The sequence below is a fragment of the Capricornis sumatraensis genome, chromosome 15, assembly GCF_032405125.1.
Source record: "Capricornis sumatraensis isolate serow.1 chromosome 15, serow.2, whole genome shotgun sequence".
Taxonomy (NCBI): Eukaryota; Metazoa; Chordata; class Mammalia; order Artiodactyla; family Bovidae; genus Capricornis; species Capricornis sumatraensis.
This window is the reverse complement of record NC_091083.1, coordinates 45,063,525-45,202,577: the sequence shown is the minus strand read 5'-3', so window position 1 is coordinate 45,202,577 and position 139,053 is coordinate 45,063,525. Positions and strand designations below refer to the sequence as shown.

Here is a 139,053-nt window from a genome sequence, read left to right as displayed (position 1 = left end):
CCCTGGATCCACCGGGGCTGGACCCTGGCACCTTTTGTTGTTGCTGTTCAGTTGCTTGGTCATGACTGACTCTTTGTGACCCCATGGACTGTAGCCACCATGGGATTCTCCAGGCAAGAATACTAGAGTGGGTAGCATTTCCCTTCTCCAGGTGATCGTCCCAACCCAAGGGTCAAACCCATGTCTCTTGCATTACCAGGCAGATTCTTTACCACTGAGCCATCAGGGACGACCTTAAACAACTTTACTAAAATATAATTCTCACAGCATACAATCCAACCATTTAAGTGCGTGATTCAATGGCTTTTAGTGTCTTCAAGAGTTTTACATTCAAAACCATAATCAGCTTTCCCAGAAAGCCTAAACCAGTACTAGCCAGGTTCCCCGCCTCCTTCAACCGTAGGCAATCTCTCACCTACTTTACAGATTTGTCTCTTCTGGCATTTCCTATAAATGGATTCATACTCTGTATAGTCTTGTAGTGCATGGCTTTGTCTTAGCATATTTTCAAGTTTCATCCTTGTTATAGCAAGAATTGCTACTTCATTCCTTTTTATCACTGAATAACATTTCCCTGCATATGTGCGTACTGTGTTATATCTATCCACTCCCCAATGAGTGGACATGAGGGTTGTGTCTGCTTCTTGGCTATTATGACTAGTATTGCTCCAAACATCCTTATTCAGGCTTCTGTGTGGACGTATGCTTTTATTGACTCATTGGAAAAGACTCTGATGCTGGGAGGGATTGGGGGCAGGAGGAAAAGGAGACGACAGAGGATGAGATGGCTGGATGGCATCACCGACTCGATGGACGTGAGTCTGAGTGAACTCCGGGAGTTGGTGATGGACAGGGAGGCCTGGTGTGCTGCAGTTCACGGGGTCTCAAAGAGTTGGACACAACTGAGCGATCGAACTGAACTGAAATTTTAGTGGGCATGAAGGGAAACAAGTGGTAAGAACTTGACAAGTATGATGCAGAACATCTCAATTTTCATCATATCAAGGAGTTTTGGGAAGTAATCTTTAAAAAGACAAGAATCTAATAGGAAACTTGGAGAAAACACAGAAAAAGAAATGTAAATATCTCTAAAACACACTTGAAAACATGCTTAGCATCTTTAACAGAAATTCAGATTAATCCAGATCAATGAAGTATCACCATTCCCTTACTCTTTGGAAAAAGGTTGAATGCAATGACAGTGTCTAGTTGATAAGCCACCTTCATCAGCGTTGGTACATGGGGATCCAACAGTCCTTGTTCACAGTGATTTAGCAATCTCTGTCAAACATTTAAAAGTTACACAGTCCCCAACACATCTGAATCCAGGAATTTGTCCTACAGACATTTTTGTCTATGTGCACAATAGAGCATGGGCACCCTGGTTTTTCTTGTCTGGAATAGAACAGTTATTACCTAATTCTTCTGCTTTGATAGACTGCCCCTATCCTGGACTTTTGGCTCCAAAGAGCAGGCTTGCATTGAAATGAGAAAAAACACAACTGTTTACAAAACAGCATCTTCACCAGCGTTGTCAGCACAGACCATTTTCGAGGTCCTAGGCTGGGCTTGGGGCTTCCCAGGTGGTGCTAGTGGTAAAGAGCTCACCTGCCAAAGCAGGAGACATGAGGTGCAGGTTCAATCCCTGGGTTGGGAATATTCCCTGGAGGAGGACATGGCAACCCCTTCTAGTATTCTTGCCTGTGTGGAGAATCCCATGGGCTATAGTCCATAGGATCGAAACGAGTTGGACACGACTGAAGCGACTTAGCACTGCACAGCACAGGCTGGGCTTGGGTGGAGGGGAGGGATGCCCAGTGGGTCCTTGGTGAGGAGGGAGCTTCACAACCTGCATCAGAGGCTGTGTTTCTGGGGCTCACATTGACACTGGTCCCAGTCTGAGGCCTGCGGGCTGGGGGAGGCTGGAGGGTTTCGCTGAGGGCCTCAGCCCATCTCACTCCATGTTTCCAAACATCAGGACCTTCTCCACTTCTTCCTATGGATGATCGAGTCTTTCCAGCTCTTGTATAAACCTGGGAGATCCTCTCCCACCTGGATCAATGTGGGTGAGCCCTCCTAAGCAGGATTAAATATTTAATATCTAGATAGATATTTTTAATATCTATCTAGGTTGGTCATAACTTTCCTTCCAAGGAGTAAGCATCTTTTAATTTCATGGCTGCAATCACCATCTGCAGTGATTTTGGAGCCCAGAAAAATAAAGTCAGCCACTGTTTCCACTGTTTCCCCATTTATTTGCCATGAAGTGATGGGACCGGATGCCAAGATTTAGATTTCTGAATGTTGAGCTTTAAGCCAACTTTTTCACTCTCCTCTTTCACTTTCATCAAGAGGCTCTTTAGTTCTTTACTTTCTGCCATAAGGGTGGTGTCATCTGCATAACCGAAGTTATTGATATTTCTCCCAGTAATCTTGATTCTAGCTTGTGCTTCATCCAGCCCAGCGTTTCTCTTGATGTAATCTGCATATAAGTTAAATAAGCAGGGTGACAATATACAGCCTTGACGTACTCCTTTTCCTATTTGGAACCGGTCTGTTGTTTCATGTCCAGTTTTAACTGTTGCTTCCTGACCTGCATATAGGTTTCTCAAGAGGCAGGTTAGGTGGTCTGGTATTCCCATCTCTTTCAGAATTTTTCACAGTTTATTGTGATCCACACAGTCAAAGGCTTTGGCATAGTCAATAAAGCAGAAATAGATGTTTTTCTGGAAATCTCTTACTTTTTCGATGATCCGACGGATGTTGGCAATTTGATCTCTGGTTCCTCTGCCTTTTCTAAAAACAGCTTGAAGATCTGGAAGCTCATGGTTCATGTATTGCTGAAGCCTGGCTTGGAGAATTTTGAGCATTACTTTACTAGCGTGAGAGATGAGTGCAATTGTGCAGTAGTTTGAGCATTTTTTGGCATTGCCTTTCTTAGGGATTGGAATGAAAACTGACCTTTTCCAGTCCTGTGGCCACTGCTGAGATTTCCAAATTTACTGACATATTGAGTGCAGCACTTTCACAGCATCATCTTTTAGGATTTCAAATAGCTCAACTGGCATCCCATCACCTCCGCTAGCTTTGTTCATAGTGATGCTTCCTAAGGCCCACTTGACTTCACATTCCAGGATGTCTGACTCTAGGTGAGTGATCACACCATCGTGATCTGGGTCGTGAAGATCTTTTTTATGCAGTTCTTCTGTGTATTCTTGCCACCTCTTCTTGACATCAGCTAGGTCAGACATCGGGCTCCAGTCCTAGTTTGGGAAGGTTGCCCATTGCCCTTCACCAGGCTGTCATACATAATTCCAGCTTGGTTCGTCTCATTTGGTGACTCTTCTTTTCAGCAATGCCTTTTGTTTAGTCTTGCCCCAAGGGTGGCCTAATTGGGCGAGATCCTACAGAAATCACCCTCACTTTATTACAAATCTCCTTTTGTCTGAAGGGAGGATGGGGTCCAGCCCCCGGCACTTTGGAGCAATCCTCTGCTCTGTAGACTTGCCCTGGCCCTGGGCTTCTCTCGTGGGTGAAGTTTGCTGTGACACTGAGAGGGTGAGGCTAAGTCCTTCACACAGCAAGCTCTCCATCTTGGCAATGGGCACAGTCCCACCTTCTTGTTTTTTACGCAGAGAAGCTGAAGGGGAGACAGTGATTGCAGAAGGGCTTTCTCTGTGGGGGGCTGGGTGCTGTTCTGAGACAGAGTTCTGGAAGCAGGGCCCTGGGCATGTGTACACCTTGGGCTGAGCCCACCAAGTCAGACAGCTCAGGGGCCCGTCCCTGCAGCATCCATGGTGGGGCACCACGTGGGGCCGGAGAGCAGGTCATTGCCACTGATAATTCTTTTCCTAAGTCGGTACCCAGAGTCACATTCCTGTTTGCGGGGGTGGAAGGCTGTACCCTGCAGGCACCTGGTGTTCAGATAAGAGCTGGGGGCTCCTCAACCCAAGCCCTCCCACCCTCTATTCCCAGGGCTCTCTGTTCTCTGGGGAAGTGACTTGCAGTCTGTCTTATCCCTGACCTACTTAGAAGTGGAAACAGTCAATCTGCGTCAGCTCAAGAACAAAGGTGACCTTCGAAACAATGCTTTTCAGCTGTGGATGGGATGCGATTGACAGTGAGAAGTGGGAGGAACCTGCAGAGATAAGGCTCAGGCCTCTACTGCACACTGTCCCCAAGGCCACCGTCCAACCCAGCCTCAGCAGAGACCCGCAGAGCCAAGTGTCCCAGCCCTGATAGCTGAGCCAGAACGGTCAGGCTCCCCAGCCAGGATGTGCTGAGCAGCTGACCCAGCCCATCCCTTGTCTCCATGGTCCCGCTCACAGAGGTGGGCATGCGGTCCTCCAAGGTGAAGGCAAGCAGCCCCAGGACCCAGTTATACAGGAAGGACTGATCTAGACGGCAACAGTGTTGAGATAAGAACTTCATCTTCCGAGCTGGCCTGTGACTATACCCCAGCCCCCACAGAGGCCAGCAGCCCCCTAGCTCAGGGGTGCTGGTGTCTGGGAGGTGGTCACACAGCCGACCCTGCTCCTGGCTTCTCTCCCCTGACTGGGGGGCTCTGTGGGCCAGCCAGGACTCGGGACTCATTTATTTGTGCTCAGACACATTTATGTCTGAGAATGGAGGCCATTAGCTGGGACTGGTCCCCAGGTAGCCAGGCTCTGCTTGTAGGGTCAGTCAAACACTGTGGTGAGAGGGCCTCCCCTGGCCAAGCCTGATTGTGAGCTCCAGGTGCCCACTTGCCCTGGGCACCCCCACCTCTGTTTGCCGTGGCTTCCTGAGCTTCCATCCTTTCCCGTCAAAGGCTGAACCCGTGTGCATCCAGGAGTGGGGAGGCTGTCCATCATGGGGGTCGGTCCCACTGAGGGTGGGAACATGGTGTGTGAGTGCTGAAAGCTGGGGGTGGGGAGCAGCCCAGAGTGGACATGCCACCTGTGCGGCCAAACCATGGGTGGGGAATAGCAGGAGGGAAGTTTTAAAAATGCCCTGGGCACTGTAGACAAAGTGGGCACACAAGGGCATGTCCAGTGCCCACTGGCATCATCACTGGGCTGTAGAGTGGCCATCCAGGCCCTTCAAGTCACCTGTCCTTCCACTCTGGTCAGTCCACAGGAGAAGATGGCTCCTCGGGGAGGAGTTGAGGAGCCTCTGGCTGGCCCTGGGTGACGTTGATGGCTACGTTGACCTGGTGCCACACGTCCAGGAGAAACCTGGTAATGGGGACAGAGACTGCGGGAGGAAGTGAGTGTCCCATCCGGTTTATTTCGTGATGACTCTTGTGGGGTGGCCCTGGCTGAGACCGCGGATGCCTGAAGGCAGATGGTGGCCTGCTTCTGTCCAAGGTCGCCAGGGAATCTGGGCACCCCCATGGTGGACCTGAGGGCAGTGGGCTTCACCAAGGAAAGCAGCCAGGCTGGCCAGGGACCCTCAGCCACAGAAGGGCCATCTCACTCTCTGGGCCTCCCTTCTGGCTGCAGCACCCTCCTCCTGCTTGCCCCTCCTCTGCCCTGGCCATCTCCATCCATCTCGAGAGAGGACCCAAATCTTTATCCCGTAAAACAAAATGGCCTTGTATTTTGATCCCGGGGTTGGAGTGAGGCGCCCTTGTATTTGCCAGCCTGGGTCCATCCCAGAGCTTGCATGTGGCCATCCCACCCAGCCCCCTGCACAGGGTGGACAGTGGTGGCTGTTCCACACGCTTTCAGTGTCTGGGTCTTGACCCTTTGTCTCTGACTCCATTGGAGACCCTAGAAATGCACCCACCAAGTCTACACGTACCAACCAAGTAGAAAGGGGGACTCTCCCAAGAGGCATATGGAAGCTGAGTCTGTGTACCCACATGGCTTCCCAGTCCAGCAGGACCCCGGAGCCAGGCAGTCCCCAGGCAGCCTGGCTCAAGGCAAACAGACCTGCAGTGCCTCAGGGGTAAAGGTGCCACAGGGGACTCGGCAGAGCTGGTGCAGCGCTCGTGTCCATGAGACCAACACTGGGCCACATTCTCCCCACAGCCCACCCCCCCCCCCGGGCCATTTCTCAGGCTGCAAGCCCTGCACCCCCTGCCACTGCAGCCCAAGTGGTCCCTGGGGTGCCTACATGTCCTGAGAGCTCTGGCTCCTTCTCCCCAGCTCCACACAGGCCTGGGCTGAATGGATTCCTTGTTCGCAGTTAGAATGGCCATGACTGGTCACTGGGTGGAAAGACCTCAACCGCCGCTGAGCCCTGGACCGGTCCTGAGAATAGGCAGCCCCCGAGTCCACCCGGGCTGCCCAGTTGGGCCCTCGTCTCCATGACTTCCTGGGACCCCATGCTTCGGGGTCCAAGAACAAAGTTCAGGATGCGGGGGTGCTTCAGCAGGATGAAGTAGAGGCTGCAGATCAGATCTTGGGGGCTCTTTCCCTTCTCTCCCCCTCAGGGGAAGTAAGTATGTGTGTGTGTGTGTGTGTGTGTGTGTGTGTGTGTGTGAGAGAGAGAGAGAGGGAGAGAGAGAGAGAGAGAGAGAGAAAGAAACTCCAGGAACATCTTAGCAGAAATGACATGAAACCCAGCAAGGAAAAGCGAGGCCTGCTTGGCATCATTTTTCATGTGAAGAGACAGAAAACGAAGAGCCTTGGAGGGGCAGATTGGAAAGAGATGAGGTTAGATTAAATTTTCTTGTTAGTTAACACACACTTAGAAATAGGCCTGTATGAGGCATTTCTCAGCAAGGCACACCTGTAGCACCCCCGTGGTGGTCACCCTGCCCTGGAATGTCTGGCTGGCCCCACACTGTCCCCAGGCCTGCGGTGAACACTGGATTCCCGTGGCTCCCACCCAACAGGCCTGAAGGCAGGGCCATCCCAAGGGGCTGGTCCCAAAAGGCCCTTCCTAGGGCGCCCACGTGTTCCTCTGGAGCCGGGGGGACAGGCAGGTGGCTGTGGGCTGACCTGGGCACCCGGGCTGGGTGGGGGCTCTGCTGCTCCTCTGGGGGGCGTCCCACTGGGGTGTCAGGGGGCACTTTTAGATGGAGCCCCCTGGCTGGTGGGAAAGAGTAGTTTTCAATCAGGGTATGAGTATTAGGTTGACGTAGAGCCTGTTTCAGTTCTAAATCCTGGGCCCTTGGTTGGGGGAGGCTCCTGGTGGGGAGGGGGGCAGAGCAGGGGCTGTCTGAGGAAAGGGGGGGCGCAAGGTGGGCCTGGAAGAGAGACCGTGGGGACAGATGGGGGTCGGGGGAAGGGACAGCGGAAGGACAGGCAAGGGCTCTGCCTGGTAAATGCCTGGTGTCACCCCGGGTAGCGTGACGGTCCCAACCGAGACCTCCATGTTCCCACTTGAGACCTCAGTTCAGAGGAACCAGAGACGAAAGCAATGGCCTTGGGGTCTCGTGGCCTCCTTCTATCGGGGCAGCAACGCTGCTTCCCCATCACCCACCAGACCCTGAGGAGAAACCCTGACCTTTGGGAACACAGTTGTCATCCTGATTTGTACCCAACGCCACCTTTAAAACAGGCTAGTTACTTAAAAACATTTTAATTGTGGTAAATATATCTATATACAATCTCCCGTCTTAACCATTTTCAAACGGACATTCGGTAGCACTGAGTATATCCACGCTGTTGTGCCCCTGATCTCCACAAGGTTTTCACCCTGCAAAACTAAAAACTCTATCCCTCAGAGAATCCTCCCGCTGCTGCTACTGCTAAAACGGTATCCATCAGAGAATCCTCCCGCAGACACACCTGGTTATTTATCACTGGGCTGGGTCTTCATTGGGTGTTAGTTCTAAAAGGTCTTGTAGGTCTTCATAAAACCGTTCAACTTCAGCTTCTTCAGCGTTACTGGTTGGGGCATAGACTTGGATAACTGTGATATTGAATGGTTTGCCTTGGAGACGAACAGAGATCATTCTGTCGTTTTTGAGATTGCATCCAAGTACTGCATTTCCGACTCTTTTGTTGACCATGATGGCCACTCCATTTCTTCTAAGGGATTCCTGCCCACAGTAGTAGATATAATGGTCATCTGAGTTAAATTCACCCATTCCAGTCCATTTTAGTTTGCTGATTCCTAGAATGTCGACGTTCACCCTTGCCATCTCTTGTTTGACCACTTCCAATTTGCCTTGATTCATGGACCTGACATTCCTGGACCTGACATTGCTCTTTATAGCATCAGATCTTGCTTCTATCACCAGTCACATCCACAACTGGGTATTGTTTTTGCTTTGGCTCCATCCCTTCATTCTTTCTGGAGTTATTTCTCCACTGATCTCCAGTAGCATATTGGGCACCTAATGACATGGGGAGTTCCTTTTTTGATATCCTATCATTTTGCCTTTTCATACTGTTCATGGGGTTCTCAAGGCAAGAATACTGAAGTGGCTTGCCATTCCCTTCTTCAGTGGACCACATTCTGTCAGAACTTTTAGAACTAACACCCAAAAAAGGTGTCCTTTTCATTATAGGGGACTGGAATGCAAAAGTAAGAAGTCAAGAAACACCTAGAGTAACAGACAAATTTGGCCTTGGAATGCGGAATGAAGCAGGGCAAAGACTAATAGAGTTTTGCCAAGAAAATGCACTGGTCATAGCAAACACCCTCTTCGAACAACGCAAGAGAAGACTCTACACATGGACATCACCAGATGGTCAACACAGAAATCAGATTGATTATATTCTTTGCAGCCAAAGATGAAGAAACTCTGTACAGTCAACAAAAACAAGACCAGGAGCTGACTGTGGCTCAGATCATGAACTCCTTGTTACCAAATTCAGACTCAAATTGAAGAAAGTAGGGAAAACTGCTAGACCATTCAGGTATGACCTAAATCAAATCCCGTATGATTATACAGTGGAAGTGAGAAATAGATTTAAGGGCCTAGATCTGATAGATAGAATGCCTGATGAACTATGCAATGAGGTTCATGACATTGTACAGGAGACAGGGATCAAGATCATCCCCATGGAAAAGAAAGGCAAAAAAGCAAAAAAAAAGAAAAGAAAGGCAAAAAAGCAAAATGGCTCTCTGGGGAGGACTTACAAGTAGCTGTGAAAAGAAGAGAGGTGAAAAGCAAAGGAGAAAAGGAAAGATATAAGCATCTGAATGCAGAGTTCCAAAGAATAGCAAGGAGAGATAAGAAAGCCTTCTCCAGCGATCAATGCAAAGAAACAGAGGAAAAGAACAGAATGGGAAAGACTAAAGATCTCTTCAAGAAAATTAGAGATACCAAGGGAACATTTCATGCAAAGATGGGCTCGATAAAGGACAGAAATGGTATGGACATAACAGAAGCAGAAGATATTAAGAAGAGGTGGCAAGAATACACAGAAGAACTGTACAAAAAAGATCTTCATGACCCAGATAATCATGATGATGTGATCACTAATCTAGAGCCAGACATCTTGGAATGTGAAGTCAAGTGGGCTTTAGAAAGCATCACTACGAACAAAGCTAGTGGAGGTGATGGAATTCCAGTTGAGCTGTTTCAAATCCTGAAAGATGATGCTGTGAAAGTGCTGCACTCAATATGCCAGCAAATTTGGAAAACTCAGCAGTGGCCACAGGACTGGAAAAGGTCACTTTTCATTCCAATTCCAAAGAAAGGCAATGCCAAAGAATGCTCAAACTACCGCACAATTGCACTCATCTCACATGCTAGTAAAGTAAGGCTCAAAATTCTCCAAGCCAGGCTTCAGTAATACGTGAACTGTGAACTCTCTGATGTTCAAGCTGTTTTTAGAAAAGGCAGAGGAACCAGAGATCAAATTGCCAACATATGCTGGATCATGGAAAAAGCAAGAGAGTTCCAGAAAAACATCTATTTCTGCTTTATTGACTATGCCAAAGCCTTTGACTGTGTGGATCACAATAAATTGTAGAAAATTCTGAAAGAGATGGGAATACCAGACCACCTGACCTGCCTCTTGAGAAATCTGTATGCAGGTCAGGAAGCAACAGTTAGAACTGGACATGGAACAACAGACTGGTTCCAAATAGGAAAAGGAGTAGGTCAAGGCTGTATATTGTCACCCTGCTTATTTAACTTATATGCAGAGTACATCATGAGAAACGCTGGACTGGAAGAAACACAAGCTGGAATCAATACTGCCGGGAAAAATATCAATAACCTTAGATATGCAGATGACACCACCCTTATGGTAGAAAGTGAAGAGGAATTAAAAGGCCTCTTGATGAAAGTGAAAGAGGAGAGTGAAAAAGTTGGCTTAAAGCTCAACATTCAGAAAACGAAGATCATGGCATCTGGTCCCATCACTCCATGGGAAATAGATGGGGAAACAGTGGAAACAGTGTCAGACTTTATTTTTTTGGGCTCCAAAATCACTGCAGATGGTGATTGGAGCCATGAAATTAAAAGACGCTTACTCCTTGGAAGAAAAGTTATGACCAACCTAGATAGCATATTCAAAAGCAGAGACATTACTTTGCCAACTAAGGTCCGTCTAGTCAAGGCTATGGTTTTTCCTGTGGTCATGTATGGATGTAAGAGTTGGACTATGAAGTAGGCTGAGCTCCGAAGAATTGATGCTTTTGAACTGTGGTGTTGGAGAAGACTCTTGAGAGTCCCTTGGACTGCAAGGAGATCCAACCAGTCCATTCTGAAGGAGATCAAGCCTGGGACTTCTTTGGAAGGAATGATGCTAAAGCTGAAGCTCCAGTACTTTGGCCACCTCATGAGAAAAGTTGACTCACTGGAAAAGACTGTGATGCTGGGAGGGATTAGGGGCAGGAGGAGAAGGGGACGACCGAGGATGAGATGGCTGGAGGGTATCACGGACTCGATGGACATGAGTCTGAGTGAACTCCGGGAGATGGTGATGGACAGGGAGGCCTGGCGTGCTGCGATTCATGGGGTTGCAAAGAGTCGAACACGACTGAGCGACTGAAATGAACTGAACTGAACTGGGTCTTCATTGCTGCGCAGGCTTTTCTCTAGCTGAGGCAAGCCAGGGCTACTTTCTAGCTGCTGTGCACGCCTTCGCATGGTGGTGACTTCTCTTCCGGCGGAGCACGGGCTCTGGGGCGTGCAGGCCTCAGTAGTTGAGTCACGTGGACTCGGTATTTGTAGCTCCCGGGCTTAGGAGTGCAGGCTCAGTAGCTGTGGTGCATAAGCTTAGTTGCTCCATGGCAGGTGGGATCTTCCCAGGTCAGGGATCAAACCTGTGATTGGCAGGTGGACTCTGTATCACTGAGCCACCAGCGAAGCCCAGCCGCACCTTTTTAATGACTGCTTTCTTTGAGGGAGTTTTATCTCCTACTATCATCCCTGTACTTCTTTCACAGACCCCCACGTCCTCTCTGTCTCTTTGCACATGCACAACTGCATACCCACACCAATACATACCTGCACACATTGTATAACCTGCACACATATGCACACTCGTGCACACATGTGCGCACACATGCACCCCAGACACACGAGAACTTCAGCTTCCCCTGAATCTTTATTGCCCTCTTCATTACCTGTCTCGATCTGTGACCACTGTTGACATTTACATAAACAGAAGAACAAATTCTCCCAATTCTCAGAGACCCTGCAGGGGAGGACTGACGCTTCTGCCAGGGGGTTTCCCAGCCCCCTGGTGACCCATCCACTCAGGACCCAGGGAGGGAGGAGCCTGAAGCCAGATGAGGCTCCCAGAAGGAACCTGTGAGTTAGCACCCACTGTATTCAGCCCTCTGTGTGTGTATGTCTGCATGTGTGTGTGTGAGGGGTGTTATCCAATCAACAAGTGAGTCCTTCCCAAGTGTGCGGTGGAAAATGGAATCAGCCCTCACTCCACCCTTTGTGCTCAGGGACAAACGCCATCATGTCAGCCAAAGGCAAGTGGCCTCCTGTGAGGCCAGGAAGGAGGCATGGGTCTTGCCCACCTTTTAATACCACATAGTAAGAAACTAGAAAGTAGAACAGCAAGCAGGGACACACGTGTGAGGGAAGCGTGTTGGTACCGGCTCACAGGCCATCACTTCTTCGCAAAGGGAGGGGTGGTGGCGGGGCTCCAGAGCCTCTAGACGTCCACACACTGCTTCTTCATCATGGTGAAATAGCCATGCCATGGGAGTGCGCCCACCCAGAAGGTGCACATTTGTCTCTGAAAAAGACCACCACCACAGCAAAAGTCAGCAGTGTGCCAAGAGCAAGAGAAAAAGCAGTTCCATTACCGGGTACCAGTGCAGGAGCTAGGTGCCAGCTTTGCAGCTAGGTGCCAGTGTAGGAACAGGCCGGAAGACGGGTCATCACCTGTCAAGAAACACCCCACAGAATTTGCCGGCTGGAGGCTGCAGATCCTTGTAGCCACCTGAAGTTACATGGAGGAGTGTTTGTCCCCATCCCATCCATGGATAGAGAGCAAATACTAATCATCGTATTTTTGGTGGGAGATCAGACATAAATTTGATTTTATTTTTATAAAATAAAATATTAATATTTTCTATAATGTAAATATGGTAGTTCTGTGCCAGGTATAAACTAATATGTGTCATCTTAATAATCAAATAATGCCTTTTGCTCTGACAACAAATACATCAGATAAGAGCAATGTAGAGGATTCTAGGACCTAACAAATTTTATTCCAAAGCTCCTTATCCTCCCTTTCAAAATGTCATCGAAATGACAAATGAAAACTTCTATGTGTGGGTAATAGATGGACAAATGGGTGGAAAGAGGCTTAGGCAGATGGACGGGCAGGTAGACATCCTAGAAAAACAGCAATGGCCATCTTCAATAACTGACTGGAAACACAGGGGCATTTCAGGAGTGAGGGACAAACAGTGTCAGAGAGAAGGACGTTAGGTTTTGGCTGAATTCTGACACACACAAAGGAGGATTATGGGGTCTCCATCCCCTCAAACCCACAAGATACCAAGTCAAGATGATTTATGGGCAAATTACATCAAACCTTGGGAATCCAAAGTTCTTTTGGTTTTTAAACTGATCTAATTGTATGGCACCCCACTCCAGTACTCTTGCCTGGAAAATCCCATGGACGGAGGAGCCTGGTGGGCTGCAGTCCATGGGGTCGCTAAGGGTCGGGCACGACTGAGCGATTTCACTTTCACTTTTCACTTTCATGCACTGGAGAAGGAAATGGCAACCCATTCCAATGTTCTTGCCTAGAGAATCCCAGGGACGGGGGAGCCTGGTGGGCTGCCATCTATGGGGTCACGCAGAGTCGGACACGACTGAAGTGACTTAGCAGTAGCAATTGCAGAAAAAAGTTGAAAAGCCCCTGTTCTCGTTACACCAGACCAGAGAAACCCAGAAGCCAAAACACAACGAAGAAATAAACTGTAACTCAGACTTACCTAGTAAAATAGAATATAATATCCTTTAAAAAGTCAGCAAATTAAAGGCAGCATATAGAACAATTGCTGGCCCTTGTGCAGTGCTTTTCAGAGTCCCCTTGACATGAAGTGTGTACAGTGTCTGTACCTGGACATTCTGATTCAGTAGGTTTGGGAATGGAATCTGTGTGTGTGTATGTTTGTGTGTGTGTGTGCGCGTGCGCATGTGTGCGTGCGTGTGTGTGTGTGTACCCCACACTCCAAGTCATTCTTTGGGGAGTTTGAGTGTACTTAATATTGATATATAGAAAAGCAAAATTCATAAGCAAAAAGTGGCACACTAAGTCACCAGGCTTCCCTGGTGGCTCAGACGGTAAAGTGTCTGCCTGGAATTAGGGAGACCTGGGTTTGATCCCTGGGTCGGGAAGATCCCCAGGAGAAGGGAACGGCACCCCACTTCAGTACTCTTGCCTGGAAAATCCCATGGAAGAGGAGCCACGGTAGACCACAGCCCACGGGGTCACAAAGAATCGGACACGACTGAGTGACTTCACTTCACTAAGCCCTCTATATTCAAGGAGACGAGGGCAGACCCCACCCACGCTACTGCTCCTTCCAGCCTGGACCCGGCAGGATGGCTCCCACAAAGGGAGTGATAAGAAAAAGAGGCCGTCCTGTCAACAACAAAGCAGTGACCGGAGACTAGCCACCCACATGCACAAGCACCTCCATGGGGTGACCTTCAGGAATTGCACCTTTGCAGTCAGACAGAACTAGAAATTTGCCATAAAGGAGAGGAGAATGCCAGATGTGTGTGTCCACAGCAAGCTCCACAAAGCTGATCGGGTCAGCTGACCATCCACAAGGACGGTCCCCTGCCATGTCCAGGTCCAGTTGTCCAGAAACCCTGCCAAAGATGCGGCTTTGCCCAGAAAGTCTGCACACCCTGACCTGTGTGCCTGCCACCACTCTCAGTGCAGATGAGCCAACCACAACACTCAGTTATAGAACAACCGAAAAAGACACGTACTTCCTATTCCAGACACATAAGGATGACTCAATATTAGGGGATCTATTATTTGAATTTATTTTAGTAATGGGTCAAAGAAGAAAAATTATTCGATATACTTGGTAGATGTTGAAAGAATAATTAATAGAAGAAAACATCCTTAATTAAAAAAAAAAAAACTCTTGGTAAAGAGGGAGTTGGAAGAACTTTGGAAATCAGCACCTGATATAGTATTTGCTAGTAAGGTATAAATACTGAAAAGAATCCCATTAAATCCTCCAGGAATGAGACACCACCCAGCATGACTCCTCTTCGGCATTATTCCAAACACTTGGAAAGAAAGGAACAAAGGTTTGCTTATCAATAAATGTATACTTAAAAATGTGTGCTCTAAAACCGAGATGGGCCATGGAAACTTTACAAAGAATAAAAGAGCTTCCTGGAGACAAGTTTCCTAATTAATCTTTATTAATTCTTTAATATCTTCTACAAACAGGTAAAAAGTAACAACTCTCCTTTATGCTCAATGCACCCAGTAGAAAATATAAACTTTAGCCCATGATATTTCTACTACCAGGAAAAGATACACAAAACTAAAATAAAAGATCAAATGGTATCCCACATGCTCCCTGCTTGAATGTTTGTCCTGAGGAGCGTCTGCTCTGCTGGAAGTGATGGATTTGTTCACAGCAAGCCCACAGAGGAAGTTTTAGGTTCTGTCAATGGACTTTCGTGTTTCCCACTGTGACTGCATGCCACAGCAGTTCTGAGCACGGTCCCAAGGACCCCCACTGCAGGAGCCTATTAGCAATGCCAGTTCTTAGATTCCTCTCCAGACCTACTGTCTGATTCTGCAGGGGGAACCCTGCCATCCAGGTGTGTCAAGGCCACCAGGTGATTCTGACATATCTCATGTGAAGGACCATGGGTGTGGGGGGAGAGAGCCCGGGGGGCTTCACCAACATCAGAGGAAGCCCTCAGGTCAACCCTGGATACTCCCACCCCAGTCAGAAAGACAGGCTTGAGGCCAAAAGCCCCTGGACCACATCAGCCCTCTGCTTCGAGCCTGGGGCTCTTCCCATGGCTGAGCCCGGGAGGCTACGGACTCGCCTGACCTGGTCATTGCTTAATTTCCAGCACTCAGCATAGCACCTGGGGCCAGGTAAGCTTTGACGAGCAGTTGAGTGAATGAATGGACTTCCCTTTGTGCTTTCACAAGGATGGGCAACCTCGGGTCAGGCCACAAGCAGAGTGGTACCTCCAGGTCCAAGAGGGTGAATTCCCAGTGAATGTCTGTGACCAAGTTTCCCTGTACCAGGAACCCAGAGGGATGGAGTCCTTACACTGAGAGTGATCTTGACAGCACCCTGTCCCTAGGATGAGGTTTCCTCCACAGTCTGCTGTCCTGCACTGTCTGCTACGAGGGCCGCAGGACTGACCACTTTGGGGCTCTGCCCTGGGAGTGGTGCCGACCACTCAAAGACAAGGTCTGGGTACCACAAGTTCTGCCTGGGGCTCAGAGTAGCCAAGACCACTGCAGACAGTTGGTGTGTCCCCTACCTTTTCCAGTCTGGAGGTGTTCTTAACCACACAATTCTTGTTACCGTTTGGAAGCTTTCTGCAGTTGGTGCGGGAGATTTCAGCATCAATAAAGTATTCCAGACGATCCGTGACCTGTTGATTAGCAGTCATGCAATTTTTTTCAAAAAAGCCTTCTTCTCCTTTTTAATGTTTTTAACAAACCCTGAAAAAAACTGCTCTTCCTTTCATTCCCTCTCCTTATCTCCTCCTCCTCCCCGCTCCAAACATATCTTTAGGAGGTGGCCTGTGGAGCCACCACACAAAGATACCCCTACCTGGAGCCAGATTCCCTGGGGCGGAGGCTCCATCCAGTGTGGGGCCTTCCTGAAGGCAAGACCTTCTACTTAAGAACAACCGGCTCCTGTGCCCGGGGTGTTACCAGTTCACCTGGGCCCCATGGGAACAGGACCCTCAGCCACATGGGATCCCCTCCTTGAGCCCCTTCCCATTACACACACAAACACACACACACACCCTTCAGATTTTGTCACCTGAGATCCCCTGCCCATTGAGGTTCCCCTACCCAAGACCCATAACCCCACCCCAGGGCCCCATGTAGCCAGGTTTGTCTTCCTGTTCTCTGAGTACTTAGGAAGCAGAACAGGAGCGGTTGACAGAATTCATGAATGAGTGAGGTGAAGGCTGCTCTATGTCAATTTATTAATAAATCTGCTCCCATCTGGTTTTAAAAGATTACAGCAGGGTTTAGAGACAGCCAAGCCCGCCATGCAGAAAATACTTCTCCCATCAGCTCTAAGAGTGAGAGCAGGAATAGATAAGGGCTGTCCTTCAACAGAGGTGCCCCAGACCTTTGTAGGTGGGGTCCCTGGATCAACAGCATTAGCATCACCAGGGAAGTGGATGGAAATGCAGGTTTTGAACCACTGAATCAGAAACTGCTGAGGGGGTGGGGTATGCACATTCAGTGTCTGAACAAGCCTCCAGGTGATTCTGATGACCAGGGGAAGCAAAATTAAGCAAAGAGGAAGAAGACAGCAAGAGACAGGAGTGTGTCTGCAGCTTGGGTCCAGGTTCCCCTGGATTCAACTTTCGCTACCAGGCTTTCCCACACTGCCTCTCCAGCCTTAAGCAAAGAGATCCTACCAGTCCATCCTAAAGGAAATCAACCCTGAATATTCACTGGAAGGACTGATGCTGAAGCTGAAACTCCAATATTTTGGCCACCTGATGCAAAGAGCAGACTCATTGGAAAATACCCTGAGGCTGGGAAAGATTGAAGGCGGGAGGAGAAAGGGATGACAGAAGATGAGATGGTTGGATGCCACCACTGACTCAATGGACATGCATTTGAGCAGACTCTGGGAGATAGTGAAGGACAGGGAAGCCTGGCATGCTGCAGTCCATGGGGTTGCAAAGAATCAGACGTGACTTAGCGACTGAACAACAATGACAAGTGACGTCTTAGTTTTGTTCCAGAGAGCTAACAGGGAGACTGGGCTGCCATGGGAGAAGCCGGTTGGCCAGCTGGCGGCCGATCCAGGACTGAAACAGAGGCATTGGACGTGGAACACGCTCTCCCCCTGCGGTCCTGGCCTCAGCTCCTCCGGCCACAGGAAGGCAGAGGACGACCTGATTCCAAGGAAGTGGGGACCTGAATGCACACGCCCCTTTCCGGAAGTGAGGAAACCAGAATGGCAGATTGAAAGACCACATCTGGTCATGGGGATCCCAAGAACTCCCTGACCTGATGCCCCTCTGGCTTTCAGTCTTCCTAAGACAGCCTGAACATCTCGCCCACAGTCTGGGAGGCCCGGCCTGGCCTGGTCACAGCCCACCCATCCGGCCGCTCACACAGTTCCTTAGGGCTAGGAGTAAAACTTCTTCTCTCTCCGCCCCCGCACCCCTAAACTCTCCCTGCTCACCTCCTGTAGCAGAGACCGTTGGCGGGGGCCCAGGCATCCACCTACTCTGCTGCTTCCGGGGGCTCCCTGCTGCCAGACGGAGCCAAGGGCCCTGGGAACAGCTCCCAGCCAGTGATGGGCGAGCGCTGGTGGGAGAGGAGCCCAGCTGCCCTCCTGCAGGCGGCCCAGTCCTGCTCAGGTGTTGCACCATCTCCTTAGGGCCCAAGGGACACGGAGTCCAGATGCCCTCAACAGTCAATGTGCTCAGCGACTCCCCTGCACTGGCCACTTCCCTGCCCCCTCTCAATCCCCTCTGACCACCAGGTGCTTCCTTGATGGCCTCTCAAATAAACCACTTCACTGAAACACTAGTGCTAGAAGCTGCTTCTGAGAAACCTGCCAAAAAACCCACCGCCCACCAGCCTCCTGTAGCCCGTCTGCCCTCGGGCGTCACCTTCATCTTTCCTTGAGGAGGCAGGGCTCAGTCATGACTATGCAGGGGATGCAGGTCCCACCCAGAGATCCTCACTTAATTGGTGAGGATGTGGCTGGTGCAGGAGGGGACTCACCAACTCTCTAAGGAAGCCCCACAAGCAACGTGCCATAGGCGGCATCCCAGCTCTCCAGCTAGGCTCGGGGTTTTGTTTTCTTTTTAATTTTTTTTCATCGTCTTTGGCTTCCCTGGTGGCTCAGATAGTAAAGAGTCTGCCTGTAATGCAGGAAACCTTGGTTTAATCCCTGGGTCGGGAAGATCCCTTCGAGGAGGAAATGGCAACCCACTCCAGTATTCTTGCCTGGAGAATCCCATGGTCAGAGGAGCCTGGAGGGCTAGAGTCCGCGGGGTCACAGAGAGTCAGAAACGAATGAGCCACTAACTCTCTTTGATCAACATGTCTTGGCTGAGAGTAGAACCTGATTTCCAGTGAAAGACAGCTCTTTATTTAATTAATTAACTTATTTTTGTTCACACTGTGCAGCCTATGGGGTCCTAGTTCCCCAACCAGAGATCAAACCTATGCCCCCTAAAGCAGGGAAACTCAGTCTTAACCACTGGACGGCCAGGGAAGTCTCGCAGTTTGTCTTCTAATTGGTCCCCTGGCTTCCTAAAGGCTGTGATCATTTGTTTCCATTTCAGCCTCATCTACAGTGTCTGGTACTGCTTGTTGCCCAAGCTACTTGGGTCCTAAAGGAGAAAACCGTGAAGGGCTTTTCTTCCTGTGCGGAAGTCACAGGACCCAGGAGCCTTTACTTTGAAGGGTGATGGCGGTGCCCCTGAGGGAGTGTGCAATCATCAGCACCGTGTGCTGGGGACACCGGGCTGATGGCACACATGTTCCTGGAGACAGGGTCACGTGTAGACTGGCCCTGCTCCTGCCACCAGAGAGCCTGGAGTCCAATACCTGGGGTAAGTCTGTCACAACGGCCTGTCTGCTGAATGTCTTTGCAACACATCCTTGCAAATCTTCTGTGCACTTACACTCCAACCACACCCCAAACACCCGACTGAGGCTAGAAGTCAGCAGAATTCCAACACCAAGGACCCCTTCTTGGACAGCAGGTGGGGATGGAGCGTCCCCCACGTGGATACCAGGTGATCGACGACTCCCAGCACTGGGTCACCTGAGGCCCTGTAGGGAGGGATTCCGTGGACAGAACCACTGCTGCTAGAAAGATGTAGGACTGAGAGAATGAAGGCATCTGGGAGGAGGCACTTTATGAGCCTTCCTATTCCATGTCAACCCACATTCCACGGGATATGGGGAGACTGAATGTCACTCAGGGTAGCATTGTTGTAAAAATATTCATGGTGCTCAGTTGTTTCCCAACCGTACCAAACACGGATCACAGATGTGTGATTTGCCATTTGGGGTCCAACCGAGTTCATAGGTTGGGGCCCCTAGGACAGCCGTCATGGCACTTAAGAAAGGGAGCTGGCCGTGGGGCTCAGCACCACTGGGTCCCAGTGCTGCTCGTGCACCCTCCCTCTCCTTCTGGTTTCGGTCTGTGCTGCCAGGGGCAAGCAGGAGCAAGTGTGCAAACTGGGAGGAAGCGCCCTTACCTGCATCTGTACCTGCCACACCTTGACCACCTGGAAGAAGAATTTGTCCCTGCTATCCTTATTGTACTCCTGCATGGCGAACCACAGGCACTGCTTCATGTTGCCACTTGAGCTGCTGACGTTCCTTAATTCCCACAAGACCTTGTCCGTGTCCTTGTATACAAGCGTGCTGCCCCCCAGGGACACCAGGGACACCGGGAGGGCAAGCAGGAGCTGGTAGGTCCCCCAGAATCTGGTCATGGTCCCTTCTTCTGGGGACACAGGTGAACGTCTCTGTCCTCCCAGGGATGGAGCTGCAAGTGGTATGGGGTGGCCGCTGCTGGCACGACAGTTTCCAGAGATCTTACCCAGAGAGAATCAGCTTGGATCAAGACAGAAGCATCAGGGTCAGCTGGTGGGACTAGCCCTGTCCTCCAAGGAGCCCCACCCATGAGAAGCCAGGTCAGAGCCCCCACCAGCCTGTTGCCCTGCTCCTCTTGGGTGGCTCCTCCAGGGAGCTCACTTAGAGCCCCGGGTCCACACCTACCCTGTGCGCCTCACGGCCCACTCCTGTTTCTGCATCTCTGGCTTGTAAGAGGTGGCTGTAAAGGGTGTGGCAGCTGTGAGATTTCCTACTCTGGCTCCCTTTCCGGCCAGCTCCCCGTCCTAGGGAGTTGGACTCTGACCTAGTTCCAGCCCAGAGTTCTCCTATGAACCCAGCACTCTCAGCTGTATCAGCGCCCTAGTCTGGGGCCTCCTTGCTCCTGCTCTCTGGTCTGTGGTCACCTGCGACCTCCATGCCCCAGAGGGCAGTCCCACTTTGTGATGTAATTCCACACCTGTGACCCTGTCTCAGAGGGCGCCTCGCCCCTGCTGGCCCCTGGTCCCTGGTCCCGGCGGTTCACATGGCCTGCGAGCCCCTCCTGCTTTTGCCTTCAGAGTGGAAGGCCGAGCACGCTATGACCTCGGCTTCCTAAGCGACTGGCCTCTGACCCCCTCTGCTGGGCACCTTTCCAACATCTTTGTGAAATTATGCAAGTATTTCTGCATAATAAAAGACCAGAAAGAGAATCAATGCAAAGCATTACATGAATTTAAATTTAGTGAAAGAAAGTGAAAGGTACTCAGTCATGTCTGACTCTTTGCAAACCCATGGACTATACAGGTCCATGGAATTCTCCAGGCCAGAATACTGGAATGGGTAGTGATTCTCTTCTCCAGGGTGTCTTCCCAACCCAGGGACTGAACCCAGGTCTTCCGCATTGCAGGCAGATTCTTTACCAGCTGAGTCACCAGGGAAAGGCCTATTGCTGGTCACTTATTGGTACAGTTGACTCTTGAGCAATGCAGGGGTGAGGGGCACCTACCTCCAGTACAGTCAAAAATCCACATAGACCATCTGATTGCCCAAAACTTAACTACTAATAGCCTATGGTTGAAATTTATTTACAGTCCTCATATGCATTTTTTAAAAAATTTCCATTTATAAGTGTACCTACCTACTTTAAGCCAGTGTTGTTCTGAGGTCAACTCTAATGCATCCATGATTTTTAAATTTTGCTACATATTAAAAGTACCAGGGGTATTTTAAGAGTTTCCCGCCTTTAGTAAATATATGTGTTAGTTGCTCAGTCCTGTCCAACTTTTTGAGCCCATGAACTGTAGCCCAAGAGGCTCCTCTGTCCATGGGATTCTCCAGGCAAGAATACTGGAGTGGGTTGCCATTTCCTCCTCCAGGGGATCTTCCCAACATAGGGACCAAACCTGGGTCTCCTTCATTGCAGGCAGATTCTTTACCATCTGAGCCACCAGGGATACAAATGCATTATGATTTGAATAAAAGGAGCCTCTTCAGTTCAGTTCAGTCTCTCAGTCATGCCCAACTCTTTGTGACCCCATGGACTGCAGCATGCCAGGCTTCCCTGTCCTTCACCAACTGTGTGAGCACGTGATGCATGTGCATGTGTGAATGTGTACTGTACAAAATGTGTGGGCCAGTTGATTGTTGTTCCCCATCTGGCTTCCGTGTTTCCTACGGCCTTAGAAGTTCAGTTCAGTCGCTCAGTCGTGTTCGACTCTTTGTGACCCCATCCCAGGCTTCCCAGTCCTTCACCAACTTCCAGAGCTTACTCAAATTCATGGCCATCGAGTAGGTGATGCCATCCAACCATCTCATCCTCTGTTGTCCCCTTTTCCTCCTGCCCTCAATCTTTCCCAGCATCAGGGTCTTTTCAAATGAGTCAGTTCTTTGCACTAGGTGGCCAAAGTATTGGAGTTTCAGCTTCAGCATCAGTCCTTCCAATGAATATTCAGCACTGATTTCCTTTAGTATGGACTGGTTGGATCTCCTTGCAGTCCAAGGGACTCAAGAGTCTTCTCCAGCTCCACAGTTCAAAAGCATAGTCCAACTCTCACAGCCACACATGACTACTGGAAAAACCATAGCTTTGACTAGACGGACATTTGTTGGCAAAGTAATGTCTCTGCTTTTTAATATGCTGTTTAGGTTGGTCATAGCTTTTCTTCCGAGGAACAAGCGTCTTTTAATTTCATGGCTGCAGTCACCATCTGCAGTGATTTTGGAGCCCCCAAAAATAAAGTCTGTCACTGTTTCCATTGTTTCCCCATCTATTTGCCATGAAGTAATGAGATTGGATGCCATGATCTTAGTTTTCTGAAGGCTGAGTTTTAAGCCAACTTTTTCACTCTCTCTTACAGTAACTTAAAAACTGTATTTAAAGAATTGTCAACAGTGCTGGAAAATGCTTATTGAAAAAGCGGTGCACAAGATGCAGAATACTAAATATGATTCACTTCTTCATAAATAAAAAATATGTTGTTAAAAAAAAGCAGAGAATCTTGTTATTAACCTTTTAGGAGAGTCTTGATCACCCTTCAATTGTAGGTACCGCCTCCTCACCCTTGGCCCTGGGAGGCTCTCCCATTACACCAAGCCCGAGGCCAGTGCCTTGCCTGCCCCACGGGGCACAGCCCCCTCTCGGGGTCCGGGGGTCCCTCCCTCACCTCCACTAGCCCCTCATCCCGGCTTATCCCCCTGCCAATCTCCATACAGACTCCCCCCAAGTCTCATGTGCCTCTCCTGGCTCCTGTTTTCATTTTCACCACCCTCTTTGTTCTTCCATGTCATCCATCATAACCTACAGTTAGTTACCCGTGAATATCTTGATGGCCCGTCTCTCCCCACGAGAAATAAAATGGACTTTCTAAGAGCAGGGAATCCTTCCTGTCACCCAACACGTCTCCACCAGAGCCAGGCTAGGCATGGAGAATGTGTGAATATTTGAGGAGTCGATGAGCAATGCTTTTGCTTTGGTGGAAAAACACTCATTTCTGATTTTTCTTTATAATGTTTCAAGTGTTCTATATTATAGATGAATTAATTATATACTATATATTATAAAATTGTATTATATTTATATATTATATTATATAAGTATATAATATAATTATAATAAATATATAAATAGAAATATAATTATATAATATAATTATAATAAATACAATTATATAAATATGCATATAATTTATATAATGTTATATATAATTAAAATTATATGGAATTATAATTTAATAATTATAATCATCAAAGAATATATTTTTATGTATTCTTCAATAATTAGGAAGAAAAAGAGAGTAGATACGCTTAGCAGGGGTATGACGGTTAGACCAGAGTGCAATTCCTGTGCTCACAGCATAAGACCAAGGAGGAGCAGGACCTGAGGGCTGACAATCTGTCACCCTGAGGGAGTCAGCCACACCTGCCCCTCTGCCCCTGGGCTCAGGAGGCCTCAGGCACCATAGCTCAAGGTCTGAGCCTGGGAAGACCCCACTCTGGGGGCAGATTAAGTACCAGAGACCACAAAGCCTCTTCCTTGGGCCTCCACGTCCCTCCCTCCTGGGACACCTGGGCCCCCTCCCAGTTCTGTCATGGCCAAGAGTATAAAGGAGACAGGTCTTCTCCTGTGCGTGACGGTTCCCACAACCCAGGGACTCGGGTGAGCAAGGGCCCTCGGGAGGGAAGCCCAAGCAGGTTGGGAGGCACCCAAGGCCCAACTGAGCCCCTCAGGCCGGGGGGGTTATAAAGGGCAAAACCCAAGGCCCAGCCCAGCAAATGTGGAGCCCACGTCAAGGGTCTTCAGTGGATGGGGGTGGAGTCCCCCCACCCCTAGGTCCTCAGAGGCTGGGCTGATGGAGTAACCCCAACCCTCAGCCCTTGTCCAATCAACTACCAAGTTCTAAGCACATGCTGGACTTTTCTCTGACACCAGGGTGCATTTGAGGTTTCTCTTGGCTTGTCTTTCTTATGAACCCTAGTTGCCCAGAGCCAGCTTAAACGTCATCTATCTCAGTTCATGGCACTCCTGACATTGGTACAACATGCTGGACACCCACGCATCCATCACCCAGACTGGGAGCCGGAGTGTCATAGGTCTCTCACACGTGCTCCTCAGCTGTCCTGTGACCTCACCCGGGACGCTGTGTTTCTCATCCCTACCTTTCCTCAGCACTTAGTCACTGACGTCTGTGCCCCTGACATGCCCAGTTCTGCTGGATTTCCTACTTTGGGGAAGGACAGATGTCCATCACCACACATGCAACCCTGGGACCTGGGTTGTTTGCTCCAGGTAATGGTACCAAGACTTGCACAGAGAAGCATCGCTGTGGTCCTTGTCCCTTCACCAAGATTAAGACCAGCTCATTTGCACCCTTTGCCCTGACCACTCAGCCTCCTGCAGTGGTGGGCTGGCACGTGGCTGCTGTCTGCCTATGCAGTGGAGGCAGGGTTGACAGCATCAGGATGAGATGTGAAGATTCCTCCTGCTCTCTGGTGGTCTCCCAAGGTGAGGGGGCCCTGGGAGACCCTAGTCTGAGAATATGTGATATGGGAGCTTCTAGGGTAAGGCACCTGGTCTGGACCCCAGAATATGTCGACTCCACCCCAGGGTGAGCCCAGCTGTGCTGACCTAAAGGAAAGCCACACAGGCATGACTCTCGGCCAGTCTCAGACCCTGACCTAATTATGGACTCCTGCTACAACTCACTGCTGAGATCAAGGTGAGGTCAAGGTGAGGGGAAGGGGCGGGTTGTCAGGCAGTATTCCTGTGCCAAGAGCTGACTAGCACACTAAAATTCACCCAACTGAAGCAATGTTTCAGGGGTTTGGATATTTTGTAGAAAGAAGTGGTTACTATTGTCTACTTTGTAAAAGAACCAAATCCTATGCCCCCTAACAGTCTCATAATCCCTTGAATTTCACAAGCACGTGCATATACACACATGCACCATCAGCATGTTAATATTACCTAGAAGAGTTTGCTTCCCAGGTGGCTCAGTGATAAAGGATCCACCTGGCAAGCAGGAGACATAAGCTTGATCCCTGGGTCGGGAATCCCCTGGAGAAGGAAATGGCAACCTACTTTAGCATTCTTTCCTTTTACTCCAATATTTTGACCTGGGAAATCCCATGGACAGGGGAGCCTGGTGGGCTACAATTCATGGGGTTGCAAAGAATAAGACACAGAAAAGTTTAATCCTGGGTGGCCCTGAATGTAATCAGAGACGGTCCCCCTATTTGGCATACTTGTCAGGAAGGATGAATGCTTCCTACTATGTGTGATAGTTTGAGGGTGCTTCTTTTGCAGCTAGAGCTAACTGATAGAAAATCTTTTCATTGTGTCTTCCTTTAATTCTGGAAAATGTATCTTCATTATTTCTTATAATATTTCTCTCTTTTTACTTTTCTCTTCTAGGGTTTGTAGGTTGGCAGTTCTACAGATACTTGCACTCTGTCCTTAAAGCATCCAAGTTTCTCTTCTCATCCTTTCCGGCTGTCTCTGCATCCCCTCCCCCACGATGAGATGGATTAACAAGGAGCTCAGCACATATAACCCAAAGGGCCCTGCTTCTCCAAACCAGGTAATCCGAGAGAACATTCTGGGTTTCATGGAAATCAAGGATTTTTAATGCATCCATTTTTCTACTGTGTGCTTGTACTCTGTCTATTTCCCCTCCCTATTGATGTCAGACTAGGCTGAATCTGGAGAGGTCCCTCCAGGGCGCAGTGACACGGGACAGGCCATGGTTGTGACTGACCCAAGGAAGTAAGTCATCACCCACACCCTGCTAATGCGGTTTCACTGATGACAACGGCGGTGGGCGTGAAATTTACCAGTCCCCTCCGCAGGCCCTCTCAGAGCCTGTGACCACGAGCTTCAGCTCAGTGGATGGGCCACAGTTTTGGGCCCATCCCAAGGGCTCTGAGCCAAGGGTGGGCAACAGGCTGGCTTAGCTGACCACAGACTTACCCTGTCAATATGTGCATGCCCCTGCCAGCCGGTGAGGAGGCTCCAGGACCTACACACAGGCTGGACAAGGAGCCAAAGAGGAGCAGGCCACTGTCTTTGTGATGTGGCTGGTAGAGTTGTCCTCAGTAGTCTTGGGAAATGCAGTCTCATCAAGGCTGATGACCCTTCAGGGGAACCAGTTGGCCAGGAAAGAGACAAGCTAATGACCACGGACAAGAAAATCAGATTCCCAAACACAAAAGGCAGAGGGAAGACCCCTCAGCCCCTCCTAAAGTTGTCCTCCGGACAGCGTCCCATGACCTCTCTGTCCCAGTTGGGCCCCCACACCCTCGGACCCTCCAGGGCAGCCCCCACCAGGACCCAGGGAGAGAGACGGGCTTGTGAGGAGTTCTGTCACCCCAGGGCCGTCCCAGAGCTAGTGATCCATGTTGACAGCCTTGGAAGACAGGCTGAGCTCCAAAGGAGAAACACAAGGGTCAGGGAGTGGGAGGGGACGGGGGGACTGGAGCTGCCGTCTTCTGAGCCGTCCCCAGAGACCCTGAGAAGACATTCTCATCCATCACTGAGCTCCAGGGCAGGTGCCCTACGGGGCTCCACAGAGGACAGAGCCTTCCATCGTTTCAGTCACCCACTTCCCACCCCTGTGCCTGGGCATCCTCCCCCCACCCCAACCCAGAAGGACCATCCACTGTGAGTCTGGCCTCAGAGATGGACATGGAAAGGACACAACTGGCTGTCACCTGCAGAACTGTCTGGATTCTTTTTGAGTGGAAGGGATGGAGGGTGGAGAGATTGGAACATGAATAGAAAAAAGAATGGAAGAATGGATAATGGAAGGAAGGAAGGATGGATGGATGGATGAAAACATGGATGATGCAAGGATGGATGAGTGCATGACTGGACAGATGCATGGCAGGATGGCTGGATGAGTGAATAGATGAGTGGGTAGATGAATGGAAGGATGAATAAATGGGTGGATGGAAGGGTGCGTGAAGGGACAGGTGATAGGCAAGTGAACCATATATGAACGAATGAATATACAACACCAGTCCCCAGGGCCCTGTAGGACCCATGAAGGACAGCCTTCCACGAGTAGAGGAGTTTGATTAACTCAGTACCTGCTCCTGCAACCAAGGTGAGACCAGTGATAAATTCTCCATCGCTCAACATTGACAACAACATCCATGGAAATATATCATCAGAGAGAAGGAAAAACTGACAGGGACCCAGAACGTGCTCTGAGATGCCTTTAATTGCCCTGGTGCCATGCAGACCTAGGAATCCAGACCCTCACTCTTCAGGGGAAGAGGACCTGCCGTGGGAGTCCGGAGCTCATTCCCCTATATCTGCTGGCAGGTGCTGCTCAGGAGGGTGAACTGGGTAAATAAGGGCCGTGAGTCCACAATGAAAGTGCAGTTCACCTGAAAAAAAAAATTCTATGTAAGACATAAAATAAGAACAATATAACAATGAGGGTGCAGGAAGGACTTAACAGGAGCTCAAGGTACATTAAAAACTAAAGAGAAAAGAAAAGCAGAATCAAACAGTAGCCTGGGGCTGGGCTCTGGAGCTCAGCTCTCCATGGTCAAGGCTGGGAGCTCCTGAGAGGGTGCCTGGCGGTACCATGACCTGCCCCTCAGGGTCCTCTCCCCCAGGGCATGCGATGCCTGAAGGGCTCTGCCCAGTGAGCTCCTGGGGAGCCCGCAGCCTGCCCAGGAGATGGTTCAGGTGACACCCACTCATCCAGCAGTGGCTGCAAACTCACCCAGGGGAGGCAGCTCCAAGGCTGGGTCCAGAGAGACCGCAGCCCCACTGAGGCCCATATCCAAGGTCTCAGTCCAACCGACTAGACGCCAGCCCACAGGATGAGGACACAAGGACTGGTTGACCGAGTCTTGTCCTTGCCGCCCAGGAGACCAGGAGGAGGGTGGAAGCGACCAGCAAACGAATCAATCCTCCCATCCAGAAGGATTGGAGCAGAGGAAGGAGAGGCCCACAGGGAGAACTGCATCTGCCTAGACCCAAGTTCATAGGAAGCTGGAGGCTGGGGCGCCTCCATCCTGGAGGGGAGGACCCAAGGAGGTCTGTGGGGGTCTCTGGTGGGCCAGCCAAGCTGTGAGCACAGGGCCCAACTTGCTGCTGAGCTGGGAGCATCTCTGTGCAGGGGGAGCCCTGGGACCTGGCGGGGAAGGGCCTGGACCCTGCATTCTGTCCCAGGGTCAACACTGATGCCATCTAAGCCTCCTCACACACCCTCCTTGACATTCTTTTTCATTCTCTGAAGATTTGTGATGCTTTGGGTTGATTTCACTCTCAAACCTTTTTCCCTTCAGGGCCTTCTTGCAAGGGGCAGTTGTCGATGTCTTCGTCGTGTTTTTTACAGATTGTGCGGCCCAGGTCCAGGTCCATTAAATATGTCAAAGAGTACTTCTGTCAAAGGGAGATTGTAGAAACTTCTGTGAGTGCATACTTTGCAGTAATGAGAAAAGCACAGAGATTCAGACAGAAAATGGGCAAACGGTGTGAATGCGCACATATGTATCAACTGGGACAAACCTAGGTGCATTTTCTTATTTTTTTATTATCAGTTTATATATTATTTTTCTTTTTCATCCTAAATCTCCACTTTATTACAAAAAGATGCCCCTGAGTGCAGCTCCCACAGCCCTGGAATTTCCTCTGCCTCACGCCTCCTAATGGTTGGCACCCAGGAGCTGCATCACCAGCACATGGCATTGGGGAGGGGGGGTTGGTTCCAGGACAAAGGGCCCTGGCATTGACAGTACACGCACAGCACACCTGGCGTCACCCAGCTCTCAATCACATTCTCCAGACACCCGGAGGGCATCACACGGCTCCTTCTAGGGAGGGGGCCAAAAATGCTCATCCGCTGAGCCTCTGTCAAAGCCATGCTGTCCCTTTAGGGGCAACATCCAGACCAGGATGGGGGCCTGGGGGGCTGGATGTTCCCTCTCTCCTGGGGCAGCTGTGACACCCAAGGGCTCACCTGGCAAACCTTCATCCAGGTGGATGTTTGTGACCCGGGTGCTGCTCTGTGTATTCATCAGCTTCTCTAAGAAGTCATCATGAGATAGAATCTCATCTCTTATGGAGAGGTGGTGAGAACTCAGAAGAACTCAAACATGGAAAGGGATGTAGCCAGAAACTTCCCCAGGGAGGAATATGCCTCTGGGGCACTGACCTGGAAATGCCTAGAAAACTGGCTTCCTTAGAGGTACAGGAATGCCTGCAGCTGATGCAGCCCACCCCCCAACACACACACACACACACACACACACACACACACGCCCAGTCTCTTGCACTGCAGCTGGACCCCTGGCAAGGACAGGTTTAGGATGGATCGGGGGCAGCGGCGGCCACACCGATGCTTGAGGGGCTCTTGGCCTTGCCAAGTCCAGGGCTGGGACTCAAGCCAGGGAAGGACCAGCTGGTCAGGAAAGGAGGGCATGTGAGGGAAGCCGGGGCTGTCTGTGTAGGAGAAGACCCTCCCATCAGAGCCCTGCTGACTCAGGCCGACTCGGGGCTGACCATCCAGCGTCAGGCTTGGGTCTGGGCTCAGAATGGCTGGACAACAGTTAATCCAGACAAAGGGTACGAGCGGGGGAGCAATGCACATCAGTGGGAAAGTGCTGCCTGGCCAAGTGCTCAGGACAACACGCTCCCCTCTTTCCCACCACGATGCTCTGTAACCACAGCCTTCCTGACCTTCCCAGGCTGCCTCGGGGATACCCGACCTTCTTCCTGTTTCCCCCGCCCCTCTCTGTGCCATCTGCCCATCTGCTCAGCACAAGGACCTGGGGTCCACGCCTGACAACCCACCCATATCCCACATCAATTTCCAAGCAGACTCAGAAGCCAGCTCTTCTCTGCCACCCGGAGACCAGTGAAGGGCTCCTGCACCCTGGTCTCAGCTTGCACCCAGGCTGGGACACCCACTGCTCCCACAGTGTCCAGAGAGTTGCTGGACAAAGCTGAACAACCTCTTCTCCTGAGTTCCTGATACTCTGAGGGGAATATCCTGACTGGCCACCAACACACCCACACCCTGCATGCCACCGCCTCTCCCCACCCCGCACCCCTTCTCTGCAACACAGACCCACAGACTGCAGGCTGGCCCTGCAGGCACTCACGACTCCTCCTGGTCCAAGGCCCTCTCTGCGCTTCCCCATCCTTCTTATCCCCAAACCTTGATGTGGGTCCTCCCAGGAGTGTCAGTCTTCAAAAAGGCTCTTCTGCCCCCGACACCACCCTCCCCACAGCCCTGCGGTCCTGCAATGACTGCTCTTGTCCGCCTTTCAACTGTCTCATCCAAGAACTTGGGGCTTGATTGCTCTCATCACCAGGGTAACAGCCCTAGGAGAGCAGGCCCTGCTATCTCCACTGCCTCCTTCAGGCCTGGAGGGGTCTTAGGGAGGGGGAGAGACTCCCCATGGCCCCGCCTTTACCCTGAAGTCAGGCCCCGGGGTGAGGGTGACGGATCTGTGGTCTGGATGAAAGGACAAGAGATCCTTCATTTGGTCAGTGCTAGTGGCTCACTTGTGCCCGACTCTTTGCAACCCCATGGACTATAGTCCGCCAGGCTCCTCTGTCCATGGGATTCTCCAGGCAAGAGTACTGGAGTGGGTCACCATGCCCTCCTCCAGGGGATCTTCCCAACCCAGGACCCATGGTGGTCTGCTCTACAAGGCGCCTTAGCCCAGCAGCTGGGCCATGAGCCCAGAGACCTAGGCCCGCTGTTGACTCTGCAAAGCTGCTCCATCCTGGACTTTGAAATTGGGGTGCTGCCCCCCCATTCATCTCCCTCCTCGCCTAGCCTTCTGCTTCCCTCTCCTTCTCTCCCCTGCTCCAAGCATTCAGCAAATGTACTAGAACCTTGGAGCCCTTCTAGTGGAAGTTTGTATTTTTAAACATCCTTGATCAAATGAGGGCTTCCCTGGTGGCTCAGACAGTAAAGAATCTGCCTGCAACATGGGAGACCTGGGTCAGGAAGATCCCCTGGAGGAGGGCATGGCAACCCACTCCAGTATTCTTGCCTGGAGAATCCCCTGAACAGGAGACCCTAGTGGGCTACATTCCATGGGATCACAAAGAATCGGACACAGCTGAGTGACTAACACTGACCAAACACTTACCCTTTCATGCAGACCACGGACCCGCCACCCCCACCCCGGGGCCTGACTTCAGGGAAAAGGTGGGGCCACAGGGAGGGTCTCTCCCCCTCCCCAAACCTCCTCCCCTCCCACCTCCATGCCTTCCCCTACTCCCCTCGCCCTCACCTTGCGCTGACTCCGTCTGACCCATAGCAGCTTGTATGCATTCTCGTCTGGTTGGTGCTCATTGAAGTGGTGCAAGGCAAACTCCACACACAGGCTGAACTCTTTCCCTGTCTTCCCGACGTCCTCAAACATCCAGCTGCAGACGTGAGGCCCCAAAGCAAGAAGCCCCAGGAGCAGAGGCAGCTTCCAGAACATGTTGTCCAGCGTCGTCCTGGAGGCCGAGTGCTCGGCAAGCTGTCCTCCTCAGCTCCCCAGCCAGCACCGCCCTGCCCCGCACAGCGCTTTGCTGCCCACTGGGCCCTCTGCCCACTTCCTCCTCTCTGACCCTCCCATCGTCACCAGATGGGAAATAGAGCTGGGGTGGGGCGGGGGGATGTCCCAGTTTCCACCGCTTGTCAAATAAGCCTTGGGCACTAGGGACCCACAAGCTCTGTTCCCCCTTATCTCTAGCACAGCTTCAGACCAACCTCAGTAGGGTCTGGGTGAGGGCCTCGAGCCCTCTGGGATTCCCCTCATGGTATTGCCCCCCAGGACTGGCAGTCATAGGAGCGCTTACGGATACCGGTGGGTCCTGGGTCCTGAGTCCTGGGCAGCTGAGGGTCAAACCAGATCTTGGCTACAGCCCACGACCTCAGGAAGCGTCTGGAATGTACAGTGAAGGGCAGTGTGTGGGCTGGGGTAGCGTCCTCTCCACCTCCCACATCTGCGGACCTCCTTGCCCTGGGGCCTAGCCATGCTGGGCACTGGGAGAGGGCTTCTAATGTCTGTGAGCAACAGGGAAGGCAGGGGCCTTGCTGGAAAGGACGTGAATGGCAGCCAGGAGAGGGTCAGGGGGTGCGAAACATCAAGATTAGGATACGCTGAATTTGGATAAATGTCTTATCAGCTCAAAAAGAGCGTGTGCTCTGCAGCCACTGGTGGATAGTCTGTGCAACTGTTATTCATTTGTCAAATCAACACTGAGGTGCAGCCTGGGGTGCTTGCTAGCAACCCATGGCTCCGAAGAGACCACAGAGAAACTGAAACAGAGATGTTTCCTACTCTCAAGCTCTGGACGAGGTACCAGCAGGGCCCACGCTGTTGGTCGAGGGGAAGGGTCATGACTGGGGGCACAAACACAGAGCAAGATGTGCACGCCTTCACTGGAGGCCCTGGACTCCCGGCTCAGGCCAGATTGGTCATCTCAAACCAAGAGAGCAGGTTCCGGAAAGCTCTGCAGGGATCTTATCTAAGGCAGCTACAGGGGAAGAGAAGCCTTCGGGGGAAGTTGCACTGGGTCTTTCATTTGTCCTCTTGGGCCTGTGCTCGTATTGGGGGCTCATGTCAGGGCAAGGTCCCCGCAGGCTGCCTGGCCACACAAACTGGATGTCCCATGTTGTAGCTTCAAGTCTCCACAATACTCCAAATCAAATTTGTTAAATGATTTCTTACACTTTTGTAAATATCATCTGGCTTTCACCTTGTGGGCTGTCTGTCAACCATCGAGACAGTGCTTTCACTCTTCCCTGTACCAGGAATCTGGCTGTTCTCCCTCTGGTTCTGTCCCTTGTGGCTTTACTTCTCCAGAGACTGGGAGAAGGGATGACCCCTACACCGGAGAGACCTCTTGTAACTTCCCTAACCAAGCAAAGCTGTGACATCGGTTTCCCAAAGGCTGTGTTTCTGATCCCATATGTGTTGAGAGCTACAACCAGCAGACGGAGGCTGCAGTTGACATTAGTCACCTTCAATGAACCCTGGTGTCCCCCCCAGAGGCTCGAGGTGGGCTTACAGTCACCTTGCAGCTGGGTCTGAATGCTAAGCGCCATGACACAAAGACAGGGACAAGTGCAAAGCCCCCTGGTGTAGTCAGGTGTATCTGAGCTCAGACCACAGCACAGCTGAAAAGAGCAGGACAAAGAACCTCTGATGGGAAACAGGAGGTAAGGCTAGACATGTCCAGCCCAGGGCCCGCAAACAATGGCTCCATCCCTCTGAGCCCAAGTGCTCTCAAAGGAAGCTTGGATGACCACATCCCCACTCCTATCAGTTTGTACTTGCCCTTATCAAGTTGTGGGGAGATGTAGAAATCCCAAACACAGGTACCAAAGGACCAAGGCTGACTCCGGCCAGCTGTGCTCATGGAGTTGCCCAGAGCTGGGGGACAGGGCAGAGGGGGATCTGTCTCACCAGTGCTTACAGCCTCATATTGGGTATCGGCCAGCCAGGAAAGGGACCAACGACCATGGACATGCAAACCAGATCCCCAAACTCAACAGGCAGAGGGAAGACCCCTGGAGCCTCTTCCTCTGAAGTCCTCCTCCAGATGGCATCCCATGGCCTCTCTGTCCCAGTCGGGCCCCCACGCCCCCATCCCTTGGAGCCTCCAAGCCTGTCTCAGGGGTAGTGACTCTGTGTTGATAGGCTTGGATGACAGGCTGGGCTCCAATGGGGGAACACAAGGGTCAGGCAGCGGGAGGGGAGGGGGGACTGGAGCTGCCATCTTCTGAGCCATCCCCAGAGACCCTGAGAAGACTTTCTCATCTGTCAGTGAGCTCCAGGGCAGATGCCCTGATTGGGGTTCACTAAGAGCCCCACTTCCCACCCCTGTGCCTGGGCATCCTCGCCGACTCCACCCCAGAAGGACCATCCACTGTAAGTCTGGCCTCAGAGATGGACATAGAAGGGACGCAGGTGGCTGTCAGTCACCTGGAAAAACTGTCTGCTGGCAAAACTGTCTGGATTCCTTTTGAGTGGAGTGGATAGAAGCTGGAGGGATTGGAGGGTGAATGGACAGAAGAGTGGATGATGGGAGGATGGATGTATGCCTGGATGGATGGATAGATGGATGCATGGATGATGGAAAGATGAATGGATGCCTGACTATATGGATGAGTGAAGGGATAGATGCATAGATACATGGATGGACAGATGACAGACAAACAAGGAATATATGAATTAATGAGTGGATATGCACACTAACCATGAGGGCCCTGGAGGAACCAGGAAGGGCAACCTCTCATGATCAGAGAAGTTTGATTAACTCAGTACCTGCACCTGCAACCAAGGTGAGACCAGTGATAAATTCTCCATCGCTCAACATTGGCAACAACATCCATGGAAATATATCATCAGAGAGAAGGAAAAACTGACAGGGACCCAGAATGTGCTCTGAGATGCCTTTAATTGCCCTGGTGCCATGCAGACCTAGGAATCCAGACCCTCACTCTTCAAGGGAAGAGAACCTGCCGTGGGAGTCCAGAGCTCATTCCCCTATATCTGCTGGCAGGTGCTGTTCAGGAGGGTAAACTGGGTAAACCAGGGCCGTGAGTCCACAATGAAAGTGCAGTTCAGCTGAAAAAAAAAAAATTCTATGTAAGACATAAAATAAGAACAATGTAGCAATGAAGATTTAACAGGAGCTCAAGGTACATTAAAAACTGAAGAGAAAAGAAAAGCAAAATCAAACAGTAGCCTGGGGCTGGGCTTTGGAGCTCAGCTCTCCATGGTCAAGGCTGGGAGCTCCTGAGAGGGTGCCAGGTGGCACCATGACCTGCCCCCCAGGGTCCTCTCCCCCAGGGCATGCGATGCCTGAAGGGCTCTGCCCAGTGAGCTCCTGGGGAGCCCGCAGCCTGCCCAGGAGATGGTTCAGGTGACACCCACTCACCCCTCAGTAGTTGCAAACCCACCCAGGGGACGCAGCTCCAAGGCTGGGTCCAGAGAGATCGCAGCCCCACTGAGGCCCATATCCAAGGTCTCAGTCCAACTGACCAGACGCCAGCCCAGAGGGTGAGGACATGAGGACTGGTTGACCGAGTCTTGTCCTTGCCGCCCAGGAGACCAGGAGGAGGGTGGGAGTGACCAGCAAACTAATTGGTCCTCCCGTCCAGAAGAATCGGAGCAGAGGAAGGAGAGGCCCACAGGGAGAACTGCATCTGCCTAGACCCAAGTTCCTAGGAAGCTTGAGGCTGGGGAGGCTCCATCCTGGAGGTGAGGGCCCAAGGCGGTCTGTGGGGGTCTCTGGTGGGCCAGCCAGGCTTTGAGCACAGGGCCCAGCTTGCTGCTGAACTGGAAGCATCTCTGTGCAGGGGAAGCCCTAGGACCAGGAGAGGAGGGGTCTGGACTCATTGTTCTGTCCCTGGGTCAACCCTGATGACTTTCTTAAGCTCCCTCCTTGAAGCCTTCTGTGAGGTAAATAAAATAGACATAGTGGTCTCTGCCCAGATTCTTGGCACACAGCATCTGAATCCCTTGTAAATTTCTAAGTGATAAGAACTCCAGGAGCATGTTCTGTTCTACTGAGGTGCCTCTGGTGGGCTCCTGGATGGGGACTGGTCACTAGAAAAACCCACCGATGGAGCTGGAGATAGTCATGCCTACAGAGGAAGTCTCCTCCCAAATCCTGAATTGAGATTCAGAGCACCCACGTTCTTGTACTGGGGGGTGACGCACCTCAATCCTCCAAAGCCCCTGTGCTCGGGACCCTCCCTTACCTCGTCCTGGGTATCCGTGTGTCTGGCTGCTCACCTGTGTCCTTTCACTGTATCTTTCAATAAGACAGGAAAGCTAATTATTCCCTGAGTTCTTTAGGTCACTCCAACAAATTAGTCAGGGCTCAGAGGTTAAAAGCATCTGCCTCTAATGTGGGAGACCTGAGTTTGATCCCCGGGTCAGGAAGATCCTCTGGAGAAGGAAACAGCAACCCACTCCAGTGTTCATGCCTGGAGAAGCCCAAGGATGGAGGAGCCTGGTGGGCTACAGTCCATGGGATTGCAAAGAGTCAGACAAAACTGAGCGACTTAACTTTAACTTTCAAAGAGGGGGAGATGGGAACCCCTGATGTGTGGTCAAATTGGACAGAAACTGTGAGCAGCTGGCATCTGAATGGGGGGCAGGTGTCTCAGGGGCTTCAATCTTTAACTTGTGAGACCTGATGCCACCTCCAGGCAGGTGGCTGGTGTCCCGGAAGGACTTCTTGGTCACCAGAAGGATCAGTAGCAAGGTGCTCTGTGTGGGGAATAAAGGAGTTCCGAAAGGCAGTGAAAGTGTTAGCTGCTCAGTCGTGTCTGACTCTGCTACCCCATGGACTGTAGCCCACCAGGTTCTTCTGTCCATGGGATTCTCCAGGCAAGAATACTGGAGTGGGTAGCTATTCCCTTCTCTAGGCGATCTTTCTGTCTTGGGGATTAAACCCAGGTCTCTGGCATTGCAGGCACACTCTTTACCATCTGAGCCACCAGGGAAGCCTGAAGGGCAGGACTGTTGCTAATCAAAAGAGAGGCAGCACCGAAACCACCCGAGGCAGAGGCTCATGGAGGTTAGGAGATGACCGCCTGGGACGCTGCACACACCCTGACCTTGACAGCAAGCCCTCCCTTTGGAAACTGCAGAAGAAAGAATACAAGACTGTCACTTCCTTCATCCTCATCACGCAGTCCTGGTTGACTATATAACCTTTCCCTACTCACCAGGGAGAGGGCACACAGTTTTTGAGGTGCTAGCCTTCTGTGTTCCCCCATTGCCTGGCAAGGGAATAAAGCCACTCTTTCTTTCTCCATAATTCTGCTTGGCACTGGGGCACAGAAAGCCAGGATTTTGGCAGCACACCCTCCTTGATGTGATTTTTCTGTCTCAGGTTTGTGACGCTCTGGGTTGTTTTCATTCTCAAACCTTTCTCTCTCCTGGGCTTTCTTGCAGGGGGCAGTTGTCAATGTCTTCGTCGTGTTTCTTACAAACTGTGCGGCCCAGGTCCAGTTCCATTAAATATATCATTGTCCAGCTCTGCCGAGGAGAAATTAGAAAACAGAAAGGTAGAGAATCCAGTAGATAAGTGGGCAAAAGACTAGACTATGCATATGAATAGGACACGTACCTCTGTGCAGTTTCTCTACAAGAACATACCAACCAAAAGATGCCCCGGAGTGTGGCTCCAGCAGCCCTGGACACCTCCCTGTTTTGCTCCTCCTGACGACTGGGACCTGGGAGGCATATCACCAGTCCATAGCAGTGGCGGGGGGTGGGGGGTGTCGTGGGACAGAGGACCTGGGGCTGACAGTACACGCACAGCAACCTGACATCCCCTAGCTCTCAGTCGTATCAGCCACACACACGGAGGGCATTGCACGCCTCCTTCTAGGGAGGGGGCCGGAAATGCACGTCCACAGAGCCTTTGTCAGAGCCATGCTGTCCCTTGGGGGAAACATCCAGACCAGGACAGAGGCCTGGGGGCTGGACCCTCCATCTCTCCTGGTGGATGTTTTTGACCTGGGTGCTGCTCTGTGTGTCCATCAGCTTCTCTAAGAAGTCATCATGAGATAGAATCTTGTCCCCTACAGAGAGGTAGTGAGAACTTGAAAGAATTCAGACACAAAGAGGGATGTAGCCAGCAATATCACCAGGGAGGGACACACCTCCAGGGCACTGACCTGGAATTGTCTAGAAAGCTGACTTCCTTAAGGGTTCAGAAATGCCTGTAGCTGAAGCCACCAGCCAGAAACACACACACACACACACACACACACACACACATGCCCAGCACCTTGCACCTCAGCTAGACCCCAGACGAGGACAGGATTAGGAGAGATCAGGGCCAGCAGTGGCCACAGTGATGCTCAAGGGGCCCTTGGCCTCCCCGAGTCCAGGCCTTGGACTCAACCCAGGGAAGGGCTGGCCAGTCAGGAAATGAAGGCACGTGAAGGAAGCCAGGGTCATCTGTGCAGGAAGGGGGCCCCTCCAGTCCCTTCAGGAGTGTGTGTGGCAGGGGACCCTCCCATCAGAGCCCTGCTCACCCAGGCCAGCTTGGGGTGAGCCATTCCGCAGCCTGGGCCCATGATGACCACTCACCTTTTGCTGGGCTCGCCTCACCTCTAGCAGCTTGTAGGCCTGCTCCTCGGTATTGCCACTGTTGAACCAAGTCACAGCGAACTCCACAGACACCGCAAAATAATCGAGGTCCTTACTAATGTCTACAAATTCCATTTCAATGGCCCAGACATGAATGCCCAGGACAGCAAGCCCCAGAAGCAGAGTTGCCTTCAGAAACATGCTGCTCGACCTCAGCCCAAAAGACAGCTGACAGGGGCATGGGAGTGGTCTCCGGCCAGGGGTGCCCTCCACAGCCCGTACCCTCTGCATCCCTGTGCTGCTGGCCTTCTGCTTTGAGGGGGCCTCTGCCCAGCCCTTCCGCAGCATCCCCGGCCAGTCTCTCCTGTGGGCACCAAACAGAGGCCAAGTGGGGAGTTGCATTCCCTCTTCAGTCACATAAACCTCGAAGGTAGGGACTTGCACCCAGCAGGCTCTGTCTCCCTCATTTCCAAGGCTTCATCCTGTGAGTGTCCCACTCTTTCTGGGTCCTGAGTCCCCCGTTTGCCCTCAGGGCCGTATAAGCAGGGACTGCTGGAGTCACGTGAAGTCCTGGGAGCACCAGGAAGCCCATTCCTGGGCAGCGGCCAAGGCTGCCTGTGACCTTGGCTGGAAGCAACAGCCCCCAGACGAGCCCAGGGGAGTATGGGGTATGCAGCCAGCCGCAGGGGTGTCTAAGTGACTCTGTCCTCCCCACTGCCCTGATAGGAGCTCCTAACCATAGCTGATCTCCTAGCCGTCTTCTCTCATTGACTATCAGCTCACGTCCACTACAGTCAGAGAATAGCTTTCCTATTATGTCTCTTCTTGAAACTTGCTGAGGTTTGTTTTACGACCAATATTCCACAGGTTCTTGAAAAGACTCTATGCTCTGCACTTTTCAGGTGCAGCATTAGGTATTGACGCATCCACCGCCAGCAGGCTCTAACAGATATTGATGCATCTCAGGTCACCTGTGTGACCAAACTTTTCTCATATGGACTCTCTTTACTTTGTTTTTTTGTTTGGTTTAGGTTTGTGTCTGGGTCTGTTTTTCTGCCCGTTACTGAGAGCGGTGTTAAAATCTCTCACTGTGATGATAATTGTGGATGTGTCTAGTCTCCTTTTCTCATAACTGTGTACATTTGAGACACTGTCATTAACTGCTTGTACAAACAGAGCTGTGGGGCCATTTTAGTCTCATCAATGATCCCTTTACATCCCAGTGATGCTCTCGCTATGGAGTCAGCCTTGTCTGACATCAGAGTAGCCACTCCAGCAATGCTTTCACTAGCGTTTCCATGATATATCTTTATCCATCTTTTTACTTGCAGATAGTGCCTTAATAATTAAGTATGTGTCTTGGTAAACAGCATGTAGGTTTTAAAGTCAGTCTAACATTCTTTTATTTAGAGGATTTATCCCATTTGTGATGACTCCTATTACTTACGTTGCGTATCACTTGGCTGTATGTTCATGAATTCCCAGGTGGTGCTACTGGTAAAGAATCTGCCTCCCAGTGCAGGAGACACAAGAGATATGGGTTCGATCCTTGGGTGGGGAAGATCCCCTAGAGTAGGATATGGCAACCCACGCCAGTCTTCTTGCCTGGAAAATTCCATGGACAGAGGAGCCTGGCAGGTTACAGTCCATGGAGTCTCAGAGTCAGACACGACCGAGTGACTAAGCACAGCACAACACGGAGGTTATCACGTTAAGTTTTTATTGCAGTTTACTGTGAACAGAAAACGTACTCTGAACCATGTCAATCTTTTGAAATTTTTGAGATTTCTTTTCTCTTTGGCTGGCTGAAATGTTTTTATTTTGTCTTCATTTTTGAGCAATATTTTTGCTGACTGTAGAATTCTAGGTTGACACCTTTTTGATCTCTACACTTTCAAAGTAGGGCTTCTGAGGACGATGTATTTCCAGTGGACTTGCACTCTTAGGATGCAGCTCTTCATGGTCTCCACTGAAATCCTGGGATATTCATCACAGTCCTCTTTGGCAGATACCACACTCTAGGTTTTTGTTCCCCGAGTTGAGACAGAGAAGATGCCTTTTCTTCAGGGGCATTTCTCCCCAGCATCTGGCAAAAATACCACTGTGGGTGTCATAGGGAACCTTGATGGAAGGGAACCTGGAGACTGAAGAAGACAGGGATGCTGGTGAAGGCCATATGAAAGTCCAAGGAGCAGACCAAGGTCAGCAGGCCTCCTCCTCACCCACACCTCTGACCTTGACCCTGGGATGATAGATCCATAACTAAACATGCACCTACAGGACATGACTACTCCTTGGCCCTTAGCAGGTCTGTCTGTTGCTATTCCAGAAGTAGAGAGGGATCAGGATGGCTGGCCTGGCACCTGCTGGGAGAACAGAATTGCCATTTCTCAGGGCAGTGGGGTGGGGTGAGGGTGGGGGGCCTACAGCAATGTTGAGGGTGGGGGGCACAGGCAGGAGGGATGCCCAGACTGCCCTCTGCCCCCAGAAGGACACGTGCCATGTGGCCAGGCTGCTGTGCATGTCAGGCAAACACGAATTTAAGGAAGCTCTGCAAAATAGTGACCCTGCAGAAAGGTCATGGTCATGAGGTCAGTGAGAGTCTGAGGAGTGGCCCCGAAGGAGGGAGTGAAGACGCCCCTCTCTCCAGGAGCTCCAGGCAGGACAGGTACTTCCACGTCCTGGTGCCCAGTTACTGGCGAAGCGGGGTGTGTGCCTGTCCCCGACCCTTGATGGGTCTGAGCACCAACAAGGGACGCCTCTGCATTCTATCCCGGACTCCTTGGTTGCACCGTGGTTGGAGAGGAGGACCCACCTCTGTGTGGGGGTCGCTCACTCACACGCTGAGGGTGATGGGCATCACATTGGCAAACTCCTCTCCAATGCCTCAGGGGAAACACTTATTTGCATTGTAATTACAGCATTCCCCTAAATTGGAGATTCTTTGAGATGAAAACTACTTTTGAAAACACAATAAAATTGGGGCATAGCAGTAGCCTCAGCAAGTGAAGACGGGTCTGAAGAGGGGAGGTGAGCCCAGCATGGTGGGCCTGGTGCAGCACCAGGGGACCCCAACTGCACCGGGGGAGGGTGGGGTGTACCCTGGAAGTCCTGGGCCAGTGCTCCTGATCCGGCAATAGGAACAAGCCTTGGTGATTGTGACACGGAATCGCACGTTGTTGCGGCTGGAGATGGCTTAAATGCTGCCTAGCAGCACCACCTGGAAAGAGGGGCAGAGCTCCATGTGGGCATTTCTGGCCGAAATGCCCAGGCCATCAGAGGGAGCCCCACAGTGCTGGTGGTGTCCAGGGCACGCAGCGCTGTGGGGAAGGGTAGGCAGTCCAGGGATGCTGGTGAGCAGGTGATACTGGCCAACGGGGCTCCATTTCACTGGGATGCCTGGAAGACAGTGTGGAGCTTGTGCCTTGGGGTGAGGGGTCCCCTGAGCAGGGCATCAAGTCCCCAGCTCCCATCTATCCTGTGTGGAAATTGCTCCCTCTCCCCACTGCTTTGGCCTGTCCCAATGGTGGGCCCATGTGCCTGTGGCCAGGGAAGCCAGGGCTCCATGGTGGGAAGCCTGGGGAGCAGGTTGAGCCCCTCTGCTGCTCTGTCCCCCGGGGGGGTGGGCCCTGTCCCTCACCTGGCAGTGCCTTGGGGCAGGATGGCTGCACTGGCCCGGTCTCATGCCCTGGCTCCAGCCCCTGCGAGCGGAGAGTGGGGAGGATGGGGGCTTTCTGGGAGGGTTCTGGGGAGGGCTGCTAGCACACACCTCCCACTCCCCCATTGCTGCCGGGAGCCGGGCAGGGGTGCCCATCCCTGTGTATGTAGCCGGGTCTGAGCTGACAGCTCTGGGAGAAGCCCTCCAGGGGCAAGACAGGGAACTTGAAAGCCAGGGGTCTGGGGAGTGGGAGGGTTGGAGGCACAAATCCTGTCTCTTCCCTCCTCGGTCCTCTTCTGGTCCAGCTCCCAGACGGTTTATGGCAGCAGAATGGACAGCAGAGCAGGGATGGCTGATCTTCAGCCACATAAATATTGAGGGAGTGGAGCGTCCCCATCCTATCAGAGCTGCTGTGGGTCTAAGATGGTGAGACAGACCTCCATTGCTTTTTCCTGTCTCTGTCCTCCTGCTCCGTGGCCCCAGCATTGGGTGTAGATGTGGGTTTGCAAAGCCGAGCAAGAAAGGGAAGATCCAGGGAACCAGAAAGGACCAGATGGATCATAGGAGCTCAAGAAAGTGGACCTGAATGGCACGAGTGTGGTTCTAACCCTAATGGCACAAGGAAGATGTGAACGGAAGAAAGGGACAGACCACCACCCAGCCAGCCTGGCTCCTGCAAAACACACATGCACAGACCCACAACCCTGCAGGACTGACACAGAGCTGACCTGATCCTGAAACCACAACCCACAGAACGCTGGTCAGAATTTGTGCCCTGAATGCAGCTGGGTGAATCGCCCACTGAAACAAAAATACCAACATTCCCCAGAGAGTGCAAATAAGATACAGACTCTCATAATACAACTTTCAGAACATCCAGGATATGACCCAAGATTACTCAGTATACAGAGAACCAAGAAAATTACAGCTCTCCTGGGGGGTGGGGGGGACCAATCAGCAGATGCCAGTGCTGAGATAACTCAGGTATTGGAAATATCTGACAGACTTTAAAGAAGGTATTATCAAAAAATTCCAGGCACTTCCTTGGCAGTCCAATGGTTAAGACTCTGTGCTTCCAATGCAGGGGGACCAGGTTCGATCCCTGATTGGGAAACTAAGATCCCACATGCTCTGTGGCCAAAAGTAAAAATGAAAGTTCCAAGTGGGAGTAAGCACTTTTCAAAGATTGGAAAGGTAGGAACTATTAGTAAGAAATAGAAGATAGCCTTAAAAACCAAATGGGAATTTTACTGATATCCTGGAAAATTAAAAAAACCAAAATAAAAATCTCATTAGTGAACTCAAGAGCAGACTGAAGATGTCGGCAAAAAGGGCTTATGAACTTGAGGACAGATCAACAGAAGTTATCCATTACAAACACTAAAGAGGAAGAAAATGTTTAAAAGCATGAATAGAGCTTCAGCAGTCTATGGGACAATTTAAAAAGGTCTTTCATGTCATTGGACTCTCAGAGGGAAATGAAAAGTGTTACAGAAAAAGAAGAAGAAAGGGGGAGCCGAAGGAAGAAAGAGAAGCGATAACGGCTGAGACTTCCCCAAATTTGTCAAAGACACAGGTTTATGAAACTTATTGAACCCCCAAACAAGTAAATTTTAAGAAATCCACATCAAGGTACTGCTAAAAAACTAAAGACAAAGGAAAAAAAACCTGAGAGCCTTTAGACAAAAGACATAATTTACAGAAGAACAAAAATTTGAACAACTGCAAATTTCTCATCAGGAACAGAGAAGCTAGAAAGAAGAAGAATAAGACTTTGAATTCTAAGACATAAGAACTGCCAAACCAGAACCCCATAGTCAGGGGAAATATATTTAGAGATAATCATGATATGAAGATGTAATCAGCTGAGGACAGGTTTAAGATATCTCATTGCCAGCAGATTTGCTCTGGAAGAGGGGCTAAGAGAATTCTTCAACAAGGAGAAATTTTCTGAGTTCTTCATGGGCTGAGTAACCTTGGATTGCATTCTAGGCATATGAAAATTGTGTAATGAGACTCTGTCTTACTTATCTCTATGGGAATGTTGGTATTTTTGTTCGGGAGGATGGAGGAAAGGGTTGCATGTGAGTGAGGCAGGAGCTTCTGGAAGGACAGCAGCCCAGCCCACACCTCCGATGTCCAGAGCTGTGAGATAATAAATGTGTGTCGTCTTAAGCCGTTGTTGGTGGTAGCTTGTCACCGCAGCCCCCAGAAGCCAACCAGGTGCCCAGAGAGGAGAGGTCACTGCCGTGGAGGCTGAGGGAGAGCCTGAAGGGACCTGCTGGGGCTGGAGCCCTGCAGCGGAGGCTTCTTGGTCTCTCCCCTTACTCTCTTCCTCCAGACCAGGAAAGTCCAGGACGTGTGATGAGACAGGAGGCAGGGCAGACTGAGGGCCATGGAAGAAAGAAGACATCTCTCCCTCCCACAGGCAGGCCTCTGGGTTGGAGAACCGCATCTCCAAACACCTTATAAGTTCTGGGTGTCTGAAGACACTGCCCAGATGGTGGTACCGGATGGAGGCTATGTGTGTACTGTCCGAGTGCCACAGAGGGTCGCAGGGACAGGAAACATCACTGGTCCATCCACAGGGATAGCAGGACATGAACACAGAGCCACGTCAAGGCCACACCTGCAAGTTTCCTTATGGGGCACAGCCTCCATTTTCTGGGGAACCTCAGCTTTTCCGGGGAGTCCCAGACACCTCTCACAGCTAAGCAATAGCAGGAGGAAGATGCCAAGGTTTGGGCTCATGGGCAAACTTGCATCCTGGCCAGCCTGGGAAGTGGAGAGGGGACCAACCGGGAGAAAATCTAAGGATGATCACAGAGACAGAACATGGTGTTCAGGGCTCCACCTCACTCCACTGCCCTGGGACCCAGCGCCCCCGTGTCCCTGTCGCTTCCTGCCCCTCCAGTCCTCGCATGGCCTGGCTGGGCTGAACTCAGTGGACGGAAACCACAGGCTGGCTCCCACTCAGAGACACTAGGCTAGCAGGAGGGTCTAGCCTGCCCAGAGAGCAGCCCCCTAGAGAAGGGGGGCGGGGTTTGGTGGGTGTGTGTATTTGAGATGAGGAGGCCTGGGAGGAGGATGCAAGTCTGCCCAGCTCTCCCGACGGGCTCTCACCTGCAAGATCAAGAGGAGAAGAACGGCTGTGGGTGTGGGTGGCACCAAGGTGCCTTGAATCCACTGGGCAGAGCAGCCCCAGGCAGGGCAAGCCACAATGGCCAGACCCTGGCAGGGCCCCCGGCTGCTGCTGGCTGTTGTGGGGGCTCTGGTGGCCCTCAGCTATCAGTCAAAGCGGAAGACCTTCATTCTTGTCTACGAGGTGCCTGTGTCAGACCCCGTGGTGGTGACCACCATGGACTTTTTGACTGAGGACTTCAACAAGAAGAACGAGGACCTGTACAACTTCAGGATCGTGCGTGTCCTGAAGGCCGTGAAGAGGGTCTGTGTGCCTCCCCTCCCCTCATGCCCTTCTCTGGGGATCTGTGGGCTCAGGGCAGCCATGCAAGTGAACTCAGTCTCGTTTAGTCCAAAGTGGGTGTTTCAAGAGAAGCAGAAATCTCCTGGAGCGGATGAAGTGGAGTCGCTTAAATGATACCCGAGACCAGGGCTGTGCATCCTGGTTCAAGGGCCTGAGCTGCAGGAAGGGGACTCCTGGGCACTGGGAGACCATGTGTGTGCACGTTGGGGGCTGTCTCCATGAGGGCAGCAGCACCCAGCACCCACAGCTGAGGTGGGCTGGCCCTCAGAGTCTAGTCTGCTGCTCTCTGCCCTTTACATCAGCAACACATGGGTCACCAAGGGTGACTTTGCCCATGGAGTGGCTTCTGGGGAATTCTGCTCAAATGGCAGAGGGGCCAGGGGAGGCAACCAGGAAGGGGAGAGGGGGAACCCATGGGTATGTCCAAGGAGGGCCTTCAACCTGGGTGCCCCATGAGGAGCTCCCACCCCCGGAAGTGACAGAGATGGGAGAGGGGTCCTTTATCCGTCGTCTTTGCCTCCCACAGCTGACTGACCACCTGGAGTATCAGGTCAACCTGGAGATGCGGCGGACTACCTGCCTCAAGTCGGAGCTGACCAACTGCTCCTTCCAGGAAGGGAAACTCTACAAGGTACCGGGCATGTCACCAAGAAAGGGCTCACCTCCCGGGGCTCTGCTTCTCAGCTGTTGGAAGAACGATGGGGAGGCAGGGGGCCCAGGTGGAGGAGCAGAAGTGGCTGAACTGCAGGGTTGGGGTGGAGCACTCTGGCCCCAGGCAAATAGCTGGTTATAATAATATTTTAGCGGCTGCAGGACTTTGCTGGTGCACCCACTGAATATCTGAACATCAGCCTATTGTGAACGCACAATCACTGGGCTGTAGGCTCTGTTCCTTTACCAGCAGTGTTGAAGCAAACAGGAGGAAGCGATAGGAAAATGGGTCAGGAATAGTTCAATCAGGGGTGGAGTGGGTCAGGGAGGGGAGAAGCCTGCAGGCACGTGACCTGGTGAGGAGCCACCTCCCCAAAAATGGCTTCATCCCCACCCAGTGTTCTAATACTGGGAAGGTCAGCTGGGCCATCATCACTCAGGAGGTGTACCATCACACACACGCACACACACACACACACACACACACGTCAGAAGGGCCCATGTGCTCAGGGGCCTTGAAGATCTCAAGTCCTACAGGCTCTGCAAACCACAGCTCTTTACCCAAAGGGACTATGTGAGAGTGATCACGTAGTAATCTTGCCTAGGACAGTCCTGTTTGCTGTCTGACTTCCTAGTGTCATTGTTAACACCATCCTTATTTGCTTACAACATGTCCTGGTTTGGTTCCTAGATTTCTGGTCACCCTAGTTCTAGTGGCCTGTGTGATAAACGTGTCCATCCACAGGCTCCTCCTTCCATGGAAAAGTCTTCAAAATCTAGCAAGTTAGACTTGTTGGTGGAGAAGATCATGAAGTCTATGAAAAGAGTAATTGATGATTACAGTAAACTTAGTCTTGTCACTGTGAGAGATTGAAGTGTGGAGTCAGTGAATTCTATCTTAGGAGAAATGTCAATGTTTAAGCCTCCCACCCCACCGTGTCCTTGCCCTGGGATTTCTAAGAGAGCAGGAAAGCAAAATCACACTATGAAATGATAATAATGTACAAAATCTGTTGATTGAGCTTTCATTGCTGGAAAAGAAATGGGATCTTGGGAGAGAACCAGGAAGGAAGGCGAAGGTGTGATGACAGGTGGATGGACAGATGAAGGAAGGAAGGAAGGAGAGAAGGAGAGGGAAGGGGCCGCACGAGAGGAAGGTGAAGGGAGGCGTGAAGGGGTGAGGTAGGAGAGCAGGTGGAGGGAGAGAGGGAGGGAAGCAAGCAAGGGCAAGTGTGGCAGGAACAGTACATGCGTAGAAAAGAAGAGGGAGAAAGTCAGTTGTTCCCACAGTGACGTGGGTGGGGAGACACTTTATCTCCAGTCTCCAATTCCAACCAGGGGCAGAAGGCGGTTTTGTGGGGGTGGTTTCAGCAGGGACACTATCAAATCCTTAAAATCAAAACAAAGACAGACCCACACGTTGCCCGGAGGTGGATTGGGGCGGGGCGGGGTTGGGGGGAGCCTGTCATCTCCCCATCCACATGTCTAACACCTTCTTTCCCCTTTAAAATGTTTACCTTGTGTGTTGATCTTTTCTACATTTTGTTTTGTGTTTATTTTAGAAAATCGATTGCTACTTCTCAGTATTTGTTATTCCCTGGTTTGAAAAGTATAAAGTTCTGGCCCAAAACTGCACAAATGTCTAGGTGTCTCAGAGTGCAGACCACAGATACTGTGCATCAAGCTACCCTGCACCCAACAGGAACTCTCAGTGGAGAAAATAAATGTTGGTCAACCTGTGCTCTTCATGCTCTGAAGGTTTATGATTCCACTCTTTCCCCCCCAGATTCTTTAACTTATAATAAAATGATCTGAAGTTCTTCTGGGCTAGGGCAGTTTGGGGGTCTAAGTGAGATGACATGTATAATTCTTGTCCTTATAGCTTATACACCTTCATGATAGCAGAACTTCAACCTCATCTTTATATCAAGTAGGATTGTTTAGATTTTAAGATAAGTTGAGAAAAGGGGGAAGGAGAACAAAGGAAGATGCTCTAATTACTTAACTAAACACTAAAAGATACTGGCAAGAATGCCTGTGATGACATATCTGAGATGCCCAGTCTTCCTTGTCTAAAGTGTGAAACAAGAAGAAACAAGGACAAACAATGCAAGTAATTGAAAAGAGGAGGGCACATGCCTTATTTTTGCAGGCACGAGCACTTTCTGATACCAGACTTCAGAATTAGACTCATACCCCAGCATCAGCTGCATTGGACCAGAGCAGGTCTCTTTTTGGAAGGATTTCTCTCCCACAATTTGCAAACCAACCACAGTGATGTTTGGTTTCTTGTTTTCCTTCCTGTGAGAGGAGGAGGATGTGGGCTATCATGCCCCATTTATTCTTCCCAACAAACCCATCAGATGAATTTCTCCGGGAAGGCAGTATTTGAGGGCAGAGAGAAACCAGGAATGCTGCATTAAAGGGGGTGCCCTTTCACGGATGTCACATTAGCAGTGAGAAATAAGCACCCCCACCCACCAGCTTGATTCAGGATGTCAAGTAATGTCACCAGGCTTAGCTCCCCACTCGACTTCCCCCGTGTGGTCTCAAGATGGCACCTGTGGTTCACTGAGTCACATCCGCCCTGGTTCACACAAGGTAGGGAAAGGATGAGCCTCCCCAAGAGTTTGAGCAAAAGCCTTGAGGTTTAATGTCTCCGGGGGATTCTAGGGACTCTGGGAGACTCACAGGCCCACACAGCAGCCATCGGCTGGCAGAGAGGTGGCTGGGGCGTTTATCTCCTTTTGCAGGGTGCCGGGCATTACTTCCCTGGAACCTCTAGCTCATGGTGGCTCAAGGGCAGAGCAAGCAGCCAGAGGTGATGGGAACAGGTGTTGGCATTTGGAGCCTGTGTGCACAGAAGGATGAGAAGTGAGAGACACAGCAGACACTGAGGGGACAGGGCATGGGTGACCTGTGAGCTGGCAGCAGCCACCGCGTCCCCAACAGCTAGTGAAGACTGCAGCTTTCAAAGAACAATTTCTTTTTTTCAACTTCTACTCTCCCAGTGAAAGTTCTGGAGTCCTCAGGACTCCATGTCAGGTGGGGCCCAAGTGAGAGTCCCCTCTAACAACCGTCTGGGAAAATGTTAACCTACAGTCTCCTTATCCTTAAACAAGAATGACAGTACCTACTTCTCGGAATCGTTGTAAAGATTAATGATGATAAATGCATCTAAGTCACTCAACACAATGCCCAACACAAAGCCAATATTCAAACAAACATTAGCCATTTGTAAGAACACCGGCAGTAGCAGCGTAATCTAATTAATCAGCTGTCAACTGTCTTCTGGCATTTTGACTGCTTTGTCTGGAGCTGGGGGCTGGGATGGGGGTGGGTTGGAGAATAAAGGAAAGGCAGGACATGTGTGCTCATTGACCTTGGACTTTCCAGCCCAGTAGGTTTTTGAAATTTCTTATTTTGAAATCACTGTAGATTCAGAGGAAGTTACAAAGAATGCAGAATGGTCCCTTTACCTTTCATTTAGTTCCTCCCCCAACCATGGTTACATCTTTGGTAATTATGGAAAAATATCACAGGCAGGAAATTGACACCATACAGTGTGTGTGTGTCCTTTCATCACATATGTAGATTTGTGTGGCGACCTCCAAGACCTTCTGCCCGAACGCCACGGCAATCACACCCTTCCTTCACCTTCTCATGCTTCCAGAAATCACTAATTTCTCCATCTCTATCACTGTACCAATTAACACATATTGTATAAGTGGAATCATACAGGGCTCTATGGGGACTGGTAACAATGCCCTTGGGATTCATCCAAGTCATTTCATGCATCAGCAGTAAGCGCCTTTTAACTCCTGGGTGGCATTCCATGGTGTACTCAGTACCAGAGTTAACTACTTACTTGTTGCGGGTGTGTTAGTTGTTCAAGCTTTGGGCTATTACAAAAGAAGCTTTTATGGACAATCATGTGAGGCAGTGGTCCCCAATCTTTTTGGCTTCAGGGACCAGTTTCGTGGAAAACAATTTTTCCATGGGCTGAAGAGGGGTGGGGGATATTTCAGGATGATTCAAGGGCATTACAGTTATTGTACACTTTATTTTTATTTTATTACATCAGCTCCACCTCAGATCATCAGGCATTAGATCCCGGAGGTTAGGGACCGTTGATGTAAGATTTACGTGTGGAACTAAATTTTCATTTCTCTAAGTTAAATGTCCAGGAGCTCAATTGCTGAGTTATGTGGCAAAGCATATTTTAAGATTAAAAAAGAAAGAAACTGCCAAGGTTTTCCAGAGTGGATGTATTATAATGTTCCTCTGTCTCTGGACACGGGCTTCTCTGTGGCCCAGTGGTAAAGACTTCCCCCGCCAGTGCAGAAGACACAGGAGACGCAGGTTCGATCCTTGGGTTGAGAAGATCCCCTGGAGGAGGAAATGGCAACCCACTCCAGTATTCCTGCCTGGGAAATCCCATGGGCAGAGGAGCCTGGTGGGCTACAGACAACAGGGGTGCAAAAGAGTCAGACACAACTTAGAGGCTATATAGCAATATCATCTCTGGTGACAATCCATGCTCTGAGGTCAACTTCATCTGATACTAATGTAGGCTCTCATGCTTTCAATGAATGCTTGCCTAATAAAACTTTTCTCACCCTTTTATTTTCAACCTACTTATATCATTATGTTTAAGGAAAGCTTCTTGTAGACAGCCTACAGTTGGGTCGTTTTCTAAATCCACTCTATCAATCTCTGTCTTTTGATTGGCTCATTGAGACAATTTACACATGACTTGTATGTACCATGCATATAATTATTAATATGTCAGTGACTATGTCTATTTTGCTATTTGTTTTCTGTTCTCTCTGCTTTTTATTTGTTTTATTTTTCCTGTGAGTTTCTTGGACATTTTTTAAAAGAATTCCACTTGTATGTATCTATACTGTTTTTGTTTTTTTCCATGTATTTTTATACTGTTGTTGCTATGTTTCTCCACATACACTTTTTAGTGGTCACTCTAGATATTACATTACGTATATATAATTTGGTTTACTCGCATCAATATTCTACCAGTTTGAGAGACGTGTAGACAGTTTATCTCCATTTACATTCCATTTCTAGAAGTCAGCCACTAGGCTGAACTCGGCTGGGATGTTAGGATCTGGACAGAGAGGTTTCCTGGAGGCTCTTGGCCTGTGGCAGGGTGATAAGATGCCATTTCATAGGACTCTCACTCTGATCAATGAGGGAGCAAGGGTAGCAGGCAGTGCCAGGTCCCCAGGCAGCCCTCTAGGCCATCAGATTTGCAAAACTGGACATCCCTCTTCTTTTGCACAAGTTTCCCCACCTTTAACCCTTTACCTCCATTCTCTCTTCTGACTCAGGACCTTCCGGCAAATGTGAGGTTCTTGCTCGTGTGTTTACTTTTCCCCTTTGAAAACACTCTCTCCAGTTACCATTATGACTGCTGGTGAGACCCAGTCTCCAGGGAGGAGGCCAGCTGGTCCGGGGGCAGTGCTAAGCCCACAGCCGATCCACTAGTGGTTAAGGGCGCATCTTTTCTGCTCGACTTGAGAGTTGCATGAGGGAAGACACCATGGGTCTCACTCCCCCAGCCGTGAGCCCGAGAGAGGCTAAAAACCCTCTGTCAAGAAAAGCTCCCACAGCCAGCCCAAGATAGGGTCCTTGGAAAGGCCTGCTGGCAAGCCTGGCCTTGGCTGGAGCCTGGGAACTTGGATGATAAACCATTCCGATGCTGATATAAAACTTTCTTTCAGTGATAAGAGGGCCTCACTATGTCTACAATGTTTATACAAACAATGGGGTTTATGCTGAGCACCTGTTTTCTTTCCGCAAATCCACGATTTCGGTACATGCTGGGCAGAGGCTGCCCATGTGAACAGCACCAAGTCCCCAGGGAGATTCCCTGGCACACATCCCATCGAATTCCTAGAGGAATGAGGGGTGTCCCATGTGGTGGCCCTGAGAAGGGATGCTGGAATCCTGAGCCTGATGTCGGTGATGTCTCCCCCAGAGCTTCTTCCCTGTGCTGATTTTGTCCTGTATCCATCACTGCAGTAATCACATCCCTGAGCACCCTGAGAGTCCTCCCAGTGAATTCCTGAGCCTGGAGGTGGGCGCTGGGACCCCTGACATACTCACAGAGACTAGTGGCAGTCATAGAGTTATCAATGCATGGGGCAGAAACTGGGCCCTCCAAGCTCAGGCCAGAGTCAGAAGGTACCTGAACTAAGAAAAGTTCAGAGATGTGACTGAGGGTGGGAACTAAGTTATGAGGTTCCCTCAAAGAATTAACCGCCTTCTGCTCAAATGGCATCAGCTGCCTAAAGACCACTGACTCCGGGCATGAGTGTGAGTGCACATGGGAGAGTTTTGGGTGGCCATGAGTGTGCACGTGTATGTGAGTGTGGACGAGATCTCGATGAGGGATATGAGGGCCTGGCGGATTCTACAGCACAAAGCACCCAGCACAGCGGCCCCAGGGTCCATCAAGGATCTTTGCACACGTGCATCTATACATCCAGGCATGAGTTGTTCCAAAGCTGGTAATGATTCATCCAGGGTAGAGTGTACACCAAAAAGTCACAAATGAAACTCTGTGAGAGAAGAGAGAAAACAGTCAGCTTTCAGGAAAATGGTTAAAGATGACAAGAAGTTTCTGCCCCTGACCCCTGCCCCTGCTTGGGGAGTCTGGACCCTGCGCTGAGACCTGACCACATGGGAGAGGTGGGTTTTGCTCACTGGCACATGCTGTGGGCGAAGGGGGTTGTCCGAGTCAGCAGAGGAATGTCATCCTGGGCTCCCCCACCCGGTCCTCCTGCACTTCCCTCCCGGGGGCAAAGAGAGAGACCCTCAGGCCTGCCAACTTGCAGGAGGGACCAGGAGGGGGTCAGAGGTAGGGAGACAAGGAGGTGACTGGACAATCCAGAGGGACCCGGGGATGCGGACCAAGACAGAACAAGGTCCCCAAGGAAAGTAAAGCCACTTCCACCTGAGGTCCAGGGAGTGGACCAGGTGGGCAAGGGGTCCGGTAGCCCAGAGACCTGGGGCTGGGGCAGTGCCAGCCCAGGGTGCAGAGATGCCCAGTTACAGCGCTTCCCTTTTCTCCTCCCACCCCCCCCCCCGGGTGCCACCTGTGGCATCAGGCAGCCCCGTGGCCGAGTCCTGGCTCTGCCCCAGCCACAGGGCCCCTGACACCGATCCATGTTTCCTTGTGCAATGTTTACTGCCCCCTTGACTGGAGCCCCTCATCAGCTGCTTGACAGCACACACCTTCTTCAGATTCTTCTTGGTCTGAATGGGGCACGAGCGGTTTTTCGTGCTGTTCCTCTTGCACTTGGTCCGACTAATCTTCACAGTAATCAGGTACTCCACGACCGTCGTCAGCTACCAAGAAGCAAAGGCTGTTAGCTTTGACTCCCAGCATGGCTGACGCTCTCCCGGAGGAGCTGGGACAGGAGAAGAGCTTCAGGAGCCTCCGTCCCTGGTCCAGTCCTGGGGCTCAGCCTCCTCCCTACCTGCCGGAGGATGCCCAGTGCCCCCTGATCACCACCTGGGATGTGCGATGCCCAGTCCTTGCTCTGTACCCGTCTACTGCTGCAGCCACAGGTGGCTTCTTACCTGTCTCCCTCACATCCTTGGGACCAGGGAGGCAACCTGGCTGCAGTCCCATCATGCACCCAAGTCTGCACTGTGGTCCTCAGAACACGTGGATGGAGCCATATGGGCTAGTCTAGTTCCTGGGCTCTGCCCCTGTCCTCATCTTCCCTCCCTGCTGCCTTGTCTCAAAGTTAGTGGTCAAAGCGGTGAGAAGGCTGGGCACTCTGTGGGGTGGCTCCTGGGAGGACAGGCCCCTGAAAACCTCAGGGCAGAGAAGCAGGGGAAGGGAACTGGGATAGGACCACCATCTTGATCCCGGCGACCCCTGGAAGGATATCAGGACATGGGCCCGGTCCGACATCAGGATTCAGGGCTCCTGGCTGTTCATCTAAGGATCGCTCCAACCAGCTAGCGAGACTGGTGCCAAGAGTTTTCTCACTGACACTCAGCACACCCTGCATGTGTGAAGAATCTAGAAGGCTAGCTTAAAGTTAACCAACCTTTTAGTGTGCTTGGGCTCGCCTGCTCAGTCGCTCAGTCGTGTCCAACTCTTTGTGACCCCATGAACTATAACCCCTCGGGCTCCTCTGGCCACAGGATTCTCCAGGCAAGAGTACTGGAGTGCACTGCCATTTCCTTCTCCAGGGTATCTTCTCGACCCGAGGATCGAAGTCAGGTCTCCTGTATTGCAGGCAGATTCTCTTTTTGTGTGTGCAAGCAGATTCTTTGCCATCTGAGCCACCAGGGAAGCGTGAGTGTGCTCCATGTTTTCTCATTCATTGTTAGACTTATTTGTTAAATCATAATAGGAATGATTGTGATGATACAAATGTTTTCACAGGTGCTACTTCACTCTTATTCAGCCCACTTCAAAGGTCAGGAAACTGAGGCCTGGAGAGTCTGGATGGCGCTTGACCAAGACCCCACAATTAGGAGGAGCTGGGTGTCAAAACCAGAAGGAGCACTGGAAGCCCAGCAAAGACGGCCACCGTGTCCCCTCCCTGCCCACTGTGAGGCATAGATGGAAGCAGTCAATGGGCAGCGCACAGGCCTGCCCAGAGGCCTGGCCCCAGGTCACCCAGCCCCTCAGGGGCACACTCTCTGTCCACTAACCTGGCTGAGTGATATCAGAAGTTCGCTTGTAAACAATTACTTGAGTTAACTGTTAGTGATAGAGGACCAACGGTCCATGGGGTTGCAAAGAGTCGGACATGACTGAGCGACTTTCGCTTTCAGTTCACTTTCACCAACTGTTACTGGCCTCCTGGAGTTCCCACTTTATCCCAGGGACCAACAGGGGGAAGAAAAGGCCACCTTGGGCAGAATGTGGCGAGTGGCCGCCACCTTGTGGCCACGTCAGCTCAGTGTCCTCGGGCCTGTGTGCTGCCGTCGCACAGCAGGAGTGATTCAGGTACCCAGCTGGTGTCCACGCCCGGTGAGGCCCTTTGGGTCATACCAGCACTGCCTGACGGCCCGCCCCACCCTGGGCTCCATTCCTGCCGCTCCTCTCTCTAACTGGAGCCTTGATCTCCAAGTCAGTCATTCCCCAAATCCAGCAAATCAAACCAAGGTGTATTACTGTCGCCATCCTAATTCATAGAGTTTACTCTCTAACCTTGAGGGCAGGCTGGACCAACAGAAGTATTTTTTAAAATAGCTTTGCTTTCCTCTATTATCCTTCAACTGATGTATTTCAGAGAAACTTTATATGTTAAACAAAATGAGAGATGATGGGTAATTCCAGGCTCGGAAAGGACCCAACTAGAGGCCCTCTGTATCATTCTGGGTTTCTCAAGGACACAGCTACGATCTCCAGATCCAGATTTTCAAGCTGTGGACGTGAATGCTTATGTTTTGCCAAAAGAGAGGAATAATAAAGGCAATGAAACCATCCTCAGTTGCTGTCCCTCTGGCCAGTTTCTGAATGAAACCAATTCTTCCCCCCAGAAGAGTAGCTAAGAAGCTCAGAGGATACTCAGGGGGTTCGGCATCTGAAGGACCCTGCAGGGCCGGCTCCCAGGAAGCTGCCCCCCACCCCAGCCCTCTCTGCAGCCGCACCTGGGCCACTGTCTCACCTGCACCTGGCTGCGGAGCAGCTTGTCTACACCGAACAGGTAGGAGTCATTGCTGTTGTTGTTGTAGTTCTCCAAGAAGAAGGTGAGCGTGGCGTTCACGTTCTTCGGGCTCTCGGAATCCTGGAAGCCGGGCCACTGCTGATGCCGACCCAGCACGAGCGCCAGGGCCGCCAGCAGCAGCAGTGGGTTCCCCCAGCATCCAGCTCCCATCTCTGTGGTCTCTTCTCCACGGGGCTTTGCAGGTAGGAAGGTGCAGCCACGTCCACTCACTTGCTCTCCCTGCTGCCCTCACCAATGCAGGTTTCCGCGGGAGATGCCTGCCTGCGTGAAACTGAGAACCGAGACCTTGACCTCTTCTTTCCGGGGCTTGCCCGTGACTTGACCGGAGGACCAGCCAGGGACCTGCAGAGGGTCATTCACTTTTCTCACCCCCTGGGTTTCTCAGTAACTGAGGGAAGTATGATTTCTAAATGCCTCTCTCCCCCTTCATACCCTACTAGGAGGAAAGCCCCCAGGACAGACCCCGCAGGCAAGAAGAGGTGATGTATCAGACAGAGAAGGGGTTTCCCTGGTGGCTCAGACGGTAAAGAATGCGCCTGCAATGCAGGAGACCTGGGTTGGATCCATGGCTTGGGAAGAGCCCCTGGAGAAGGGAATAGCTACTCACTCCAGTATTCTTGCCTAGAGAATTCCATGGACAGAGGAGCCTGGCAGGCTATAGTCCATGGAGTCACAAAGACTCAGACGTGACCAATTCCTTTCACTTTCTTTCATCAGATGGAAAAGAGGCTGTCTGTGGGACTGGGGGAAGGTTACAGAGAAGGTGATTCTTGAACTGGGATGCAAGGGATGAGGGCCTGATACGTTCCAATTACCTACAGTGGGTTCCAGCCGTCCAGGCCAGCAATCCACTATTTCCTGTGCTTCCCTTTTGGCACTGGCTCTCTGCCATCCACTGACCACAGAGTTCTGCTGCTGGATCCAAGTGTGCCTGCAGGCCCCAGTGCTAGCCCTTACCATCTTGGTGTGACCCCAGCAGAGCTTTGTGAGGTAACCCTGGCCTTTCTATGAGGGAGCAACGAGCTGTGAGCCTTGTTTAGAAATTAAATCCTGCAGTCCCCCGGAGGTTAGGTGTTACCTGTGCAGGAGGGGAAATTTCCTCTCCACTCTTTGGGTTTCTGTCTGGGCCTAAGAATTAAATTGACAGAAGCCAGATTAACAGGAGAAAGGCAACCAACTTTCTGGGCTTTCATGAGTACCTGGGAGCCTCCGCAAGAAAGTGAAGATCCAGAGAAGTGACCAGAGCAGGGAGCTTTCATAACTTGTAGACACAGTAAAACTGTGAAGTAACCAAGATGCAGGGGTTGAGTTCAGGGTACCCTATGGTGCAGGGGTAACAGGTTAGTTTATGCAGACTCCTTGGCTCTGTGTTCCGGTCTCCAGCTACAGGACAACCTCTGTCCTCATGTGCAGGGAGGGGATGGTTTCACTTGGTACATTTATCTCCTGCTTCAGGAAGGAAGGACTAATGGGGAGGTCAGAGTGACCTTCCTGCTTCTGCCATTTTTTCAGACTCCTCTGGCTTAAGACCATCTTTGGGCCAAGGTGCCATATTTGGGGATAGCTTGTCCTAACCCCATCACCAGCACCCATAAGCCCATAAGAGCTCCCTGTGCTTAAAACACTCATCGAAGTGGGATCCTGAATGGCATTCTGCCCCAGACAAAGAACTCTAGTGGGACAATTATGAAATGTGGATAAGGTCTGTAGATTAATAGCGTAAAACTGTTGACATGAATAACCAATAACCCATCTATAATGGGGATAGAAAAGGGCTCTGTTTGAGATAAACTGAGGGGTATATCCAGAGACACAACACCTCAGATGACTCTGAGGAACTTCTGGGAAGAAGCATGGCTGTCAGTAGTTTTATGTTGTATTAGAACAAAGAACATCAAACCAGTCAGGGATACATGCCTGCAGGGTTTAAAAAAAACTGGATCAGCAAGTATACAGAGAGTCAGTTCAGCTGTGGCCCTGGGAGAAGTCTTATCATCAAGGAGTCTCAACATTGGCATCCTAGGAAGGGAGGCATTTATCTCTTATCTTCAGATGTTATAAACTTCTGGACAGTCTGCCCTTTTCTTTAGCGATTAAAGCAGATATACAGTATATGTCTGATGGGTCACAAACAGGCTGTTTTAATTAGCATAAAATTCAACACAACTCATATGTAAGCCTGGGGATTCCCTGGTGGCTCAGACAGTAAAGCGTCTGCCTACAATGCAGGAGACCAGGGTTTGATCCCTGGGTTGGGAAGATCCCCTGGAGAAGGAAATGGCAACCCACTCCAGTACTCTTGCCTACAAAATTCCATGGTTGGAGGAGCCTGGTGGGTTACAGTCCATGGGGTCGCAAACAGTCGGACACAACTGAGCGACGTCACTTCATATATAAGCCAGAATGACTAACTCCTACTTCAATATGTGAACATTTCTTCTGTGAATACAAATGTTAACTCTTTGGTTTCCACCATCGTCCTAGAATTAACACAGGATGTTAGTATGCAGGGATGGGAGAACTTGATGCTATTGTTGTAACCTTTTTGTAAGTCTGAACTGACTTCAAAATAAAGATTAAAATGTTCAAAAATAAATACATAGGATCTTAGTCATTGAGAAGCAGCTTGATATGGTGAGGGAGACCCAGGTTTGTAACTGGCTTTGCTGGGGTCTTTGCTGGGTTCTAGGGGAGCTGATTCATCTCCTTAGCTTCAGATTCTTTATCTATAAGATGAAAACGGGGAAAAAGACTCATCTCAGATTAGGGTGGAGACAATGAAGGGAGGAACCTGTTCTCAAGCCAGGAACACCCTCCTCCATGATTCTGCCATGACTCTGAACACACACGCCCATGGCCCGTTGGACCCCAAGTGTCCTGGAACCTAGACCACTCTCCAGTGTGAAAGTCTTACTATACTTGGCAGGGTGTCCTCCCAGACCCCATGGCTTCATGATTTGTCCAGCTCAGGGAGGCGGCAGCCTCAACAATACTTGAGCCCGGATGGCAGGTGTGCAATCATGAAACAGATACAGAAGGATTCTGAGTGATGTAAGAGAGTGCTTGGGTCTGGACCAGCTCAGCCCGCCCCAGACGTCTAGATGTACAGCCACCCTGGATACACCACCAGTCTGTGGACCTGGGGAAGGGAAGGTGATATCCAACGGCCATGTTAGGAAACCCACAAACATATCAAATAGATTTGCTTAAGAAATGTGGGCTGATTATATGCATGGAATAAGGGGAGAACAGGGGCCCTGGTCAAATGCCAGGAAAAGGAAAACGAGAATGAACATATCCAAGGAAAAGGAGGAAGTGGGAAGAAGGAGGAGGCCTCATCAAGTCTATGCCTAAGGGGGAAAAAAAAGAGCCTTGGTCACATCTGTGAAATGAGGAAGTAGCAGTGCTCTAGTTCTTTCCAAGAGTAAGGATGAAACAGGGCAAATCGTGGACCAACGGGAACACAGCATCCTGGTCCTGTCCACGGAAAGTGAGGAACAGGGACTGGACGACATCCCTGGGGCAAGACGAGTCAGGCAGCAGTGCTCCATCCACAAATCAGAGGGCTGAGATGGGTTGTTTCCACAGTTGAGGGAGAAGTTGAGGGCTTAGTCATGTCCATGTGATAAGTGGAAAGCAGAGGTGGTCCTGTCCATGGTAAAAGGGGAAACCAGGGCGTGGTGAAGACCATGGAACGGGGGGAAGGTGGAACATGCTGCCGGGAAAAGCAACAACTTACTGTCCATAAAATAAGGGCAAATGGGGGCTCATTATGTCCATGAAACATGGTACAACTAGCAGAAGAAAAACACTCATAAAAGTCACAGAAAGGGAAAGCCTGAGGCCCAATTGCTGTGTGTGGTTATGGGACAGTTGGGCGAAAACAGGAAATACACGGCCGTGGCAGGGGAGTAAGGGGGATCTGAAGCCTGGGCAAGTCCACAAGGTCAGAGGAAGGGGCCTGATCACATCCAGTGACAGAGCCTGAATAGACCACGCTGGGCAAAACCACTGCTCATCACGCTATGGTCTGACTGGACACCTGAAGTGGGGGTGCCTTTGGTCCCCGAAGTGGAGCAGGTCCTGGGGCAGGGGGAGTCACATGGCTGGTGAGAGCCGAAGCCCTAGGGTGTCAGGCAGGGTCCAGGAAAGGCTGTTCGGGAGCAGGCAGGCAGGTAGAGAGCACTCCCGCCTGGCCAGGCTGGGTGCAGACATCCCATGGGGCGGCTGTTGGTCTGATCTCACCATGGGGCCTGGGCCACTGTGAGAGGGACACCGCCCAGCAGGAGCCGAGTGTTGAGGTGGGAAGGCCTCGCCACTGTTGCTTGGCTGAGCTTCACCTTCTGAGTAGGTAAAGTCAGTGTCACAGAAAAACAGCCTGTGGATGTTGAATCATAAAAGGTACAGAAGTGCCGGCACAGTGCCTGGGGCTGTTTGCACAAGAAGGAGCTGAGGCAGGTGAAACGGCCCTGGGCTGCCGGCCATTCCTTCCCTCCATCCCTCTGGAATGACTGGCCTGGGGCTGGGACATGGGTCATGGTGTTCCACTCTCCTAGTGACCTACTTTGCTCCTGAGCCTCCCCTCCTCACTTTAGGGGAACAAATGAGGCCCTCCAAACAATAGGCTGGCCCCCTCTGGGTTCTGCTTTCCACCATCTTCTTGTTTGGTTTGTGTTGACAAGCTTCTCCTTGTCCTCTGAGCAGTCCTGCTCTGGCCTGGCTGCTGACCTGGATAGAATCCAGGCAGGAAGCCAATCGATTTGTGGTTCATCCTACTGCCAGAAGCCCTTCAAAGCAAGCTCAGCAAGGAGCAGCCCGAGCTGGATGAATGCCTGTCCAGAACGCTCCCAGTGGAGGCTATAGAAGGCACTGCCGGCCACCAGCGGCTGCCCTGGTCCCTGGGCTGAGGCAGAAGGATGTGGCTGACCCTGGCCAGAGGCTTGCTGGTCCCCCATGTGCAGGCCAGCAGCAGACTGCCAGCGGTGGCAAGGCACCACCCTGAAAGGCCCAGGGGACGTTTGCTCTTTCCAGACTAAGACACCTAAGAAACCACGGGGCTCAGGAGGTCAGAGGTCACAGGGCCAGGCATTTTGTCTCCATGGGACTTCTGCCTGGGGTGGTGGGTTTTTCACATGCCATTGTCCTCATGCAAGCCTTCTACAGATGGTGTCCATAATCCTGTGATGTTGGTTTATCAGCTCCTAAGCAGGCTATAGTGAAGGATAAGGAAGCGTGCTGCAGTTCACGGAGTCATTTGTAAAAGAATGAAACTAGAACACTTTCTAACACCATACACAAAAATAAACTCAAAATGGATTAAAGATCTAAACGTAAGACCAGAAACTATAAAACTCCTAGAGGAGAACATAGGCAAAACACTCTCCGACATAAATCACAGCAGCATCCTCTATGACCCACCTCCCAAAATACTGGAAATAAAAGCAAAAATAAACAAATGGGACCTAATTAAAATTAAAAGCTTCTGCACAACAAAGGAAACTATAAGCAAGGTGAAAAGACAGCCATCAGAATAAGAGAAAATAATAGCAAATGAAGCAACTGACAAACAACTAATCTCAAAAATATATAAGCAACTCCTGCAGCTCAATTCCAGAAAAATAAACAACCCAATCTAAAAATGGGCCAAAGAACTAAATAGACATTTCTCCAAAAAAGACATACAGATGGCTAACAAAAACATGAAAAGATTTTCAACAGCACTCATTATCAGAGAAATGCAAATCAAAACCACAATGAGGTACCACTTCACACCAGTCAGAATGGCTGCGATCCAAAAGTCTACAAGCAATAAATGCTGGAAAGGGTGTGGAGAAAAGGGAACCCTCTTACACTGTTGGTGGGAATGCAAACTAGTACAGCCACTATGGAGAACAGTGTGGAGATTCCTTTAAAAAACTGAAAATAGAACTGCCTTATGACTCAGCAATCCCACTACTGGGCATACACACTGAGGAAACCAGAATTGAAAGAGACACGTGTACCCCAATGTTCATCACAGCACCATTTATAATAGCCAGGACATGGAAGCAACCTAGAAGTCCATCAGCAGATGAATGGATAAGAAAGCTGTGGCACATATACACAATGGAGTATTACTCAGCCATCAAAAAGAATACATTTGAAAGTTCTAATGAGGTGGATGAAACTGGAGCCTATTATACAGAGTGAAGACTCTGGCATTGAAACATGTATAATATCATATAAGAAACGAATCGCCAGTCCAGGTTTGATGCAGGATACAGGATGCTTGGGGCTGGTGCACTGGGATTACCCAGAGGAATGGTACGGGGAGGGAGGTGGGAGGGGGGTTGAGGATGGGAAACACATGTACACCCGTGGCGGATTCATGTTGATGTATGGCAAAACCAATACAATATTGTAAAGTAATTAGCCTCCAATTAAAATAAATTTAAATTTAAAAAAAAGAGTAGGACATGACTTAGCGACTGAACACCACCAACAAAGCAGGCTATGTCACTTAAACAGTGGTCAAGACCCATCCTGAAAACAAAGAAAGGGGACCCAGGCCCTGAAGGCCACTGGGGGCCATTAACTGGTTTCCTGTGAACATACCTCCATTCTCCCCAGGCAAATAGCAGCAAAAACTGAAGAGGATCCAGACTTCACTGCTGTAACCTTCAAGTCTTCAAGTTCTTTGCCCGTGTTTTCTATTTGGTTGTCAGTGTTCCACTGATTTGTAATTTCTTTATCCTTAATAATGATTTGCGGGTAGGTGTGCTGCAAATATCCTTTCCTGGGTTGTGGTTTCTTCTTTCTGTTTGAGCTATGCTAAGTTGGTAAAAACACATCTTTACTGTTAATGATGTGTGTGTGTGTGTGTGTGTGTGTTAGTCGCTCAGTCTTGTCCGACTTTGTGACCCCACGGAATGTAGCCAGCCATGCTTCTCTGTCCATGGGATTCTCCAGTAAAGAATACTGGAATGGATTGCCATTCCCTTCTCCAGAGGGTCTTCCCGTCCCAGGGATCAAACTCTGGTCTCCTGCATTGCAGGCAGATTCTTTCCTGTTTGAGCTATAGAGGTCCTTAATGGAGTGAATGTATCAATTTTTTCTCTTACAGTTTGCAGTTCTGATGTCTATTTGGGAAATTAAGGTCATAAAGCTATTTCCCTGTATTTTCACTTAAAACTTCTTAAAGTTTAGCATTTCATATTTATGTTCATAACTATCAAGATTTTCTCTTTTTTTGCATGGTGTGTTTACTAATGTTTGTTTAGAATTTTTGTATCCATGTTCATAAGTGAGACTGGCTCCAAATTGTCCTTTCTCACACTGACCTTTTCTGTTCTGGGTTTTAAGGTTATATGGGCTTCAGACAACGACCCGGGGAGCATGTCTATCTGGGTCCCTGCAGGACACACTAGCAAAAGGAGGGCTTACTTATGGGGGTACCTGCAATGCTGTGGGCGAAGGAACCCAGGGCACAGGACTGTCATTTCCTGCAGGATGAAGGGAGCCTCAGATGGTCACCTGACCAGGAGACCAAGGAAAACTGCCATGATGTATCTTACCTTCTGCCCTCCACCTCTGGCTGGGCATCTTTTGGCCAAACCCAGCAGGAAGTCAGAGGTCATGGCCCCATGGATGCAGTCCGTACAGGTCAGAACCACAGAGCAGACGGCACCACGAGGCGGCTGGTGAGTGGGGCTGGGGGTAAGGTGGTCTGACAGGGAGAGATTTCCCTGCTTTCATTCTCGGGAAGAGTTGATAGATTATTTTTATTTTTTTTTTGTCCATTTCTTTTGGGGAATGGGAAGAGAGATTCCCTGATTTGACTTCATTGCCAACCAGACACCTTCCCAAAGTGGTCGAGTTTCACCATTAGAGGTAGTTCTGTAAAGTCAGTAGAGATCCTGAATTAACAAAGACTGAACCATCATCCTGCCCCACCTTTCAACCCCCAGGGAAATGCAGGTTTGCTTCCCGTGTTGGTCACCCATCAGTATGTAACCTTCTTGCACACAACATATTTCATTTGATTTGACATCTCAGTGACTTGTTAACATGGACTCACAGCCCACAGCCCCACAACTCATGCCTGAATGAAGCTCATCCAACACACGTGTTTTCTCTGGAGGGCACAGTCCAGCCTTCTCCCCTGAGGACACTAGACAGCACTTCAGCGTGGTGCTTGGGGGACAGTTTAAATAGTGAAATCACCAACAGGAAGTACAAAGTGGGGAAAACATGGCACTAAATAGACGACGAGAAGTACACTGATTTGTAACGACAGCAGCATGGTCTTGTCCTCATGAGCGTCAGGCATGCCAAGGTCTCCTGCTCTGCCCAGGTCCACAAATGACCGCAAAAGTACCCTGGAACTGATTTGGTTACAAAGAGATGTTAAGGAGTAGGCACAGCGGCAAGTATGGAATCCGTGAGCAACAGGCATCACACGTTTCCTGATCCTACCACCTGCGCAGAGCGTGGAGGGGAAGAGACCCCACACCCTAGAGCAGCCAGGTCCACGTGACTGCTTCTGGGAAAGCCTTTCTTGTATCTTGGGATGGACTTGAGTATTTTGGTAACAGCCAAATGTGACAAAACTCAAATATGCCACAATGGTGAACTGATACGTTACACTCGGTGCATGAACTGGATGCTCTAGAATAGTAGTGTTCTTTCTTCTTTGATAGGCATATAGTTGTTCTAACAACATTGTGTCAGTTTCTGCTGTACAACAAAGTGAATGAGCTAGCTGTATACATATATGCCCTCCCTCGTGGGCCTCCCTCCCACCCTCTGCATCCCATCCATCTAGGCCGTCATAGAGCCCCAAGCTGAGCTCCTTGTGTTATACAGCAGCTTCCTGCTCCCTGTTTTACACACAGCAGTGCACGTACATCAATCCCACTCTCACAGTTCATCCCACTCCTCACCATTCCATGTCTACCAGTCAATTTCCTACGTGTTTCTTAAACACATACTTCCTAGTCTCCAGCTTCAGGAAATGCCGACACAGAGAGCTAGGGGGTTAGGGATCGGTATTTCTTGAACATCCTTTGGGAACTGCTTTAATCAACACGCTGATGCTGCCCTTGGAGCTTCTGGGTTGGTCCCACCACCAAATCCACAGAGGCTGCTCTGCTTCTCAGATGCTCATGCCCACTTTTTGCAGTTTTTCTCTTTACTCCACACTGAGTATTGCCTCTAATTTCCTGCCTCCTCCTTTCCCAATCCTGCTCCAAATTAGTTTTTTGAAGTCAAAATAATGGATGTAGTTAAAATAAATAAACTCCACCTGAGAATCTAAGGCTTCCTTCTGCCTCTGAAGTGCCTGCACTGTAGGAACTCTGTGACATATGCTTTAGTGACCTTTCTTTCTAGGAGTTTGACCCCATTTGCCTTGTCTGTCAAGACAGGCTTCATTTTCTTAGATGTATTTTGTGTGCCAGTGCCCACAGTGTATGTATTAATAGTTTGAAGCTGTCACAAGTTCTCCTTTGGTAGTGACTTTCATAATCACATCACTACCTTTGCTTTAGTATTCCCAAATATAAATGGTCTAGACTTTGCATTACAGAATAACTCCCTCTGGGACAGGCCGGGAAATCACTGGCACAGGAGAGCGTCTGTCTATGAATACTTCTCCTAGGAGAATAGATGTCGTCCTGGCAGGCAGAACTGTGTCCTAAGAAATCCACTGCACACTGTGGCCAGCATTATGTCAAGAATAAGAGAGCTCAATGGCTCGCGTCCATTGAAAAGAATTCAGTCAATAGAGGATTATGCACAGATCCTGTATATGGAAGTCTTCGGTAACCAGGGAAGAAGACAGACATTCACATGGAGACCGAAAACCAACTGTGAATTTGTCTTGGGGCAAATGCTTCCTTCTTAACTGCCTGGCTCTTCAGATAAACTGGGTCCTCCCTGGAGCTGAGCGGTGGGCGCGTGACCCTCGCAGGGTTAGGGCCCGTTTCCCGTGGCCGCCCTGCATCGCTCGCGGAGTTCGCGTGCGGTTGAGGTTTCCTGCGGGCACCCGGGCACCCGCCGTGTCCTCGCCCGCTCCGTTATCCCGCGCCCCCGGACCAACCCCTGGCCACGGTCGGTCGTCCTGGGCAAGAACTCCTGACGCAACGGGATGCTGCCGTTTCAGGCCGTCTTCCCTGGAAGCCGCGGGCCCTTTTCCATCTCCCGCATCTTTAAAGGCCAAACGCTCTCCTGGTCCGAAGGTCCTACAGAGAAAGTCAGGCACCCGACTCCAGGCTCCAGCTGTCGGCCGGCTCTTCGCCCTTCAGGAAACGAGAGGCGACGTCTCGCAGGCTCCCGCGGACCGAACGTGGACTACAACTCCCGATAGGCCGCGCGCCGCGCCTCTGCGCCCGGCCGCTGCGAGAGGACGGCCGTGGCACCGCCTGGACTACAACTCCCGCGAGGCCGCGCGCCGCGCCTCTGCGCCAGGCCGCTGAGAGAGGACTGGGAGGTGCGGGCGGCGCGTCTGGCCTGCTGAGGAGGTTGTGGCGGGGAGTGAGGCTGGCGACATGGACAACGCGGGGAAGGAGAGAGAGGCAGTGCAGCTGATGGCCGAGGCCGAGAAGCGAGTCAAGGCCTCCCACTCCTTCCTCCGAGGGCTGTTTGGGTGAGCGCCGGACCGCGCGTGCCCCGGGGAGGGTTTCCGTCCCTGCCCGGCGGCCCCCAGAGCGCCCCCGGGACCCTCGAATCCCCACACACCCTCCAGAAATTCCCCTAGGTCTCCTCGGCGTCCCCTGGGGTCCCCAGGACGCTGCAGGGCCCCAACGCCCTCCAGGGATACCCTAGGATCCCCAAAGTCTCCCACCTTGCCTCCAGGGACTCCCTGGAATCCCCGGAGCACCCCCACGCCCTCCAGGGATCCTCTAGGATCCCCGAAGCCCCCACACCCTTCCAGGGATGGCCCCAGGACCCTCGGAGCCCCCTACCTTGCCTCCAGGGACCCCTTAGAATCCCCGGAGCCCCCCACCTTGCTGCCAGGGACCCCTAGAATCCCCGGAGCCCCCCACCTTGCTGCGAGGGACCCCTTAGAATCCCCGGAGCCCCCCACCTTGCTGCCAGGGACCCCTAGAATCTCCGGAATCTCCCACCTTGCCTCCAGGGACCCCCTAGAATCTCCGGAGCCCCACGCGCCCACTAGAACCCTTCAGGACGACCCCAGGGCCCCCTACATGCCCTTCCGAGATCTTCTAGGCCCCTCGGAGGGGGCCCACCTACCTCCCCCCACCCCCACCCCCACCCCGCACCGGTGGCGGGTCCCGGGTCCCACTGGCCGAGCACGAGTGTGCGTGACGCCGCGGCGGCCACACAGGTTTGTTCTTTCGCCTGGAGTCGGCCCGCCCCTCTTTGGAGTCCCGCGTGAGCGTGAAGCTCAGGGGAGAGGCGGGTCCCAGACCCCTGCTCGGGCGCCCGGCCCGCAGTCTGCCGCCCTGTGCCCGCGCGCCTTGCGCCAAGCACACCGGTAATAGCCGTGGGGTGAATGAGGACGTGCTCTCAACCCGGTGCCATTGCTTCACCAGAGATTGATGTGATAGCCAGGGTCTCCGGTTGGCTTAGGGATAACGCAGCTCCTCGAAGTCTGCGTCTCTTGGAAATCCCGTTCAATTCCTATAATTCTTCTGCCCCCTCCTAGGGAAGGTCTTAAATTCGGACTTCCCAAAAAGCAGAGCCTGCACTGACGTTTCTTGGAAGAATTCTGGCTGGTTGAGTAGATGAATGATTCAGCTGTTTAGGATGAGGGAGGCAGAAAATTCCTGGTGGTTTTCCGTATTTTCTTATGAAAGCGAAAGACCCTTGGCCAACACCCAGAGCATTTGCAAATTCAGTTTGGAATCTCCTTGTTTTGCCACCTTCGTTGTTTGAGTTGTGATATTTTACCAGTGTTGATAATCTCCAGGAAGCTTAAAAGCAGGTTTCATGCAGTGCGCGTAATATAGGATGCAAAGATGCAGGAAGGTAACGGTTCCTGCCTCAAGAACCTCTCTAGTCATTTATCTCTGCTGCTGCTAAGTCGCTTCAGTTGTGTCCGACTCTGAGCGACCCCATAGACGGCAGCCCACCAGGCCCCTCAGTCCCTGGGATTCTCCAGGCAAGAACACTGGAGTGGGTTGCCATTTCCTTTTCCAATGCATGAAAGTGAAGAGTGAAAGTGAAGTCACTCAGTCGTGCTCCACTCTAGTGACTCCATGGACTGCAGCCTACCAGGCTCCTCCATCCATGGGATTTTCGAGGCAGGAGTATAGGAGTGGGTTGCCATTGCCTTCTCCAAGGCATTTATCCCTGGTGGTTTCTAAATTTATCATATGATGTGTGGTTTAGAGTATAGCCATGAATTACAAATTTGTACTCCTTTAAAAGTTATGACAGTACTATAAGGAACCCTGTCTTATACCTGACCTTAACACCAAGCAGTAACTCCTTTCTCTGGTTCACAAAACAATTACAGTTTATTCCAGTAAAATTTAATGTCCTAGCACCTCGAGCTAGGAGGTGAACTTAATGGCACAGCATTTCCAGTCTGGATTCACATCCCTGGAAGAGAATCTGTAATCGGCAGAGGAAAAAGTGCCTGACAGCACTTGATGATTCTCAGAGGGATGCTCCTCTGGCTCCTTTTGATGAAGAGGTGTTGGTTGTGCTTCTTGTGAAATCTGACCACATCTTGAACCAGTAATCCTAAAAGGATTTTAGAAATGTGTTTTGTCTTTAGAGAAACGTCTTTTTTTTTTTTTTTTTCTTCTTGACTGTTGATCATCTGTTTTGTTGTGGAGCATTGTAGGAAGACTTCATCCTCAGCATTCAGCCTCAGTTTTCACGGAAGTCATTGCGTCTTAGGACTGACGTGGATCCAGCAGGTCGGTGTACTGTCCTTGCTCTGGGACCCAGGGGCAAGTTCCTTAGCCTCTCCGTGCCTCAGTTTTCTGTGCTGTAAGATGAGTGTAAGAGAAGTGAGTGAAGGTTCCAAGAATATATGCTTGTGAAATGTTTAGTCTTAAAGATGAGGATTATTAATTAGCATCTTCATCAGAATGATCAGGCCCTGTTATTTATCAAGGAAAACAGAGAACCAAACAGATGAAGTTGACTTTGCCAGGATTTCAGAGTCAGAGACTTTTTGGAACTGCATCCTTGGGCTTTTAATGAAGTAAAATATCAATATTTGAAAGAGCTTTGCACCACATAAGGGTTATTTATACTGTGGAGTACTCTGGTTTCAGTAATGCTTGTCTCTGGAAAAGCTTGGGGAAGAAGGGTACTCAGAGTTCTTTGAGCTTTAATAGCGTTACATAATTCTTTGAAGCCAACAGCTAGATTCTCTGTCAGTGACAGTGGGAAGACAGATTCTGTGTCAGTTTTAGGTGTTCAGAATCTTACTTTACGTTGGGCATCACTTGCACCTGTCTTCAGCTTTCTGGGCTGGGATACCTGTGTTAATCCTCTCTGCCCTAGCTCCCTTAGCCAGAGAATTTTTCCTGGCTTTAAACCACAGTGCAATCCATCTGCATGTCTGATTCCTAAGTTAACAGCACATACCCACATATTGGTGTCACTGAGCCCACCTGTGTAAGAGCTGACAGCACTTTACTGGGGGCAGGTGATGCTGTTTGGGGGCACTGGAGGCCGTTACAGGCGCTCAACCTACTTTACTGCAAATGTTTCACGCCTGGGGCTGGTTAACCCAACTGCAGATTAAAATCTGTGTAAGAGTGGATCCCCTTTGCTCAGTGTCGACCCACACACTGTGCTAGTTTTGTGGCAATGCAGCCTTCTCACTGCTCTTCTGTGGCTCTTCCTTTTTTGTTGCTTTCAGTAAAATTAGCTGAAAATATGAAGAAGCCAGTCATGCATTCTTCTGTACGTAAGGCACAAGTTCAGGCTCACCCGCGAGATGTCTGTGTTCCTTGCTGGTCTTTCCCACATTCCCCTGCAGGAAAGGACCTGCTGAGCCACCACAAGAAACTGCTGTCATGATGGTCAGTCTTTCTGCTTGACTGACAGATCAACAGTGATGTGTTCTTGGAGTCATGGAATTCAATTAAAACTTAACTCCTTCACTGGCTTAGCTTAGTGTAGCAAAATTGCCACTGAAAGGGCTGTGCTTTGATTTTGTTTCCAGAGATGAGCTATTGAATTTTGTAGTTAACATCAAATTTTAGTTTGCCATCTTAATGAACTGATGATCAGCCGACCTAGATCTGACAGCAAGATGGCTTAGCATTTCCACAGCCTGTACTGTATCTACCATCCTGTTATAGGAGACCACAGTGGGGAACACTGCCTGTGGAAGAGAGTGGCTTAAGATTGACTGTGGGAGCAGGTTCTGGGTGGTTAACCCTATCTTCCCATGCTCTTGAATGTTCCCCAGGCTCAAAGCTTGTAAAGAGCTATAAATCTGGCTGTGTCAAAGTAAATTTAATGAAAGGCCATATAGGGTTGTGTGCATCCTCAGTCATGTCTGACTCTTTGTGATCTCCTGGACTGTAGCCCACCAGGCTCCCACAGAATTTTCCAGGCAAGAATATGGGAATGAGTTGCCATTTCCTGCTCCAGGGGATCTTCCCCACCCAAGGATCAGACCCATGTCTCATGCATTGGCAGGCAGATTCTTTACCACTGCGCCATCTGCTGCTGCTGCTACTGCTGCTAAGTCACTTCAGTCGTGTCCTACTCTGAGGGACCCCGTAGACGGCAGCCCACCAAGCTCCCCCGTCCCTGGGATTCTCCAGGCAAGAATACTGGAGTGGCTTGCCATTTCCTTCTCCAATGCGTGAAAGTGAAGTTGCTCAGTCGTGTCTGACTCTTAGCGACCTCATGGACTGCAGCCTACCAGGCTCTTCCGTCCGTGGGATTTTCCAGGCAAGAGTACTGGAGTGGGGTGCCATTGCCTTCTCCGCTGCACCATCTGGGAAGCCTCTTATAGGTTTGCTCAGAAATAACTGAATCTGTATTTCTTGGCTACTTGTGAAAATTGGGAGTATTTCTTAAGCATTGTGGGTCATTAATTATCAGTATTTTTCACTCAGCTTTATTTTGGCAAAGACTGTGTTTAAATTTTGCCAAATTATGATGGGCACATATGATGGCAGTTGTAAAGCATTTAGGTCCACCTCAGTTACAGTAGATATTCAGATGCAGATTGAACTTTAAAAAAAAATTTATTATTAAGCTCAGATTTAGAGACAGGTGGTATAGTGTAAGAAATATATATATTTAATATATTTTTATGTAATAATAGAATAACCTGTTATGTATTATATAATGTATATGTGAGCCATAATAATATGTACACACACTCTGTGTGTGTGTATGTGTGTATATATATGTAAGAAGGCCAAATACAGATTCTAGTTTACTGGCTTGGTGACCCTGGCCAAGCAAATTGTACTCAGAGCTTCTGTTTTTTTTTTAGCTTTCGCATGGGCAGAGGGAAAGAATTTACTTGTCAGAGCCGTAAGGACTGAATGAGGTGCTGCACAGAGCTGTATTATAATCATTTGGTTTTTTGATTTTTAATGTCAAGTTATTTCATACATCAAATGAAAATCATGATTGGCCTTTTTCTGTTTGCATTTTTGCAATGTTCACCATATTCTTTCGTTCCTGTGAGCCCTGTGAGGTGCAGAGTCCTTTACCAGTGGTAGGGAGGACCAGGACTGTGGTGGCCTGCGGCTCATGGGTGTAAGGGCCTGGAGGTCTACCTTGTTTGCTGGCGGTGGCCCAGCACCTCCCTGGGTCTTTAGGGGACTCCGGTGAATGCCTTACAGATGCTGATTTGTTTTCTTGTGCTCTTTTGTTTAGTTTGAAGAGCAAAGGTAACAAAGTGAAGGGGAGTTCATGTTTCTTTCTTCTGTGTTTCCTTCAATACCTGTTAGTTGTAAATGTAGCAGCTACATATGGTAGGAAATGGCAAGGAGTACAGAACAGTTTAAGTTCAAAAGTAGAGTTTTCCCTGAATCCTCATGCTCCTAAATCTTAATCAGCAGAGGTAATTGTTTTTAACTTTCCTTTTGATTCTTCTGATGGTTGCTACCAGGATTCTAAATAATTTGAGAATACTTCTGCTACCTTACTAATTTTAGATACTGTTCGTTGGTTCTGCTGAAAGTGAAGAAGGGAGTGTGGCTTACGTGACAGTGCATCTTCACCTCCTGATTTTCATGATTTCTCAGTCTCTAAATACTGTCTTTTATATGTAAATAGCATTTAAACTTTATATAATTCTACTTTAGACTTTTTTCAGATATTTCCCTGTATCTGTGAGTTATAGAGTGACCGTGAAGGTAGTGTTCAAACTGGGATATTTTTGAGATGCCAAGAAGATGAGTATAAACCAGGAGTGTCCCTGCAACCGGGACTGAGGATCATCCTAGTTATAGGAGACTTTATAATTCATTTTTATGCTTTCAGTTTGAGTTCATTTGATTAGCGTATAAAATCAGCAAGACTTTTGTATCTTAAGAATTTTTGGTGAGTGATACGTAGGAGTTCACAGTAAGGAGATTTTGTAAGCAGAATTTCAGAATGTTAATCATGTCTGTATTTGAATATTAATAGAACTTATCTTAGGAATGTTAATTTAATTAAAATTAACAAGTTAATAGATCAGTACTTTATTGGATTAAAATACATGTTTTTCACAGTAAGGAGGTATCTGCTAATTCTTGTTTTAATGGGTGTTTTCATTATGGATTGAATGAAGGACTTATATTTTAAGGCCTTTTCAATAACTGTGAGGTAAGCATGACTTTTTTCCTTTAGTTATTAGTACATTAACCAAGGAATATCCTCATACTTAACTGTCCTGGCATCCCTTGAATAACCCCCTGAATTATAATGTATGAATTTTATAATGGACAGTTGGATACTGTTTTAAATTATTTTATTTCAAGTTCTTTTATTTGCAGTGTGTGTATGTGTATAGTCTTTTTCAGATTGAAGCACTGATGTCACAGGGGCCTCATAAAAACAGTTTGTAAGTTTTTCTTTTTTTTTTTCCCCATGCTCTGGTCTCTGCATTTTTAAATTGAATCCTCTTAAGTGAAGTCATGTTGGGCTTTTTGGTGTTAATTTCCGTGATACTTTTCTTTTTTCCCCTGGAAATGTTTAAATGTTTAAACTTTCTATCTCTACTGAGGTCAGTTTTGGTAAATTGTATTTTTAAGGAAATTATTTGTTTCACCCATGAACATGATTGTACAGGTATCTCTTTGAGAGCCTGCTTTTCATTCTCTCGTGTATATGCCCCAAAATGAAATTGCTGGATTATGTAGTAATCCCATTTTTAATTTTTTAAGGAACTGCCATACTGGTGTCCATGGCGGTTGTACCATTTTACATTCCTACCAACAATGCACACAGATTCTAATTTCTTTACATGCTTCCTTCCAGCACTTAGTATTTTATAAATAATGCCCATTCTAACAGGTCTGAGGTTATATCTCATTGTAGCTTTGATTTGCATTTCCCTAATTATTAATGATGTTGAGCATCTTTTCATATGCCTATTGGCCATTCATATATGTTCTTTGGAGAAATGGCTATTCAAGTCCTTTGTCCTTTTTTTTAATTATTTTTTTATTGAAGGATAATTACTTTACAGAATTTTGCTGTTTTCTGTCAAACTTCAGCATGAATCAGCCATAGGTATACATATATCCCCTCCCTTTTGAAACTCCCTCCCGTCTCCCTTCCCATCCCACCCCTCTAGGTTGATACAGAGCCCCTGTTTGAATTTCCTGAGCTATACAGCAAATTCTCGTTGGCTATCCACTTTTGAATGGACTTTTTTTTTTTGTTATTGAGTTTTAGGAGTTTGCTATATATTCTTGATGTTAATCCCTTATCGGGTATGTGATTTGAGGATATTTTCTCCCATTCTGTATGTTGCCTTTCTACTCTCTGAATAGTGTCTGTGATGCACAGTTTTTTTTTTTTCAATTTTCATGAAGTTCAGTTTGTCTGTTTTTTTTTTAATCTGTGCCTTTAGTGTCATATCCAAGATACTATTGGCAAATGTAGTGTCATGAAGCTTTTGCTCTGTTTTCTTTTAAGAGTTTTTGCTGTTTTAAGTGTCACATTTAGGTCCTTGATCCATTTTGAGTTAATTTTCACATAAGGCTATGCATAAGGCTGGAGCTTCCCTCATAGCTCAGTCAGTAAAGAATCTGCCTGCATAGTGGGAGATCTGGATTTGATTCCTGGCTGGGGAATGTCCCCTGGAAAAGAAAATGGTAACCCACTACAGCACTCTTGCCTGGGAAATCCCATGAACAGAGGTGTCTAGCAGGCTGCATACAGTCCATGCGGTGGCAAGAGTCAGACACGACTTAGCGACTACACCACCACCACCACCACCACCATACGTAAGGCTCCAGCTTCATCCTTTGGCAAATCAGTATTCGATTTTCCCAGCACAGTTTGTTGAAAAGACTGTCTCTTCCTTGTTGAATATTCTGATACCTTTGTTGAAAATCATTTGACCATAAATGCAAAGATTTGTTCATGGGCTTTCTATTCTAGTCCACTGGTCTGTGTGTCTGTCTTTATTGCCAGTACCACATTGTTTTGATTACTATAGCTTTGCAGTAAGGTTTGAAATCAGGAACTGTGAGCCCTCCAGTTTGTTCTTTTTTCTCAAGATTATTTTGGCTTTCAGGATTCCTGTGATTTTTGCTTTATAAAGATGGCTGCCATGTTTGGGTGCCTAGATGTTCACAACCAGTATACTTTCATTTGAATTGTATTTAGTATTATGAAGTGAATTTCTCTATTTCATTTGATACTTTTGAGCCCAATTCTACCTCCTCTGATGCCAGGGTAGCAGTCTTTGCTTTCTTGTTATTTGTGATTGCCTGTTCTAGGGCGTGTTAGTTAAGAGGATTTCTGATGCCTGTGGCCACGTGGCCTGTGCTTCCCGGCCCCAGGGAGAGGGCAGCTCCCCTCCCTCATCCAGTCCGGGCACAGTGGCCAGGGCTGACTGGGAGGGGGGGAGTGGGAGCAGAAGCTGCATGGGTGGTCTGTGCTTCTGTCACCAGAGGAGTATGCTGTTGCCCTGTGAATCTTCTTTAGTACCTTCGGCCTGATTTCCTTACTTGGGAATCTAGTGTTTTGTCTGCCCTGGGAAGCATGCATTACCTCCCTGTATGCCAGTCAGTGAATGTGCTCTACTTACCCCTCTATTCAGGGTGTGTGTGTGTCAGGGGGATTCAGGTATTTGTATAGGTCTCTCTCTGCTTACAGTAGGGTTATGTCCCCATAAACCCATTGTAAGTCGAAAATGTGTTTAACACACCTACCTGGCCTGCCAGAGCACTTCCATTAGCCTACAGCTGGGCGAAACAATCTAGCAGAGCCTGTTTTATAGTAGAGTGTTGACTGTCTCATATAATTCATTGAATACAGTACTGAACGTGAAGGCAGAGTGGGTGTCTGGTCCAGAGTGATTGTGAGTGTGTCAAGGAGCACATGCCTGACTCCGAGCTCAGATGGTGCCCTTGCGAGGCCCGTCATGAGAGAGGGTCACTGCAGACTGCTCACCTGGGGAAGGGCCAACACTGGGAGCGTTCTTTCTCTTAAATTCACGTTACCTTCACAGCACCTTCTGTCCATACATTGGTGTGGTTTCCTTGATGACTAGAATTTGGGGGCTGGGTTGGGGCTTGCTGTCACTCCAGTTCTGCCTCCCCTGTTTCCCAAAACCCTGAGTTTATTTCCAGCTCTGCTTTCTTTCACTAACTGCCAAGCCTCCTCTCTCCTTCCCTCCCCTAGAAGCACATCTTCTGGAGCCTGACACTCTAGCAAGGCCCCCCTTCCAGGCCCCCATGCCCTCCAGGTCTCATACTTGCCTCCTGGATCCCACACTGCAGCCCCTCTCTGAAGGGTGTTGCGCTTGTGGGACCCTGCTGCACCCTCTCTTGTGTCCAGGTGTCCCCTCCTGACTGCTAGGAGGGGCTGTCTCCCTAGCTCTGTTGCGTGCATGCTAAGTCCCTTTAGTTGTGTCTGATTCTGAGCGACCCTATGGACCTTCGCCTGCCAGGCTCCTCTGTCCATGAGATTTTTCAGGCAACAATACTGGAGTGGGTTGCCATGCCCTCCTCCAGGGGATCTTCCTGACCCAGGGATCGAACCTGTGTCTCTTGTGTCTCCTGCATCAGCAGGGGGGTTCTCTACCACTAGCGCCACCTGGGAAGCCCCCAGCTCTGCTGGTTCAGGGTTTTTACTGCCCCAGCTTTCTTAAATGAAATCTTGTTGACTTCTGACTCAGTGGTCTCCAAGTCATTGAGTGGATCCAGTCCGTTGGTTACATCCACTCCTTGTTGATCTGTGTGGTTCCAGAAGATACAAGGACGTGTTTTTGTATTTAGGCAGCTACAGTTGTCCTATAGGAATCTCAGGTCTCAATGAATAAATTCTGTTTAAAAAAATTAAAGTTTTATGAAGATTGAAATTAAATACAAAAGTTTCTCTTGACAAGTCATGTTGTGTGTGAGTCATTTCTGAGTTTATCCAGTAATTCCTATTCTTAGCTTCCTTGTAATGTTTAAGTATCTCTGTTTGTTTTATTAAAAGATCCAGTCTATACATATCTCCCCTCTACAGGAGGCGTGACCCCTCGTCATGCTTGACCCGTCGTCTGGAGCTATTACCAGATAATAAGTCCCACCAGCTTTATGTGCTGTACCTGTTCTTGTAACTTTATTTCAAGAAGTTATGCTTAAATGCAAATTCTTTGGTCAGACATGTCTTAAACGTCTCAGATTGTTTCCTGCATTTTTTGTTTGTTTGTTTCCTGCACTTTAGAATCTGATTCTTTTTTTGTTAAATAGAAATAAAGTGAGACTTTCTCAGAAGATGGAATCGCAGGATCCAAGGCAGAGCACATGGTGGTCGAGGCTGAGCCCCTGCTCGGCTTCTGCTGGCTGCTCTGGGAGTGCTGTGGATCTGGGGCAAAGGGTTGGGAGCTGATGGATACTCGCATGTTTGTCGGCAGTCCGACTCCAAAGCCTACCTCCTTGCAGCCACACCTCTTGTTACTGGTTTGTGAAAAAGCAAATGATTTGAGTCAAGCAGTTACAGGCACCGTGAGCCGTTGGTGCCCACGGATCTTGCCTTGGTGTCTCCCCACCCTCACCGCCCATGTGCTCAGTTACAGTTTCCTGGGGCTTCCAGATAGCTTTCACTCATCATGAGGAAAATGCAAGATTTTGGATGAGTGAGGGGTTAATAGTCTTTTGCGTGTAGATGTCATCTGAGCTCTCTGGACTAATAGGGTGTGATTTTCCCAGGCTGAGTTTTTCCCCTCCTAAACAGGAAGGGGCAGGGAGGAGAGTCAGGGGCTTGGACCCAGCTCTGCTGTTCTGGGCTCCTGGGCGATGGGGGCCGGGGTTGGGGGGGCGCATGCCGCTCTCACCTCGTCTCCTCTGCGGAACCTGTGGTGGGGGTGTCAGGTAATCAGATTTTTCCAGCCTGCAGTTAAATGTTCTTTTCTCAGCATTTTGACCTCCTTGGTAAGAACGTTATTTTCTTAGTGTTTTCTGGCAGGTTAGTGCCATGTGCTGTTGTTGTTTAGTTGCTAAGTCGTGTCCCACTCTTCTGCGACCTTATGAACTGTAGCCCCGCTAGGCTCCTTTGTCCATGGGATTTCCCAGGCAAGAATACTGGAGTGGGTTGCCGTTTTCTTCTCCAGGTGATCTTCCTGACCCAGAGATTGAACCCAAATCTTCTGTGTCTCTTGCACTGGCAGACGGATTCTTTGCCACTGAGCCACCCAGGAAGCCCCCCACGTGCTGTACTGTATCACTTATAGTGTAGACTCCTCACTGAAACTTGTTTCTGTTTTCATGAATCTTCTACCTCAGTTCTAAGGGCTCTGGATAAGAGTCAGTCAAAACTTTTTCTTTAAAACTCACAAAAATCAATTTTCACAGGTATAGAACACAGTAGGCATTTGGAGTGACTTAAAAGTAAATTTTTTCAGTTCAAGTTCAGTTTAATCGCTCAATCATGTTTGACTATTTGCGACCCCATGAGCTGCAGCACCCCAGGCCTCCCTGTCCAACACCAACTCCCAGAGCCTACCCAAACTCATATCCATTGTGTCGGTGATGCCATCCAACCATCTCATCCTCTTCCGTCCCCTTCTCCTCCTGCCTTCAATCTTTCCCAGCATCAGGGTCTTTTCAAATGAGTCAGCTGTTCACATCAGGTGGCCAAAGTATTGGAGTTTCAGCTTCAGCATCAGTCCTTCCAGTGAACACCCAGGACTGATCTCCTTTAGGATGGACTGGTTGGATCTTCCTGCAGGCCAAGGGACTCTCAAGAGTCTTCTCCAACACCACAGTTCAAAAGCATCAATTCTTTGTTGCTCAGCTTTCTTTAGAGTCCAACTCTCACATCCATACATGACCACTGGAAAAACCATAGCCTTGACTAGTTGGATCTTTGTTGGCAAAGTAACATCTCTGCTTTTTAATATGCTGTCTAGGTTGGTCATAACTTTCCTTCCAAGGAGTAAGCGTCTTTTAATTTCATGGCTGCATGGAGCCCAAAATAATAAAGTCTCTCACTGTTTCCCCATTTATTTGCCATGAAGTGATGGGGCCAGATGCCATGATCTTAGTTTTCTGAATGTTGAGCTTTAAGCCAACTTTTTCACTCTCCTCTTTCACTTTCATCAGGAGGCTCTTTAGTTCTTCTTTACTTTCTGCCATAAGGGTGATGTCATCTGTATATCTGAAGTTATTGATATTTCTCCCGGCAGTCTTGATTCTAGCTTGTGCTTCTTCCAGCCCAGCGTTTCTCAGAATGTACTCTGCATATAAGTTAAATAAGCAGGGTGACAATTTTTTCATGAATTCTTTAAGTTGTGTCTGTTTATGACAAGTGATTTCTCTGGTGCTGTTAATGTCAGCATTTTTCTGGTGATTCTGTTGAGGTGAGGGTGAGAGGTGAGAGGTGAGGGTCTTGAATCTCACAGAGTTCACTCATTAGTTTTGTAAAGATCACTGAACCTGACATCAGGTGTCTGCTCCACCACTGACCTTGGCTGGATGACAAGCCGTTGATCTCCAGGTACAGTGTTTTCCCTTCTGTAATATGGAGACTGCATTCTTCAGTCCATAGGGTCACAAAGAGTCAGACATGACTTCGTGACTGGACGACAACAACACGGAGATGTCATCTTTTGCGGTCGTTGTAATACTGAAGGTGGCATAAAGCACATGGAAATGTGCAGCATAAGACAGCATGCTGTAGGCGTTCTATTATTAGCTGAACCTACTTCTGAAAATAATAGGATAAAGTACATTTTAATTAAGCTAGTTTTATTTGGAAACCTTTAATAAGAATGATTGCACTGTAATTACAGTTCAAGATTCTTGGTACACTTTAGAAAAATAAGACACAGACAGTGGCAAGCCCTTTGTCAGCTCCAAGGAGCTGTGGCTAAGATTGAAGGCTTTCTTGAGTTAGGAATGTTCATCACAATAATTAGCTTTTTAAAAATGTAGCTTTGAAGTGAAGAATAAGGAGCGTGAAGGTGTGAGTGAAAAGTCTGCTCCTTCTGCCGCTTTATTGTTGGTGTGGTTTGTTGCCATCCTGTCCCTGGCTGTATGACATACCCACCCAAAGGGGATTTTTTTAGAGGAGAGGGAGACAGCTTTATTGAGGTGTAATTCACGTACCATACTATTCACCCGTCCAGAGTGTCCAATTGAGTAGTTTTTAAGCGTATTCGCGAAACGATGCAGTTAGCACAGCAAGTGGTTTTAGCACGTTTTTATCACCCCAGAAAGAAGCTCTGCCCACCCCCTGCATTTCTCTCCAGCACTCCCAGCTCTAGAACCAGCCTGCTGCAGCCCTTTCCAGTGCATGGTGGGCTCCCCTGTGACTGGCCCTTCACTCCACATGATGTCGTGAAGGTCATCTGCTTTGTAGCACAAGCAGTGCGTCCTTCTGTACATCATTCCTTTTTATTGTCTGATCTGCTCCACTGTGTGTATACCACCTTCATTTATCATTTGTCAGTTGATGGACATTTGGGTTGTGTCTACTTTTGTCTATCATGAGCTATGCTTCGGTTAACATTTGTGTACAAATTTTTGAGTGGACCGATGTCTTCATCTCTCTTAGGTATGTGCCTTGGTGCAGAATTTGGGGTCATGCAGCAACTATGTGTAACCTTTTGCGCAGCTGCCAGACCTACCCAGGGTAGCTTTTTATACCGTTTGCCACTTGTGCTGGCAGTAAACGAGAGCGCCAGTTTCCTGCACCCTCCCTATCATTCCTTAGTCCTCTCTCTTGATTCTAACCAGCAGGGTGGGAGTAAAGTGCTATCTTATTTGTGCTTTTGATTTGCATTTCTCTGATGTTTAATGATGTTGAGTATCTTTTCAAGGGCTTATTGGCTATGTCTTTTTTTTAAGCTTTGGGGAAGTGTCTATTCAGATCTTTCATCCATTTTTACTTGAATCATTAGTCTTTTTGTTGTGGAGTTGTAAGGGTTCTTTATATATTCTAGATACAGATCACTTATGAGGTGTACAAATAGTCCAGAGTTTGTATGCTTTCAGTACACGAATCTAGTTACAGTGATCATCCTGACTGACTCTGGATCCAGCCCTGCAGTGACAACTCCACATGGATTATTTCTTCTGATCTTCATAATAACCCAGAAAAGTTGACTTAAAGCTCAACATTCAGAAAACGAAGATCATGGCATCTGGTCTCATCACTTCATGGGAAATAGATGGGGAAACAGTATCAGACTTTATTTTGGGGGCCCCAAAATCACTGCAGATGGTGATTGCAGCCATGAAATTAAAAGACGCTTACTCCTTGGAAGAAAAGTTATGACCAACCTAGATAGCATATTCAAAAGCAGAGACATTACTTTGCCGACTAAGGTCCGTCTAGTCAAGGCTATGGTTTTTCCTGTGGTCATGTATGGATGTGAGAGTTGGACTGTGAAGAAGGCTGAGCACCGAAGAATTGATGCTTTTGAACTGTGGTATTGGAGAAGACTCTTGAGAGTCCCTTGGACTGCAAGAAGATCCAACCAGTCCATTCTAAAGGAGATCAAGCCTGGGATTTCTTTGGAAGGAATGATGCTAAAGCTGAAGCTCCAGTACTTTGCCCACTTCATGCGAAGAGTTGACTCATTGGAGAAGACTTTGATGCTGGGAGGGATTGGGGGCAGGAGGAGAAGGGGATGACAGAGGATGAGATGGCTGGATGGCATCACGGACTCGATGGATGCGAGTCTGAGTGAACTCCAGGAGTTGGTGATGGACAGGGAGGCCTGGCGTGCTGCGATTCATGGGGTCGCAAAGAGTTGGACACGACTGAGCGACTGAACTGAACTGAACTGAACTGATAGACTGTGTATTACTCTCAGTTTACGCATGCAAGATTGGAGACCCAAAGAAATTAAAGTGCTAGTCTGGAGTCAGACACTCGGTGGTGACTGCTCCAGGTAGAGTCACACGTGATCCGTGCCTGCCCTCTGCAAGCTTCGTGGCTGTCCCCCCTCCAGACTGCAGTCAGCCTTGGCCTCACCCTCGCTTAGTCCTTACGTCCGTTTCCCGCTGGGAGTTCCCCTTGGCGTGTGGTGTGTATTGTGCTGAGCCCATCTTGTTCTGGTTCTCTCTCATCCTTTCTTGTTTGTAGAGTAGACACACGAGACAGAGGAGCAGTGGGTGTGGAGGCCTCAGCGTGGTGCAGTGGAAACTCTGAAAGCGATGAGGTTCCCCCACAGGATGTTGTAGAGTGCATTTCCACAGCATGGGGGCTGGACCCCCGGCCCCTTTCACACCAGGCATTGCAGCCCTTGAGCAGCCTGGTGCATTGCTGCTCCTGCGTCAGGTTTTGTTTTTAAGTCTGAACATAAACAGTGCTCTTGGACGTTAAAAGCATCAACATGTCTTTATCCTTCAAAATTCAGTCTCCTTTCAAAAATATACTTCTCATTCCTCGGGACAAGTAAAACTTCTGTTCACATGCATGGAAAGGACGCTCTTGAGGGTGTAGGCCCTGGGTCCTGCCACAGCGGTGTCTGCGTCTCAGTGCTCTGGCATCCTCGAAGGGTGGCGTTTACTCTCTTAGACCTCGGTTCCCTCACCTGGGGCAGCAAGGGTGATCAGAGTGTCCCGTCTGAGCTGCTGGCAAGGTTCTCTAGCACTGGTCTGGCACGTTGTAAGTGCTTGGTAGATGTCCATTACTTGAGGGATATTTAGGGACATGGATGGTTGTTACTGTAAAACTTAACCTCATCTTTACATTTTTCTCAGAGGAAACACAAGAATAGAAGAGGCTTGTGAAATGTATACCAGAGCTGCGAACATGTTCAAGATGGCCAAGAACTGGAGTGGTATGTATGAAGGTGTTGTTTGTTTGCTTTCCAGGCAAATAACTTTAAAATCACTTTGAAGAAGGACATGACTCTCTGCCTTCCCCTTAGAAAAACTGCTGGCTGTGTGGGTGGGGTGGGGGAGAGGGGCTGTTGATCCAAGGGAGCAAAGCTTGAAATACTGATTGAAGTTTAGGCATAAAGGCGTGTCTGCTTTAGTGTCTGCAAAACACTTACTACAGTGGGCATGTGGTGATTAAAAAGACTATTACTTCGAGTTAAGAAGGGTAACCTTTGCTGTTTACTCATGTGCTTAAATAAATTTAGTACAAGGAATGAAAGTTGAAGTAAAAGTTACTGAAAAAGATGTCAGATAAATAGAAATGCCTGCTTTTCTTTGCCTAAACCTTGGTGGAGACTTTCTAACCATACCTTACCCTGATAACTGATTGTGGTCCCCTGAGAAATGAGGCAGTGGGAGTGTTACTTCTAAACCCTGAGAGACTCCTCATTTTCTAACATGATACTTTTACGCAGGGAAGGTACACCAAATGAAATCAGAATTCTTTTCGAGAGGGGGTGACTCTTTTCCAACACTGATTCAAGAAGTAGAATCTTTCCTCTACCCCTGGAAAAAAAGAGGTTACATGAAGGGGTTTTTCTGTAGTGAAGGTGGACATGGCTTTTGACCAGGCAGGATGTGGGTCTCTGGCCCTGTTGAGCCTGCAGATGACCTGAGGTGGGGGACCTTTCCCTCCCAAAGCACGTTTGTTTCCCCAGGGGCTCTCCTATCTTGACCGAGGTGTCCGAGCCACGCCGAGTCATGTGAACGTAAGGTGTGCAGCCTCTCCACTTGTTTCTAAGGCGGACGCTTCCAAATCAGTTCTATGAAGTAGATGCTGTTGGCTTAGATGGCCCTGAAAGATCCTGTCTGGCTGTAAAATTCTTTTTAAAACATTTAGATAAGAAAGATATGTTCTGTTTTCAAAGTGCCTTTGCCCCTGAATTATAATGTATTTTAAAAGAGAGGAGAAAAGAGGATTAGTGGTCACCTTTTTTTTGGTTCGGGTCCTGTTAGCGTTGTTGTTCAGTCACTCAGTCGTGTCTTAACTCCTTGTGACCCCACGGACTACAGCACACCAGGCTTCCCTGTCCTTCCCCATTTCCCGGAGATTGCTCGAACTCATGTCCATTGAGTCAGTGATGCCATCCAGCCATCTCATCCTCTGTTGTCCCCTTCTCTTCCTGTCCTCAATCTTTCCCAGCATCAGTGTCTTTCCTAATGAGTCGGCTCTTCCCTTCAGGTGGCCAAAGTATTTAAGCTTCAGGTTCAGCATCGGTCTTTCCAGTGAGTATTCAGGGTTGATTTCCTTTAGGATGGAATGGTTGGATCTCCTTGCTGTCCAAGGAACTCTCAGTAGTCTTCTCCAACACCACAGTTCAAAAGCATCCGTTCTTCAGGGCTCAGCCGCCTTTATGGTCCAACTTTCACATCCATACCTGACTGTTGGAAAAACCAGGATCAGATCCAGTAATAATATGTAAAAAGTGATCTTATCTAAAAAGACCTTTTCCTTTGTTTATCTGGGGACCAGATGTTCTAACCTTTGAAAGTTCCTTTCAGAGGAGCGTTACTGTTCATGTAACTGAAAGGGATATATGTATACCCTCACCCCTACCCTTGTGATCTCTTGCCTGGGCTGACATCTCCCTGCCTCTTGACTTTACCTGTTTGTTTTAATGAAGAAACCAAAGTAGCCCTGTTAAATCTCTAGTCAGGTCATGTAATCTTAGGGCAGAGCTATAATCCTTCAAGGTGGCCTTCAGAGTCTAGCTGGTCTCCCATCGTCTCCTCACTCTGGACGCTTCTTCTACCTGCCCACTTCTTCCCCGGCTCCCTCCTCTGACTCTCTGCCTCTGGACGCTTCTCCTACCTGCCCACTTCTTCCCCAGCTCCCTCCTCTGACTCTCTGCCTGTGCTCTGCTGTCCCTCTGACACTGTCTTCCCCACAGTAGGGTGTGGCTGGTCCCTATTTTCCTCCAGGCCCTTCTACAAATGTCATCATCCTCTTAGTGAGGTCTCTCCTGGCCATCCCTGGCGGTCCACTCTTCTAGGAAGCCCCTTCCCCTCTTCCCTGATGCCCTTACCACCATCTAGCAAAAATAAGTGAAGTCCATTGTTTGTATTGTCTGTGCTTTTATTATGTGCTATTTCTCCCCGGAACATAAACCTTGGACGACCAGCGTGTTTCTGGAAGCTTTCTCTCTGCTCTGCCTGCAGGGCCTGGACCCATATGTGCAGCACAGTAGACAGGCGCTCAGTGTATTTTACAGAGTATTAGGTTCCTTGAATTTGGGACTAACAGATACCGCAGTTTATAAAATAAACAAGGATCTACCGTATATCACAAGAAGCTATACTAGGTATTTTATAATAGCCTATAAAGGAAAAGAGTCTGAAAATGAATATATGTATATATATATATATACACACACACACACAGAGACACACATATAACTGAAACCGTTTGCTGTACATCAAACTAACACAACATTGTGAATCTACTATACCTCAATTTTAAAAGTGGTTAAAAAAAGAAATAATAAACTGAAAGAAAATTAGGTTCTTTGAAATTGTTTCCTTGTTGTGGTGGTAGTGATCATGATACCACTGCATCTCATCTCTTTATAGTTTTAGAAGTTATTTTATGAGGATAAAAGAATTTGTCTGATTTGTCTGCTACTCTGCTCTTGAGAGATCATCCTGGCAGGAATTAGATGTTTACAGTTGAGGAAACTGGGTCTGAGAAGGTGTGTAACTTTATTTTAGTAATATGCTCCTTTAAAGATACTTCCACACTGGTAGAGACGGAGGTTAGTAGTGTTTGGAGTGAGTGCTCAGATTGAAAAGGTGAGTCAGCAGCTTGTTTTGGAAGGTGGGAGCGTGAAATTGTCAAATCAGTGCTTTCAGTACTGTCCAGGGAAGTGGAGCCAGCCCAGGAGAGCCTGCGTGCTGTGCTGTTAACCCCCAGCCAGGAAGGGATGGAACACCATTGGTTCTGGGATGGCCAGCATAGATAAACTGTCAAAAAATGAAATTACTGGTGGGAGGAGGAGGATTAAGTTGTAAAAGAAATGATGACATTTCAACCTGGCAAAGCACAGGTGTGCTCTGAGGGCAGATATACATGTAGTTATGAAAATGGCCAGCACATGAATATGTTTCTGGGGCCACGCTGTCCTGAGCACTTTGCCTAGGAGGTCCGAGTGATGCTACACACTTCTGAGACCCAGCTCATCAGAGCTGCTCTTGGGCTGTCGCATTCCTGAGCTGTGGTGGGAAGTTTCCAGCTACCCGGAGGTCCTAGGTACCTGTCCACCACTTGGCAGCAGCTTGGACCCTCCTCTGGGCTGCCAGGTTCATGATCCACAAAGGTAGGGGTCAAGGCCTGGTGGGCAGGCTTCTCCAGTCCCCCCTCCAATCTTGGGCCAGCGTTGGCTCAGACTGCCAGGGCCCAGGCTACACTGGTGGGTCCATATCTTCAGAAGTGCCCGGAAGTCCTCTCGTCCTCTGCAGAGCAAGACTTGAAGCGGGGTGGTCTGATCTGGGGGCTTGTGCTGCTTGTGTTGCCATTTCTCCGGCTATGCCGGCCGAGTCAGTGGAAATGGATCCTCCCAGCCTCATGCCTCCTCACAGACGCCCATCAGTGTGGGGCCTGCACTGGGGACGGAGCTGAGTGCCGAGTGCACAGTCAGTGTGGACGGAGGCCTGAGGCTGAGAGCAGCACTTGTTGCTGGCCCATTGGGTCCCAGGCATCTTTGTGGCCACCGGCAGTGACCGGGTCACATGCACGTGTGCCACCGTCAGGATGGGGCCTTCCCTAGGCGTGGGCTGGAGCGGGGCTGCCCCGGGGGTGGCTGCTCCTGTGTTGACTCACTCATGTGTCGTCTTCAGCTGCAGGAAATGCATTCTGTCAAGCTGCCAAGCTCCACATGCAGCTGCAGAGCAAACACGACTCAGCCACCAGCTTTGTGGACGCCGGGAACGCCTACAAGAAGGCGGACCCCCAAGGTGAGCCTCGCACCCCCAGACCTCCCACGAGTTCTGCTGCTGGAGGGAGACGCACTCCCCGACTGTGGAGATTTGAAGATTTTTAACCCTGATCATCTGAAGTTTCTGTGGAAACTGTTAAATTTATCCTGTTGTCAATACCGTCTTCTTAAACACCATCTATGCTGCATTGTGGACAGTTTTTTGGAAATTAACTTTATCTAAGTCTTCTAATGTTAATTTCATGAATGTGTACCTTGCCCACTAAGGGAAACAAAGGTTCGTTCCCTTACTTCTGAATAGTTTATGTCGAGATGCAGTGAACAGGAGGTCGTAAAATCCAATAATTACGAACAGTTTATACACACAGCATTCATCTGACTTTTTTAGTATGTGTGCTGCCAAAGCAAGTACTATCTGACTGTTTTAAAAAGCATTTTTCCAAGTGTGGGTTTTGAGGAAAGAATGATCTTGGGTATTTGAAGTGGTGAAGTTTTTCAGATGTCCTTTGTTTTTGAGTTGGAGAAGCGTACACTCTGCAGTTGAAGGCCTGACCTCGCTCCACACATGCCCTGTGGTTGTGGGATCGCCCTCCTGTTTCAGCAGCCCATTTTAACACAGAAATCCCGAGTTTCCTGACAATCTCACACTGAAACAAGGGCTGTGGTATAAGGATTAGCCGTAGCTTATTTCCAAAGGGGAAAACTGGGCACAGCCCACGTGCACAGTAGAGTCCTTGCACATCAGCATTTAGTGCCACGCCCACGTGGTGCAGGCACCCAAGCCCTGACGTTCGGGACGCCCTGTGACCTGGGACGTCTGCACGGCAACTGAAGGACCACTGGGAGCCGAAATCTCAGATTCACAAAAAGCGTGTGCTCATGGAAATGCGTCCAGAAAACAGAGGAAAAGGGCATCAGATTCCTAGCTGGGGGATTGAGTGGGATTTTGTGGGTAGCTCTTCAATTTTCCTGTATTTTTAAAGGCACAACTATCCATATTTCTTACACAGGTTAGGGGGAAATCGCTTTCATTGTCACTAATCTATTTACTTTCCTGATTCTTCCACTGGGTCTTTTTGCTTTGCTGCCTCTCCAGAGCAGAAGCGGTGCCCTGGGCGCTGCCAGCTGTGTGCCCGTGTTGTAAATGTCTCTGCCCTGTGAGGTGGGCGCTCATTGGCCCTGTGTGCCCGAGTTGTAAATGCCTCTGCTCTGTGAGGTTCACTGTTCTGGGAAATCGGTGTTATTCATGAGCTGTCTCTTTTATTAGACTTTTTCTTCCTGTTGATATTTGTTAGTACACCAAAAGTTAGGACCTGTACAAAAGGTAATTGTCTTCCAAAATCACTGCATACACATGATATCAGTGAGGAAGGAGCTGCCCTCAGGTTTTAGTGGATAGATGGACGGGTGTTGATGCTGGCTTTGGCTCCATTGTCCTGTCTTCTTGATGCAGACTTCCCCGTGAGGTCCTCAGGGTCAGAGTAGGCTTCCCTGAGCCAGCCTCCCCTCCCCACCCTGCCCTCCTCTCTGATGCTGCAGCTGCTGTGTACTGGCTCGTGGAGGGGCCGGGCATGTGCAGACGCGTGTTTGCTTCTTACCAACCACCCTGCCTCCCATTCGCCTCAGCGGGGCCCCCTTAGCGGTCTAGAAGCCCCCAGGAAGACAGGCTTAGCAAACCCTCTGACTGAATGGATTTTTCATTGTTTCCCTTGAATGCCTTCGCTTCAGAGGCTATCAACTGCTTAAATGCAGCCATCGACATTTACACAGACATGGTAAGACCTGCCTTGCTTGAGCGGCTGTGGGGTGGAGCCCTCGAGACGGCTCACAGTTAACCGGGGTGTGACCACTCTGTTTCCTCCCCAGGGAAGGTTCACGATTGCGGCCAAGCACCACATCACCATCGCAGAGATCTACGAAACAGAGCTGGTGGACATTGAGAAGGTGCGCAGATGGGGGGAGCTGGTGGGCGGGGACCCCAGGCGCCCCTGCGGTGGGGATGCGAGGGCAGAGGGAAGCACGCGCAGGTGAGGTCCCCTGGGGACCTCGGGTGGTGGCAGGAAGGAAACCCCTTGCCAGGGCCCCAGGCTGCCTTTGCTCAGATTTGGGACAGCATTTATGTAAAACCGAGCACTGTGGGCAGCAGGCACGCCTCAGGGAGGAATGGCTGGTTCTGTTGGTGGTGGATGCTGAGCTCAGAGATCACCTTCATCCCATGCCTGCTTCCGCCCTGGACTGTTGTCACCCTCCTCGCTTCCTGTCTCACCTCTCCCTTGGCCAGTGGGGCATGGTGCTGCCTGGTGCTCTCACCCCTGCCCGTGGCTGCTTCCTCCCCTTCTCGGGGGGCTGGGCTCTCATCCCCTCCCTGCCCTCGCTCCAGCGGTCCTCGGCGCTCACACAGCTTCACGGCCTGCAGTGCTCTGTGTCTGGCAGCAGCCCGTCCGCGTCAGCAGTGGGTCACGTGGTCCCTCCACTACTCACAGCCTCGGGCCCCCACCCCCCTCCCCCAGCACCTCTCCCCTGTTCCTCGTGTGGTGGCCACCTGACCTGTCCGGAGCCTCTCGTGTGTCAGGTGTCTTTCTGCCTCAGGGCCTGTGGCTCCTGTTCCCTCTGCTCTGAGCTCTTCTACCACACGCCAGTTCTACAGAGCTTTGCCTGTTTGTTACTGTGATAGGAACTGTCCCAGTGGCCTCATGAAAACTGGGACCTCCGCCCTCTCCAGGACACACCCATCGCCCCCCACTGCAGTGGGTGCCCCACACTGGCCCGAGCCTGCCTCTGGTATAACAGTGTGTCTGAGACCCTGGCTCTGCTGAGTGAGCCGAGGGTGCCTTCCCCACCAGAGCAGATGGGATCCCCGGTGGGGTGGCCCCTCTGGACTGCCGTGGGACGGGCGGCTTCCCACCCTGACTTCACAGGGATGCCCCTGGTGGTCAGGGGGCCCAGAACTCACTGGCTTGTGTCATGGACGGTCTCTGGGCCATCCCTGTCTGCTGTGCCCTGCTCTTCTGAGGCCACCCTCAGACCTTGACCACATCAGGGCTGTGTGCCGTGTCTCCTGGGGAGGTTTTCGCTGACCCAGGAGCAGGTGGTGAACTCCGGCCCTGAGCCCGTCTTTGCGACTCTGAGTCTGCAGAGTTGATGGCAGAGCAGGGGTAGCGGGGCTGAGATGCTTGTCTGGTCAGGGTGTCTGGAGCAGGCTTGGTCTTTACTGAGTCTGAGCTGTCCTGAGAAGGGTGAGTGCTGATGGGCAGAGTGTCCGGCCAGCCGAGGCTGCTGTGTCCTCTCCTGACCTCAGCGTTCAGTTTTCGGTCTGAAGGGCGAGTTCTCGGGCAGCCTCTTCACCACATGCGTCTCTGTGAGATTCAGGTTGGCTAAAATGATCTGTGGTGAATTCCTGGTTTTCTTTTTGTTAAACGGTGTTGACAGTTTGTCGCGGGAGTTTCTGCAGCCCGTCACGTCTCTCCCAGTGCTGCTGCTGTTCTGCCGGTTGCTCACGGGCCCTGACGGGGTGGGGGGTGTCAGGGTCAGGGGTGTCAACAGTGTGGGGTGAAGGCACGTGGAGCAGCTCACCTCTCCTTTGGGCTCCTGTATCTAGAAAACATTCTTGTCCTCACCTCCCTGGTGGGACTCTCCGGATTGGGTTGGTGGCACATGACATTTGTTTGAAAAATCAGTTACACTAAGGCACCTTGTGTCTGATTCATTTCATGAGTGAGTTTCTTCCCTGTTAATGTGGCCACAGTGTGTCCCTGGTTCACTCGGATTTTAGCCGGCGAACAGGGACATGTGAAGTTCCGTAAACTTACTTCCCCTTTGACTTCAAGTAAAACATTAGTGTGGTAACAGTCTGTGATCATCAGTGGCCCAGAGGAGCCCTGGTTCAGGTCCCTGGAGGACGGGGTTTGCTCTTGGCTGTGTTAGCATAGAGTAGGTGTCTGTAGGGTAGGGTGGGCTTCTCAGGGTGTAGGGTCTAGAAGAATGATCCATCTGAAGGCTGTTTTGCCTACACAGTGGGCTCTAGAGCTTGGCTCTCAGCCACTGTGTTGTCTGTAAGGCCCTGGTGGGGACTGCAGTCCTGGAGCCCCGTCTCTGCCTTCAGGGCCCAGTGCTCTCCAGCATGCTGTGGCTTATCAGGCTCCCCAGGGAGGAGTATAGTGATCGCTTTATCCAAATTAGACGGTAATAGTTTTGTCTGGATTCATTGTTACATACGCTGTGTGTTCTTGATAGTTGATATTTATTATCATCCTTGAGGGCTTCTCAGGTGGTACTAGTGGTAAAGAATCCTGCCAATGCAGGAGACGCAAGAGATGCAGGTTCAATCCCTGAGTCGGGAAGATCCCCTGGAGAAGGGCATGGCAACCCATTCCAGTATTCTTGCCTGGGGAATTCCATGGACTGAAGTGCTTGGTGGGCTACAGTCGATGGGGTTGCAAAGAGTCAGACATGGCTGAAGCCACTGAACACACAGGCACATCCTCCAGAACAGCAGTCCCATTGTTCCAGGCCAGCCCCGCTCCTCAGATTTTAGGTGGTGAGAGCAGAAAGGTGAGTAGTTTGCTCCCTCCTTGGAGAGCGGGCACACAGCCTGGTTCCCTGCACGGTGACTTGGTCTGTTTTCCCATACTTATCCCATCATTACAGTGGGAAGGAGTGCCAAGTACTTTAGAGGATGCAGACAATTCAGAGACAATGTTTGACTAGTTAGAAATTCACGGAAAACCTGGTGGTATTGTGAGCAGGATGCCTGTGCAGTACAGCTGCCTTTGTCTGCTCAGCACCTGTTTGCTGAGCACTGACTGTGACGGGCACTGCACTGGGTCTTCACCCTCGGCGTTCACAGGGTGGTGAGGAGGGAAGTCCCTGGCAGTGTGTGTGCCATGGCTCTGCCCCTGCTCCAAAGGAGTCGATGCCAGGTGCTTCTTTCAGGTATATGTTTTTTATGGCTGTTTTTAAATATGCTGTTTCATAAAGAACTTTTCTTATTGAAACTTCCTGTCATTATTCTTATCTTAGCACAGTAGCCCATTATATTAAATCACTTAAATTGTTCCCAGTTTTTCTCCTATTATCAGTTATACTCAGAAAACTTGTATGGGAGTGTGTTAGTAAGGGAGGGCTGCATGGCTGACCCGTAGACCCCACGTGTCATGACTCCACACAGAAGTGTCTGCTTCACAAATGGGCTCCAGTGCCCTGCAGTCCAGTAGAGGCTGACGTGGCTCCAGAGGTGGCTCTGCTCCCTGGTCATTCCGCCCACGCCCGCGGGAGAGGGCCCAAGGCCCTGCAGTCTTGGGGGGTTCCCAGTGACCCCACCCTGAGGGCTCTTCTGATGGGGTTCCCCTGCATCCCCACAGCCCCCTCTCAGATCCTCGGGGCTGCCCTGCAGACACTGAGCTGCTGGCCTGAGTCCATGTCAGGCCTTGCCTCCTCGCCACTCCTTGGGTGAACTGGATGTTTAAGGCAGGAGTGTGCACATCTACTGCCTGTTTTACGCCCACAAACTAAGGACAGTCCTTACATTTTGTGATCACTGGTGGGAAGAATATTGCATGGCACATAAAGTGTGTGTCCGCAGTCAGGTCTCCAGGCACGGCCCTGCCCGTTCACGCCTGTGTCCTTGGTGGCGGCCTCTGTGCTGCTGTGGGAGAGCCACGGGCAACGGATGGAATGGCTCACGAAGCCATTGTGTGTGTCATGAGGCCTGCTACAGACCCGCTTGGCCCACCTCTACCGAAAACGCCATCTGACTTCTCTTGCCAGTTGGGGTATAGAAGATGTTGGCCTTTTCAATCTTATGAGGTTCTGTCCTCGTATAATTGCCTACAAACTAGCTGATCTTTCCAGAGTTCTCTCTTACGAAGCCTTGCTGAAAACCAGGCGCTGTTGTCTGTCTCTTCCCTTAGAATTCCTGCTCCAGCAGCACGGGTTCTGCTTGGAGTCATTGGGTGCTTTATTTCACTGTGTCTTATGCCACAGCATGACCAGGGCTTTTAGCTCTCCAGACTGCAGCCTGTTTCCTCTCCACCTGACAGTTCACAGCACCCCCATCTAGATGGAAGGCAACACCCTGATTCTACAGGATCCCTAGGTCTCGTAGGAATGTCTGTGCTGCTGCAGCAAGCCGTAGAGCTGAGTGGAATAGCTCAACTCTGTCACCACTTAGGGTTTGGCAGTGGTGGGGACACCACTTGGGAACCGGGCTGACAGAAAGGCTGCCATCTTCAGCTTATGGCTTCCAGCGTCACTAGACGTGGTCACTGCCTTCAGCTCATAGGAAGGGGACAGGCCTGGAGAAGGCTGCAGAGTCAACTGTATGGACCATGCCTGGAGGTGGGCCACAGCATGTCTGTTGACATCCCCTTGGAGAGGAGGGGTCATGTGGCTGCCCCTGACTGTCACAGACCTGGGGAAATGGGGTGGTGGGCATTTGTCTGGGTGGAGGGTCAGGAAGAAGAGAGTCTGGTGGATGGCAAGCCACCTGCCACCAGGTTTCTGGAAGCACATGCTTTCTTGTGTTCCCAAAATAAAGCAAGCCGGATTATGAAAGTTGTGCTGTTGAAAAGGGTTTTTATAGGAAAAAAATACCTGTGCAAATGTAAATGCAACTCTTCAAACAAGTAGTTTGAATAAAACATGTGTGTTTTCAGGCTATCGCCCATTACGAACAATCAGCCGATTATTACAAGGGGGAGGAATCCAACAGGCAAGTATTGTTTTTCTTACAATTTTGTGATATGTGATGAAGGGTTCTGATAGTTTTGTGATGTGTGAGGAAAGTTTCTGATAGATTTATGACATGTGATGAAAGGGTCTGATAGATTTGTGTCATGTGATGAAAGGTTCTGATTTGTGATGTTTGATGAAAGGTTCTGACAGTTGTGTGACATGTGATGAAAGGGTCTGACAGTTTTGTGATGTGTGATGAAAGGTTCTGATAGTTTTGTGATGTGTGATGAAAGGCAAACCTCCGCTTTTTCTCTGGGGTCTCTTGCACTGGACCTGGTGAAGGTGCGTTGAGGTGTCTTGTCATTTTTCTCTGGGACTGTCACCCTGCCCTGGTTCTTGGTTTCAGCTCGGCTAACAAATGTTTGCTGAAAGTGGCTGCATACGCCGCCCAGTTGGAGCAGTACCAGAAGGCCATCGAGATCTTCGAGCAGGTGAGGCTGCTGTCTGCGCAGCTTTGAGCAGAAGGCCTGCTAGAGTTCACGTGCTAGTATTTTGTTCAGGATTTTGCATCATGTATTCATACGGGCTGTTGATCTTTAATTTTCTCTTGTGATGTCTTTGGTAGCAAGGTAATACTGGCCTCACAATGAGTTAGAAAGAGTTCTCTCCTCTTCTATTTTTTAGAAGAGTTTATAGAGGATTGGTGTCAATTCTTTAGATATTTGGTAGAATTCAGTGGTTTTCTGTACTGTTTTTCTATTTCCATCGATTCCTTCTGCTACCTTGATTTCTGTCCTCTACTTTCTTTGGGTTTATTTTGCTCTTCTCTTGTAGGGCGTTGATGGTGGAAGCTTAACTTGCGGATTTCCCTCTTTGCTGTGTGGGCATTTTTAGCGCCATCGGTTTCCCTCGAAGTGCTGCTTTGTCTGTCACGGTTCTGGGACATTGTCTTATCTCTATTTATTTTTATGATAGCAATAAATTATTGATTTCCCTGGGTTTTTTAATAAGTGTTTCGTTTAGTTTCCAAGTGTTTGGAGATGTCCCTGTTATCTTTGTTTTTGGTTTCTAGTTTGATCCTGTTGTGGCTGGAAAGTGCAGTCTGTGTGGTTTCAGTCCTTGTAAGTTTGTTTTATGTTCTGTGGTGCTGCTGTTGCTGGGTGACGTGTTCTACAAATGTTGGTAAGCTGCTCGTGGTTGATGGTGTTGGGTTCCTCTGTATACTTGCCGATTTTCTGTTTCTGTTGTTAAGAGTGGAGTGCTGCAGTCTCTGTCACTGTGGATTTGTCTAGCTTGCATTTCCGTCAGTCTTTGCTTCATGCTATTCTGCAGCTCTGTTTGTCGCATGCTTATTTAGGGTTGCTGTGTCTTGCTGCATTGGCCCTTTTATCACATAATGCCCCCTTCTATCTCTGGTAATTCTCTTTGCTCTGAAGTCTTTGATACTAAATATAGCCTCTCCTGCTTTCTTTTGATTAATGTGTATATGACATATCTTTATGCATTCTTTTTTCTTTCACTCTGCCTATGTTGTTACAGTTGAAGTGAGTTTGTTGTAGACAGCATAGAGTTAGGTCTTGTTTTTAAGTCTACTCTGCCAGTTTCTTTTAATTGGTGTATTTAGACCATTCACATTTAATGTAATTATTGACATATTACAATTGAAGTCAGCCATTTTATTTTTTTTTGTTTTCTGTTTATCTGTTTTTTGTTTTGCTGTTTCTTTTTTCCTGTCTTAGAGGGGGTTGCTTGATTATCTAAAGTATTTTTGAGTATCTCTCTCTAAATAGCCTTTGTAGTGTTTTGCATTTACATACTGTATCACAGGGTAATGATGTCATTTTTTTCAGTTCCAATGAAATACAGAAATCTTATTTACTTTCTGTTCCTTTATCCCCCCTCATTCAATATATAATTGTCTTTAGTATTTCCTCTACACACTTTTAGAAACACATCAGTCACTATTACAATTTTTACCTCAGTCACCCAATTTAATTTACAAAACTGAAGAGGGGAGGAAAGGCCCATCGTATTTTCCCATACCTTGCTTACTGTGTTCTTTCTTCTTGATGTTTCAGGATCTCTTCCCGCATTTTACTCTACTTGAGGGCGACGTTTGCCATTCTTTTAGGGGAGGTCTGGTTGTGACACATTCTTCTGGTGTCTCTTCGCCTGTGAATGCTTTGATTTCCCCTTCATTCCTGAAGCTGGGTATACAGTTTTCTCTGGGCATACAATTCTGGGTTGACAGCTCTTTTTCAGCACGTAAGAAATGTGCCCTTATGGCTGGCTTAGTTTCTGATGAGAGGTTTACTGTCATCCAGGCTGTTTTCCCTGTAGGTGTGGTGGCGTTTCTCTCTGTCACTTTCAAAATGTTTTCCTTTGTCTTCAATTTTCAGAAGTTTGTATGGCTTAGCAAGGGTGTTTTTGTTCTGATTTTGTTTGGAGTCACTAAACTCCTGGAATCTGTAGGTTTATGTTTCTTGGCAAATTTAGGAAATTTTCAGCTACTATATTTTCAAGTGATTTTTAGCCACTCCCTTCTCTCCCCTCTGGGACTCAGACGGCCCAGATGCCAGGCCTTGCTTCATCGTCACACACATCCCAGTGCTCTGCTCCTCTTTCATCAGTCTGTCTTCCCTCCACTGCTCAGACCGAGTAGTTTCTAATGTTCCGCCGTCAGTTCTCGGAGTCCTCCCTCTCTTCCATGGGTTCTGCTGTTGAACCCATCCATTTTTTATGTCAGGTATTATGTATTTCAGTTCTGAAGTTTCTGCTCATTTCTTCTTTGTATCTTTTAGGGCTTTTTGCTGAGAATTTTTTTTCTTTCTTCACTGATGCTTCGGTTTTCCCTCTGGTCCCAAACACTTTTGTAATGGCCAGTGGAAACATTTTAGGAGGATTCCTTTAACATCTGTTAGATAATTCTAACATCTCTTCTATGTGAGAACTATTGTTTATTAGTTACCCTTTTTTTCATTCAACCTGAGTTGTTCCCTTTTCTTGGTATTGCAAGTCAGTTTTACTTGAAAACTGGGTATTTTCACGTTTTGTTATAGGACAGGGTCTTGTTTAAACTTCCTCTCTCAGCTGGTCTTCTTTGACACTGAAAAGGTATGACTTGTTCCTGCCAGGTGGAGGTGTAGGACCAGGCTCTCCACCCGGCCTCCTGGTTCTTAGCAGGTGATGGTAAAGCCAGGTGCGCTGGCAGGCGAGGACACCTCATTCCCTCTAGGAGAAATGGTGCAAACCCCACATGGGTTTCAAAGGCCTCTGTGGTGGGGCCGCAGGCTGGCTTCTAGTTGGCTCCCTTGGCAGGAGAGTTGAGCTCTCTGGCCAGTCCCAGGAGGACAGGCGTCCCATCTCTCTCTGGCGTTTGCTGCTGTGGGTGGGGTGGGCCAGAGCAGGTGTCATCTGAGCCTTCCCTGTCTTGTGCACTGCTCCTGTCCTGGTCCTCTGGCTGGAGAAAGCAGACGTCCGTCTGTTCCCTCACTCTTATTTTTTTTCTTTGCCGCACTCACTGGCATTTATGGGTTGTTGGCTTTTTCTGTTCCAAGTCAGGGGTTTATGCAAGAAAAAGCAGGCAACTCCCTGCCGTTTGCCCTGTGCCCCATGCTGGTCTGCTCTTCGCTCTACGTTTTAGTCTCCTGATATTAATTTTCTATAAAAGGATCAAGGCTTTAGTTGTACTTAGCGGGAGGGACAGAAGACAGCGAATCTGTTCCATCCTCCTGGAAATGGAATTCTGAGTCGCTTTTAACAGGTTCAGCACTTTATGTCTCAAATACTGTTTCCTGTCTAGTAACATTTCTGGTACATGACTTTGGGTTAAAAGAATGGATTTCATAGCTTCTCTAACATAAGACGCAGAGAGAGCACTTGCTAAAGAGCAGGTGAGGGTCAGCGTGCTTTTTGTAGGAGAGCCAACCTTTTCACTCTGATCCCACTTTCTTGCCTAGATTGGGGCCAACACCATGGATAACCCTCTGTTGAAGTACAGTGCAAAGGATTACTTCTTTAAAGCTGCCCTCTGCCACTTCATAGTGGATGAGCTGAACGCCAAGGTGAGGCGCCCTGAGGCACAGCTTCTGATGTGCTTCATTCATCCTGAATGCGGGTGCTCACCCGTCGTCTAGAGCAAAACTGCGCTGTATCCATGAAAAACAAGACAGGGATGAATCCCTGACTCCATCCTGGCTGTCCTGCGGCCACTGGAATCCCAGCTGTCAAGGCTCTTAAGTTAAAGCAACCCAGGGGCCACACCTCGTTCAGTAGTTTGGTTTAAAGAAATCAGGGGGCTGAGGGGAGACAGGAAAAGTAGAATTATGTCTTTTTTAAAACTCAGAAGTGGAGTTGGAGTGAGAATTGCGAGAAGTGAAAAGCAGAGTGAAGGCTGGAGGCAGAGGCGAGGACAGGGTTGGGGTTTGGGCCCTGGCGTCTGGGCACAGCATCCGTCCAGTGCACGAGAGCAGACGCCTGCCCTGGGAGGTTTGACGATGACATCTGTCTCGTGTGGTCTTCTCCACAGCAGCCTCTTTCAGAAAAACTGGTTTAGAAGTTTATTTTTAACTGAAATTGAAATTAAAAATAAGTAGATTTGATCAGTACAGGTTGCTTTTGATGTTGAGTGTAACAGTTAAACAGGATGTAAATAAATTCTGTTGATGTTAATAGAACGTCAAAGCTTCATTTTCTGGTTCAGTGACTCAGATGTTAACAAGTCGTTTTCTTCCTCAGCTTGCTCTTGAGAAATATGAGGAAATGTTTCCAGCATTCACTGACTCTAGAGAATGCAAATTACTGAAAGTGAGTAAGTGGGATTGGAATCTAGCAACATTTTAACCCTGTGAAGCCGTGAGTCCTGCTCTCGCACGCTAGGCCTCAGGTGCCATTAGGGTCGGGTGCACACCATGCTCTGAATTGGGCGGATCAGAAATGTTAGCACAAGCCTGGATCCCTGACCTGGGTGCCTCTTGTATTTGAAAACTTCCCCATTTTTGTAAGGCATTTGGCAGCATCAGTTAGTGTAGTAAGAAGGCTGTTTCTCTGTTTAAAGTATTCACTCATAGATGGAACTTTTTAGCCAACCAAGATAATTTTTCTGTATTTATATTCCCAGAAACTTCTAGAAGCTCATGAAGAACAGAACAGTGAAGCTTACACAGAAGCAGTAAGTTCCCCTTTGGGATTTAGTGTGTTCTCTGAAAGTTTACATTGTAGATACAACTTCTCTTTTTCATTGTATAAATGTTAAACATCTATTTGGACATTATTGTGCTATATCTGTGTTGTTTTCCAAAAGAAATGTTTTTAGATTCCACCAGCCTTCAAAATTAAGACGGTCTATGAGCTCTGCTGACTGTAGCTGCAAGGCAAATATATATCACATACAGTTATGATTTATTTGGGTATTTTCTATGGAAAATAATCTGATCCATAAATAAGTGTGAAGTAATGTCAGTTAAATCAGTTAAATTTAAAACATAAAAATAAAGCAGTGAGCGTTTGTTATATTCTTGGCATAAAATGGAAAAAATTTTTTTTACATTCACCAATTTCCTGTTTTCCCATATTTTTCCATCTTACGTTTAGAATCAAAGTGAATTTCTTAGTGCCCTTCAGTAATTCATTCAACCTGGCTTTGAAGCCATGGTGGGAGGGCGAGTTTCCCCCTTTAACTTTTGCTACAAAACCGTTTTCACCCTGTGAAAGTCCATTCTTTAATGACTCATGGAAATGAGTTGAAGGAATTTTTCCTTTTGGTCTCTCTCTGCAACTATGTTTTGTGTTCATTGGAGACTGGAGCCACATTAATTTTCCACATCCCTTTGTCCTTATACGAAGTCTTAATGTCCTTTGTCATGTTAAACATGCTCTTTGTCCAGTTACAAAGGCTGCTGTGGATTTTTGCCACAGCATGTTAGCATAAGAGCAATGTAAAAAGCTCTTAATGAAGAAAGTTGTAAACTAGAATGAATGATTTTAGAGTTAGTATGGTGTAATTCTGTGTTTGACTGTGTTTCTGTGGACCATTTTCTGCTTCTCTTCCCTTCACCAGGTGAAGGAGTTTGACTCCATCTCCCGCCTGGACCAGTGGCTCACCACCATGCTGCTGCGCATCAAGAAATCCATCCAGGGGGACGGGGAGGGGGACGGAGACCTCAAGTGAGGCACAGTGTCCCTGCGGCATGCCGCCGAGTCCTTGTTCATTTTGCGTTAGGGCCAGTGGTCATTGTGGGATGCCCATTCAACGGCTTCATTTCGTTGCACATGAGCCTGACGATGTGTGTGTGTGTGTGTTTAAGCCGCCGCGTGTGTCACCGTGCTGTGGGCGGGTGGGCTGCTCTTATGCGTATTGTGAGTGTGTGACGGGCTGCCTCCTGCTTGTCAGAGTCCCCAGTTTTCCAAGAACTGCTCCAGAATCTTCCTCCTTGGTATTTCAGTATGTGCAGAGCTTGTGTTTCATTTGCCACGTTTTTATGTCCCTTTCCCTGGACTTGGTACCCAACCCAGTTGTTGTAATAGATGCTTTGCATGTTCTCTGTGAACCTGCACCTTGGTGGATTCTCTAAACGTGTTTGTTTAGTGTAGGATGGTGGTTCGGAATGCATTTATGGCTTTCCTCATTAGAATTATTTATCCTTTTTGTTATCTCGTGATTCTTTTGATGGTGCCAGTGACCCGTTTCCCTGCTCTTGTCTATTGTTCTGTAGCTGATGTGCACGTGGGAATTCAGGTCAGCCAGGCCTGCTGGCTGCTTGCACTGGGGATGAGGGAGCTTCCTGACACAGCCTGCTCGTGTGTGTGGCCGTGTGGAGGTGAACCTGAGCTCATAAGTGCTCTGTGTGTGAGATCTAGGAGAGACAGGTGTCTTCCTTTCCTGGAGGGAGTGTCCACTTCTAGTTGGGGCAGGACCCTTGCTTCACCTTCACAGAAAGGTGTTTGAACTGGCATATCCCTTTCCTTTCATGTTCACACACTTTCCCACTTTGAGAGGGCACCCCGTGTGCCCCCTTGTGTACATCCTCACCAGAGCCGGGAGGTTATCTCAGTCGAAGCTTGTATGTTATTCATTTTCATTTTTAATTGTCTGTTATTCATTTCATCTGTTAATTGGACACGGTGGGCTTGGTGGGCTGAGTACAGTACAGTTTACTGCACCGTCAGGAAAGAGCCCCAGTGAGCTTCTGAGGGGACCTGTCCTTAGCTGATGGATTGTTTTATCTGGTGTATTTGAATTCTATCCTATTGTTTTGACTTATATATGTGTGCTATTGACCTATGAACTTAATCCCTGCCCTTGTTGTTACGTGCTAATAACCTTGTGCTTTAGACGTGCTCTTGTTTCCTGAATCTCTTCTAAGTGATTTGTTTGATGTGCATTTATTGCTAGGTAATGGCAGTGTTGACAGATAAATGGGATTTCCTATGTCCTGTCAGATGTTAACTGGTATTTGAAAGGTGTTGAATTTTTGGATGGCCACCAACTGGGATTCAAAGGTGCTGTTGGGCAGAAATAGAGAGTGGGTCCAGGTTGAGGGCTGAGCTGGGAGGAAGGTTTGGGGATGGGGAACAAGTCCGACTAGGAGGGAGGAGAAAGTGGCAGAAAGGAGGCTGAGAAGGACCAGCGGAGGCCTGATCGTGGAGCAGCCCTGTGGGCAGCTGTGAGGATTCGGTGGCTGTAGTTGTGGAGTCATCTATGCGGCCTGGGCTGGTGGAGAGGAGGGGCAGTGGTGGCTCTATCCCAGCCCACAGGGCAGTCGCAGTGGACCAGGAGACATGGAGTACTCTGACCTTGGACCCTGGTATCCAGTGAGGATTCCTTCTTTCCTTCAAAGGTCTGGGATCCTTAAAAGAAAGCTGGCTGTTGGTTATGGTCCATTTTGGAACAGAGCCTGCTTGGTACTTCTTCAGTTTCTATCAGAACCTTTTAAGAAAAAAACACTTAGAGAAGTGGGGTTTTGTTGCTCTACGTGATTCAGTGCCCAGCCTGTCAGAAGCACACGGGTGAGATGAGCGTGTGTCTGCCGGCTGCAGGCCTGCCTACCCAGGGGTCAGTAACCCTCCCTGCCAGTCATGCACTTTTGTCGCTGGTCTGGAAAGTTTGCTTCCACTTGTTAAGGAAACTTGTGGTCTGACCATGTAAAGGAAAAACTGAATGACGTTTGTTTATTAGCTTTTTATCCTGATCCCCTGACAGACCCGTCTGAAGATCTGTGGTTTTGAGAAATACTGTTGGCACGATTTTCAGTCCCTGGGATGGGAAGATCCTCTGGAGAAAGGACAGCCACCTACTGCAGTATTCTGGCCTGGAGAATCCTATGGACTGTATCGTCCACGGGGTCGAAGGGTTGGGACACGCCTGAGCCACTCTCACTTTTATCACATCAGAGTTGGTATGTTGAACACTAGGACCAGTGCCTGAGTTAAGATGCTTTTGTTTTTAATATTTCACATGAAAAAGTAAAAAATAATTGTAATGGCTAGAACAGACCACTAGAACATAAAAGTGAGAAGAAAAATGTCCCAGGAACAACTCCAGGCTTCCTCCCTAGAAACATTCCGTCAGAGTGGGCAGTGCTGTGACTCATAGTGGTGACTTCCAGCATTTATAAATCGTTATTTATGAACAAAATATAATGACTATGTTACAGTCTTCATATTTTAGCAAGTCATGTTTAGTTCATTGTTTAGAGTTAAAATTTCTTATGGGAAAGCTTTGCTTTTTGTGGCAACGTTTTTCTAGCTTGTGTGAACTTCTTTTTTACTGAATGATTTGGAAGCAGTGTCCTTGCACAGCCGTGACCGCGTGTGACAGTGCCCCTGTAACCACAGCGTGTGCGTTTCTTGTTTCCTCTTGACACCATGTGTTTCAGATGCCCAGAGTCAACCCCCAGGGCTTCTGCGGGGGGCCTGGGTCTCTCTTCCCTGGGGCTGTCGGGGAGGGTGTATTATGAAAACTCACCCTGGATGATAAATCCACCTTCACAGAGTCTGTGTATTTTGTGTGAACCTGTACAGTAAATAAAGTCCCAGTTATGAGCAGCGTGGTGTGTCTTTCCTGGCTGGTTTGCACAGGTCAGGGCTGGCTTTTCATTCTGGAAGGTGTCCCCGGGCAGTGGGCATGGCTGTCTGGGCTCTGTGAAGACCCATCCTGTCTGTTGGTGCCACTGCTGGTCTGCCGAGGGCTCTGCAGTCTCCGCATTCCCATCCTTGCTGCTGCCAGGTCAGGGAGCTCCGACAAGGTTCAGGGAGGGGCGACACCTTGGTGGCAGAGGCCAGCATTCGGTCTGTCTTGGCGGAGCCACGTTGACGTGGTGCTCAGTGCCTCAGTCAGGTCCCTCCAAGATCATTTGAGGCAAACTCACAATGAATAGACTAACATGTGGTCCCATGTAGCTCTGCCCCGTCGTTGATCCTTAAGGTAAGTTTCTCATTCAGATGCCTCTCTTAGAATCTTTGTTTCCTAACAGAAGCCCTTGTGGTGGGTTTGGCCAGCCTCGGGGAGGGTCCCATAGCCCCTTGCCGGTGGAGGGAAGTGGGCAGTTGCTAGGCATCAGCTGGGTCTGACTGATGTGCCACCTGGCCCTGTGCGTGTACCCTCCTGCCTGCCTTGGTGCTTGTGGACAAATCGCCTTTCACCTTAAGCAACAGGAACACCATCAAGTTAAGGGGACAGGCACTCTTTTGGTCTCAAAAAATGTCCTTGCTGTGGCAAGGCACGTGACATGCCAGTTAGAGTTTAAATTATAACTCACACTCACATTGGTCAGTTTAGGTGACTGTCTTCAGTAAAACCACATATCTGTGAAGGTCATCTTTAAGAAAGGTCTTTCCTTACGACCTGGCCAAATTTATTTTCAAAGTCTGCACAACAAATTTTGGGTAAAAGCAGAGGCAGGGGAGCTCTGGAGTTTGGGCTGACTGCATCCTCCACACGAAGGCTAGAAGGTGCAAAATGGCCCCCTTGGGTAGCATGTCCAGAAGGTCTGGGGCTGACACTGACCTGGCAACACAGCACCCACATGGGGAGAAACGGACATGTCCCCAGATCCCTGAGATGCGCCTTCAGCAGTTTAGGAAGCAGCCCTCCCCTCCCTTCTGCTCCCCAGAAGCAGACAGACAAGTGACTGTAGACAGAGGAGGCTTTGTGGAGCAGACTCACCACGGCTGTGACGAGGCCGGGCCTGTGCACAGGGCCGGGCCGGTCACATCTCAGAACAAGTGCAGCAGACAGTTGGCGAGACTCCAAGGACCAGAAAATGCAAATACCTGTTTCAATCAGGAATCTGATTTCTACAGAACATGAATTCTAATCATGAAAATAAACAGCCTTGCAAAACTATTTTTACAAAACAAACATTTATTAACACATAAAACTTTTGTAGAGTCTCTAAAACAAATTCAAGACAAAAATTAATTCCAGTAGGTAACAAAATAATCTATTATTTAAATTCCTTCTTGTTAAGATGACTTTATCCCATAAAACAGTTCATCAGCGGGCAGGTTCGTTCTGTTGAGAGAAAACATGTGTGAAAATAACTTCTGTTGTGTAAATACAAGAGGGTGTTGCTGTCACAGCAGGAGACGCGTGGGACTCAGTACCCCAGGAGCAGGCGTTTGGCCTGTTAGCCCCCGGGGCACCGTCAGCGTTTCATGGGGAAGAAAGCATCTTGGGTCTTCCTCTGGCGTTTCGTGCATCTGTGTGTCCATCTTGGACTTAAACATACAGTACCTTTCTCTTAGAAAATGAGTGTTTTCACAGCAAGTTTAATAAATTAAAATTTAAGAAAAAGAGCGACTAGTGACAGAGGAATTCTTTGCTTTTGATCTGGGTCACCTGTGAGTCAAAGCACTGTGCACACGGTGAACCGCCCTTGCCAGTGGGTCAAGAACCAGGCTGGGGCAGGATGCAAATGCCACTTAGGCAAGAGTGGCCAGCGTGAGACAGGCACATTTAAGACAAGGCTGGCCATTCCGTGGTCCACTGTTAAGGCTAATCAGAGAGGAAGGAGCGTGTGGAGGCGCTTGGTCCCTGCTGCCCGATCTGCTCATGCTCCCAGGGGAACGTGTGTCAGTGACTTGCCTGTGTCAGGCTCCTCACGCATTAATGAAAAACACTGGGTTTCTGAAAATCACAGAAATGAAGTCAAAAAAGTCTAGCAAAACTACCAATACTCTTGTGTTCTTAGATTTGCCACAACCACTGCATTGCTGCTTATGGATAAAATAACTACACTATGTTTCAAGTGTTCTCAGCCCCTGGCTTTTTTCACACCTCTTTGCGAAAACTACTCCACTGTTTTCTGCTAGTCTTTGGTAGGACAGCTTTTACCTAATTGGGTTTTTAGGAAGGAAACCTGATGGCCACATTTCACTTCAAGTCATTTTAATGACCAACTTCCTAGTTGCATGTGTGCTATGAGCAGCTACCTGGCAAGTGTTCAGTTTAGTGCCTACAAGCAGGGCGGGGGCCAAGTGCTGTCGTTCATCTCTTCAGCCCAGAGCATCTCTGATGGGCTTCAGTTTGACAGAAAAGAAACAGCTGAAAATAAATATGTGGTCCCAGTTTTCTTTCACCTTGGTAGAAAAATAGCTTTGAAGTATCAGAAACAAACTTAAACAAAGCCTAAGGCAGCAAGCCGGTACACAGCTCCAGGAGCAGGGTTGGCGCTCTGCCCCATGACTAAGCTGAGCAGTAACCGCGGCCTTGTGAGTGTCAGGGTTGCTGGGCATCAGGGCGCTGCCACCAGAGGTCAGTGAGGCGACACTTAACTGCCTTGTTTGCTGATGAAGTGTGGCTGAGGTCATGCGGGTCAGGATTTCTAAGGGAAAGCTTGAGAAGTGACTTGATAGCGACGTGCAAGTAGCAGTTCAGAAAACTGTGGAAGCCATCCTTGCCTGCTTCTTGGCCTGCAGTTCTTGGCCCCTGACGAAAGCTCACATCCAGCCCTCCTGTGCAAGTGCAGGCTGGAAACCTCCAGGCAGGTGACCCCGCTCCAGTCCACGTGGGTCATAGAGCAGAGCTATGTGGGCCTGGCTCTGTCTGTGGTGTCAGCTCACTAAGCTCACTGATGGCAGTGGCCAGCAGCGTGTCCTGGGACCCCACAGGGCCGTCGGACTTGCAGGCTGGGTCTGCGGGGCTGTCCTCATGCATGGCAGGCATGCTGCCTTGGACGGTGGCCAGGTTGTGAAAATGGCCATTTTCTGCAAAAGACAGCAATTTATCGGAGAGTTTGGATGGCGCGTACTCATCATCAGGCTGCTCAGTCTTGTGGCCGTCGCCGTTCTTCGGAGAGCCGTCCACGATGACCAGGAAGGACTTCCACGGAGTCGTCTTATCATGGATCTGCGGAGCAAGCGCACAACAGCGGTCACCCATGTGTCCCTGCCCAGGGTCTACAGACCTCTGGTTCACAGCCACTTGTCACTGGGCCTAACAGCCTTCTCCACCCATCAGACCCGTCTTCACCGCGGTCCCCGTCAGAATGGACTCGACCAGCACTAGGACCCCTCCCGGACGGAGGGCCCCAAGGCAGGAGGACGGGCACTCCGCCATCCAGGGCCGCGCAGCTGGAAGCAGCACCCCGGGGCCAGCCTGGCTCACCGAGGTGTGCCGCCGCAACGTGGACTTGTCGGTGAATGCCCGCCCGCACGCGTTGCACATGAACGGCTTCTCCCCTGTGTGGATCCGGTGGTGGCGCTGGAGGGCGTTGAGCTGCGTGAACTGCTTGCCGCACTGGTCACAGCAGTATGGCCGCTCCCCTGAGGGGAAGGGATGGAGGGAGGGGGAAGGGAGGGGAAGGAGCTGCCTATTGCTCTGTGGCGGCACAGTGGCACCCCCTGCCCCCCCCCCTCCCCGCCACAGCAGGGCCACAGGAGCACACGTGCCCCCCCAACCCCCGCCCCGGCCACAAGGGGCCCCGGGGGCCGTGGCCTCACCCACAGCTGGTGCAGTGGCTGTGGGCAGCTCACCTACTTTCTGGTCACATCTGACCATGCACACGTGTGGTGTCCCAAAAAAACATGCACACCGTCACCCCTAGTTCTAATCTGAAGGTTTGAAAACGTTCACATGTCCACATCTGTGTACACATGTTCAGACCTTCCCAGTTTGTCAGAGAAACTAGAAACTCAGGAAATGCTATTAAGGCATATAATGTAAAGTTAAAATTCCAAATAATTTTTCAATAAAACCTTCAGGATGTTTTCTTGCACACTGACCTCCCATCTCTGGCGACACTCCAGCCATACCTGTGTGGACTTTGATATGCTGGTAAAGTGAATTCCGCTGAGCAAAAGTCCTGAAACAAACTTCACATTTAAAGGGTTTGGACCCAGTATGGATCCTATTGTGATGTTTTAAATACTCCTTGGAAGCAAAACTCTTGCCACACGTTTCACACATGAAAGGCCTCTCACCTACACAGAGAGAGGAAACAGGGAGTTAGATGTGACACAGGCGGAAGGACCAGGTCCACCCTCTGAAGTGCCCCGACAGGCTGCGGGCTACCCTCTCTTGTGAAAACTACTCAGAAACATCTACTCAGGTACAGTGCTTAGCTACCCAAAGTTGGTGGAATTGCCCACTGGAAATCCCCAGAAAGATTCCAGTAGATTAGGGTGAAAGAGCACGTCCAGCCAGCTCACATTTTGGAAATGCAGTCATTCCCAAACAAGAACAGTCTGCTGGAAAAGTTGGACTTTTCCACAGGGCTGCGGTGGGTCTCTAGCAGAAGCCCTTCCGGAAGGGAGCGGAGTCTGTGGTGAACACACGTGGCTGTCCTGGAGCAGCGACCACCCACCTGGGCAGGTGAGAACCAGGAGGGCATCCACCCTCCACGCTGTGCAGTCTGCACCCCAGACTCCTCTGTTAGGTTTGCCCTGATTTCTCAAATGCCAAAACTGGCTTCAATAAAATCTGAACATATTAGCAAGTCCATCAAATGACCAGTTCTAACTGAATGCTTCAGTGTGACCTGACTCCCTCCTCCACTCTGATCAGACACCACTTCTGCTTTTTCAGTCTAGAAGTTCACATCATTAAGTGGCTCATCTGTCTCACCATCTGAACTTGAGGCTCACAGGACAGAGCAGAGAAGTAAACACTTTTAAATGCAGGCAGGAAAAAACTGGGCTTGTGTGATAAGCACAATACCCAACAGCTGGACTCTCCGGGGCTCTGACCCCAGGAGCACTGCACAGAAATCAGAATGGACAGCTTAAACGTTCTCCCTTGCATGATGAAATTATACCACAAAACTTCTGACAACCCCAAAATTCCACCACTTCAACACCTCATAACTCTTCAGTCTGCAGGTTTTCAGGAAAGCTGGGATTCACTGTATGCTTCATTGTGAATCTCAAGTTGACAACCAAGCACAGGCATTTTTCATAATTATTCAGAGACCTCAGGCCGGAAGGCTTGGTCCTGGGTGGGACGGGGTGGATTTACCCGATTACTGAACCACTTTCTCGGGGCTGGACGGCCCATTTGTTCCTGATGCTGAGTTATTAGAAACAGCAAGAATGGAGATGACCGCATATGGCTTTCCCCACATTCTGAGCAGTTTCTTTGAGAAAGATTCTTGGAAAGGGAACTTGGGGCTGAAACACCAGGCTACCTCTGGATGCCTCGGACACAGGACCAGCAGTACACAAAGGTCATGGCCATGGGCACATGGTACTGGAGGCAGTGGGCATATTTTATTCACTTACTTGTGCTCACTTACTAGATGAGGAAGCAAATCCTGGCTTTAACCTGAACCCCAGGCAGACAGCAACATCTAAACTAATAAACTGCAGTTTCCCTCCTACAGGAAAGATATTCAATCACAGCAGCATATTTACCTGTGTGACACCTTTTATGATAAATCAGCATGTGGTTCTGAGTGAATCTTGCACCACATTCATCACACACAAAAGGTTTTTCCCCCGTGTGAATTCTGAAACCATAAAAGAGTAATTCAGATTGTGTTCCAAAGCTCACTCTGCATCACCAAGCTCCTCCCTCACCTGCAGAAACCCTTTGCTCCACAAGCCCAAATGTGAAGGAATTAAAGGTAGTGAGGCCCAGGACTCTCAGCCCCAAGTCAGTCTCTGCCTGAGGCAAGACTGCCAAGTCCTGCCGGACACAGAGGCCCCCAAATAGGCCGTGTGGTTAGTGGTGCCCCACATGCAGGCAGAGGCTGAACCTCCACAGATTAAGACACTCAACAGCACCACATGGTATTTATAAAACTGCCTCATTAAGAACAGTCACCTAGACTGACAAAGAACCATGTGGTCAAAACCGTTACTGTCCTTTACTGTTAACACATGAAGCCAGCTGGTCCCCAGGGCACACATGTCAGCCCTGCATGTCGGGGCAAGAACGGAGTGACCATCACCACGTTTCCTGAGCCCTTCCTGAGCCAGGCTGGGGCAGGAAAAGGACAATGAACACACACCTACCACCCCCAGACTGGCCCAGGGTGAGGGCAGATCTCGGGGAGAGTGGAAAACTGCTTTGTCTGAATTTCAAGTATAAGTACTGAGCATCAGAAGGGAATTTATTTAAAAACTGAATGTCACCTACCTGTACTTCAGAATCAATACATGGAATCCCTAACTGTCCTAACCCTGGAGCTTATCAGACTGACAGGTGGCAGGCACTCTCCACACCCAGAGAAGTGTCCCTCCGCTTAAGTCTCCAGGGAGACCGTGCCACCGGACTGGTCTCAGGCCGGGGTCTCAAAGTAAGGCGGTCTGGGGTCTCTGGCCCGACTGAGCAGGGGTGATGGGGGGCTGTAAGGGGTGGAGAGGGGCCCCTGAGCCTGAACGGGAGGCTGGGGTCCCCATCAGCCCAGGCCCCACCCAGAGGGCGCCATCCCCGCATCTCTGTCCCCAGGGAGAACCCAGACAATGGAAGCAGCCCCCGACTTCGAGAAGGAGCAACGGAACAGTGACCCCTCCAGGGAGAGGGGACCACACCAGCTGACCACGCCTCCACGCCCACCCCAGGCCTACCTCAGGTGGGTCTTGAGGGCTGAGGGCTGCGAGAAGGTGGCCGGGCACTCGGAGCAGCCGTAGGGCTTGTGGCCGGTGTGCGTGCGCTCATGCAGCCGCAGCGCCGTCTTGGAGCTCAGGCCCTTGCCGCACTGCTGGCACTGGTGCCGCTCGCCGCCGCCCTCGTGCACCTGCACCACGTGCCGCTTCACGTCCTTCTTCCTCTTGAACTTCTTGCCGCACAGCTCGCATGGGAAGTGGCGCTCGCTGCTGTGAACGTGCCGCTGGTGGCCCTTCAGGTTGCAGCGGTTGGCAAAGGTCTGGCCGCAGGTGTCGCAGCGGTGCACCACCTCGGTGGCCACGCCATGGTGGAGCCGCACATGCTTCAGGAAGCTCTTCTCGTACAAGAAGGCCTTCTCACAGCGCGTACACTGGAAGTTGCTCCTCCGCCGACCCGGGCCCTCTTCTCCCTCCTCCTCCTCGTCCCCCTCCTCACCTCGCCCCACTTTGGGCGGCACGGTCTCCGCCCCTGCCCCAGCCTCGCTGTCCTCCTCATCCTTCGTGATTGCTTCTTTCTCGGTTTCCAGGGCTTCTGGGCTGGGCTCCCGGGGGCCCCCGCAGCCCTCCATGTCCTGCTCAGCACTCTTCTGCTGCTCCCGGAGTCGGCGCGTGTACTTCTTTTTAGGGATTTCCACGAACACCTTCCTCCCGGCCAGCCGCCCACTGGCCCTTCTGAGCTTGGGGTAGGGGGGCTTAGCCACCTCTTTCCTCTTGTCTGGCTTCTCCCTGGACTTCCTCGGGGTCAGATCTGGCAACAGGCCATTGCTGATTCTCTCTGCTGGGGGATCCAAAGAACTGGCAACCCCATTGGCCAGAGGGCCATCAGGGGCCACCCCTGCCCAGGCCTCAGGGGCGAGAGCAGCTGTAACCTGGGTGCCGCTGCTCCCTTCTGCCTCCTGAGACTCTGAGAAATTCTGCAACTCCAGAAGTACTGACTCTAACATCTGCTTCTTCAGCTGAAAACAAGTTTCAGATAAGTCCAAACACTTCAGCTTTTCCGCCATTTCCAGCATGCGCTGTACCCGGTCTTCCTCGACCTGTACCTTGGCTGTGTAGACAAACTCAAGAAAGGAAGCAAAGTCGGCTACCTGCACTTCGTCTAAGTAGACGTTAGTCCTGGCACCATCCACAGTCTTCTCGTTAAGGAACACTTCCTTAAAAAACTTGCTGGTGGCTGCCAGCACTGCCTTGTGGGCCATGAATTCCTCCCGGACGCCCTGGTATTCCACGCTGACGGTCACATCACACAGGTGACCCAGCAGGCGGAGCTGGTGCATCTCATGCAGGAGGTTGATTGGGGAGGACTTGGATTCTAGCAGGACCGCACCACTCTCCATGTTTTTCTTCCCAGAAACACCTTTGAACACAAACCAAGAATTATTCATGCACAGCAACCTTCGAAGCAGAAGGAATAAGAACTGTGAGGATTATATATCAGTTCTTTAGAGGATATAAACTGATTAACGACCTAAAAAATCTAACTTTTCTCCTGTACACTTTGAAGTCACACATCACATCTTAGCATTTTTTCTGAAGTCCCAGTGTACCTCCAGAGACATTTGTATGAAAAAAGACTAAGGCTGCCCTAAAGATATTATTAATGAAGTATGTTAAAGCAACAATTTGCTTCTCGAGGTGATTCTGTTATTTGCCTGCAGACCCAGACCCCGTAAACAGAATTTAAAGCAACAATAAATAAGCTGTGCTGCGTTGATAACTCACTCCAGTATTCTCGCCTGGGAAATCCCATGGACTGGGTAGCCTGGCCGGCTAGAGTCCCCGGGGTGGCAAGAGTCGGACACACGACTTAGCGACCAAAACACAAACGCTTTGATCTGGAAACCAGATAAAATACATGGCCACCACGGTTAGGAAAGCAAACCCTGTCTGACTTTGGAAACAACCGATTGAAGAAAATATCTACTTTCTACGAAGAAAACTTCCTGGAAAGTAGCGGACAATCCACGGCATCTCCACCCCCGGACGCCCGTCCTACTGCACTGGGGCGATCGGGGGCACAGCGCTGGGGTACAGCTGCGCTACCTGGAGCAGGGCCCTCAGTCCCTCCGGCCACAGCGGCTCCTGGGCTGGAGGCTGGACAGGCCGCCGTTGGGGTGGCAGCCACGCCGGCCGCCCGGCAACCCCGGGGCAGCCTTCGCGGGGGCGCCCCCTGACACGGTCACGGAGCCGCCGCGTCTGACTTGCGCCTCCCCCAGAGCACACCGCCTTCCAGTCGGGCCCGTCCTCCCAGACCCGGCCTCCGTCCCCCCGGTGCGGTCGGGTCCCTAGGTCGGCCTCACCGGTCCCGGTCCAGCCCCTCAGCGCCCTCTGGACGCAGGGGCCGTGGCCGCCTCTCCCCTAGCCCGCCGCCCGCTGAACCGACCCCGACTCCTCGGCGGCTTCCCAGTCCGCGGGTGGCCACTGAGCGCGAGGCGGGGGCCAGGCCTGCCGCCCACCGCCCCGCTGGCCGCGTACCCGCCACCTCGCCGCCGCCTCAGACACGCTTCCGAGGACTAGGCCTGGGAACGGACAGACGAACAGACAGGCGGCCCGACGGACGGGGGGCGGGGCACGGGGGGTGGGGGGGTGGGGGGTGGGGGGGTGGGGTCTGCGAGGGCTACACCGATTGGCCGCGTCGGGCTCGGTCCCGCCCCCAGCTGGTAGAGGGGAGGGCCTGCGCAAGCACTGGAGGCGGCGGAAGCCGTTCGGAAAAGTTACGTGATCCGACGCACGCTGCCGCCGCACGCCCTGCCGGCTGCGCAGGATTGCGTCACCCGCCGCGAAGTAGGGTCTGCGCCTGCGCATAACACTGTGCCGGCGGCTCTGAGCTTCTCGCGACGCGGTAGTGGGGCGGAGGCAGGGCCGAGAAAGTCACATGCCCCGTGGGGGAGACCCGCGCCTCACGTGCAGGTCCCTCCTCCGGGGCCCCAGCCGGGTGGGCGGACAGTAGGAGGGCGGGGCACCAGATGGGGCGGAGCGTCTGGTGGGTGGGGTCATATGGGCGGGGCGGTGGGAGGGGGCCAGGAGGGGCGTGGCGCAGGAATGGGGCGGGGCGGTGGGGAGGGGCTTGGCACTTGGAGGGGGCGGGGCGCCGTCACGTGCCGCAGAAATCTGTAGGTCTAGCCCGGCAGCACCGGGCGGAGTCGGGGCTGGTGTAGCTGTGGGCTGCAGGCGCGCGGGCGGCCAGGTGAGCCGGAGCCGCGTGTGCTCTGAGAGCCCGCGATCTTCGCGCTCGGGCCACCGCTTCCCGGGGTGTGCGAGCCTTCGGCTGTCCGTAGGCGATCCCGGGGCCTGGGCCGCCCCCCGCCCCATTCCGGAGGCTTCACGTTGCCGCTCCGAACCTCCCTTTGTCTTCATTTGTCCCAGAGGCCCAACATATCCTGGGCCGACCTCTCATCCTGTGTCTTCTGGTTTAGTTTGCACAGTGTAGACAACGTCCAGAAACGAGGCAGATCCTCTGCACGGTCCTCGTCTAGAACAAGCCCTCTCTTACTGTCTCTGTACCCGTCTGGAAAACAGGTACGTAGTGTGGACCCGGGTAGCAAGGCCCGGGTGCCAGGGTCCAGGCAAGGGCGCCTTAGGCAGCAGCCTCTTTTCCATGTAGTTAGGGCAGGAGGAATGGAAGCCATTGAAAATAACTGTCATCCTTCAGTTTCCATGTTTAGGACTATAAGCGCTCAAGTCCATCACAGAGTGGGAGGCCTCGCCCTGATGATCACAGTGTCACTAGTGGAAGGAGCCCAGGACCAGGGAGACTGGAGGCCGTGTGGCAGAAGACTGAGCTCGGCTTGCCATGGCCCAACGCTTCCTCCACAGGGGGCACATGTCACACGCCCTCCCTGCCCCCTGGCACTGTGCCCACCTGCCCTGCCTGGGTGCAGGCAGCGCAGAAGCCTGTGACCTTGGGGAAATGGGTCAGCCGCTATTCACAGTGAAGCCCAAACAAGATAAGCAGTTCCACCATCTGTTCCGCCCTACTTTCTAGCTTCTGATTTGTAGCTACCGTACAATCTCTGCTTTCTACTGCAGCTAAAAAAAAATGAGACTCTGCCGGTTCCCTGCCCTCCTCACACACTCATGGGCTCTTCCTTCCTCCAGGTGCACTAGGAAGTGTATCCCACAGTTGTTCTTCTCAGGAGGATTTCCAGAAGTCATCTCAGTTACTGGAGGTTGGCCTCAGGGCCAGGTGCATGCCCTGAGAGTTTAGTCTCTCTCCAGACTGGGAGTCTCTTCCCCTCCCTCACCAGGGGCCCTGACTTCCTCCTGCAAACAGATCTCCTCCCAGCAACTTCACCCAAACTGGTCTCAAGTCTCAGAATAATAACAACAGAGCGTGCTTCATGGTTACAGAAGGTGGGCCACTACTACACCATTCCCCCATTACTGATGTTAATCACTACTCACAAAACTCTGAGGGGGTAGTATTATTACACCCATTATATGAATGAGGAGACTGAGGCAGAGGGAGGTTGGCTAGCTTACCCAAGATCACACAGGGAGAACAAGACAGCTAGGATTGAACCTCCATAACTTAGCTCTGTGCTGGCCACACGCCTCTGCCACTACAGAACAGAGCTGTCTCCTGTCAGATCAGGTAAACATCAAATGGGAACTAGGGAGGGTATGATTAAGTATCAGTAGCATCCTAGATGTTCCATGTCTTGTTTTGTGTGAGTCCAAAAGTGAATACCGAGAAGTGTGGTTTCTAAGGTGCTGGGGGGACATGAAGGGGGGCTTCCCATTAAAGTCCAGCATTCCAGCCCTACTACCTGGCCACATCCCTACCATCTCTCACCTCTGTGCTCTCCTGGTATTGGTCTGCCAGTGACTGCTATGAATACTGGTGTACGAGAATCTGAGTCCGTGCTTTCATTTCTTTGGGGTATGTATCTAGAAGTAGAATTGCTAGACCATATGGTAATTCTGTGTTTAACTTTTTGAGGAACCCCCAACTTATTTTCCATGACAACCACACCATTTTCCATTCCCACCAGCAGTGCATGGGGATTCCAACTTCACATGTTCATTGATGGATGAAAACAACTTTAAGCAAGGGATTTTTACACATACAGTGTATTCAGCATGATGTTCTCTTTTATCAAAACTCTCAATAGTTTCAAAAGATAGTCCTCAGTCTTCAAGATGTGTGCCCAAATAAAATGTTTTCAAGGAAAGTGTATATGCTAATGATAGGAGATAGGAAACATACGAACAAATAGCACCTTATTTGTGGAAAGAGTTCAGATTCCATTAAGCCATGTATGTTTTAAAAATACATATATCCTCTTATCATGAGCACCACATTTGGATAAATTTAATCTGGCCACGCACATTTTGAAATCAACTTTGCTTCAACACAAGATGTCAAATAGACGACGCACCACTTTTTATAGGACAATTTCATATAAAATGTAACACCACTGCAATCTTACTTTGTCATTAACAAAGAGCCTAAGTGTTTAAAAGAGCATATTAAGTATTTAGAATTATTATAAGTCCAAGTAGACACAGAACCAGGATATGTGGAAAAAGCAGCCAAAATTCTGTGTTCTACCCAAGTTGGTTAGTGTTCAGTGCTGAAAGGACTTCTTTATTCAGGGTCATAATAGCTTTAATGATTAAAGTGAAGAAACTGGATGTGATTATTATAAGTTTTATATTGTTTCCTTTAGAAATGCTACCTGATCAGGTTCCAAGGTAGAAATTACAGCAGGCTATTCAAAGAAGCTTTAGAAAATGAAGAAACACCAACAGCCTAATACAAAACAAAGAATACAAATGGACAACTCACATACATGTACGCATGGCAGAGACATCACTATAAAAAGCAATGATAATGAATAGGACAAAGTTTAACCTGAAGTCAAACACAATCTGTGAGGCAGCAAATGTTTGCCTGGGAAATGCAGTCTCAGGGGAATAGATATTTATCTCCATGTAACCCCCTGTAGTCATTCTGAGGAAGTGGAGTGAACAACTTTCAGGTAATTATTATGTTAGTGAAAATTTGGAAACAACCTACTTACCCAAAAGGAGACAACTGAATATACCCATGCATTGGTTTATTATGCAGTCATTAAAACAACGTTTTAAAAAGTGTTTAATGGAACTTGTCGTAATAATTCCATAATGTATATGTTTATCAAATCATCATGTACACTTTAAAGATAATTTGTCAATTATACTTGAAGCTGGAAAAATGTTTGCGGAAACCTTCACTATACTGAAATGAATAAAGGAAGTATGCTGTTGTACCCAGGAAATGATCTGATTTAAAAGCGAATCTTTGGAACCAGACCGTAAGCAGCTCCCCACATCAAATTCTAAACTGCCCAGGGAGGGTAGCCGGAGCTGCCCGCCCCGCCCACCCGGAGGCCGCCCGCTCCGCCCACCCGGAGGCCGCCCGCTCCGCCCACCCGGAGGCCGCCCGCTCCGCCCACCGGGCGCTGACGAAGGGCAGGGCTGGAGCCTCGGTTTCCATTGGGTCCTCGGACGTCGCCGGTGATGCTGTTGGCCTCCCTGCGTGCGCCGGGATGCGCGGCTTAGTGGCTGTTGAACGGGCGGAGGCGGGTCGAGCGTCCATGCCTGGGGCTCGTGGCCTCGCGGCTTGGGTTCAGGGTGGGGGCCCGGCCCTGGGGCCGGGCAGGGATTTTCTAGCGCTGTCCGGCTGTACGATCCGGTTCAAGTGGGCCAGGCCAAGCCGTATTGGGTCAGCTGGGGCTGTATCAATGAGATCAGGCACGTCTTTACCTGCCTTAAATTTGGGCAGCGTTTCCAGACTTTAACTTCTCACAGGGCCAGGTGGTGATCTTTAATAAAACACGCCACCCCCCTCCTTTTTTTTCTTTTCCCCGAGAACCCAGGATGTTTCAAAGCGGTATCTACTTGGATACTTCACTGGTAGGGTTCAGGCTCAGGTCGGGACGCTCTGGGGTGGGAAGCCACTCTTCGAGGTGTCCGCAACTTGAATGCCCCTATTTCTTGCTGTGAAAACAGCCTTGATTATTAAATGAAATTTTAATTTAAAAAAACATGATGCGCACACTGTATGAATATCTACGAGGACATTCGGCATCAAGTGCCTTGTCTCCGCGTTAAAACTCTAGAACCCAGTTCCTAAGGACAGCCGTACTTAACGTTTTTGCCAGTCCTTCTAGTGGTCCGTGCATATAGGGCGAGCCTATATGGAATCTTTTTTTTAAAACACAAAGCGAGTTTCCTCATTTGTAAAACGGGGCTGAAAATTGTGCAAAGTATCTTGAGCTGTTCTTGGGATGTTGTTCTTCCTGCCTGTAACAACTGTTAATACTCTACCAAGTATTTGAACTTCAGAGACTCTCAAAGATTTTTCATATTTGTATCACAGACAGGTCTGCCTCTTCAAGACCCCTTCAGAGGGGCTGTGAGCCCCTGCTACACTGAAGTGCAGGCCTGCCTGCTAGCTGCACTAGCGAAGACCCACAGAGCAAGTGATGTCTGACCTAGCTCTCAGTGGACTCTCAGTGGTCAGAGAGCAGCTGATGTCCTTCAGTGGGGCACCCTGATGACATGTGACACTCACTTGTAGATGAGACAGTTCTGCATTCACCTAAAGCCCCTCAAAGCCTCGAGGATTAGAAGGCTCTGTGTCTGGACCCTCCCTCAGCAAGTTGGTGCACCTCTAGTCTCCTGAACCAACCTCTGTCGTCAGAGTTTCTGTCATGAGCCTTTGGAGGGGAGCATTCTGTAAGAGGAGTTGGCTATCTCTGAACCTGGATCTTTTTTTTCTTGGGGCACTGGAGTGGGTTTTCTGAGGCCTCAGCACTGCTTAGTTCATGTGTGCTAAGTTGCTTCAGTCGTGTCTGACTCTTTGTGACCCTACGGGTTGTAGCCCTCCAGGCTCCTCTTCCATGGGATTCTCCAGGCAAGAATACTGGAGTGGGTTGTCATGCCCTCCTCCAGGGAATCTTCCCAACCCAGGAATCAAATCGCCTTTCTTACATCTCCTGCATTGGCAGGTGGGTTCTTTACCACTAGCGCCACCTGGGGAGCCCAAGACTGCTTAGATCTGGACTTAGAAAACAGACCTCCTGCAGTGGGGGGTTCTTGCTCCCCTAGCAACTCTGAGCCCTGAGGACCCTGTCCACTCTCTGCTTGGCTTCTCCCAGAGGCCCAGTGATCCGGCACCTGAGACACCACCCCCCACCCCTGTACCGACCCCACCAGCCCCCCACACACACACCAGGCTGTGTTCAGGGCTGCATCTCAGCCTGGGGCACTGACCGATGCCAGGAGCCAGTGTGAGGAATCCCGCCCGTGACAAGGTCATGAGGAAGGAAGCTGACATACGCAAGGCGTGCTCAGACTTCAGGGACCTCTCTGGAAATTCCTAAGCATGTACCCCAACAAAAATCTGCCGGCTTTTGTGCTCTGCTTTTCTGCTTTTCTGGTATTCTCTGGGAAAAAGTCAATTCAGGGTTTTAGTCTTCTGCATTTGAAAGGGATGTTTCAGTTAAACCCCTCTGATAGCTCTCTAGCCTGCCTAACAGGTTCCCCAGACCTCTTACAGCTTGTGAATTGCTTACAGCCCCCCAACCGCGGGAGGCACAAAGCTTAAAAGCATCTTAAAGATACAGAGCCTTTTCTAAAGAGTTAAAAATTATATTGGTAGAGGGTTTTCACTGTTGATTCAAGGATTGCTGCCAGACCTCCTTATTCTTTATCTTTTAGGCACCTGGAAGGATGTTAATGTAAGCAGGATGTAGAAAAAGATACATAGTAGTTTTGATGTTAGCAACACTAGACTTTTGAGTTAATTGCTTCTCTTCTGCTGTAAATCACTGTACTCCCTCTACTTGTTATAAGTTGCTGTATCCTTGCTGTGTAAGAATGTAACTTTATTTAGTGCTTTCTGAGAGTGGCACCAGACCTTGGGAAGATCAACACAAATAAGTCTTGTGGTTGACAAACCCTTATCAGAAAAAAGGCTGTAAAATGTTAATTGGCCCTTTTGGTTGGAAGATGATGTAAATTACCTAAGACTTGTGTATACAATTAGGCATGCAGAGAGAAAAGCCTGGTTTTGATAAGAGTCTGGACTGCTAACGCTGCATAACTTTGTGTTACCCATTGATCTCCATGTTTTATCAAAAGTATAAAAGGCCTTCTGAACAATAAAGGACGGGACCAGTTTCTCGGACTGGTCTCGGCCTGGTTTCTTGAGAATCTGGCTCCCCCCGTGTCTCTCTCTCTCTCTCTTTTTCTCTCCCTTTTCTTCCCTCTGCTCTTTACTTTAATTTCAGGCTGAATTTCCATCTGGGGCGCGGAGGCTCGCCAGGTCTACTTATTTGCCCTGGTTATTAAGATCCGCGAGAAAGGGAGCTTAAGGCGAGGCACCCTTAGATATTCAAGCGGGCACCGGTGGCCCAACGTAGATGGTGCAAATTCCTTGTCTGGAATTTTATTGGTCTTCCGCGTAAACCAAGGTATTCAGCCCTCTTTCTCCACTTAATCTTCCTACTGCACTATAGTTTCTTAATCTAATCTTATATTAATAAATAAACAAGTCTTTCCACGCCAACGCCGTCCACCCTTCGAATTCCCTGGATCCACCGGGGCTGGACCCCGGCAGACCAGGGCTTGCCCTTTAGTACAGGCTGCCACTGCCCCCCACCCTCTGTACAACAGCCACCATCCAGCCTCCTGCCCTGTCCCTCTGTCCTGCCAGCTCCCAGTCCAGTCCCCAAGGTCAGGCCCCTTTTCCTCTATCAGAGGGGAGTGAGATCCTTCCTGACATGGCAGCAATGCCCACCTTGCCTAGCCATCCCTGGTGGACGCCATAGCCCAGGGCTAGAGGTCCCTACCATCTGTGCAGCCTACACAAGTCCCCCATTCCTAATTCTAACCCACACCCCCCAGCCTGACCTCTGATCACAGATTTACCTGGGGAAGGCACGTGTCCACAAGAGCTCATCTATTAATCAAAGGATGATGGAAACGGCTCATTTTTTCTTTACTTTGGAGAAATGGGGTGAGTTGGTCCTCAGGGTGAGTAAAACCAGCATCTAATTCTGATGCCCCCCAGCCCCACCTCAGTACTTCTTCCTCTTAAAAGCAGTTCTCCTCTTTGTAAGGGAGTAGTCAATGGAGCTTCCTTGTTTACAAGCAGTTATTAGCTAACTCCAGGTATCTTACCTGTTTTCATCCATGTAACTCCCAGCACAGGTGCGAAGTCCCAGTTGTGGGTCCAGCCACCTAGTCAGGGGGTTCTCTAAAGTGTTTTAATAGACAGCTAGGGGGCTTTTGTAAAATGCCAAAAACGCTCAGGCCCACCCTCTGAGATTCAGTAGTTCGACCAGGATGTGCGCCTGGTGATTTTCGAAGAGTCCCAAGGATGTCCTCTGTGTGTGCGGCAGCCCTGGATCTCAGTCTTTGCAGTGCCTTCTGCTGGCCTTGCAGCTTTAACCCTCCTTCTCCTGGGCCCCTCTCCCCAGTATCGCCCAAACACATCCAGCAAGGGGAAAAGAAGCAACATTTTATTCATCAAAATTTCCAGAACCAGAGTCTCTCCTGGGCAAATAGAAAAATAGAGAATTTTACTACTTCAAAAAGGCAACTGTGACAAACAAGTGTATGCCCAGACAGGGGCCCCTCAGACTTGAGCGAGCCCAGGGTTCAGGCTGGGGGTGTCCCACCACCCCACTAGCAGGCCCAGTCCTGGAACCGGAAGCAGTCGCTGGCAATCTTCCACACTGTGTTGCTGGGTGAGGCCTGGGCCGTCAGGATGAAGTTCTGGTTGAAGTCTCGCTGTTTGTTGCCCTCAAACTTCACTGTCCCACAGATCACCACAAGGACCGTGGTCTGGCTCGGGGTGGCTTCGTCATGGACAGGCTGGCAGTCTACCACGTTGATCTGGAACTCACTGGAAGGCAGCATCTCAAAAAACTCACTCAGGGACTCTTGCCCGGAGACAGCGTTGCCGTTCCACACCAGGGTGGCTGTGCCCATGTACAGGCGGGACAGCAGCCGCCGCCGCTTGTCCATGGTGCTGTAGTACACATTCACGAACTCCTCAGCTGCGCGGCACGCCTGGTCCACATAGGTCTTGAAGTCCACGGACGCCATCACTGGCCCCACCAAGGGAGGCCTTGGCCCAGGTGCCTCCTGTACCCGAGGGGGCGGAAGGTGGAAGAGACCTTGTGTGAATGCTGATGACCGTCACGCCCCACAAAGGACCAGTCCTCCGACTGAGGTGAAATTCTGGGCGCCCCCTGCTGCCGACGCCTGGTCTGGCTGGGCCCCCGTTTGCTCATTTGAGACAGGAACATCCCCAACCTGTGCATGACTATGACTGCAGTGCAGGATGAAGGGAAGCAGGGGACACCGCACACTCAGTTAAAAAGCCTGAGACCCATAGCCAGCAATGACAGCTTATTACTATGAATTTTAACAATGAATTTCTTAACAACTGACTGTGGGAGGCTGCTTTTTCCTGGAAGCGTGGAACAGCTGTGACTGCCCTCGTGTGTCTGGTGCAGACACCACACTCTGGAGAAGTGAACAGTGGCCCAACGAAGGCTGATCCATCTATCATGAGCTCACCTACTGGGCCTGGGAAGGTGAAGAGAAGGCAGGTTCCCTAAGAGGGCAAGAGAACAAATGTCGTTGAGGACAGGACAGGACCAATACTGGTGGCCACAGTTCTCACTATGGGCTCTATTTAAGGAGCAAGGCTGGAGCTGACTGGAATGAGTGACGACTCAAGAGCTCCAGGGAGCACAGGGGAGTCCCGTGAGCCAAGAAAGGACAGGCCAGACAGAAGAAATTCTGTGGGGTGAGGGGGTGGTGACAGCAAGGAAGAATTTTAGCTGTAGCCAAAATGAAACATTTCCTTAAAAAAAAAAAAGTCCAAAAGCATAAGGAAAAATTATTTGCTTTTTTCCCCAGGGTATACAATAACTATTGTAGTTGTATTCTTTTTTGCCTGATTAAAATATTTCACTACACAAAAATCCAACAGAAGACAACATTACTAAAATATTGTATGCATTTAGATTTACAAACTTAAATACTGAGTATTTTCTTTATTTCAACGTTGTGCATACATGCTCAGTAGTGTTCCTTTGACTCTTTGCGACCCCATGGACTGTAGCCCGCCAGGCTCCTCTGTCCATGGGATTCTCCAGGCAAGAATACTGGAGTGGGTTGCCATTTCCTTCTCTAGGGGATCGTCCTGACCCAGGGATGGAACCCGCCTCTCTTATTTCCTGCACTGCAGGCGGATTCTTTATGGGGATGAGACATGGGGAGAGTTTAACTTAAAAAAAAAAAAATCAGCTTTTGAAAGAGAAAAAAGATCCCACGCAAGGTTAGGAGGGAGTCAGGGAGAGGAAGGTGGAGGAGGCCAGAGCCTCCAGGAGAGAACTGGCGAGGGGGAGGAGCGGGTAGGCGGGGAGAGCTCCGGCCTTGAAAAGAGGGCTGAGGGCCAGGCACCCACGCGGGTCTTGCCACCCCCTCGGGGCGGGGGTGGGGCCTCAAGTCCAGCCGCGCAAACACTCACTCCAAACTATACTTCCCAGCGCTTTCTATAAACCCCGTCCTTCAATAGTCACCGCAAACTGATGAGGCGTTATGGTAACAACTTCGCAACGAGGAAAGAAAACCCAGGTGTGGGCTAGGTCGAGGGTGGACACGGCCCTGATCTGTCTTCTACTAGAATACGCTGCCTGCCGGGACGGCGCGGTTGTCTCACCGGCTCCTGCCTCTCTGGGTCCAGTCTGGGGGCGCAGGGTTCCAGGATGACCAGTTTGTAACCTCCCCCTCCGGGCCCGTCGCCCTCGCTGGACACCACCCCCTGCATCCAGCCGAGCCCCCATCTGCTGGCGTCCACGCCGATCACCGGCATCTCGGGCCTCCGCAGCTCAACCAGCTGCCCGCCCGGGGGTCCTTAGGGAGCGGTCGTTTCTGCGGGGCTGCAACCGCCCCAGACTCGCGGCGAGACCAAGTGGCATCCTCGCCACGCGGGGGCCACTGACGGGGGGGGGGCACCTCCTACGTACGCGGGGGTCATCTACCAGACGGGGGAGCGCAGACCTGCGCAGGGGCACCTACCTGCACGGGAGTGACCGCCCTGCTCAGTGCGGGAGATGACCGGGTCAGCGAGGGGCTCAGTTGGGCGGGCAGGTGCGGGGGAAATCACCGCACGGGTCGGCGTGGGCGGCTCCGTTCACGCGGCTACGCGGAGCCCCTCGTGACCGTAGGCCAGGCCAGCCGAGGCTCCGCGGTCCTCTGCAGCCTGCCCAAGCGGGCCCGGAAAGAGCCGCCTCCGCCTCACCACTATCTCCCAGGACCTGCCGGGTCCAGCCAGCGCCTCTGCGGGTTCCAGCGCGCGCGGCCAGCCAGCAACGCGCAGACTCGAGCGCCCGGCCCCTTCCCGCCCCGTGACGGACAGCCGTTTCAGCCAGTGGGGCGGCCGACCGTAAGGCTAGCCCCGCCTAAGTGTGGCACGGGTAGGGCAGCTTCCGTGAGAGGCACGTTCCCAGAAGACCGCTCGCTCGAGTCTTCATTGGTCTATAGACGCAGGCCCGAGGTTAGGTGCGGCCTCTGATTGGACGAAGCCTCCCAGATCCCCTGCTCTGGGGCGGGGTTGGGCGGGGGCTCTGGGGCCGTCTCGCGGCTGCGCTGAAACCTCCAGGCAGGGGTTAACTGACGGTGCCGCCGGTTCTGGGTGTGTTCCCCTTGGCAATGCCAGGGCGGTTCTTTGCCTGCTTTCCTGAGGGAACGCTTGCTCTCAGAGTTCAGGGCCAGTTTAGAAAGTGGATGGGCTCTTCAATATAGGCTACCGCCCCCGCCATGAAAAATGTGGTTTATAAACATAAATTGCAGGTTGAGTAGAACGTTTGAATTGAACTAGCGTCTTTGGAACCGTATGCACAAGACAATGTCTTTACAAAGCCCAATCCAGTGAAATGGGAATTTAATCTACAAAACTCCGAATCCCAGCATCACTAGCATGAAAACGAGAGTTGACCTCCTGCATGCCCACTGGGTTGGATGTCGCTTTTAAGTTTCCGTATGTTTCTCATGTAAACCCGTTTCATTTCATTCTCATAACTTCAGGAAGGCATCATTATTTCTGATATAGACTAGGAGGTCGAGAGACAGAAATTAAGTGACAGTCTGGAGTCACAGAGCCTCTTCAGTCCTAGAAACATAGAAACACTGGTCGGGAGGATATTTAACCAGCCCTAGGTTCTGATGAAAACAAGAATTTAACCCTGAGAGGCAGCCCAGCCAGCAACAGGAAGATGGGAGGTCCGGAACTTTCAGATTAGTCTCTACCGTCTAAACTGTGCCTGATCCACAGCAAGGGGTCGGTAAATACTGTTTGAATGAGCAGACAGGGTTCAAATCATTGCTCCACAACATTCTAGTAGGCTTCCAAGCAAGCCTGTTTTATACTTTCCGGTGCTGCTTGAGTTTAGAAAGTTAGACACACTGCTGGCTCTAAGGCAGCAATTCTAGGGTGGTGGGCTGCCTAATTAGGGCCGCTGAACCTAGAGAAGGAGTTTGCCAGGGGATTTTGGAAAAGATGCTATTTCTCTTTTTCCTTCTGGACATGTGATGTGTGGTGGTGCTGCTCCAGCCATCTTGCTCTGCTGAGGTGGGCACCCTTGTACCATGAGGCAGACAGGAAAGAGGGGGAGAAAGCAGACTTTGATGACTGTTGGGAACCAAATCAACCCTGAAGTTTAGACTTTCTAGTTTTAAGAGTCAGTAAATTCCCTTTATTATCAGTACTGCTAAAAATTGGGCATAAACAATCAGTGTTAGTTGTTCAGCCGTGTCTTACTCTTTGCAACCCCATGGACTGTAGCCCACCAGGTTCCTCTGTCCATGGAATTCTTCAGGCAAGAATACTGGAGTGGGTAGCCATTCCCTTCTCCAGGCGATTTTCCCAACCCAGGGATCAAATCTGGGTCTCCTGCATTGCAGGTGAATTCTTCAGCAACTAACCTATCAGAGAAGCCTATAAACAAACCTACTTGTAAGTTAATTAGTGTGGCTTCCTGCACTAGCAGAGTGATTCTGCAAGTAAGTTAACCTTCTTGAGGTTCAGTGCCTCATGTGTAGAAGAGGGACAGTAATGCCCTCATTTCCTTGGGTCAGGAGTGACTGGAAGAGGGTGTCGTCAGTGCTTAGCCCAGGGCCAGGCACAAAGCAAGCATCCAGGAATCATTGGTGTGCTTTGACATTTTGCATTGACAACAGCTTCCTTATTTGCCAATGATCCTTCCAACAAGGAAGGCTTTTAAACTTGGAACAAGTGTACCAGCAAATTGGTGGGATTTGTCACCAAACCACATGGGTGCCTTCTGGAAGATGATCCTGGCTTGAGCAGCCATGGCGCCAGTGGCCTATATGCCTCATGGAGCCTGTCCAGGGAGGAAGGACGCAGCTGGTCAGACGTGCTAAGCTGCTGGCATCTCTGAAGACAGGTTGGTATCCTTGGGTCTCTAAACCTGGTACCGAGCTTCTCCCCTTATTGGCATGGTTCTCTGCCGCAGTATCTGATGGCGTTTGCTTGATAAGGCTGCGTGACTTGGAGCTGATCTCCTGGTGTTCCACGACGCTGTGGGCAGTTGTGCCTGCAAAACAGGATGACCAGCACCATCATGTGCTGTTCTCTTCCTGCTACTGCCACCCCCACCCCCTCACCCCCCCCCCACTAGAGGAACTATTAAAAATTGAGCATAAACAAACATAATGTTAGTTGTTCAGTCATGTCTTACTCTTTGCGACCCCATGGACTGTAGCCCACTAGGATCCTCTGTCCATGGAATTCTTCAGGCAAGAATACTAGAGTGGCTAGCTATCCCCTTCTCCCACATGCCCCCCACCCCCACCACTGGAGGAATCATCCGAACTGCCGCTGGCCCAGAGTGAGCTGGGACTGCATTTCTGGAAGGTCACTTGGGACCTGTCTTTTCTGGGGGTCCTAGGAATGCAGGGATAACAGAAGTCCATTAGTTTAGGAGCTGAGCTGTGGCCAGGGGCCCAGAGGGGAGGTGTGAGCAAGAGAGAGGTAGGGACGGAGAAGGGGAGCAGGCGTGAAGTGTGTGTGCACACAGCTACACAGTCACCTACACAAACACACACCAGAGAGGAAGCAGCAGAACTACAGAGGAAGAAGTCCTGGGAGTGGGCTGCCTTAGAAATGGACCCTCCAGTTCTGGTCGGGCTTCTGGGGCTGGTGTGGCTCAGGACAGACATGTGCCTCCCTGCCAAGCCCTACCCTGATAGGTGGCAGACTCCTGAACAAATAAATGGCTGGTCCCCTGTGATGCACCGAGGATCATGCGGTCTATTGTGCAGCACTCTAGGAGGCCCACTGAAGCCCCGTCCTGAGGCCCAAGGAAAGCCTCTGGAATAGCACCTCACAACTGTATGACCTGGTGGGCCACTTGCCGCTAAAGGGACCCTGAAGACAGGGCCCCTCCAGGCCTTCCACGGTGACACCGCCTCAAGGAGCTACCCACAGTCCGAACTGGCTCCCTCCTCATCTCTGAAATTGCACCCAGATGGAAGTTTGTTCATGTGCAGCCCGAACCTGTGTGCTGGGGACTAGAGCACCCCGTGAGACCAGCAGGGGCTCTGAGGGAGCAGGGGAGGTGGGGGCCATGGGTGGGGCCAGGGGTCTGGAGCCGCGACCAGGACCGGGGTGATGGTGGATGATGTGATCTGAAGGGTCTGCGTTCCCATGAGAAAATGTCACTGGGGGGACCAGACATGGCCCGTTGAGCACAGCTCCCTCCAGCAGCACTGCCCATGTTTGTCCCATAAGCTTTCCACCTGCTTCGGTGTCGCCCACTGGGCTGCTGGATCATAGCCAGGCTGGCCTGGAGCTTCCTTTTTCTTTCGGATGACATTGTACAGGAGGCAGGGATCAAGATCATCCCCAAGGAAAAGAAATGCAAAAAGGCAAAATGGTGGTCTGAGGTGGCCTTACAAATAGCTGTGAATAGAAGAGAAGTGAAAGGCAAAGAAAAAAAGAAAAGATATACCCATTTGAATGCAGAGTTTCAAAGAATAGCAAGGAGAGATAAGAAAGCCTTCCTCAGTGATCAATGCAAAGAAATAGAGGAAAACAATAGAATGGGAAAGTCTAGAGATCTCTTCAAGAAAATTAGAGATACCAAGGGAAAATTTCATGCCACGATGGGCTCAATAAAGGACAGAAATGGTATGGACCTAACAGAAGCAGAAGATAATAAAAAAAAAGTGGCAAGAATACACAGAAGAACTATACAAAAAAGATCTTCATGACTCAGATAATCATGATGGTGTGATCACCAACCTAGAGCCAGACATCCTGGAATGAGAAGTCAAGTGGGCTTAGGAAGCATCACTATGAACAAAGCTAGTGGAGGTGATGGAATTCCAGTTGAGCTATTTCAAATCCTGAAAGATGATGCTCTGAAAGTGCTGCACTCAATATGCCAGCAAATTTGGAAAACTCAGCAGTGGCCACAGGACTGGAAAAGGTCAGTTTTCATTCCAATCTCAAAGAAAGGCAATGCCAAAGATTGCTCAAACTGCCACACAGTCGCACTCATCTCACATGCTAGTAAAGTAATGCTCAAAATTCTCCAAGCCAGGCTTCAACAGTATGTGAACTGTGAACTTCCAGATGTTCAAGCTGGAATTAGAAAAGGCAAAGGAACCAGAGATCAAATTGCCAACATCTGTTGGATCATTGAAAAAGCAAGAGAGTTCCAGAAAATCATCTACTTCTGCTTTATTGACTATGCTAAAGCCTTTGACTGTGTGGATCACAACAAGCTCTGGAAAATTCTGAAAGAGATGGGAATACCAGGTCACCTGACCTGCCTCTTCAGAAATCTGTATGCGGGTCAGGAAGCAACAGTTAGAACTGGACATGGAACAACAGACTGGTTCCATATAGGAAAAAGGTGTATGTCAAGGCTGTATACTGTCACTCTGCTTATTTAACTTATATGCAGAGTACATCATGAGAAACGTTGGGCTGGAAGAAATACAAGCTGGAATCAAGATTGCTGGGAGAAATATCAATAACCTCAGATATGCAGATGACACCACCCTAATGGCAGAAAGTGAAGAAGAACTAAAGAACCTCTTGATGAAAGTGAAAGAAGAGAGTGAAAAAGTGGGCTTAAAACTCAACATTCAGAAAATGAAGATCATGGCATCTGGTCCCATCACTTCATGGCAAATAGATGAGGAAACAGTGGAAACAGTGACAGACTTTATATTTTTGGGCTCCAAAATCACTGCAGATGGTGACCACAGCCATGAAATTAAAAGACTCTTACTCCTTGGAAGAAAAGTTATGACCAACTTGCTGCTGCTGCTGCTAAGTCGCTTCAGTTGTGTCTGACTCTGTGTGACCCCATAGATGGCAGCCCACCAGGCTCCCCTGTCCCTGGGATTCTCCAGGCAAGAACACTGGAGTAGGTAGCCATTTCCTTCTCCAATGCATGAAAGTGAAAAGTGAATGACCAACCTAGACAGCATATTGAAAAACAGAGACATTACTTTGCCAACAAAAGTCCATCTAGTCAAGAAAAAGTGAAAGTCGCTCAGTTGTGTCCGACTCTTTGCGACTCCATGGACTATACAGTCCATCGAATTCTCTAGGCCAGAATACTGGAATGGGTAGTCTTTCCCTTCTCCAAGAGATCTTCCCAACCCAGGGATTGAATCCAGGTGTCCTGCATTGCAGGCGGATTTTTTTTTTTACCAGCTGAGCCACAAGGGAAGCCCCCAGGTATACTGGAGTGGATAGCCTATCCCTGCTCCAGCAGATCTTCCCGACCTAGGAATCGAACCAGAGTCTCTTGCATTGCAGGCAGATTCTTTACCAACTGAGCTATGAGGGAAGCTCCTGTCTAGTCAAAGCTATGGTATTTCCATTAGTCATGTATGGATGTGAGAGTTGGACTATAAAGAAAACTGAGCACTGAAGAATTGATGCTTTTGAACTGTGGTGCTGGAGAAGACTCTTGAGAGTCGCTTGGACTGCAAGGATATCCAACCAGTCCATCCTAAAGGAAATCAGTCCTGAATATTCATTGGAAGGACTGATGCTGAAGCTGAAGCTCCAATCCTTTGGCCACCTGATGTGAAGAATCGACTCATTAGAAAAGACTCTGATGCTGGGAAAGATTGGAGGCTGGAGGAGAAGGGGATAACAGAGGATGAGATGGTTGGATGACATCACTGACTCAATGGACATGAGTTTGAGTAAACTCTGGGACTTGGTGATGGACAGGAAGGCCTGGGATACTTCAGTCCATGGGGTGGCGAAGAGTTGGACACGATTGAGCAACTGAACTGAACTGAACTGATGGGGCCGTAACATGTGTCCACTCCAGTCAGAACTCTCAGGACTATCTGATTCCTCTGCGTCTTAGCAGCTTCTTTTAGCATGTAAGAAGTGCTGGTCCATGGCTAGTGTCCTGATCTAGAAGTGGATACAGAGCAGCGACGCAGTGCAGGTGGTAGGTGTGGAGGTGCGGGAACAGAGGGGAGGGAGAGTTGAGACAGGGCAGGTGTGATACCAAGATTTAAATAAAAGGCACAGATTTCCTCTTCATCCTGTTCCTGGCACAGAGCTCCTAAATCCCTTGGAATTTCCTAAGTGGAACAGTAAAGCTGTATTTTGTTATGTTGAAAAGCTGACTTTGGGGACCACTTTCTGCTTTATTGACTATGCCAAAGCCTGTGACTGTGTGGATCACAATAAACTGTGGAAAATTCTGAGAGAGATGGGAATCCCAGACCACCTGACCTGCCTCTTGAGAGACCTATATGCAGGTCACGAAGCAACAGTTAGAAGTGGACATGGAACAACAGACTGGTTCCAAATAGGAAAAGGATTACATCAAGGCTGTATATTGTCATCCTGCTTATTAAACTTATATGCAGAGTACATCATGAGAAACACTGGGCTGGAAGAAGCACAGCTGGAATCAAGATTGCCGGGAGAAATATCAATAACCTCAGATATGCAGATGACACCACCCTTATGGCAGAAAGTGAAGAGGAACTAAACAGCCTCTTGATGAAAGTGAAAGAGGAGACTGAAAAAGTTGGCTTAAAGCTCAACATTCAGAAAACGAAGATCATGGCATCTGGTCCCATCACTTCATAGCAAATAGATGGAAACAGTGTCAGTGTTTGCATGAGGTGGCCAAAGTATTGGAGTTGCATGCAAACACCTATTTGGAAACAGTGTCAGACTTTATTTTTTTGGGCTCAAAAATCACTGGAGATGGTGACTTCACCCATGAAATTAAAAGATGCTTACTCCTTGGAAGGAAAGTTATGACCAACCTAGATAACATATTAAAAAGCCAACTTTGTCAACAAAGGTCCATCTAGTCAAGGCTATGGTTTTTCCAGTGATCATGTCTGGATGTGAGAGTTGGACTGTGAAGAAAGCTGAGCACCGAAGTATTGATGCTTTTGAACTATGGTGTTGCAGAAGACTCTTGAGAGTCCCTTGGACTGCAAGGAGATCGAATCAGTCCATTCTGAAGGAGATCAGTCCTGGGTGTTCATTGGAAGGAATGATGCTAAAGCTGAAACTCCAATACTTTGGCCACCTCATGTGAAGAGCTGACTCATTGGAAAAGACTGTGATGCTGGGAGGGATTGGGGGCAGGAGGAGAAGGGGACGACAGAGGATGAGATGGCTGGATGGCATCACTGACTCGATGGACATGAGTTTGAGTGAACACCAGGAGTTGGTGATGGACAGGGAGGCCTGGCGTGCTGTGATCCATGGGGTCACAAAGAGTTGGACACGACTGATCGACTGAACTGACTGACCTAAGGGTGGAGCTGATTTCCAGAAGAATAATCTGGTGATGAGAGGATTAGAAGGTAGAACTTTCAGCCCCAGGTCTGGACCTCCGAGGAGGGGAGAAGCCTGGAGGTTGAGTTCAATCACCAATGACCAAAGATTGAACCAATCATGCCTCTGTGCATAATAACAGACTGGTTCCAAATAGGAAAAGAAGTACGTCAAGGTTGTATATTGTCACCCTGCTTATTTAACTTACATGCAGAGTACATCATTTGAAATGCTGGACTGGATTAAGCACAAGCTGGAATCAAGACTGCCAGGAGAAATATCAATAACCTCAGATATGCAGATGACACCACCCTTATGGCAGAAAGTGAAGAAGAGCTAAAGAGCCTCTTGATGAAAGTGAAAGTGAAAAAGCTGGTTTCAAGCTCAACATTCAGAAAACTTTGACTGATGCTGAAGCTGAAGCTTCAATCCTTTGGCCACCTGATGCAAAAAGAACTGACTCATTAGAAAAGACCCTGATGCTGGGAAAGATTGAAGGCAGGAGGAGAAGGGGACAACAGAGGATGAGATGGTTGGATGGCATCACCGACTCAATGGGCATGAGTTTGAGTAAACTTCGGGACTTGGTGATGGACAGAGAAGCTTGGCGTGCTGCAGTCCACGGGGTCACAAAGAGTCGGATACGAGGGAGCAACTGAACTGAACTGAACTGAACTGAAGAACCTAAAAGGATGGGGTCCTGAGCGCATCTGGGTTGATGAACACCCAGAAGAAGGAGACTGGTGAGCTTGGAAGGGGCAGGGAAGCTCCGCCCTTTCTCCATACCCTGCCCTGAGCATCTCTTCCAGCTGACTTCCTGAGTTACATTCTTTTATAATGCATGGTCCCCTTTCCGGCCCCTGTAATGTATTATGAAAGAATGTAACTCAGGAAGTGGGGACAGTTACATTCTTTCATAAAGCAGTGGTCTAGTAAGGACTGATTTCTGTGAGTCACTACAGCAAGTCAGCCTGAGGGGATGCGGGAGTGGGGTCGGAGGAGCCTCTGATCTACAGCCAGACGGTTAGAAGCGCAGGTGACCGGCTGGACTTGTGTCTGGCATCTGGGGAATTTTGCCTGACTGAGCCCTTAGCCTGACACCAGCTCCTGGTAGAAAGAATTGTGTGGAGTTGTTGGACACCAGTTGTGACGACTCCCACTCCGGTGAACCTCAAGGATGGCGATGTTGCCTTTTCTGACTTGTGACTGCAGTCGACTAAAGCTTGGGTTCTGTCGACCTTTGCCCTAATGCTGTGCTGAATTCTCCTGTCTGAGCCCCTTCACACGCACACATGTACCCAGTCAAACACTGCCAGGCAAACACTCTTTTGGGGAAGATCCCCAGTGTTCTCTTTATTTCCTGAAAGTAATACATTCCTCCTTCTCCCGCTGTTTGGCTTGACTGTGTCTTTTGGCCCAACACGCACCAAGAGGAGGACCCAGTTTTTCAGGCAACAGTCCCACCTTGGAGGCTAGAGAGGGGACAGAGCTGGGGTATCTGCATCCAACTTCTGAGGATCCTGGGCTCCGGGAGGGTGTTGTTTCCTGGCACCAAGTTCCGGGAAAGCCCTCGGGCACTTGGAAGTTAGTTGGAGCCTCTGATGTGGGGGAACCCTGGCTGTGGTGGGGACAGTGGAGTTGAGGAGGCAGGCATTGTAAGAGGATGGTGACCCTCATACTCAATGTCCTTCACACGCCACCCTTCGGTGGTGGGCCTGTGAGGTGACTGGTGCCAGTGTTACCACTCCTAGATGCCCCGCAGGGAAGGCTGGCTGTGTCCTTCCTTAAGCCACAGCTGCTCCGAGCCGACCACCCCGGGAAAAGTGGAGTGCTTCCTGGTCCCTGCCCTCTGTGAGCTGACCATCTGCGTGAGAGGTGGTCTGGTAAAACTGCCTGTCCCTGGGGCCCCACTTCACTCCCTCTAAGGTGTTTTTATACAGCATCTGGTCACCTGCGGAGGGACCCTTCTGGTCCAAGAATCAGCAGGGCCCAGAATCAGCGGAGATGCGTGTCTGAAGCAGCAGTGCCCCACTGGGAGATGACAAGGTGTCCTGGGAAGAGGGGACTTGAGACACCTTGGCCGATGTGGGGAAACTGAATAAGGAACCAGAGTCTCTGAACCTTCCTTCTCCCTGGGAGCCTGGGGAAGCTTGGCGGAGCTGGCGATGGGGGCTCCCGTGCTGTCCTTTCTGGATATGGGTCCTCCGGCCACAGACTCCAGCCTCATCCAGGGTGCAGCAGGATACCGGGGGGTCAACACCCCAGGGTCACCCTCAACTATGACAGACGGGGGCTGGAGGACCGATGGCCCAGCTCCTGGGCCCTGGGAGGGACATCTCCGAGGCTGCCTGCACCATCTCCAGCACCCCCAGTGCTGGCCTGCTCACCACACCCCCTGTGCTGACTCCTCCCCATGCCCAGCAGTGTGTCCTGGGGTCACCTCTCCAGGGCTCCGCTCGCACTGGAATGATTATTGGGGTTGCTGCTGGGGGAACCCAGCCCCAGCAGTGAGTGAGAAGACAGGAGTGCCGGAACATGAAACATCCTGGGGAGTCTGCAGGGGTCCTCCTGACTCTTGCAGGGTCAGTACCTTGGTGTCCAGGTGTGTTGTGGCAGTAGTAATAGACAGCAATAAACCCAAACACACCTAACAGAGCACGGGCATTGGGACCCTCTGGAGGGCTTCATAACTCACAGATGCTGGAGCCTTGGCCTCGTTTTCTGCTTAGGAGGATGGGTGAGGCCTGGGTTAAGTCACAGGGCTTGCTGGAGCAGCGAGTGCTGGTCTGGGACCATGCAGACAACTGCCTTTCTGACCAGAGGACGTACTGGGTGATGGGTCTCCGAGGGGCTGCAGGGTGAAGGCAGGGGGAGAAGTCCGCAGAAGTGGAGGCCTATTAGATTCTGCTGATGGCAATGACTCCCCAGCCCATACCCAGGATTCTTTTGTCCCATGTGATCTGAGCACCTTGAATTGGGCATTACTTTCCACCCCACTTTTCTGCCCCACGGCAGTTAGTTCAGACCTGACTGCACTCCTGATTTCCATACCACATAGATGGACTTTCCAGCCCTTAAATTCTGAGCTGCTATTCAAGCAACGGCCACACGAGTGTGGTCCAGACTTTGGAAAGAGCCTCTGCCCACACGTCTGCTCAGTTCTATAGCTTCAGGCCTGTGATGACAAAGAGGCTCTAGAGCAAACCCGGGAAAATGTGGAGAAGTCCAAGAATATTTCTTGTGCCTCAGCAGTGGGTCACTGAGGGGCTTTGGGTTTTTCTTTACTGGAAGGAAGTGCTGGAAGCCTTTGGGAAAGCAGATGGCCTGTGCCCTCCTGCAGCGACAGAGCAGTCCTGGAACGTGAGATCAAGGAAAGAGTCCACTAGCGTCAGATCTGCTGCCTCCCAGAAAAAGAGGAAAAGGTGACCCCAGAGAAGATGGCTTGATGGTGACTGTGGTGGGCATGCTGCACCCCAGATGACCCTTGCTGGCACAACCCTTGCCAACAGTCCAAGATCTTCCCAAAGCTCTGCATTCTCTCAGTTGTTCTTCCAGTCCATGCTTATTGCTTAGGAACGAACTATGTGACTTGCAGGTCAGGTCAGATGATGCTTTATTTCAAAGAACTGTGTAGAAGGATTGAAGACTTACCGCTCACCGTCAGGATCATGTCTTGTGGCAGCTCCCAAATAGCAGAGATTTTTTTGGAGGGAGGGAAGGCAAATGGATGTTCCAAACCGAAAACTGTTTTTCAAGATTCTGGGTGAGAAGCAATTTTTACTGTCTCAGAGAATAACTGCTTCCATCTATGTATGGCTTTATCCAAAAAACCCCACAACACTTCTGTGAGAGGGGTTTTGTGAGTATTGCCATTATACAGAGGAGGAGACTCAGGCTGGGAGGGTGAGGTATTAGTCAGCTCAACTGCTGTAACAAAGCATTGGGTTGGCCAAAAGTTCACTGGAGTTTTCCATAACATTGTGCAGAAAAACCTGAATGAAACTTTTGACCAACTCAGAAGAGTGGAGTGGGTTACCCTGCTTATTTTGTCACTTATGTGCAGAGTACATCATGTGAAATGCCAGGCTGGAAGAAGCACAAGCTGGAATCAAGATTGCCAGGAGAAATAACCTCAGACATGCAGATGACACCACACTAATGGCAGAAAGTGAAGAGGAACTACAAAGCCTCTTGATGAAAGTGAAAGAGGAGAGTGGAAAAGTTGGCTTAAAACTCAACATTCAGAAAACTAAGATCATGGCATCCATTCCCATCTTTTCATGACAAGTAGATGGGGAAACAATGAAAACAGTGACAGACTTTATTTTGGGGGGCTCCAAAATCACTGCAGATGGTGACTGCAGCCATGAAATTAAAAGATGCTTGCTCCTTGGAAGAAAAGCTATGACCAACCTAAACAGCATATTAAAAAGCAGAGGCATTACTTTGCCAACAAAGGTCCATCTAGTCAAAGCTATGGTTTTTCCAGTAATCGTATATGGATGTGAGAGTTGAACTCTAAAGAAAGCTGAGCACCAAAGAATTGATGCTTTTGAGCTGTGGTGTTGGAGAAGACTCTTGAGAGTCCCCTGGACTGCAAGGAGATCCAGCCAGTCAGTCCTAAAGGAAATCAGTCCTGAATATTCATTGGAAGGACTGATGTTGAAGCTGAAACTCCAGTACTTTGGATGAGAAGAACTGACTCATTTGAAAAGATCCTGATGCTGGGAAAGATTGAAGGCAGGAGGAGAAGGGGATGACAGAGAATGAAATGGTTGGATGGCATCACTGACTCAATGGACATGAGTTTGCTCAAGCTTCAGGAGTTGGTGATGGACAGGGAAGCCTGGCATGCTGCAGTCCATGGGGTTGCAAAGAATAGAACACGACTGAGCCACTGAACTAAACTCCCAGACCTCACTGTGCCCGAGTGTCATCTGTGTATCTGAGATTATTGATATTTCTCCTGGCAATTTTGATTCCAGCTTGTGCTTCATCCAGCCCAGCACTTTGCGTGATGTACTCTGCATGTAAGTTAAAACAGCAGGGTGACAGTATACAGCCTTGGCGTACTCCTTTCCTAATTTGGAACTAGTCTGTTGTTCCATGTCCAGTTCTAACTGTTGTTTCTTGACCTGCATACAAATTTCTTGGGAAACAGGTAAAGTGGTCTGGTATTCCCGTATCTTGAAGAATTTTCAAAAGTGTGTTGTGATCCACACAGTCAAAGGATTTTGACTTTTTGAGGTCTTGGAACCTGAGGCCATTCACAGAATACTTTCAGAAGGTCAGTTGAGAGGGTGGGGCCCAGCCCCTGGCAAGGTTAGGAGAGGAGGGTGCCTCCAACCTCTATATATGGTAAACACAGAGCCTTTTCCACAAGATGGCTCTGTGTTGAAAAGAGTGGGAAAGTGAAGGAGCCAGCAACACCCAGCCCCACTTCTGATTCCCTGTCTCTCAACTCCTCCCTCACCCCCTCCTTCAGCTGTTGGGTCCACTTGCTGAGCTCTCTTGAGGGGTGAGTGGAGGAAGGTGGGCAGGTGCACAGGTCACACAGATGTGGCCTCCGTTCCCCCTCAGCATGGCACTCAATGCTGTTCCTGGGGCCTTTCCTGTGGCAGTGGATGCCCGTCCACAGTCAGCTTCCCAGCATGTGACCTGGCCGTCACACAGGGCCCTGCATTTGGAAGGTATCAAGCTTGCTTCCGAGCTTTGTGTCTTGGAATCCTAACAACTTCTGAGCGGGGGACCCCGGGTTTTCAGCCTACCCTGGACCCAGCAGATCCTGTAACCCTTCTTCCTGGGGCTTTGATTTTCTACCAGAGGAGGAAGGAGGGATTGGATTGGGCCCAGGGACCCTGAGAGAAGTGGGCATGACATCTGAACTCAGCACGGTGGACAGGCTTGAGCAAGGCCAGAGGCCAAGATGCTCCTAAGACAAGGACTCGTGTGGATCAGGGGCAAAGGCCCAGCTGCTTTGGGGACCAAGCGACTGAGTATGAGATAGGGTTGGAAAGAGGGGATCCTCACTGCACAAGAGCTCAGGCCTGCTACAGCATCCAAATAGTGTGGGAGGCCGAGAGTAGATTGTGGGGTGCCTGCAGGGCTCTTCCGGAGTGGCAGTGGTTTGTGAACAGCAGGAGACAAAGAATAGCTAGAGGAGACGAGGGGAGTAGTGGACAGACGCTGTGCACCAAGGCCTGTGGGCCCAGGGGTGTGTGTGTGTGTGTGTTTGGGGGTATCTGAGCCCTTCTACTGGCACATGGCTATGCTGGTCCCCTGAGAGCTTTCTGAAGCCAGGTTAATGGGAGTCCAGGGCCGCTGGCTAACGGTCATTGGCAGACTCAGAGCCTCAGTGTTGAGATCATGAGGCAGGAGCCAAGCTCCACAGGTGCTCAGGAAATAGGCGCTGGTGTGACGAAGGCTCTGCAAACCTGGCCGCGATCCTACAAAGCTGACATCAGAGGCTGGAGAGCCTGGATCCCCTGCGGCTGAATAGGGAGTGAAATGAGACAGCCTGAGAGTCATTGGGAACAGCTGTTCCCTGACTGTGAGGGAACCAGGGCCCAGAGCTGCAAGGTGTCATTCCCAGGGTCTCAGACCAAAAAATCCCCACCTCCTGGCCCCAAAGGGTGCTCTTCCCCTCTCCATCCCCCTCCAAGATCAGATAAGACAAGGCCACCCAAGTCACCTTCAGGCCTGCATGGCTGGTTTTCTTTTTTTACAAAGTCCAGCTCAGGGGCAATAGTGGGCAGGACACGTGGGCAGGCCACTCTGGTTCGTCCTCAGGTCTCGGTTCAGGCATCATTAACTGGGAAGGCTTCCCGGAGCCTCTCAGCCGCCAGGGGTCCTGAGAGTAGCAAGCACGTGAAATGGCAGTTCTCAGCTTCCTGTCTGGTTCTTGAACTCTGGTAGTCTTCCAGGAAATTTCCCTTCTGGCCTAAGTGGTTCGATTTCACGTTCTGTTGCTTGCACACCAAACCCCTGACTATTTCTGGTGGAAGGGACGGCCTGGGAGGAGGAGAGGAGGTGCACAGGGCAGGACGTGGGGACGTGCAGCAGTGGGCTTGGCCGGCATGGGGCCCGGGGCTGGCGACTCACATAATGCTGTGTGCTTTGGGAAGCCTGCTGAGGAAGCAGGGCAAGGTCCCCGATTCCATAGGATGGTCAGGAGGTGGCAACTGGCACTGTTTTTCACTTTTGTCGCCAGGTGGCTCAAATTGAAGTTGTTGGTGGGTGGGGGTGGTGGGGGGGGCGATCTGTCCCTGTCAGACCTCTGGCTGTTCTGCAAGTTTGCTCAAGAGTGTTGAGCAATTTCTCCTGGGGACTGAGCCTGGAACAGGAGCGTGAAAAGCCTTGCTCCAGAGAGCAGTCTGCAGAGGCAGGAGTTTTGGATTCTCCAAGAACAGCGTGTTTTTGTGGGTCAGCCAGGGTCCACAGGCGCCTCAGGTAGTCCTGTTCTCCCCCTAAATAGCAGGGGACATCGAACCTCCACCCCAAAGCCAGGCCAGGAAAGTGTGCTTTCTCTAAGACCTGTTTGCTGAGCCGACAGTCTGGCTGGGCTGTCTTCTGGGCCAACAGGTTTACAAGCGCACTTCTGAGTGATGGAGCCTCAGGCAATGCCACAGAAAGTACCCCCGGGCCCTTTACTTCAGAGTTTGAAGGAGCTGCTAACAGGCCCCTGAGACAGGGGGCAAAGTTGTGGCCTTGTGGCTCCCCTCCCAGGTGTAGCCACCCATCCCCTGGGCAATCGGGGTCCTCTCTGGGGTCATCTGCCTTCCTACAAACCTTCAGCAGAGCTCCACACATGTTCTGCTCGACACACAAGAGGTGGTTGCCATGGGACCCCAGTGAATCTCAGTGAGTCACTGTCTTGCATCCACACCCCTTCATGACATTTAGGGGTGATGTATCATGACATCTGGGGGTTGCTTTTTTTAAAGTTGAAGTGAGGATTAACAAACTACTGATTTTTGCCATAAATCATGGAGTATTTTTGTTGTTGTGCTGGGTCTCTGTTGCTGTACGCAGGCTCTTTGTTGTGGTGCACGGGTTTTCTCCAGTTGTGGTGGGCGAGTTCTCTAGCTGCGCACAGGCCTAGTTCCTGAGCAGGAATAGAATCCACGTCCCCTGGCTTGGAAGGCAAGTTCTTAATCACTGGACTACTGGGGAAGTTCTTGGGGTTGCTTTATATATTTAGCAATTATTTAAAAAAAGACTTCACTGCATATTCTAGAGTTATCACATTATGATTGTGGAGGGAAGAATGGGGGAAGGGATAGTTAGGGAGTTTGGGATGGACATGTACACACTACTATATTTAAAATGGATGATCAACCAGGACCTAGTACACAGCACAGGGAACTCTGCTCAGTGTTATGTGGTCGCCTGGATGGGACGGGAGTTTGGGGGGGAATGGATACACGGTAAGTATGGCTGAGTCCCTTTGCTGTCCACCTGAAAATATCACAGCATTGTTAACCAGCTATACCCCAATAGAAAAAGCTTAAAATAAGTAAATAAAGTTATCACAGTCATTAAAATATTTTTTCAAGAGTTTATGGGCATCTACTAAACATGATGATGTTGAGAAGTTATAGTGATTTGGGGTCACACTTCCCGGAGCCCTCTCCATCTCCTGGGGGTGTGTTCCCCCTGAAGGTGCCATAGGCTGGAGTTTAGGAGGAAAGACAAAGGTGGAGAAGAAACTCCCCCATTAACCACTCTGGTGCTCCTGCTACACTCAGCCTGAAGGTGGGCTTGGCCTCCAGGGCTGCTCAGTTGTTGCACTGGCTGCTGACAACTTCCTCACCCTCACACCTCACACCTATCCTGGATCCCAGCTGGAATTCTCCTCACAAATGTTTGGGGGACTGTGCAAAGGAAACAGCTTCCCAAGTCCTCTGGGGAGATAACAAGAAATGAGACCAAGTCTCCACTGAGTGCTCTGCAGAGAGAAGGTGAGAGACTCTGACAGGCAAGGGTTCCTACAGATGCCAGTCCTAGAGCCAAGAGGCTAGGTGGTCTGCTTAACTCCATTCCTGCTTAACCTGAAGTCACGAACCTCCTCTTCCTCCCAGATGGAGTTTTCTGGAGCCTTCCCTCCCCCTCCACCTCGGCCCTTGCAGTCCTCACCAACCCTGAGGGTAATGCCAGTTCCAGGTACAGACAAGTTCTTGGAGGGCAGCGGGTGTCTTGGACACACCTGTTTCTCAGGCTGGAGCTTAGTGCTTGACCCAAGGCAGATGCCCAACTTAGAGACATTTAAAGTAGTTGAGGAAAGTGGTCATGGTGGCTGGAGGAGATCCTGGCA

At 49.9% G+C, this 139,053-nt stretch overlaps 8 protein-coding genes across 11 annotated transcripts; 2 read left to right on the top strand and 6 right to left on the bottom strand.

Annotated features, from left to right (window-relative positions):
- Positions 1-12,008: 12,008 nt before the first annotated feature.
- On the bottom strand, positions 12,009-20,035 carry CST8 (cystatin 8). Its single transcript, XM_068986762.1, has 3 exons — positions 19,796-20,035; positions 15,854-15,967; positions 12,009-12,092 (listed from the first exon to the last, which is right to left on the bottom strand). The coding sequence occupies exons 1-3, from the start codon at positions 20,033-20,035 to the stop codon at positions 12,009-12,011; spliced, it is 438 nt and encodes a 145-aa protein (XP_068842863.1).
- Positions 20,036-27,440: 7,405 nt separating this feature from the next.
- On the bottom strand, positions 27,441-31,592 carry LOC138091015 (probable cystatin-15). The gene is made up of 3 exons (XM_068986655.1): positions 31,398-31,592; positions 28,420-28,530; positions 27,441-27,521 (listed from the first exon to the last, which is right to left on the bottom strand). Exons 1-3 carry the CDS (start codon positions 31,590-31,592, stop codon positions 27,441-27,443), a joined length of 387 nt encoding a protein of 128 aa, XP_068842756.1.
- A 3,057-nt stretch (positions 31,593-34,649) lies between these two features.
- LOC138091866 (probable cystatin-16) lies at positions 34,650-38,420 on the bottom strand. The gene is made up of 3 exons (XM_068987851.1): positions 38,220-38,420; positions 37,047-37,157; positions 34,650-34,730 (listed from the first exon to the last, which is right to left on the bottom strand). The coding sequence occupies exons 1-3, from the start codon at positions 38,418-38,420 to the stop codon at positions 34,650-34,652; spliced, it is 393 nt and encodes a 130-aa protein (XP_068843952.1).
- Positions 38,421-45,097: 6,677 nt separating this feature from the next.
- Positions 45,098-47,658, top strand: CST11 (cystatin 11). The gene is made up of 3 exons (XM_068986653.1): positions 45,098-45,322; positions 45,888-45,992; positions 47,575-47,658. Exons 1-3 carry the CDS (start codon positions 45,098-45,100, stop codon positions 47,656-47,658), a joined length of 414 nt encoding a protein of 137 aa, XP_068842754.1.
- Positions 47,659-52,509: 4,851 nt separating this feature from the next.
- Positions 52,510-55,881, bottom strand: CSTL1 (cystatin like 1). The gene is made up of 3 exons (XM_068986761.1): positions 55,672-55,881; positions 53,270-53,383; positions 52,510-52,593 (listed from the first exon to the last, which is right to left on the bottom strand). The coding sequence occupies exons 1-3, from the start codon at positions 55,879-55,881 to the stop codon at positions 52,510-52,512; spliced, it is 408 nt and encodes a 135-aa protein (XP_068842862.1).
- A 10,340-nt stretch (positions 55,882-66,221) lies between these two features.
- Positions 66,222-99,494, top strand: NAPB (NSF attachment protein beta). Of its 3 annotated transcripts, none has more exons than XM_068987304.1 (11): positions 66,222-66,355; positions 82,032-82,109; positions 86,032-86,162; positions 87,872-87,918; positions 88,010-88,087; positions 92,797-92,852; positions 93,222-93,306; positions 96,775-96,879; positions 97,553-97,621; positions 97,935-97,985; positions 98,874-99,494. In XM_068987304.1, exons 1-11 carry the CDS (start codon positions 66,258-66,260, stop codon positions 98,982-98,984), a joined length of 909 nt encoding a protein of 302 aa, XP_068843405.1. In that variant the 5' UTR covers positions 66,222-66,257; the 3' UTR covers positions 98,985-99,494. The 3 variants fall into 3 exon arrangements, with proteins under 3 accessions (XP_068843405.1, XP_068843404.1, XP_068843406.1); XM_068987303.1 differs by having other exon boundaries at positions 82,032-82,111; positions 86,046-86,162; XM_068987305.1 differs by lacking the exon at positions 86,032-86,162 and having other exon boundaries at positions 82,032-82,111.
- A 3,771-nt stretch (positions 99,495-103,265) lies between these two features.
- Positions 103,266-110,522, bottom strand: GZF1 (GDNF inducible zinc finger protein 1). 2 transcript variants are annotated; one of them, XM_068987146.1, is made up of 5 exons: positions 108,824-110,522; positions 107,666-107,760; positions 106,070-106,237; positions 105,412-105,580; positions 103,266-105,107 (listed from the first exon to the last, which is right to left on the bottom strand). In XM_068987146.1, exons 1-5 carry the CDS (start codon positions 110,245-110,247, stop codon positions 104,870-104,872), a joined length of 2,094 nt encoding a protein of 697 aa, XP_068843247.1. In that variant the 5' UTR covers positions 110,248-110,522; the 3' UTR covers positions 103,266-104,869. The 2 variants fall into 2 exon arrangements, with proteins under 2 accessions (XP_068843247.1, XP_068843246.1); XM_068987145.1 differs by having other exon boundaries at positions 103,266-105,164; positions 105,423-105,580.
- An 8,904-nt stretch (positions 110,523-119,426) lies between these two features.
- Positions 119,427-122,204, bottom strand: NXT1 (nuclear transport factor 2 like export factor 1). Its single transcript, XM_068987623.1, has 2 exons — positions 121,952-122,204; positions 119,427-120,004 (listed from the first exon to the last, which is right to left on the bottom strand). The coding sequence occupies exon 2, from the start codon at positions 119,963-119,965 to the stop codon at positions 119,543-119,545; it is 423 nt and encodes a 140-aa protein (XP_068843724.1). The 5' UTR covers positions 119,966-120,004; positions 121,952-122,204; the 3' UTR covers positions 119,427-119,542.
- Between the last annotated feature and the right edge of the window lie 16,849 nt (positions 122,205-139,053).

Bases quoted from the DNA above. Each gene is read 5' to 3' on its own strand.
- CST8 (XM_068986762.1), bottom strand. From the start codon at position 20,035: ATGACCAGATTCTGGGGGACCTACCAGCTCCTGCTTGCCCTCCCGGTG. The intron at 15,968-19,795 runs GTAAGGGCGCTT...GCTAATCAACAG, and splicing joins TGTGGCAGGTACAGATGCAG to GTCACGGATCGTCTGGAATA. The intron at 12,093-15,853 runs GTAGGGGACACA...GGTCTTTTTCAG, and splicing joins ACACCTCCAGACTGGAAAAG to AGACAAATGTGCACCTTCTG.
- LOC138091015 (XM_068986655.1), bottom strand. From the start codon at position 31,592: ATGTTCTGGAAGCTGCCTCTGCTCCTGGGGCTTCTTGCTTTGGGGCCT. The intron at 28,531-31,397 runs GTGAGGGCGAGG...TCCCTTTGACAG, and splicing joins TCAGACGGAGTCAGCGCAAG to AAGTACTCTTTGACATATTT. The intron at 27,522-28,419 runs GTTTGAGAGTGA...TTTTTTTTTCAG, and splicing joins AAGGCCCTGAAGGGAAAAAG to GTGAACTGCACTTTCATTGT.
- LOC138091866 (XM_068987851.1), bottom strand. From the start codon at position 38,420: ATGTTTCTGAAGGCAACTCTGCTTCTGGGGCTTGCTGTCCTGGGCATT. The intron at 37,158-38,219 runs GTGAGTGGTCAT...TCTCCTCGGCAG, and splicing joins TGAGGCGAGCCCAGCAAAAG to AGCTGGACAATGATATATTT. The intron at 34,731-37,046 runs GTTTGAGAATGA...TTTTTTTTTCAG, and splicing joins AAAGCCCAGGAGAGAGAAAG to CTGAACTGCACTTTCATTGT.
- CST11 (XM_068986653.1), top strand. From the start codon at position 45,098: ATGGCCAGACCCTGGCAGGGCCCCCGGCTGCTGCTGGCTGTTGTGGGG. The intron at 45,323-45,887 runs GTCTGTGTGCCT...TGCCTCCCACAG, and splicing joins TCCTGAAGGCCGTGAAGAGG to CTGACTGACCACCTGGAGTA. The intron at 45,993-47,574 runs GTACCGGGCATG...TGTTTATTTTAG, and splicing joins AGGAAGGGAAACTCTACAAG to AAAATCGATTGCTACTTCTC.
- CSTL1 (XM_068986761.1), bottom strand. From the start codon at position 55,881: ATGGGAGCTGGATGCTGGGGGAACCCACTGCTGCTGCTGGCGGCCCTG. The intron at 53,384-55,671 runs GTGAGACAGTGG...GCTTCTTGGTAG, and splicing joins TGCTCCGCAGCCAGGTGCAG to CTGACGACGGTCGTGGAGTA. The intron at 52,594-53,269 runs GTGTGTGCTGTC...CTTCTCTCACAG, and splicing joins CCAAGAAGAATCTGAAGAAG to AGTTTCATTTGTGACTTTTT.
- NAPB (XM_068987304.1), top strand. From the start codon at position 66,258: ATGGACAACGCGGGGAAGGAGAGAGAGGCAGTGCAGCTGATGGCCGAG. The intron at 93,307-96,774 runs GTGAGGCTGCTG...TTTCTTGCCTAG, and splicing joins CCATCGAGATCTTCGAGCAG to ATTGGGGCCAACACCATGGA. The intron at 96,880-97,552 runs GTGAGGCGCCCT...TTTCTTCCTCAG, and splicing joins TGGATGAGCTGAACGCCAAG to CTTGCTCTTGAGAAATATGA.
- GZF1 (XM_068987145.1), bottom strand. From the start codon at position 110,247: ATGAATAATTCTTGGTTTGTGTTCAAAGGTGTTTCTGGGAAGAAAAAC. The intron at 106,238-107,665 runs GTAAATATGCTG...CTCTCTGTGTAG, and splicing joins TCATAAAAGGTGTCACACAG to GTGAGAGGCCTTTCATGTGT. The intron at 105,581-106,069 runs GTATGGCTGGAG...CCTTCCCCTCAG, and splicing joins GCATATCAAAGTCCACACAG to GGGAGCGGCCATACTGCTGT.
- NXT1 (XM_068987623.1), bottom strand. From the start codon at position 119,965: ATGGCGTCCGTGGACTTCAAGACCTATGTGGACCAGGCGTGCCGCGCA.